The sequence below is a fragment of the Pieris brassicae genome, chromosome 10, assembly GCF_905147105.1.
Source record: "Pieris brassicae chromosome 10, ilPieBrab1.1, whole genome shotgun sequence".
Lineage (NCBI taxonomy): Eukaryota > Metazoa > Arthropoda > Insecta > Lepidoptera > Pieridae > Pieris > Pieris brassicae.
Genome location: NC_059674.1, coordinates 5,485,018 through 5,602,813, shown reverse-complemented (window position 1 = coordinate 5,602,813; position 117,796 = coordinate 5,485,018). Strand labels below are relative to the sequence as shown.

Genomic DNA, 117,796 nt, shown 5'->3' with positions numbered 1-117,796 from the left:
GTCCTTCGTACTGTACGATCTAGGTTCGCCTGAAAATCAATCAGTTCCAATAGGAAAGAAAACGGGAAGAGCGGGAAAAGACACACAAACACTAACGTGTATATACAAACATGAATTTCTAAACAAAATATGCCGTATTCAAAATTCATTTTTGTATTGACGGTATTCCATGTTTTTAAGTAATACACGCATGAAAACCAGCACGAAAAATCGGAATTTTAACTTTATTCGATCCTGAGGGTTTAACTATAGCTGAATATAACGACGTAACATATTACTGTAAAGTCAGACGGCTGAGCATAGGAAAAATGTTGATACGGTTTTACGAGCTTAGAAATGAGATACCAGAGTTTATGAAAATAAAAGATAAACCATTATCAGAATTAAGTGACCCAAAATGGATACGTAACTTAGCATTTCTGTTCGATCTTATAAGCTATTTGAATGATTTAAATTAGAAACTGCAAAAACAAGGACAGTTAGTAAATTTGTACAGCCATTTGAAAGCGTTTCAGTTCAAACTACGCTTGTGGGAGTCACGGATGCTGTGGTAACAGTTACCATTTCAACACGCTCTCTGCTTATGAAAATGTTGCTTATACTCAATATGCTGAAGGACTCAAGTTACTGTCGGATCAATTTTCGAACAGATTTAGCGACTTCAAAAACATGGAAGACTGTTTCAGTTTATTTGCTACTACAAAATGTACAAAATGCTCCAATACGCTTACAAAGGAGTTGATCGAGATTCAAGAAAACTCACTCTTAAAATTCGAATTTGAAGACGTGTAGAGTTGTGACATTTCTACAAAAAATTGATTGATAATAAGAAGATTGATTTGTGCGTTTGGCAGTACTTATAAATGCGAACAGTTATTTTTATTGATGAAAGCTAAGAAATCAACACATTGTACAGGAAAATTCTTTACATCTTTGTATTAGTGGAATTAATCCAAATATCGATAGATTCGTTTCCCAAATTCAAGCTCAAGTGTCTTATTGACTTAAGTTTCGTAGTTTGTAATAATTGCGAATTTTACGATTTAATTATAATGTACAATTTTTAAAAAATTGATTTTGTTATTATAATAAATTGTACTATAATAACATTGTTGAATTATTTCATGTCTAATATCTATCGCAAAAATATTATCACTACTTTAAAATGCACTAAGTACTTATAACGCGGCCCGCGTTATGTATTTCCACACTAAAGTTTGGCCTTCAATATGTCAAAGGTTGCCCCCATACCTGGTCTAAACCAAATGTTGGCAATCATTTTCAAAATGAGACCTTTAGTTTTTCTCATAAATTAAGAATATTCTCCATGTCCTGGAAATAAAAAATCGGTTGTCTGTAAAGTGGGTTTACTAACGATAGTTGAACATGACAACGTCATAAGAAAATACTGATGGAATGGTTGCTTTTTCAAAAGAAAATTTTAATTTTATTTGCTTGATAGATATTTTGTATGGATATAGAGAAGTAGGCCAATGGAAATCACAATTGAATTGTTCAAGTAACATTTATTTGTACGCATAAATACAATTATGTCAATTGTTTATCGCTTACTCAAGTAGGAGAGAGACAGATGTCGAACGCTGCCGATTGTGCCTCTTTGTCGCTCGTTTCGCGCTCTCGCTTGCACTTCAAGCCTTAAATGGAACCCCTCAGAGCGCGGTAACGCCGCAAGTTATGTTTTCTCGTGCGTGCAGCCGACTCCATCGAATTATAAGACGTTGTCAAAAATACAAGTGAAAGAATTACTTCCGGGTTATTTTACTCCATAACGCTTTAAATCCATGTTTTATACATATACATCTCAATAACACTTCATTTTTGATACATTCACTTCACTTCATTTATGTCAAAAAGCCTATTGTACCAAGTCATTCCAGTTGACCTGTTATAATGATTATATGTAATAAATTGTACCGAGTTTTTAAACATTACTCAATCAAACGTTTCCTTAGTCACACCACTGCTAACCAGCTCCAGTCACATTGGCCTGCTTTTAATTAGTTCATGTTTCGAAATAACAGGATGTAGACTAGTGCGTGCATACGTGATATTAATATTCAAAGGTTTTATGTGAAATTAAAAACGTAGTCATATAATACAAAATTTTATTTAGTTATTAAATATTAGCCGTTAAATAAAATACTGTTTTCTCTACATCTAAGCATTGTACAAAGTTTGAATATGACCAGGGGTTTCAGACAAAACGATTGCCAACCGTGACCCACCAACACCAAACGTACGGAACGTATGGAAACTGAAATGGTCACGTGATAAAGCGTGAGCTAGTGTCATTTGTTTGGCAGTAGTCAGTCACGCCTGGGGACTTAGGGAAGTTGCCTTAACAGTAGTGTATGTAGGAAGTCGAAAACTAAATTTGTATGAAACATTATCGACGTGAACTGTGATATTACTAAGCCCCTTGTTATAAAACGTTGATGTGACTTATTATTTATTAACCGGCTTTATTCATACATACAAATTCAAGACTGACTTGGCACGGATTAGGTTACGTAACAGCAAAATCAAGATTACGTTCTTAGTAAACTGTAATTGTTGACGGACAGTTACACATACATTTTCAGGTTATGAAAAGGCCGGTTAATATTGACATAGTAGCCTTTACAGAGTAGCGGACAAATTTTGTATAAATAGTAAATTTTATTTTCCAAATAAACAAGTTTTTTCAATCAATTTTTTAATGATTTCTTGTGAAACCAAGTAGATTCCTTTAATAAATAAAAATATATCAAAAGAAAAGTTGTTTACTAGTCGGAATTTAAGACTGTTTTTCCGAAGTCCCCATAAATCCAGCCCTGACTAGGAAACAGAAGACTAGAGTGTTTCCTTAAAGAAAAATCCAGCAAAATACTTTTATAGATAAAAAACTGCGCTACCTATAACTTACATAACAGTCAAGATAAATAATTATTCAGGTTACACACTTTTTTCTTAATCTAGTTTTTCTACGAAATAGTTTCATTAAAAGCCTTGTTTCGCAGTTTCGCTTACAAATGTCAAACGATAGATTACAATAGTAGTTCTAAAACCAAAAAGGCACAAGACATACTATAGTTTTTAAACTAAAGAGAAAAATAAGTTATTTTGTATACGTTTTAAATCTAGTTCGCGTAAGTTTGAGCGAATTACGTCTAAATTACGTACAGACCGGCAAACATCTTGAACAAATTAAGCGATTTTTAGGTGATTGTTAAATCAGTTGACGTTTGTGTCCCGCGCTGTGAACGATGCGCAAACTTTCCCCCACTCCCTTGTTTAATGCTCAACAAGTCTTAGGAGGTGAAATGCCTAACAAACGGCGCATTTCACTTGCTATTGATTAGTCAAAAGGAACAACGAATCGTGTGTGGACTAGAGATGCTGTTGACCAATCACAATCAAGCGAAACGCTTCATCATCTTGTAGGTTTCATTCACTCTCATTACGCGTTCCATAATAAAACCAACATATATTACTATGAAACCAAACTGGCCGGTTCAAATTTTTGAACGACAATTTTCGGGATATAAATACTTTTTATCATTTTAATAAATCGCATTTGACTGTCAATCTTTAATTCAAACGACGTCCACGTTATGTTAATTAAAGCGTGCCAATTCTTATAAGACCAGAAACGAGAAATGTTCATGTCCATCCATGGGCGGTATCACTTGACATCAACCCCTGTTACTGTTATTATTAAATTTTGATGAGTTGTCAAACATATGCTATAAAAAAACTCCAAAGTCCAAATACTGCTTCTACTAGATTCAAGTAATTCAATAATACTAAAAAAAACTTGACAGTAATAGAGAAAAGAGAGTAAAGCAAAAGTATTGAGATCAGTCCAATTTTATTAGTCACGTAGGAAAGCGAGATTAACGATGGCTAGAGACGTACCGCATGATGAGACGTACACGACTGCTTGGAGCAGTTGTGTTCGACCGCAAAATAATATTGATGCAAGTTCATTTACAAAATGGATTTCGATGAAGAAACACTGCTTCTTTTACCACTATTACGCAAGCGTAGGCGTAGGAGACACCGTAGTATGTGGGTGCGTCCAATACTACAATCAAGACAACAGCATGGAGTATTTCATACTATATTTTTTTTATTTATTAACACTTCGTTACATTACAATATAAAAAAAAATTGAACATGAAATCAAAAGGAGGGCAACTGGCGGCCTTATCGCTTTCGAGCAATCTCTTCCAGGCAACCACTGTGAGTAAAGAGAGAAAAAAAAGTATTTAATTACATAAGACACGCAAGAAGTGCTAAAATACGTGTTATACACAGTTATTAGGACAATACTAAACAGGAAACAAAACAAACTATAATAAAAAGATGATACACTAAAATTAAAAAGTACGTCTCACGGCACTAAGTAGTTAGTAAGAAGGCTAGGGATACGAAACTTTGTATGCCCAGCTGAGAGAAGACAATATTTTCAACTGCTTTAGAATTGCGGTTTCATTTGATAAGTTCGTATTTTAAGCCGAGAGGAAGGAAATGGGGGGGGGGGGGGGCAGTAGCGCGCAGTCGGCAGCAACCGATAGCACGGCGAAACTCGACCTCAGAGCGACTGCTCCGACCGCTCAGGAACTGCTCGAGCGGTTCGTGTATTGCGGATATGAATTTAGTATGGAAACTACACATCGCGACCGCTGTAGAGCAGTCAGTCTCGGCTGCAAAATGCGGTCCGTCTATGGCCAGCATAAAAGATTACATACCAATAATTTACTTACTTAAATTACTTATAAAATACTAGGCTTCAGTAAGTTTGCACTATTACACTATATTTGTACAAACATTTAGTCATCATACGGGTCGGTTTGTTTATTATTGTTATTTAAAAAAAATATTTACTCAGCCAATCTAAAAAAAAAGACCGGCAACGCACTCGCGAGCCCTCTAGCATTGAGAGTTTCCATGGGCGGCGGTATCATCAGGTGTGCCTCCTGCCTGTTTGCCTTTTATTACAAAAAATACACTTACTTAACCAATATCTATAAACGAAAGTTAAAGGTCTTTTTTCGCTGACCATCTGTGTGAATACAAAAGATAAAGCGGTTTTTGGAGGCCGACTCCAGTCGCAATATCTGCTTGGAGTTAACAGGAAATTGTCACAAATGATTCACTCCTTTAACCCCTTTAAATTCAAGGTACTTAAGCTAGATGGTCGCTAAAACCAAGGTCGTAATGAATGAAATCTCTTTAACTGACAGCTGAGCTGTGTCAGTTACACATGATAGCCGAGGTGTGCAAGCTCAAGAAAACCAGAGACTAAAATTATTTATATTAAATCATTATTTATCTATGAAAATTTTAAACAATAGCGGACAACACATTTCTGATTTTTTAAATTACGGTCACCTATTCTTAGTTATTATTGTATATGGTATATATTTTACATTTTAAGATTATAATACATAGACTTATCTATCAGAGGGTTGACGTCGAGAATTTTGGGGTCACACGGGGTCGGCCACACCTGGGACTCCATTTCACCTGCCATGCCCCCTGAATCTAGGGGACCCTGCAAAAATGTTATTCATTCAATTCATTCATGGTTTAGTTAGATATCTTTAGTTCAATTGCAAATTATAATATTAGGTCCTTACATATGAAATTGGCGTTTTGTCGTACTGGCCACTTTGACCTCAAATACCTCCTCTTTGGTAAGGAATTTCAAATTCAAATTTGTACAGCTATTTACTCATGTATTTGTGCTTCGATGACCGTCATTCATTTGTTTTTTTCTTCTGTTTTTTTTCTGTTTGTGTCACTCATTTTACAAAATGGGAAACTTAAAGTATCGCATTATTTACGAGTACGAGTTCCGCCGTGGCACTAGTGCTGCGGAAACGACTTGAAGGGTGAATGATGTGTATGGCGGTGATGTTGCAAAAGAAAACACAGTTCGTTTTTGGTTTCAACGTTTTCGTTCTGGAAATTTCGACCTGCAGAACAAGCCCCGTGGACGGCCTGAGACCCAAGTTGATAATGAAGTATTGAAGGCTATTGTGGAAGCGGATCCATCGCAAACCACGTCCGAGTTAGCTGCAGGCTGCGGTGTTAGAGATAAAACTGTTTTAATTCACTTGAAGCAAATTGGGAAGATTAAAAAGCTTGAAAGGTGGGTACCTCACGAATTGACTGAAGCAAACCGGCAAACGCGCGTCGACTGCTGCGTTACATTACTGATCCGGCACAATAATGAAGGTATTTTAAACCGAATCATTACCTGTGATGAAGAATGGATTCTTTACGATATTCAGAAGCGCTCAGTGCAATGGCTGGACCCTGGCCAGCCAGCCAAATCCTGCCCCAAGCGAAAATTAACCCCAAAAAAGTTACTTGTAAGCGTTTGGTGGACTAGTGCCGGTATTGTTCATTGCAGTTTTCTCAAATCTGGCCAGACTATTACGGCTGATGTCTATTGTCAGCAATTGCAAACTATGATGGAAAAGCTAGCGGCTAAACAACCTAGGCTGGTCAATCGCTCCACGCCACTGCTACTTCACGACAATGCTAGACCACACACTGCACAACAGACGGCTACCAAATTAGAAGAGCTTCAATTGGAATGTCTAAGACATCCTCCGTACTCCCCGGACCTTGCTCCAACAGATTACCATTTTTTTCGAATTTTGGACAACTTCTTGCAAGGGAAAAAATTTAACTCTGATGGGGCAGTCCAAATCGCCTTCACAGATTTTATTGATTCCCGTCCGACTGGTTTTTTTAGTAAAGGGATCAATGAACTACCTATGAGATGGCAAAAGTGCATAGAAAACAATGGTTCATACTTTGATTAATTAAATATATTATATTTAAAAATATTCGACTTTTTGTTCCTCCCATACAAAACACCAATTTCATATGTAAGGACCTAATAATAGGAATTGACATAATTAAAAAAACACATTTTACATTATTTATTAGTAAATCTAGAATCTATAGTATTGTCTTTTGTTAACATAGCTTTTACACATTAAGAAAAACACTTTTTGAACGGATTGAAGCCAATTATTATTATTATTAAAAACTTATAATTATTTACATAATTTTAAACTTTTTCCGACGTTTCGCGTGCTTTTCAGCGTGCGTGGTCACGGTGACCTAAAATTATGTAAATAATTATAAGTTTTTAATAATAATACATAGCTTCAATCCGTTCAAAAAGTGTTTCTCTTAATCTAGAATCTATAGAAACTCTTATCTTTAATTCTGCAAAGTATTGCTATTAGAAATACATATTAAACATTCATAATTTCAAGAACGTTACTTAACGTATTGTTCGTTACATCGTAATAGTACGAATATTGTTATGACCAATCAGAGCATGCCTTATGCCTTAAGTGGGAACGAGGCGCCACCTAAAATTTGGACGGCACGTTCAGGGATCGCAGGACAGTTCTCCTTAAGTATTTAGTACAGCATTTTGCAAAATTATATATATATATATATATATATATTATACATATATATAATTTTGTTAAAGTAACTCACCTTTCCGGTCCGTTTCCCTCGGCTCCGTTTGGGCCAGGGTTTCTTGAGATGCACATATGTTATGTGAGCTCGCTTCTCGCTCGCGTGTTTGAAACATTTGCCGCACATCTCGCATTTGTATGGACGGAGGCCGGTGTGAATCTTAAATGTAATATTTATATAAAATATTCTAAGATTGTTAATGTGCATTTTTTAGCATTACGTACATAATGTATTGGCATATGGGATTCATAGTTTTTATGTCTCGTTTGTGAATCTGGAATTAATTTTTTTACAGATGCGGCGAGTACTGGCTTTTGAGTCCATTTATTCCAAACAGTTTTGATTCCACAAATACATATTATAAAATACATATATTACCTAGCGTACAGAATGACACACCACCACAATTTTAGTAGGTAGGCGGCTAGGCCAAGTTGGGCCAAATCCAGGACGTACTTGAGATGGGACAGTTCATGAAAGTGGATGACGCGAGAGAGGTATATTAGGATCGAGCTAAAGATCCGTCGTATAAAGGACTCTTCGAAACCAGCGAATGTTATTACTTGCGTTAATATCGTTCATGGTTTTTAATACATAAATGTTGTACAAAGACAAATAATTTATTTTATATGATTTAAAAACTGCATAAATTTAATGGCGTTATAGAGAGCTGTCGTGAAATGGAGAGAAGAAAAAGGTATAGATAATCCATGACTCCTACTTATTAGTCATGGTCAACATAGTCTACACGTGCAAGCAATCCCAATTTGTAAACAAAAGAACGAATTTCTTAGAAAGTTCGTATGGATGATGCTGAGTTTATTGCGGGCTAGAATAATAAAGCGACTTTAACTACTTTAAAAGGACTTTCTTACTCAATTATTGTCGTTTTTGACAGTAGATGTAATTTGTAGAGTGAATCATTGTATGGAAGACAAGCGAAACCAACCAAAGCCAATTGATGTCGACACTTTACGGAGTTCGTCGTTAAATGTAGGGAAAAAAAGGACTTACAAACATATGCCGCTGACAATTACTATGGGTGGAGAAGCTTTTCCCGCACATGGCACACGTGTAGGACGCCCTCAGTTCACTGTGCACACGCCCATGTGCTACTAGACGTTGCTTCATACGGAACGATTTGCCGCATATTGAACACGCGAAGGGACGCTCGCCAGTATGCACCCAGCGGTGATCTTTAAGGAGGGCGTAGCTCTGAAACAATAAAAATGAGCGCTTCAAATTCTTTTTAATATTGTAGGCAAGTTAGCAGCCTTCAAACATCTCTATGATTGGAATCCCTGCTGCGGCAAAGGACTTTTAATATACGCATTTAACGCTAGATCATGAAGAAAAATACCGTGAGATAACCGGTATGGCTTAGACCAAAACAGCGTGTGTCAGGCACAGAAGTCTAATCACAAACTTGCCCTAAATGATCACGAAACAGTTTTTGACTGCAACGTTTCTAGAATTGCGTAAAAAATCTGTGAATGAAAAGGAAAAATAGTAACATTGAAATTCATCTATACGTAGACGACCTGGAGTTGTAGCCCGTGACAATTAATTCCTTTATATGGCAACAAATTGTTGTCTATGGGCTATGACTTCCCTTTTTGGGCGTCCCGCAAAGTCCAAGTCAAAAATCTTTTATTAATGTAAGTAACGCAATGTACACTTATGAACGTCACTAAGAAATATATATGAAATGCTTCTAATTTTTACCATGCCAGTTCTCAAATCAAGGGCGTAGAACGAAAGAGAAGAACTGGCAATAAACTCTCCGCCACTCTTTTTAATCGCCTAGTTCTTTTTGTCTTACACAACGTTTGTAAGGAGCTGCAACCATAACACCCTTGTTTTGCCCCTCTTTTATATAATCAAATAATAATTACAATATTAAAGGTTTTCTTTCTTCCTTTCAGGTAAGAAAGGAAACGTGATACAAGAGAAAGAATACAGTTAATGAAAGGAAATCAAAGTAATGTACACACACAGGACACATTAAGGGAAAAGACTGAATTGTTCGCCAGTTGATTTTGGCATGTTAATATAAAAATACCAAACATATCAAATAACAGTCAAGTTAAAGAAATTCTGTCCATACAAGTCATAAAAAGATTTTTTATTTTCTTTATGTGTAACAGATCTTAGTTTGAAATCTGTATTAATAAGTTTTCTATTGTATTATTGTAATTAGTTATTGGGGAGCGTTCAAGTATTACGTAACGAATTTGGGGGGGTTCCTCTAGTAAAAAGTTACGATACGGAGCGGGAAGTGAATTACGCGTTATTGTTAATATTATTTACCACTTCCAGCACCACATATTGGTAAGTTTTAAGTATAAAGAGTCACTGGGTGATCACAAAACGTTTTACTATTGGATACAGAAACCGTTACGCCGCGTTTCATGGTGGGGGGGGGGGGGGGGGGTCATGAATCTCCAAAAATTGCGGGACGTAATACTTGAACGCTCCCTTGAATAGATAATAAAAAATAGATATTTAAATTTACCTGAAACATTCTTCCGCAGACCTCGCACATACACGGCGACTTCATTGACGGGTAGTTGGTTCGATTCTTGTCTGGATGCTGTCGTCGGAAGTGACTGTGGTACGCGCGGGAGTCCTCCAATTCAACGCCACACTGAAAGAACGTTTATCTTATCAAACTTTTATACAGAACGCAACAACCCTTTTAATTTATTTTACAAAATTCTAAAGAAAACACTTTTGTAACCGGATTGAAGCTATGTATATAAACTCTTTTTTACATAATTTTGAATTATTCCTGACGTTTCGCGTGCTTTACAGCGTGCGTGGTCACGGTGACTCGCGACAAAAGGTGTTGAATGTCAAAAGTATCACAGCTGTAGCGAAAGTTGTATTATCTGTATTTTCGGAGTTGTTATCGACTAAAACGTATAATGTAAAATAATTATAAGTTTATAATACATAGCTTCAATCCGGTAAAAAGGGTTTTCTTTAAATGTGTAAAAGCTATGTTAACAAAAGACAATACTATGTTACACAATTCTCTTTAATAAAAAATTGTTTGGTATATGTGTCGCAGTAAAGTAGTTAAATCAGAGACCTAATTGATGCTCTAGACAATAAAAATCGATAGTCAATCAAGTCGGTAAAGATCCGTCAGACAAGTGAGTGAACGAAACGTTTAACGAATTTCCTAAACGTTCCGAGGCAACAAGACTAACCTAACAATTTACAATAAAGCAAAACACGGAATATCCAAGCTCTCAGTTCTTCACGATCACACCGAAATAATAATAGCAAATGAAGAAATCATGGCGGAGTCTTGTTTTACATTGTTAATCAACACGCTGGATTTCGGTCAGACAGATAATTAAACGTTTTCGACGCTGCTTTATTTAAATCAAAATGCTAGCGACTTGATTGAATATCGACATTTAATTAACTGTCTAGAGACTGGGTCTGTCATTGAAAGATAGAGTTAAAGTGAAATAAATAACAGTCATTATAAAAAGAGAGAAGACAAAGATAAATGGACGGAATGGTTACCTCCCTATGACAAAAGAAAACGCGGAAGCCAAAGAAAAAGATGAGGAGATGATAGAAGTAGAGTAGCTGGACCTTTGTGGCTACGTAAAGCTGGACAACGAGAAGAGTGGAAGTTCTCAGTGGAGGCCTATGTCAAATGACAAGAAATGAACCGACCTTTCCGATTCATTATTTTACTGAATGATTATAAACTTATAATGTAGTTGATATGTGTATCTATAAACACTTTGTTATTGTCTCTGTAAACGTACAAATGCCAAAATTTCACAGCTAAATGACTTTGCGGTGGGTGGAGCCTGCAGCCAGTTGCAACGCGAGCAGCAGACAGTACGAAATTATCTACTAAACGCGGAAGCTGTGCGCGCTAATTATATATTATTATTTTTATTTGAAGCCTTAAATTATTTCCCGATCCACTAATATCCGGTTAACCTATGTGTTACTAAATATTTGTAACAGTTAGTATGTAGTAGAAACCCTCTCCGGTAAAGGCTTGCCATCTTTCTCTATCTCGAGCTATTTGCATCATCCCATCGAGCGTAAGGTCTGCTTCTGTACCGTTTGCCTGGTGGGACTCTCCATGAAGTTACTACTAGTTACTAGTGCGCGCTAATACGATTTGCTAATTTAAGTGTTTATTTTTCCTTCTCAATGAACTAGAAACTTTTATAATATCGTAATCGCCTCACGCGCAAGTATAAGCCAATACGATACGAAGTCAAAAATAAAATATTAACTACATAAGATACACAATATCGCTACTGTGAACTCAATCTGAGAATATATAAAGATAATAATATAATAAATCCATGGCGCTACAACTTTGAAGTCCCTTAGGTTTGGGCCTCAGATTTCGGTATCTGTTTCATGATCATTTGTTTGATCTAATAGGTCAGGATCAGCCTTCTGTGCCTGATGCACGCCGTCGACTTTTTGGGTCAAAGTCAACCCGTCTTCCTCACGATGTTTTCCTTCACCGTTCGAGCGAATGTTAAATGCGCACATAGAAAGAAAATCCATTGGTGTACACCTGGGGATCAAACCTACGACCTCAGGGGTGATAGTCGCACGCTGAAGCCACTAGGCCAACACTGCTCTATACAAAATAAATACATACAATAGCTATAATTACAATTGAAATTTTATTATATATTCTTAATATTGTTATGTAGGCAGGTTGACTGCAATGTTTCTAGATTTTACCATTACTTAAGAGAACTTTTCAGAAGGCTGAAATATTATTTCTGATCGTTACAAGAGAGGATCAATCACATATTAGAAAATTGTAATTTGCATAATGTTATCCTAGGGAGGCTGAAACATTTTTTCAGGCAGTTCCAGTTATGTAGTTTAATCGTGCAGTTTTCAGAAGACCCGTTTTCAGGTGTTTTCAGGCCTTTAATGATGAAATATTCTAGAATTTTGTAGGTGTGGGACAAGGACGGAATGATACGCGAGAGAGGGGGAAGATCGGAACCTTCTCGAAGCTAGACTGAGCACTCTAGAACGCCGTACAACAAGGACGGAGCAATGTGCGAAAGAGACAAATAGTCCGGACGTTCTAGAATTGTGTTCAAGATTATTGAACGATTATTAAGACGTGAACAACGACCACTTAGTTTAGTTTCAAAAGCGATATCAAGAGATAAACACCGAAGCGATAAAATGCGAATAAAGTGAAGGCAAGTGATAAAGTACTGTGTGAAGTGTGCGTAATTAAAGTAATTAGTGTATGTGTGTGTAATTAGTGCATTTGTGCGAGTAATTTGTGTTTAAATTCCACGTTTAATCAAGAACCCTTGAATCTACGTAATTCACCATCCCATCCCCTAGCTCGAAACAATATGACTGACGACTGAGCACGTACGTGGAACCAGCTGCCCACTGAAATATTACCGAACCAATTCGACTTAGGGTCCTTCAAGAAAATAGCGTACAAATTCTTAAAAGCCGGCAACGCACTCTCGAGCCCTCTGGCATTGAGAGTATCCATGGGCGATATCACTTAACATCAGGTGAGCCTGTAATGCCTGTAAAAAATATATAATCTCACCTGTTCACAAGGTATTGGACCTTCAGCTTTTCTCAATTGGCTCGGATAATTTTTCTTCCTATCAAAAATATCGTTTTTATCCATTTTCTCGCGTGTTTTCCTTCCTTTCCTGGATTTGTCTTTTGAACTGAAAATAGAAGAGTTTTTATAAGTCTTTTGATGTCCCAATGAATAAATAAATAATAGCAACAGCCCTTGGTCTTGGGGTGAGATTTAGAATCGAGACTCCCGTACGTCAAAAATTTGACATATGGGAATCATTCTAATTAGGTACCAGGCCAGTGGGTGATCAGCCTTGACTTATGACGATTTTTGGGTCCATGGCATGCTTCCTCACGAGGTTTTCCTTGAGACGAAGGAGTACATAGAAAAGATAAGTGCACAGGCGTGATTCGAACTCACCACCGTCGAAAGTCGCCTCGCAAATATGCTCTTTAATGATCTATCAACATTGATCTTAAATAAACAAGACTTAATCAATTTCACCATTTGAACTTACTCGTTGGTATGTCTGGCGGACACACTTAAATGTCTTTTATACGCCTCCGCGGACACAAAACGAACGTTGCATAACTCACAAAGTGGCCCATCGTCAGGCATCTGCAATTTATTTATATCCTATTAAATTATAATTTAAAATAAATAATACGTTAATGGCACTGCGAAATCTGTATTAACTTCAAAATATTAATGATATGTGAAAAATTACTTTCCTACGCTAACTTAAGAGTCCGCGAGAAGTGATAAATAATAAACTTCGATAACACATGAATATCCTTCTGTAATTTGATACCCATCCCGAAACTTTTCCCGTTTTCATCTCAACAAAAGAGGGTAGTGGCAGTAGTCAGGGCTATAATTTTTTTTTCTCTACCCACATTTGAACAATATTTTAAAAGACTATTTTTTGTATTAGTTCCTCACATACCACAATACTGAATAATTTCCGCAGGTTTTCCCTTAATTGTATCAACAAAGGAGTGGGAGGAGTGAGTATTATATTTTTTTTTCTCTACCCACATTTGAACAATATTTAAATAGAGTAATTAAGTATTATTTCACATACCACATTACTGAATCCATCAACAAATCTCTCAACTCTCAAAATTAGGGACAATAGTGAGGGATTTTTTTTCCTCTACCCTCGTTACAATAATATTTAAATAGATTTTTTTGTATTATTCCTGATAATATTTTTAACAATGCAATATTACTAAGGACGCGATCAGTTGTCTCACTGACATACACCACTTACCTTTCCATCATCCAATCGATGTTTTAACTTCTTATGCAGTTCTATGCCTTTCTCACTGACGAAGGAATAACCACAGAGAACACATATGAAGTCAGATGGATGCTTTATACGTATATGTCCCATATATGTTGTGAATTTACTGAAAAATAAACATAAATTATCTTCTCATTATTAGAGTCTCTCTTCCATCTAGGATTTTGTTCCATTTGGATGTCCCTAGAGCTTGTGATTTTCTCGCTCTACGAATGAGTAGCGCAACACGCAATTCTGACAGCCTTTTCAGTACACTGCCACACTTTTTAAATTAATTTTAGTTTTCTATTTATTAAGTTTATTAGTATTACTACTTGAAGGTGAAGATTACTCAAAACAATCTGTTATATTATTGTCTGTCTATGGACAGCAGTAACTCTTAGTCACGTAAATATTTACAACAAGTTACGAGTAGTACAAGTTTTATCTGTAAACTTGAAGTAAAATAATAAATTCGCTACATTCCTAAAATAATTTATTAAAATCCTAGCAAAAGGAACAGAACGTTGGCGCGTGAATTTCTCAACCCTGAGTTAAAATTCGAACTAAAATGGATTTTACTCTATAAGCGAGCAATTTCCACCGTCTTTTGGGCAATTTGCATGAAAGTTTTTTAAAGCATCTAAATACGGCCCTTAAATCAGAGACAATATCGGTTAAGTGGTGGGGAAGACCCTAATTTGCAAATTGTACCCTTATTTGAGTATGTTATTGCCGACTCGAACTACGAGCCGATTTCATCCCCACGACCATTGTCACGATATCACCACTGATTTTAGGGCTGTGTAGACGCTTTAAGTCTCGACTGAATATCAACCATAGACAAAAAGCGACATAGGTCAAGGATAGGTCTCCTTAAAAAAATATTATATTAGTTTTTAAGTTTTGTATTAGCATACTTACACAAATTCATCTTGACAATGCGGACACTGGTATTTCGTCCCTTTATGCCAACGCTCGTGGAGCCGAGCAGTCTGCCTATGATTTATCAAAACAAAACATTTATTCCACAGATAAAAGAGTATAGATCTCTGTCCGTTGGAGCACAGACATGTTTAATATTATGAGCTATTTTTGTAACTTGGGAAAATGTATCCCACCGCTATAGCAACAGTGATTTCAGTTATTATTATTAAAAGTATTTTATAATGTCTGAGCGCATGTTAATAGCATAAGCCATCATTACTATGCCATCGAGCTTGTGACATTTGACAATGACAGCTGACAGTAATGCCATTACTAAGACATATGAACTGTTTAAAGGTTTATGATACATAGTGTGGTGGTAACAAACAAGACAAATTTTCTGAACACCAGGACGTCGAACATATTACATATTTTAGGGAAAAATAAGTGCTCTGAACAATAAGTAGCGAACAGGATTCTAAAAAATATAAACGTTTTGGAGTTCTGCAAAACTGTGAATAAGAGAGAACTATGTACCAATTAAATAGTCTTAATACATTAATGAATATATAAACGAAAAAACAATATATGGGCACTGTCTTTTTTCTTAAGGGTCTAAACACGAGACATAGACGATACACCAGCAGTACGCCATGGGAGTTTTAATCAGATCAGATTAAATATATAGTTAGCAAATAAAACCTTAAAAAAAAACATACACCCTATTGAAAAAAAGAGATAACCACTGTTCGAACATTGATAATTATAAGAAGTAACGACGAAGAAATGAGCTTATAAGGGATACAACGGGCGGTGTTATTGCTAAAAAGCAATCTCTTCCAGGCAACCCTAGTAAAGGAAAAAACAAAAAGAATAAATATGACGGGTAAAGTACAAAAGCAAAACCACATCTTATCTTATCTTTTGATGATTTAATATTTTAAAAGAGTACCGGAGTTTTTTACGCCGGATTTTTCTCTCTACCTACCTAGTAGGGATGTCTACATAAATTCCTCATTGATTTATCAAGAAATAAACCTTTGAAGAAATCTACGGCATTTTCTATCCGATCCCCTAGCTCGTAACAATATTTTATTGTTATATAATATATATATATATACCGTAATTAAAAATAATATGATTTTTTAATAAAAAGATAATCTCACAGATTCTCACATATATATATAACTGAGCTCTCACTGCTACTGGAGATGTTTTTATAAATTAATTAACTCACCTATGCGTAGTGACATACGGACACCTATTACAGTTATATCTCTGTGTATGATGCGCCGTTATGTGCTTGCGCAGCGCGTGTGGATGTTTAAAATGTGTCTTACATATTGCGCATTCGTGTTCGCCGCATTGCTGAAAAGAAATGGTTGTCTGTAAAGTCAGTTTATGGACGACAATTTAACGTGACGTCATAACAAAACATTTATGAAATACTTGCATACTTTTATGAATAATTTAAATTATATTATTGAATTATCACTATTTTGTATGGATACAAATGGCCAATCGAGTGGAAGGGAGACAGATGCGGCGCAAGCGTTCAATGAGCGAAACGGGACAATGCGTCTTGCTTTTTCTTGCGTGAAGCCTGATATATATTTATTAGATGTTGTCACGTCGAAAAGTGTTACACATGAATAAATATTCTTATAAACAAGCTGATATAAAAAAAACCAGTGGCGTTATATCCTTTTAGGTGGGGGCCTCAGATTTCTGTATCTATTGCATAATTTTATTTTTTATAATAATAGGAAAATTTTATCAGAATCCGTCCAGCCGTTTAGGGGTTAAATTACGAACACAAGATTTCTACATATACCGACTGCAGCGCCGTCTGCCGGGCTGATGATGAAAATTCATTCCAATCGGTCCAGCCGTTTAAGACGAGTTTAGTTTTAGTTTAGTGATACACGTACAATAAAATTATACATAAAGATAGATATACTAAAGAAATATTTACAATCAAGATCTTGAAGCGCGATATCTCTCACGACTAAATATAACAAATTAAAAAGAAAACCGGTCTACCTACATTAGTGTGTCGTGTCATATGTCCATTATAAGCGTCCTCGTCCAAAAACCCCTTGAAACACTCCCCACATTTGAATACAGCATTTTTATAATTCGCCGATTCCTGCCTCTTCTCAATCTCGGCGACCTGCTCCTCCACGGTCAGGTCCGTGATCGTGAATAACGTCTCATTTAAATCGGCATTCAAAAATGGCTTCCGTCGTCTATCGATCTTTGGTTCGTCGACTTTTTTCATCTTTTTCGTCTTTTTACGCTTCTTTCTTTGCAACTCAAGAGGTAGACTATCATCTGAGGAGTAATCCTTGTCGCAATCCTTATCATAATCTTTATCATTAACATTATCCACATCATTAAAGTCGTCTCTATCATTAAAATCATCGTCGAAGTCTTTCGGTAACTCTTGCACAAATATATCGTTTTTATCTTGCTCCGGTATGTTTTCAATTTCAATCTTATTTATATTTTCGACATATTCTAGATTCACTATTTTATCTGGATCCAATATTGTTATAGATAGGTCTGATGTTAGTTTATGTGTCTGTCTGTCTATTGATTTAATACTATCTATACTAATCTGTAAATTACAATGAAATTGAGACATCAGAATTAGTTCACACAAAAATCCATAGTATAATGAGATTGGATAAAAAATTAGCGAGTTTTACGCACATCAACTTTAACTATTACTTAATACTCACGTTACTATCATCTGCTATCAAATCTAATAGAAGCCTTCTAGATTTCAAGCACTTCATTTTAAACATATGACAGTTTGTCAGTCTCTGCGCACATTCAAAACAAATGTATTGAGGTAAATTATCTCCTTTTGACATCTGAAAAAGATATAATAAAGGTAATCAAATGTCTTCATTGAATATTTTCATACTTTATTTATATATAGAGTAGAATTGTGCTTATTATCACCCACTGTTCACCTCACCCTTTTGACATATGAAAGACATACTCAGCACTAAAAGTCTGGATTAAACTTATTCATAGTTAAATATCCATTTGGTTCTGTCAAATCATGAAAGAGTTTATGAAGCTATACAATTGACCTTAGCCACTAGGGTCTTCTGAATAATCTATGGTTAGGAAGAGCATCTTCTTTCTTCCTAATAAATAAATAATGTGTAACAGCTATTCTTGAATTATTAAACAATATAGAGATACGTAACAATGGAACACACATTGGTCACCAAAGATTTTTCCATCCACCAAACCAATTTTGCTGTCCCACATTCATTACATTACAATAAACATAAAATGAACTACAAGAATAATCACAAAAATTAAAAAAGTTCAACTGTAGGAACCTGTTATTGATGTGTGTGCCAAAACTTAGCATCAAGGTAAGGTCTTTAAAGGTTGACTTTATATTTGGACAAGTAGAAATAAAATAAAAGGTAAATAATTAGAGGCAGTTTCCCCTTGAAAATACCTCCACTAGGAACCACCACCAGCTGATTCGTAATACAAAATGCATAGAGAGCAGACTGTTTGATACTGATACTTTTACTCAACAATAAATCTCTACCATGAAAGTAACACGAATCAAAGTCAAACACACTTGCTTAATCATGGCTTGTCTATGAATTAATAAATAAAAGACTAAGACTTGGGTCTGCCCTACAAAATATTGCATAAATTTGAAAGAAAATTTACACTTACAGCATGTCCTGTTACATGTTCATATGTTTGTTCCAAACTAAACTTTCCAATAGGCAATAACTTCACATCTGAACCAAGACATATTCTACACACCTGTAAGTAAAATTCAGCAGATAGGGCATTTATAGTAGTAGGCCATCAATATTGATTCCTGATTTAAAATTTCACTCATTCAAAGTAGTAGTTCTACATATACATGGACATTTGATACATTTCAGGACAATTGTCTTATTTACATAAGTATGCACATGGTGGCTTCAGCTGTTTGTCGCAAGGAGTCTAGCTAATAATTAAGAATGTAAATAACACATTGCATGTGAAGTGGTTGATTGAAATACAATACAACTTTAACAAAATATATTGGTATTATATGTTACTACTTACCAAAATATTAACAGTATTTTCATTGTAACTGCAAACACTACTCTGAAAAGTAAAGAAATTACCTGTTAAAATTAAGTTTAGTAATATAACAAAGTTAGGCGTAACTGTTAAGTAATTTACATTAGCAAGTATTTTACCTTTCACCAGTTAAAGTGCTGGTATATGGCCTCTCTTAATATGAAAAATGATAGTTTTTAATAATAAAGCAAATTAAATATAAGATCACAAACATCTTTACTCAGTTACAACAAAAGACAGTAAGAAAAGCTTATTTTTTTGTTAATTAGGAAACAAAAATGTATTGTTTCATGGGAAGTCACCTTGGACCCGCAAAGTTGCTATGTAAATAAGTTAAGTCTTTCTAGTTTTAAATGTATATGCCATTTTATTGTACTGACACATCTCTTATCATAAGAGGTAGAATACTTACATCAGAAATTGGAACTGCACCATTCCTCACTTTCCTTAATCCACTCTTGGTGACAAAAATATCTTCAATCATAAAGTGGTCTGAACAGACAGCACTACGTTCTCTTGGAGACCATGATTCCTTCCCTATTGCCTTTAACCAGGCTTGGCGCAGTTTTGATTCAGTTGGAAACCTGCATTTTATTGTTATAAACCTTACTTTTGACAAATCAATTGGATTTTTATAGAAAACAGTAACTTTGTTTGCATTTAAAATGCAAATTTGAAGTAATTTTATAAATTATAAATTTATAATCATTGAAAAGACATGCTATACTAAATATGACTATAAAAAAAACTTGACTATGGCCAGTATTAAAGATTAAACAGTTATATTTATTTTTATAAACATACTTGCAATATTACAATAATATTACTGTGTGAGCCACTGATAGAAACTTACACATGAAATGTAACGCCGTGTGATTTGGATATAGTTCTCGAATCATTTTTGCAGGATTTTACACAGCACCTCATCTTTTAACTGTTTTCATAAATACACTTTCAAATTCGCACAATTCGAACTTTTATTTTATACATTTTTTTTACATCAATATTAAAAACACGGAAAGTATAAGAGTATGAGCACTAATTATTTTCAACAAGATAACGCTACACGACCCATTAATAATATTACAGGGTTTATATTATTGTTATAAGTTCAAAATTCAAATAATTAAACGATGATATTTTTGTTTATTTTCAAAAAGAGAAAAAAAAATCAACATAGCAATAACTCTTCGATTACCGATCACACTTGCCCACAGATCTTGTAGACACTTGCATTGCACCACAGTTGAATATAGTCAAACACGTAATAAATTTTACAAATGCATCATTGCAGGATTACGGTTTGATTTTTTTTCTTCGAGACGTATTGGTAATCAGTCGTAAGGCTATGAATGGTTGGTTACTGAAATTAAATAAAAAATAATAAAACATCTTTTGATAAACTCGAGAGTTTCCACGATAGTTCATATTACACATACAGATAACAAGGATTTAATCGTTACTGAAACTTCAATCGGAAACTTAACAAGAGCGTTAACTACAGACATAATTATGAAACATACAAACACCGAGATATGTGTAGGTAGCCTGTACTTTCATTTATATCTAAGAAGTCTGTGGTATGAATACATTAAAAGTCTATTACTTTAAAAAAAAGAATGCTTGATTGTTTATTAAATTAATACTATAGGTACAGTTAGAATTGGGTTAAAATGTAATAAAAAGGCCTAGATTTATGTTAATAACAATTAATTAATGCAAAGCGTAAGCGCTTAGTATTGTTTCTCGTTCGATAATCGCGTTTTAATTGATCTTATTTTTATTACTTCACGTTCGTTGTATAGGTACACTAACAAGCAATAAATATATGATATTTTCAATGAAAATTTTGTTATTACATCATATAGATGCTTTTAAACTCTACTTCTATTATTAAAATTCTAAAAATTCTTCTTAACAATATAATATTAAAAAATTGTCATGATTGTTTTTTATATTTCTAGACATATAAATTATTTGTTCTAAATATTATACATACATTTTTGTTCATTACAATAACCTATTTATTTCAGCTTCTAATAATCATGGAAACTTCAGATAATATAAATAAGGTAACTACTTTACCAATTATATCAAGGAAAAATATTGTTTATTCTTTAATGCACCAAGGTACCTGAAGCAGTTACACAGTCTCAGTTGCACAAATGATGTAGCTATAATTAAAAGTATATTTTAGTATAATTTAATTGTTATATATATCACAAAAAATAGTATGTTTAATTATTTCTAAAGCTTGCCTAATTTAACTACTTGTGTGGCAAGGTAGCACCGGTAGAGGTTCTAACATTTATAACTTGTTTTGGTTTGCAAGGTATAAACAACCAATAATTAACCTGCATATATAAAATGATAATGTGCAAAAATATGTTTGTCTTCTAATCTTAAATGGATTTTGTTTACAGTTTTATATAAATAAACAAGATAAATGATTTTATTCAGTAAAGTGTAATTGTCTAATATTGAATATATTTTACAGGTATGCCGCCTTTGTCTTACAATGGACACAAAGATGTATAATATCAACAAATATGATTTGCATGAAGTATTTATTAACTTAACAGGCCTTTCCGTAAGTATTAACAGTGTGTTAGTAGTGTTTTACGTTGAATTAAAACCATCAAATGCGTGTTTTCTTTGCAGGGTTGCTTCATGACAAATTCTTTGTTGAATCCACATTCATGTAATTTAAAACTAAGAATTAATTTTATTACTTTTTAATTGCCACAGCTAAATTTGTAAATGAAAGTTTTTTCCTGTTTTCATTTAGAGGTTTTCAACTTAAACCGGAGTATTTTTATAAATAAAATAGTTAAACCAAACTTTGGTTTTTTCATTTTGATATTGGATGACTATGTTATGTTTTACTTCTCACATGAAATATCCTTCTAACATGCTAGTAACGTTTTAGTCGCTTCCTCAGCCCTCTTTATTATCTGTAAAATCGGATTAGCTTGAAATCACACTGTGTTGTAGTTAAGCAGGAGAATTTTAAGCCTTACCAGATAACACACCATAATTGCAACATTTCATTTGTTCAATCTGTAATTATTGCAAATATAAGCAATTCGAAGATTTACAGACTCACAGCTTCCATATTTTTACTTATAAGCATTCGGATAGTTGATTCATTCCAGTAGGTTAAACCTCTTTGCCAATTTTAATTATTTTTTTGGTCTTTGATAAAATTTAGTTTACATTCCCCTGTAGATCACGTACATATAGCGGTGATTAAAAAGAGAAACCATAAAAATCAGGTAGATTGCCCTGACTCTTGACCTGAAAATAATTGTTTTAAAACTTTCTTAAGGTATAAATAATAATTTCAGGTTACATTAAACTCTACGTTCCCTCAAACTCTATGTTGGGAGTGTACTCAAAGACTCAGATCAGCGGAAAATTTACGACTGAAAGCTATAACCAGTCATAATTTACTACTGGGTTTATATAAATTGGAAAAAGTTGTAAGTATTTTACTGTCTACATAAACCTTTTCTAGTCTGGATTTTCAAACTATTTGCTTAAGGTTTCTGACGTTGTGTTTCACTTATTAGTCTTGTTTGCCTTCATATCTTATCAAAATAAATCATAACATTCTAAGATCCGGCTGCAGTATTTGTGCGTTAATCGGGTATATACCCGCATATGCATATTTAGCATATGCTAAAAACTAAATTTTTATGTATAGTTATAATTCAGAATATATAAACCAATTTGCCTGCTAGTATTTTTAATAGATTTTTGTAAAAAATTTCGTTCACTTGTTTTGCAAATAAAAAAAGTATACATCACGGCAAATACATAAAGAAAAAAATCACCGCATCCTTTGCAGGCAAGCAAAGGAAACAGTATGATTTCAATACATTTATACGTTTTTAACGTACATTTCTTAAATGTATATTAAATTGAAGCATTTTTTTCTAATAATTATCATATATGGTTCCCTGATTAAATCTGGCCGGAAATAAGGTTTGCTGGCTGTTAAAGATGACAAATAATTAAGGTAGAGTGAATAACATTATTTAGGAGCAGTGTTGACCTAGTGGCTTCAGCGTGCTACTCTCATGCCTGAGGTCGTAGGTTCGATCCCCGGCAGTGCACCAATTGACTATTTTCTATGTGCACATTTAACATTAGCTCGAACGGTGAAGGAAATCATCGTGAGGAGGCTTGCCTTAGACCCAAAAAGTCGACGGCGTGTGTCAGGCACAGAAGGCTGATCACCGACTTGCCTATTTGATTAACACATGATCAGGAAATAGATACATAAATCTGAAGCCTATACAGGTTGTCAGAGGAGGATAGCGATTACCGCCGGTACGCTTTTAAGCCATTGCGCATGCGATGAATGCTAGTGAAACTCGGTTTTTAGCAAATAACAGATGAACGCACTAGTCCTGCAGTCAGATGTCGTACTATAAGAAGCTGTCACAGCTAAAATGTCTAAAAACTCATGTATTGGTTTTCAGGTGACATTAGAACACATAAAATCAATAAATAGAGATTTAAATGGCCTTCAATCCTCATTGATATCTAAAATAAATGAGAATGACAACTTTGATTTGACAATTGACGGAGATGAGAAGGGTTTTCTAGAGAAAATAGAAGTTAATTTAAATGAAGATGTGTTTGATGATTTGGAACAATGTGAACCGGTTGAAGTCAAAGTGGAAAGTAATGAGATATTCTTTGAAGACTGTGGGTTTGTTAGTGAAGACGACAGAACATTAAGTGAGATGTGTAAAGTGAGGAAAGTGAAAAAGGTGAAAGTGAAGAAGAAAGTTAAAGTTAAAGATAGTGAAAAGGTTGAGGAGGATGATGCGACAACAGTAGCTGATAAGTGAGTGAAGTACTTAAATGATCTATTTATAGTTTTTAGATTTTAGTTTAATTTTCCATAATACGATTGGAAGAATTAGCTTGTTAGGGAGCGTTCAAGTATTAAGTCATAGACTCTTGACCCAACGAAACGAGCCTTAACGTTTCTGTTTCCAATAGTAAAAGGTTTCGTGACCAACTCCAGTGACTTTTTATACCTAAAACTTACCATTATGTGGTGTAAAGTACTGGAAAGTAGAAAATAATATTAACAATAACGCGGAATTCAATCCCCGCCCCGCATCGTAACGTTTTACAAGAGGTATCCCCCCCCTTCCCAAAATTCATTACGTTGCCTAATAACATTTGTAACCTGTATTTTTATATGTTTATTTTAGGTAATGTTTAGTAAGTGTTAAATACTCTTTTGGCTTTCCGTAATGTTGTCGTCTATGCTAATAAGAGATAGACTGTTCTGGACTGTTTTAATTTTTTTATAACTAAATCAGTATTTTTAAACTTTTTTAACTTATGTTCATCTAACAAAGAGGAAGAGAGACCAGAGAGAACTTCAAATTCCATTTTAGCAATCACAAGACAAAATTTTATTTTAAATAATTTCAGATTCAAAACCACGGACGTAAAACGAAGACGGGCAAACGAAAATATTGATGAGAATCTCTTTACAATAACAATGTTGTCGTATGAACAACAAATTGAACAAATAACTAAGAGAAAAGAGTCGGTACTATACAAAAACGCTACTTATAAATGTGAATTATGTTTTCGAGGATTCCATATTAAAGCGAGATATGACGCCCATAGTATACGACATCGTGACGTAAGTTATTATTAATATTAGTTATATGTAAGTTATATTTTTGTAACTACAAACATGAAGATAGCTCCTACCGCAGAAGGCTGATCTATTTGCCACGAAACATATACAAAAATCCAGAAAGCCCAGGTCTGAAAGATTGTAGTGTCACTGGTTTAAATCGTAAACATCCTCAAAAAATCTAATCCACAAGGTGGGATTTTTAAGTGTGTTTTTAAGCGATCCTATTATATGACTTTTAGTATAAAATTCACTATTTTTCCATTTATCTTTCTCTTAATGTCTTCAGATCTAAATGTCTTATTTTGAACATACATTGAATGTACATAATTTAAATTATTGTGACGTGAATTAAGATTGGCGGCGGTTTTTGTTTGGATATGTTCAATTAAAACACTTTGAAGCTGGGTTACAACTGGCTTTGTTTAAAACGTGAGCTTATAACTAAGGTAACATTGGCGGTAGTAACAAAAAACTAAATTGAAGAGTTCGTAAATCTGGTGACATTTATGTTATTGGACATTATCAGAAATAAGAATGTTAAATTACAATTTATGAGTGTGGTAAAAACTAATGTGCTCATTTTGGCCTCAAGTATGCGACGATTGTTATATATATCATGGAGCCCCTTTTTTATTTTTATTATTTTCCTATTCTTCGTATCTTTATATGTAATGGTGGTGGTGGCTTTCCCCACGGGGACCAGCCGGATATTTTCTAGACGTGGTACTTGTTATCGGTTTTCGGAATGCTGTTTTTTTTCTTTATTCGTTTCTTGATTCTCCTGGTTGTGACGTTGAATCTGCTCTGGAGCGATATATCTGGTTAATTATAAGCTGTGTATTAAATGGTAAGGAACTGTAAGTCCCACCTTGTGGATACGATTTTTTGAGGATGTTTACGATTTTAAACCAGTGACACTACCATCTTCCAGAGCTGGGCTTTCTAGATTTCTCTATATGTTTCGTGGCAAATAGATCAGCCTTCTGCGGTAGGAGCTACCTTCATGTGGGTAGTTACAAAAATACGAAGAAAGTCAATTGCCCAGCCGGAGTTCCTACAACCTCAAACATGAGACTTGAAGCCTGGAACACTACTCACTTCTGTTTTGATTATATTTTATTAAAAAAATATTTTTTATGTATTTATATATTAATCATATATGAAAACTATATGTGAAGAATTAAAAAAATATATATATTTACAGGAAAGCGGTGCCTTCGAATGCTTTATATGTAAAAGTAGACTCAAAACGAGTCGAGCACTTCGCAAACATATAACATCTCAACATACAGAGCAGTTTAGTTGTAGAGGCTGTCCATTCATCACTATGAATAGGTATTTCTTAGATTCACCCTAAAAAAATGTTTTTAGAGACTAGTCTATGATGTGTCAAAATACGTATTACAAAGTTTATATTGACTTTTACTCTTAAGAACTTCTCTTCTTGTCTTTTTCTAGATATTTTAGTACTCTAGTGATATTTGACTTTTATGATGTATTTTTGATGTTTTAATGGGACAGAAGGGAACTCAACAGTTGGATCACGTAGTATACCGCTGCCCATGGACACCAGCAAGTTTACAAGTGCGTTGCCGGCCCATTTTAAACCTTGTCAATATCAGCGAAAATTATTCTTATTTAACAATTTTTACTTTTATTATTATAACATAATTTTCCTTATTTTTATCTGGTCTCCGGAAGAATGACCAGCGCTATGGAACACGTCTGCTTCACTACACTATAACACACACATTAGACACATAAAATGTACCTTATTCTTTAAAAACAAATTTCTTTTTGTATTATTATTATTTTGTGTATTTCTGTATGCATCTCGTTACTAATAAACGTTATGTCTCTGTGTAATATTAATAGGACTAGAGCTAAGGGAGTGAATGAAATAATGTTTTGTCCTATTTATTAACTATCTTATGTAATTTAATACATTTTTCTTTACTCACAGTGGTTGCCTGGAAGAGATCGCTCGAAAGCGATAAGGCCGCCAGTTGCCCTCTTTTTCATTTAATTATGTTCAATTTTTAATTTTCTGTAGTGTAACGAAGTGTTAATAAATAAATAAAAACATTACTAAATGAAAAACACATGAAAACGATTGGTTTCAGAGGTGTAGCGAGGGAACATGAGAAATGGCATTCCGGAGCGAAGTACCAATGTCCACATTGTCCCAGCCAGTTCGAGTGAGTACTATGTAATGTAATGATATCATATATTTACAATTTTCTTAACCTACATAGTTCAAATTTCAATTAATTTACTCATATAGGTAACACAATGTACACTTATGAACGTCAACAAAAATATATGAAATGCTTCTAATTTTACATTTACTGTTCTCAAATCAAGGGCGTAGAACGGACGAGAAGAACTGGCAATAAACTCTCCGCCACTCTTTTTAATCGCCTAGTTTTTTGTACAACGTTTGTATGGAGCTGCAGCCATTACACCATGTTCCATATGACATCTTAAGTAATTAATGATAAAAAAATAAATTAAAAGCAAAGATGTGTCATCTGTCAATAATAATAAAAAAATGTGTACTTCTTCTTTATGACCTTATGACATACATGCAACTTTACAGAAATTGGTTAAATAAAGTTTTAAAAAGGCTTGTATTATCATAGACATGAATACAAATAATACAATTATTTCATTTTACCTTATTACTACTAAGATTATTACAGAATTTCATTAATTGTAATAGAATTATTACTATCATTGTTATATATTTTTGTTATTAATGGCTTCGAAACAACCGTGGTAGGGACAAGAAAAAGATGGCGCGTGACGGAAAAATGTGACGCGTAACCGAAAATGTGACTTTTTTTTCCAACCCCGAAAAAGAAGTTTCACTTCAATAATTAAAAATGTATAAATAGACAATTATAACAAAATTAAACATATCTTAAATACTGCCAGCATTTACTCTATGTATTGCCATACTAATTCGTTGAGCGATTGACGCACCAGCTCTGGGGTCACTGGTACCGCCAACCTTGAATTGTTAATTAGCGCCTGCGCTGTTAGAAGAATTATTTTTAACGTTTATAATTTTAATTTCTGTCCCAAAGATCTAGCAATATTACTCAAGTGATACATGTGTAGCCAGTAAGGCAACGTTTTAGGTTTAGGCCTCAGATTTCTGTATCTGTTAGGTTATCATTTGATTTCTCTCATGTGTAGGTAGTAGGTGATCAGCAGAATTTGATTAATAAACTCAAATTTACTTGTTAATTTTAAGGTTTATTATAACGTAAACGAACTGTTGAAGTGCTTAGAAGCAATGTTGGCCTAGTGGCTTCAGTGTGCGACTCTCATCCCTGAGTTCGTAGGTTCAATCCCTGGATATGCACCAATGGACTCTCTTACTATATGCGCATTTAACATTCACTCGAACGGTGAAGGAAAACATCGTGAGGAAACCGGCTTGACTTAGACCCAAATAGTCGATGGTGTGCGTTAGGCACAGAAGGCTGATCACCTACTTGCCTATTAGATTAACATCATCATGAAACAGATACAGAAATCGGAGGCCCAGACCTAACAAGTTGTAGCGCCATCTATTTAAGTGCTTTAAAAAAATACTTTCTTGCCAGTAAAGTGACGACATACCTGGGCCATGTTAGAATCAAACACGTGTCAGACTTCGTGTGTGAGTTGTGTGGGTATACATTCCTCAGCAAGAAGGGAATAGAGGTTCACAAGAAGAAGAAACATCGCTTATCCGAAGAGACGGTGAGGTTTTTATGTTTATTATGTAATAGGCAAACGGGCAGGAGGCTCACCTGATGTTAAGTTATATCACCGCCCATGGACACTCTCAATACAAGGACGTTCACAGGATATGGTCTTTTCGGAATCAGTACATTCTTTTTTTGAAGGACCCAAATCGAAATGGTTCGGAAATACTTCAGTGGGTCACTGTTCCCCAAAGTGGAGGCCGAAAACATTTAGCCAATAAATATCCGTTTTTTTTGTTTGTGTCTTATAAATATACTAGCTGCCGCCGCGAACTTCGTTTCTCCTTAATGTGGTTTAAGTTAGCCTTAATACCGTGACACGAAAGAATAATTTCACTGTATTATCGTCACTATAATTTGAATTTGATTTACACTTCGGTCTAAGTAACACGTGGTTGGTTATGCTAACACCAAAAATTAAAAAGTAGAAATAATTGAATTTCACGGTATTTCGTTTACTACAAAATAAATTCAATTTATACTTTAGCCTAAACAACACGTATTGAATATTGAATTGTAACTTATATGACACGTTTGTCGGTTTGCCACAGCAGTGCCATCTATTGATTACTCACTCAATCCAGTCGAAAAGTATCGACATCTGTTAGAATCTTTTGGAGTTAACAGATAATTGTGACTGTAAATTAATTATAGATAAATAATTTGCAATAAAATAAAATTGCGACTATAATTAAAGATCTAAGCTATCCTATCTCTTAAGTTGGACCAGACTGCTCACGGTGTGCCAATTTTATTTAAAATCGGTTAAGTAGTTTAGGAGTCCATCGCCGGCAAACATCGTGACAGGAGATTTATATATATTAAGATTATTTAATTATAATTTCAGGCGCCGCTGGAAGGTCCGTATTGTGAAGTTTGCGACGTGAGATTCGTGTCTGAGGAAGCTCACCTGCGTCATTTGAAACTGTCTTCAAGGCACAGTAGTGATAATGATCCGTGAGTATTTTGCATTCGATCAATAATTTTATTACTAATAATACTTTTATTTTGAACAGGTTTTCTAAGGTTAGATATTTCCTATCCAACAAAAAAGTGCGTGCGTATAAAGTACACATGTCAATAGTAAAACTTCTTTGTAAATTAATTATTACAGTATATGATCACTCCATCTATGTATATCTATATTCACACTGTTCACGCACTGTATACGTGCTAATGATAATATAAATAAATATAAAATCTGCGTTTACTGCACATGACGTTATGCGACAGAATTGCCATCTAAAGTTCTAATATGTAACTACTAAACGAATACATCAACCAATAGCGTGTATTTTTTCTCGATCTCCCTTACTCTCTCTCTCTCTATCTTTCTCACTATTGGTATCCCACCTCTCGCTCCATGGCACTGCGCGTGATGCTACCTTCGCTATATCTCACTCTCTCAATCTTTCTCAATACTGCTCTTCCCCCTCTCGCTCTATAGCTATTTGCTTCATACTACGTTCGCCCTTTCTCACTCTCTCTCAATCGGTCTCAATCGCTCGCTCCCTTTTCTTCGACAAAAAAAGTGCACATCTTCCTGCACGTTAATCCGTAAAAATGTTACCCTCATGCGCCTAAGAAGTTTCACTTAAAAAAGAATCAATAAAATCGGTTCATGAACGACGAAGGCGTATAAGAAATATAGACGTTCGAATAGAGAAACCTCCTAATTTTGCAAAGTTTTGAATATGTTGTAAAATTGCATACTGCTTCAACATTTATTAATTTTCATAATTAAGCTGCAGAATCGGCCATCGGTTTGATAGTTTTATAAAAACATTCGTAAAAAACTGTATTTATTGAATTCTTCATTATAAAGTTTACTTTAGTCTGTGTAATTATTGTGAGTTTGTATTTACAATTCACAACACATAAGTGTGTTGTGACTAATTGACTAAATAATTAAAAATATTCTACCTTTTGAATCTTAAAAACTTTACGGTGCTCACACATAGAAAATTCTGTGGCGCCTTTTTAGGTCTGGGTTTTTGTATTTATGTATCTGTTTCATGATCATTTGTCAATCTAGGTGTAGGTGTAGGTCATCACCCTCCTGTGCCTGACACACGCCGTCGACTTTTGGGTATAAGGCTAGCCGATTTCCTCACGATGCTTTCACCGTTCGAGCGAATGTTAAATGCGCACTTAGAAAGACCGTTCATTGGTGTCCATTTCTTCTATATGGACATCGTCATTCATGGATTTAGTGGGCTTCAAGTGGGTTAAGTTCGAGCAACAACAGACTCGAATAATTATCGTACAATATTTAATTTAGATTGATTTCTTCTAACACTTTAGCTTAAGTCTACCAGATCCAACTCGGCCCAACCTCTCAACACCACAATGCTCCACTGAATCAGAACTGTCTTGCGTTCGCGGACCGCACTGTCAAAAGCCAAGATGGCGTCTCGACCCCATTTGCATTTGCTCTGCTCTGATTGGTCGTCGCGATGTTCGTACTTTTATTCGTTAAGTAACGATACCAAACTATAAAACAATTAAATAAAAACAAAAATAAATCACAATATATAATGATTTTATAATGTAATAGGAGGCCTCTAAATGATTAGACAAAGTAATCATAAAATTCAACGTTTATTTAACTCGATCACAACATTTCTTATAATTCATTCTCTGACATATTCAGGCCGTGTTGATAACAGTTGTTAAATCAAAAACAAAGATGTAATTAAATTATACATAAATATATTTTAAGGAATGTTTAATTATGTTTGTTATGGAAGAGCTGGGAAACCTGTCACAGGAATTTTTTAATTAAAAGGGTTCCCAAATCTTATGTAAATGCATATGTACATAAAATGAATAAACATATTTTTTTATATATAGACATGACTATTTGACATCACTTTTCGATCAACTATAAATCTAATCTTAATATATTTTCGCATCACGTTGTTTGTCCGCTATGGACTCCTAAATTACTTAACTGATTTCAATCAAATTTGTACACCGTGTGCAGTTTGATCTAACTTAAAAGGTAGGGCAGCTTTATATATATATATATAACAAAGTATGGAAATACCGACTGCAGCGCCATCTGGCGGGCTGTATATATATATATGTCGGAGAAACACCTTCCCCAGTGACGTCATCAACAGTGGTTGCAGATTTGGTGGGCGTCATGAGGGTAAAGCGCGAGCACAAAACACGACGATTGTAGTTTTCACAACATTTTATTTACACTGATATTTTATGGTAGTTATTTAATAATAAATTATAAGTTTTAAGACCGAGCAGTGAGTTCAATGCACCAATCTAGCGACAAAAACTCAGGGATCCAACTCGATCCGTCTCCACTTCAAAAAGGACCCGTAACAACCAACGGACTGGCCTATTTATAGATGGCGCTTCGACCCCACTCGAGCAAAATGCTCTGCTCTCATTGGTCGTTTGTTTAATAACGATTACAATCTTATAAATTAGAAAAACGTAACTAATTTTAACTAAAATCACTAATTTGTTAACAGAAATATGTTTTAGGTTTTATAATATCGTAAAATCGCGTATTAAGTTAAATTAAGATTAATGCAACGTTTTTAAATGATAAAGAGAATTTAATGTGTTATTGTACAATCAACAAGCAACTCGTTGAATGGCTTCCTCCGACAAATATATGTAATTCTACTACACGTGTGTATGTCACTTAACTCCTCTTAAACGGTTGGACCGATATGAATGTTGTTTTTAGTATGCGTTTGGGTGGAGCCCTGGATGGTTTAGATTCACAAATCAGCCCGGTAGATGGCGCTGCAGTCATTATTTCCATACTTTCTTTAATATCCTAATAGCTTGAATTATCATGCAGGACGTCTGTCCTGTCTGCTAGTTTACTATAAAAATATTATTTGTTTACATTTTAGTGACAGAATACGAAACGACTCGCAAAGCATGAGTAGTATGAAGAAAGGTGTGATGCGACGCACTGACCGACGGATGATGATGCACAGGCGCGATGATGATGAGAATCCAGCGGAACTGATCACTTGTGAACAGGTGAATTATCAATAAATGCAACCCATTTAAAAACTGCTTTAAATTTTTTATGAAAAAATTAAAATATTGTAATGGACATTTAGAACCATATTTTTTTGACGTTAACGTTAAATTACGTAAATAAAAGACAATAGAAGGCGGCGTAGGCGCAGACAAATCTTTGACATGTCTATAACAATATACTTATAAAAATATAAAAAATCAATCAATCAAAGTCGCTACAACCTTTAATTAATTTTTTGTTAGAAATCATAAATAAATTATTTTTTACGTATTTGTTTTAAGTGATATTAATTTTTCTTACATCCTCTTTGCCGAAATTTTCACGAGAGGCCGTCCACCGCTTTCATTAATAAAAATTCACGTATATATCCATAAATTATTTTGGTTAAAATGTGTACCATATGGCGTAGATTACATAATCAATAACTTGAAAATAATTAATTGATTTAATACTTTAATTACAAAATATATAGAGTTAAGCATCCACAAAGCGCACTTCCGCACGTACTGTATCCAGGTGTGCACGAAGGACGCACACGCACGCGCGGAACGTAAATTTATGCGGTTTTCTAGATAATAAATATTATGTGAAATTAATTTTCAGTGTGGAGCCCAACTCCGTGGTCTGCGGTTGTACGCGCAACACTTCCGTAGAGTTCATCCCGACAAGAATCGAACCAAGTACCCGGCTATGAAGACGCCTTCTATGTGTGAACAGTGTGGTAGAATATTCCAGGTACGAATCTTTCTTAAGACCCAATTGAAACGCGTTTATTGTACGTAATTAAAAAGAAGTGTTCTTGGGCATAGGTACAAGGATTCAAAAAACATTATGGGGTAATATAACTTGTAAATAAATACATATTAATTTATTAAAAAATCAATTATCAAAAATATTATTGTCTTTTATTAACATACTAACTAACTTTTACAAATGAAAACACTTTTTTACCGGATTAAAGCTATTTGTATTATTATAAACTTATAACTATTTTAAATTTAAATTATTCCGACATTTCGCGTGCTTTACAGCGTGCGTGGTCACGGTAACTGAAGACAAAGGGTGTTGAATGTCAAAAGTATCACAGCTGTAGAGAAAGTTGTGTTATCTGTATTTATTTCCCCGGAGTTGATATCGACTAAAAGATGACGGTTTTTTGCAGAAATGACTCACGGTGTCCTCTTTTTTCGCGGATTGTTTGTCTTGGGGATTTAATTTGGATATTATTGGATCCCAGGTGTTTGATAATTTTAGGCCGTCTTCTCTATTGAAATTGGGGTGTTTTTTTTTATTTCAACGGCATCGCGTACCAATCTTGGGAAGAATCTTTGTGACACGAATCGACGATGACGTATCATGGTTGTAAATAAGTTCTTCGCCATTATACTGCCTTTGGACTTTATTTTCTTTAGATACCGTTTTCAAATGAAATGTGTATTTCTTATTTAAAAATTATAAAAAAAAAACTTTTGTTAGCAATGACGTAACGTCAGAGGAATGCGACGCCATTTTACCTAGAAATGCGTTTCAGCAGGTTCTTGATATTTGCAGTTGAGTTTCACTATCGGACGTCAGGCAAAATACAAAATACCATCCGTATCACCTCGACGTCCGTCGTTCCACAACTGAGCGTTTTCTAAGGCAGTTTTTGCCGCGCACCACCACTATGTGGAACCAGCTGCCCACTGAAGTATTTCCTAACCAATTCGACTTAGGGTACTTCAAGAAAAGAGCGTACCAATTCTTGAAAGGCCGGCAGTGCACTTGTGAGGCTTCTGACAGTGAGTGTCCATGGGCGGCGGTATCACTTAACATCGTCCTACCCGTTTGCCTGCTATTACATTTAAAAAAATTAAATGTTTAATATAGATTCTATACTAATAAATAACTAGAAATTTTTAAACAAATATCTCGTTGAACTAAACTAAACTTTTCCTTTTAGAGTATGGCCCTTCTTAAAGACCATATGTGGGTGCACACAGGGGAGAAACGTTTCAAATGCGACCGCTGTGATAAGAGTTTCACCCAGAAGACCAATCTGGTGTTCCATATGAGGGTGCACAGTGCAACGCGGCCCACATACGAGTGCCCCTTGTGCGGAAAGCACTTTGCCTTCTATAATAATAGGCGGCGGCATATGTTTGTAAGTATTTTTAAATTAATTAAATGTTTTAATTATTACAAAATAATATATTAAAAGTTATGCACGCACTATACTGCACCCAGTATTGGCCTAGAGGCTTCAAAGTCAAAAATCATGTATTCATATAGGTAATGTACACTTAGGAACGTCAATAAAAAAGGCATCACAGAATCAGCGTGCTACTCTCAACCCTGAGGTCGTAGCTTCGATCCCCGGCTGTGCACCAATGGATTTTCTTTCTATGTGCGCATTTAACATTAGCTTGAACGTCGAAGGAAAACATCGTGAGGAAACCGGCTTGCCTTAGACCCTAAAAGTCGATAGTGTGTGTCAGGCACAGAAAGCTGATCACCTACTTGCCTATTCGATTAACAAGTGAGGTTTTTTTTTTTTTTTTAATAAAATAGGGGGCAAACGGGCAGGAGGCTCACCTGATGTTAAGTGATACCGCCGCCCATGGACACTCTCAATGCCAGAGGGCTCGCGAGTGCGTTGCCGGCCTTTTAAGAATTTGTACGCTCTTTTCTTGAAGGACCCTAAGTCGAATTGGTTCGGAAATACTTCAGTGGGCAGCTGGTTCCACATAGCGGTGGTGCGCGGCAAAAATTGCCTTGAGAAACGCTCAGTCGTGGAACGTCGGACGTCGAGGTGATACGGGTGGAATTTTGTATTTTGCCTCGACGTCCGATGCTGAAACTCAGCTGCAGGTATTAATCCGAACAACTCCTCTGAACACTCTCCATGGTAAATGCGGTAGAAGATGCAGAGTGACCCCACATCTCTACGCAACGCCAAAGGATCGAGCCGCTCGGAGAGGGATTGGTCATCGACGATTCGAACCGCTCTTCGTTGGATACGGTCAAGTGGAAGGAGCTGGTACTGGGGAGCCCCCGCCCAGAGGTGAGAACAGTATTCCATGTGGGGCCGTATTTGCGCTTTATAGAGTTGCAAGCGGTGGCCCGGAGTGAAGTACCGTCTCGCCTTGCTGAGCACACCAAGCTTTTTGGAGGCTAATTTAGCCTTTCCCTCCAAATGACCGCGAAACTGAACGTCGTTCGATATGTCAACGCCAAGTATTCCGATGCTGGCTGTGGCTTCAAGAAGAGTGTTTTCGAAAAGAGGAGTAGCGACAAAGGGTATTTTTTTCGCGGAAAACGCGCAAACTTGTGTCTTCTTGGGGTTAAATTGGACTAGGTTTAGTCTACTCCAGTCCGAGACTCCACGTAAAGGAGTTTCGACTTCGTCGACGATGACCTTGATGCTCCGATCGGCTAGAAAGCTGGAGATCCAGTCGCATAATTTCTCAGGAAGCCCGTAGGCTGGAAGCTTCGAGAGCAGTGCTTTGTGCCACACCCGAACGAAGGCTTTCGCTATGTCCAAACTAACCGCTAGTGCCTCCCCCTTGGACTCAATTGCCTCTGCCCATCTATGAGTAAGGTATACTAGAAGGTCACCAGCCGAACGACCACGACGAAAGCCGTACTGATAATCGCTAATCAGCTGGTGGCCCTCTAGATAACTCAAGAGCTGGCCATTAATAATGGATTCCATTATTTTGGAGAACAAGGAGGTTATTGCGATTGGGCGATAGTTGGACGGATCAGAGCGATCGCCTTTTTTAGGGATCGGATGTATCGAAGCGGTCTTCCAGCACTTCGGGACAGTGCCGAGCGAGTACAGGTACCGGAAAAGGCGCGTCAGGACCGGAGCCAACTCAGGAGCACATGTACGCAGCACAATTGGAGGGATACCATCCGGCCCGCTCGACTTATGAATGTCCAAGGAAGATAGTGCTCTGCGAACAGCACGTTGCCGTAATGTGATTTCCGGCATTGAGTTATCACACCGCGAAATCGCCGGTGGTGATCTCCCCCGGTCATCCAAAGTCGAGTTGGACGCGAAGAGACAGCCCAAGAGGTCGGCCTTCTCCTTCGCAGTGTGGGCGAGCGAGTCATCCTCTCTGTGCAGCAGTGGTATCGATGGCTGACAAAAATTCCCTTGTACAGCTTTGGCGAGAGACCAGAAGGCTCGGGTCCCAGAAGGGAGTTGGGCCAATCTCTCGCCAAATCTGGCGATGTGCTCTGACTTTGCCTTAGCGATTTCCCGTTTGAAGGATCTGGAGGCTGAGTTATATGCTTTTTTATGTTCGCTGGTATTGGCATCACGAGATATCGCCGCTTCCGCCCATGCATTAAAGCATTCTCGCTTTCGACGCGATGCCGCCTTGCAAGAACGCTTAAACCAGGGCTGTGACTTGCCACCGATCGGCACCGCAGAGAATGGAATAAAAAGTTCCATGCCCTGCAGAACCACTTCGGCGACAGAGGCAGCGACGGAATCTGGAGCTTCCGACGAAAAGCACATAGGCCCCCAGGGGTAGGACGCAAAGAAAGACCGCATCCCATCCCAATCTGCTGACCGATAGTGCCAAATACGACGACAACCCGAAAAACGGGGCCGAGGAGGGCGCGTAGTAGGCACAGTACTCCGGACCACACAATGATCCGATGAACCCAATGGCGGGTCAACAGAGACTTGATAGGTCTCCGGATGTGAGGTCAGCAGAAGGTCCAACAAAGAGGGTTTATGACCATCCACAACTGGTATTCGCGTAATCGCAGGGACCATTTGTGACAGGTCGTAAGCTAAAGCAAAGTCGTGAAAGGATCTTCCCGCGTGATCGGTGGTTTCCGAACCGAGCCCATCGGCATGGTGAGCGTTAAAATCGCCAAGTATCACGATTTCAGCGGTAGGAACCCCTTCGAGCAGGGAATCTGTAGCCATTTGGATGTGCTCAATGAGTCGCTCAGTTTCGGTATTTCCGCTATGGGACCTATACAGGCATGCGTAGAATCGCGGATGGTCATCGCAGTCTACGCGCAGCCAGAGGCTAGATAGGTCCCTTCCTTCAAGCGACCCGAGGCGACGAGAACAGATATCCTCTCTGACGTACACGCAAACTCCCGCCCGAGGCACAAATGAATGTTCCAATTTGTACCCCGGGTAGGAGAGGTAGGAAGTATCAGCCGGGAAGGATATCTGAGTCTCAGTAAGGAAGAATAAGGCCGGCTTCGCAGTTTCGAGGTGAAAGTGAACCGCGTTAAGATTAGAATTGAGCCCCCTAACATTGGTAAAGTCCACTGAGAGCGTGGAAGGGGATGCCTTCGGTAAATTCTTCCGTTTGCCCCGAGATCGAAACCTATAGTTTTTTGAGCAGTTTTTGCCCACCCCAGAATACGAAGGGCATCCACCACCGAATACTGATTGTTCCGATGATGGACGCTCAGAGGGGGATTCTCCACAGCGGAAACGTGTGGTACCCCCCTGGGGTAATCTCTGTTTAAACTGCATCTTCATATTCTGGGGGGGGGGGGAATTGATGGGCTCCGGGAGTCTCACTCACCGCACGAAACGCGAGTACAATAAGATGAACCTATTGCATCACTTCACGCCGGTTTTCTGTGAGACAGTGGTACTGCCCCGGTCGTGCCTGCCCGATTGGCTGAAGCACGAAAGCAACAGCATGGCACTCCCACTAGGAAGGGGGTTGACTGACTGCACTGGTGAAATAACCTCAGTCACAGGTTATTTCATCAGTGGGCGATGGGGTCGTCACGTCCCGACGCCAAATGTAGCGCCATTGATTTTTTTTATACTAACCTGGAATTAATTGCGTGCACGCACACATACGCGCGGAACGTGCACGACCAATTTTTGTGGTTGCGTGCATGTGTCGATAAGATGTCGATGTAATTAAGAATTTTAAGATAATAAATATTATGTATATGCCTATATAAGTATTGGAATGGCGGTCATCTGCGCATGAGCACATAAGACAAGATTATTTAATGTTAGTAATTTCGTTAATCAAATTACGTAGTAATAAACTTAACTCATTAAAATCTTGTTTTTCTCGCAGTGGTTGCCTGGAAGAGACCGCTCGAAAGCAATACGGCCGCCAATTTCATTTAATTATGTCAATTGTGTTATATTTCTGCAACTAAGTGTTATAATAAATAAATAAAAAAGGAAATCTTTCAATATCTGCAAGCGATATCAAATCTAGTTTGACACATTCATACGAAAAATACTACCTGGCGAAACTAAAAACTCGTTTAAAATTATTTAATATAATTTTGACGTTTTATTTTATTTATTTATTAAAGCTTACCACATCATACATTGTACTTAATCTACTGCATATTTTACAAAATCTTTCATCTTAAATGTATGACAATTGAAGTAAACATGAGTGTTTCAAAAAAGAAATTAAAATTTAAAACATATAAAAAAATCATCAGCAAAACAGCGAATTATCTCGCTGATCCAGCTCCGGATAAGCACTATTCAATCCGTTAAAATCGCGTAGAATTCGAAAGAGAGCTGCTTGGACTCCTAGGTTGGTTTTGTAGAAGGAATTTGGGAAATATTTCTGAGTTTAGACCTTGGGAATGAGTATGGGATGACAATTTTAATATCATGTAAGAGGTATATGATTATTTAGCAGTTTATATAAGAAGTTCTGCGAACAACGAACCATAGACAATAAAACGTGACCTGTCAGTTGAGTTGTGATACCATTTAACAAACGGCTAGAACTATGTTTATTTTGTGATATTTTATTATGACGGATATTGCTATAATTCGAGTTCTCGAGTGTAAATAAAGCCCTGGTCGCTAAGAGGGAGAGAGAGAGAGAGATTTATTGCTTAATTTACTCTTTTTTTCGATTCTCTTTGACGATTTCATTGTATCGTAATAAATTTTCAGATACACACAGGTTTGAAGCCGTTCAAATGCGAGACTTGTGGTAAGGCGTTCACGACGTCCGGCGAGTTGAGAGCTCATGTGGAACATGTGCATTTGAAGAAACCCTGGCCCAAGAGATCGCGGAGAGGGAACGAGGAACCGTGGAAGTGTATGCAGAGCATGGAAGATTAGGGTGAGTGTTTTAAAGGGACCAAATGTTATAGGGAGAGAGGTTGTCAGCCTTTTGTGCCTGACGCATAGTTTTGGCCTAAGGTATACAGGTTTCCTCACGATTTACTATTGTTTGAGTCGGTTAATATACAGAACTCGTCCAAGATAAACGAATATTTCTAAAACAGATGGGCTGAAAAGTTTTTTTAGTTGGAATATTTATTGTATATGTTCATTCGTTTCAATACCACTTTTATAGTACGCTTCAGTATCGGCGTTTACCTCTTCATCAGCGTTTAATTTCTGTCCAGATAGAAAGACGAGATAGAGTTGAGCAAGAAATCAATTAGGTTCTTGTCTCTCTGTCTAAATCTTGACACGATATTGAAAGAGTAAGAGAGAAAGTATAGTAATTTGACTAAATTTAGCTTTCGAAACTTTTAAAGGCAATGCAGAGACCTCTGGCATTTAGAGTGTCTATGGCCGTAAAGAACACGTCAAAGACTCCAGTAAATCAAAGAAAACTCTATTTCAAACCCCGAGTAAGATTTGTAAGAACTAGGCTAATTAAAAATAATATTAATTTTATACTCGTAGCGCAGCGTAATCTATGTTTCCGCATACCAACTATTCAGCCCACCTATATGAGAGCTCCATAAAGGTCTGAAAATTACGGTTAAAGTGAATATGGACTTAAAACTTATACGGATAAAGTTATTATAAAAATATTTTACTGAATTTTATTTTCTCTCGTAAGTTTAAGGAACAAAACGTGTGTGTACTTATGTACACGCGTTGGAAGTTATACTTCTTTGGCTTAACAAGATGTAAATCTTTTCAAAGATTTTATTCTACGTTTGCAGAAAAAAATAAAATGTCGACTATAACTAATTTCAGGGTGTTGGTTTTTTGTGACGGTGAGCGTGCGCATCGTATAAATTTACTTTCGTCATTTTTCCCTAACGCACCAAAAGAAGTATAATTTCAAATTAACATTTATTCAATTGAATTGATACATTTTATATAAACGAAATTATTTTCAACGCTTTGGTTTAACGGTTTTTGAGATATCGAATGTATTGATATAAGTATTTGAAATCGGTTTGATTATATTAATTACATTTATTATTTTCAGGACTGGTTTGGATTTGAAGAATACGCTAAATAACGTAGATTTTGTAAAGATGTGTTCAGTATTAATAAATTATAATTGAAGTGTGTGTGTAAATTTAAGGAAACCTTTCATTTTCATCATCGGAAGTCGAGGCTGAATACGAAATTCCATCCGTATCACCTCGGCGTCCACCATTCCACGACTGAGCCTTTTTCAAGGCAATTTTTGCCGCGCTTCGTCACTATGTATTTCCCAATAAATTCGACTTAGTTAGAAAAGAAAGTATCTTACTAATTCTTAAAAATCCACCATCGCACTTGCGAGCCCTTTGCCATTAATGTGTTAATGAGCGGCTATATCACTTAACATCAGATGAGGTTCTTGCCCATTTCACCCCTGTTACATAAAAAAAAAGAGTCGTTATATTGAAATTCAAAATTATTTATTCATTTAGGTAATGCAATGTACACTTATAAACGTCAAAAACAGAAATGTATATGAAATGCTTCTAATTTTACATTTACTGCCAGTTCTCAAATCAAGGACGAAGAACGGAAGAGAAAAACTGGCAATAAACTCTTCGCCACTCTTTTTAATCGCCAAGTTTCCACATGACATGTTAAGTAATTAATGATAATAAAATAAATTAAAAACAACGATCTGTCCTCACTCACTTACATTCTCGTGGGAACAACACGCAAATACATAGTCAATAGTCATAACTAACATCACCGCATTCACGAATTCAAGTCCGACCAGTCACCACAAGTAGCACCCGTTCACGAGTATGACGCATTGCCAGCCATCAGCCATATGCGCAAGAGTTTTTAGTCCTCAATGCATGCCTAGATCAACATCCTTATATATAAATGAAACGTTTAATAGAAACTAGCTTATCCCTTTGTTTTCTTTTGATGTCTTTGTTTTTTTTTACTTGAAACTGGCATAAAGTCAAAACTATTGCCATAATATTTAAAAAGAATGTTTAATAGAACGCGCTTATCTCAGGAACTACTCGACGTAATTTACAAGCACTTCCGTTTATTTTATTTACGTTCATAAGTGTACATAGTTACAATATGGCATTTAAACGTAAGGCCAGTTGAGTAGACAGCTGACAGCTGTCAGTTGTAGATCTGAACGATTATCGGCCATGTGTGAATTCAGTTATTACTATAAAATACTTTACTGTATTGATTTTCTATCGTACACATTAACACGTAACGTAACACATTTAACAAAGAATACAATTTATTGAATTAACTGAAGCTTCAAAAGTAATCATTGCATTCGATTTTACATATCAACTTTTGTTTTTGTGTAACATTTATATAAAAAGAATTGTCTGTGGAAAATAAATTGTTTGAAAACTATGAAACTACAAAAATATAAGCGTTTTTAATTTGATTAATAGTTTGATACCACTTGGCAGAAAATATATTTATTTATCCATGGATACAAGATCATGTAATTATAGTATAAATATTGATGTACAACTGTGAATTATTTATTTATTGGAATGGATTATAAAATTCAAGTAACGGAATCTTTATTTCTGTTACAATTAAAAAAATACACAGAAACATTTATATATAATTAATTTGTTTGCAATAACTTAAGTTACACAAAACAAAATAGAAAATATATTAAATTTTCTCGCCGGGGCAATCGCATTGTTAAATCTTTTAACTAAAGAATGTTTGATAGAATAACAATGTTCTAAAACTCGTATCATCCCTTTGATTCTTTGGTATGTTTTTATCAAATTGAGTTTACGCTGTGATAACAAGCAATTAGACTGGTTTTGAAAAGAGGGAATTATTTGAACTGAATGAAATAATGTTTCAATACCTGAGATAGTCTTAATAAATGAGGAAAATAGTTTATTTTTCTTGTAAATCATATTATGTATATAATTAACTTCTAATAATGTAATTTATTGTAAGTTAGAATTATAATAATTTTGTACATGCTTCATGATAATATAATATTTTATAGATGTCATTTTCATACTTTCTTGAACGTAACATCCATTCTATATAACTCCGTAGCGGTTAAAATGAGTAGTAACTCCTGTACAGGCGTGCCCTCCAATAGGCCTCTCTCATCAGCTTAAGTTCTGGATTAAAAAGAAGAAAATTAACTATGTTTTTGGGTAAAAGTCATTGCGTAACTCGCAAATAAATAAATATAAATAATTAAAAAGAAGAGCGAAAAGAATCAAAATCCTACGTCATTGCTGTTTGACAAGTTTGTTAGCAAAACTGGCTGACTTTTAAGGCAGTTTTTTTCCGCGCATCACTACTATATGGAACCAGCTGCCCACTGAAGTATTTCTGAACCAATTCAACTTAGGATCCTTCAAGAAAAAAGCGTTCCAATTCTTATAAGGCTTGCAACGCACTCGCATTCTCTGGCATTCAATGCCTTAACATCCCTTAACATCAGGTAAGCCTCCTGCCCGTTTGCTCCATGTTCTATAAAAAAACATGGCATTCTGGATTCTGCACTTTTTAGTTCACTGATACATAGGCAGCACTGGATTAGTAATCGCTGTATATAACTATTTATGCTAATGCCAAAACCAGGCGAATCCATCTCGTGATCCTAAGTTTGTGACGTGCTACGGATATTGATTGACTGAAAACAACATCGATCTTCCACACGTCGGGATTCTCATTGATTGGTAAGTACCGGTGCTGATATGTTTTATAAGTGCTTAGAGTAATTCAATATACTACAAGCGTTTTCCGTAGAGGAGAATGTACTTTAAAATACCTAAATATGTATAACTCACACTCAGACCTCCCTTATGCTGACCATAAATAAGTCCGAGTTTGCAACTGATGAAATAAATCTACAACAACTTTGGTACACCTATTTAGATCTTGGTCTCAGATTTCTGTATCTGTTTCATGATCATTTGTCAATCTAATAGGCAAGTAGGTGATCAGCCTTCTGTGCTTGACACATACCGTCGACCTTTTGGCTTTAAAGTAAGCCGATTTCTTCACGTTTTTCCTTCACAGTTCGAGAATGTTAAATGCGTAAATAGAAAGAAAGTCCATTAGTGCACAGCCGGGAATAGAACCTACGACCTCAGGGTGAGAGCACGCTGAAAGCACTACGTTAACAATGCTCTGATAAAACTTTGTTACAAGTGAACCTTTACACCCTGATAAAACTCCTGCAAAATGATATTAATTTCCCTTACTGGTGTCTTCAAAGTCAACTTCCTATGCCAATTGGGAGTCACACACGATTCCAAACCCCTTTTATTCAGACAAATGTAGATGTAATTTATAGTAACTATTAAGGAATTGAAACTAAGGACAGAACAATCGTATGTATGTATGGTACTCAGATACGATTTTTCTGTTCACTAATTAAATAGAGGCGAATATATGGCAGTTTTGACGCCTTTGCCTTGGAAATATTCGAACCAATTCGATATAAGGATCTTCAAGAAAAGAACGTACCCATAATTCCTTGCATTTGCGAATCTTCTGCAAGTTTGTTTATGAGTATAAGTTAATAAATCAAGGCACTAGATGTTTCATTGTTGTTGTATTTAAATATTAATGGTGAAACAAATGTTACTCCCTTGGCCTACAGTTTTTACTTTTAAGTATAGTGATATCTATGCGTAAGTAAATAAACAGTTCTAGCATAAACTTTCTGTTACTTTAAAGTCAGTTGGTGTTTTTAAGAATTTATCTTATACGATTAGTGTTCACTAACACTTAAGCTTTACATTCTAATCCTTTACATTTTAATCAATAACTAATCCTTTTGCGTCTTAGCACTAGATTCAAGGAGACGAGCGACTGAGTTTCTTATTAAATAATTCGCAATTGATTAATTTCGTCTTCGTCGACTAGGCACATGATATTTTATTCATGGGCGGCCACAAATCTATGGAATTCAGAATCATAGACAAATGACAACTCGTCATTATTGACATTTATATTTCAATATTATGTAGAATTAAATTTTTCAAGTAAAATAAAATACAAAAATATGGAAAATAAAAAAAATAAGAAGACCAAAACAATGTAAGTTCGTTGAGATGTTCTTTAGTATAAGATCAACTCTCAATCAGATTAATATATAGGAATTATATTTGTTTAAAAATTAACTTCATAAATAAACCCAATCCACAACTTATTGGTCTGTTTCTTACTCTTTCTCATAAGCAACGTGAGCAGCCTTCTGTCATCATATCATGGGTGTCAATATTTGTTAAACGATTCCTTTTTTTTATGTAATATGACGCAAATGGGCAGGAGGCTCACCTACTTTAAATTGATACCGCCACCCATGGACACATACGTTGTCAGAAAGCTCGCAAGTGCGTTGCCGGCCTTTCAAGAATTGGTACGCTCTTTTCTTGAAGGAACCTAAGTCGAATTGGTTCGGAAATACTTCAGTGGGCAGCTGGTCTTTCACCGTATGCGCTAGTGTTAAGCTCAGAAAGTCCATTGCACAGCCGGGTTCGAACCTGAACGATGAGAGCACGCTGAAGCCTAAGTAACAAAACTTTATGGCAAGTTGATATAACATTTTGAAACTTTGACACTCAATGTTCGAATTTTAGCCATATGAGATACCCGGCCCCATATTCCTGGTCACAAACTGGATCATACGAGAGAAAGCCAACCATGAAGAAATCTGTGTCGTATGACAAGTATGTACTTAAGTCACCTAGTAGTAAAATAATAATTAAATTAAAGGCAGACATCGCACTTTCCAGCCTTCTGGTAGTGTGAGTGTCAATAGGCGGCGGTATCACTTAACATCAGGTGAGTCTTCTGTCTGTTCAAAAAAAAAACTAAAGATTTTCTTTAGCCATTACAAAATACAATTTACTCCAATTTCTAATATCACTTGGACAGGCGCTCCTCCAGCAACGCCTCAGTTTCAGCACGTAGGTCAGCCTAGACAATGGCTATATTTTTTTGGTTACAGATACCGGCAAACTTCTTGAGCATTAAACAAGGGAGTGGGGAAAAGTTTGCGCATCGTACACAGCGCGGGACACAAACGTCAACTTATTTACCAATCACGCGACCGACACGTCACTCGCCCTGCGCAGGCAAGGCAATTTGTTCAAGATGTTTGCCGGTATCTGTACACTGGTTAGACTATAGACACGAGAACTTAACTCAGAACTGAATGAGTAGCACCACAAAAAATAAATGGAATTGAATCGTTACATAATAAAACAGTGGCGCTGCATACCCTGTATGGCTCTTGGCCGCATGATCAGCCTTCTGTCATACATGTATAATCTTAGGTTTTAAGTCGGAATAACATTACGAAATTAATTTCGTTTAATTAGTTTTACCAAGAGTTTTAACGTGTAATATAATATTTTTGTAATGCATGCATTAATTTCACGAATGCCATACGAGATTTTTTGGGGAGATTAGTTACATGCGACTAATTTCATAATGTAATTCCGGTTTTAAGACATGCCGTTGACACGATGTTAATCTTCACCATAGCGGACAGTTAAGTATTAGTTAATTGCGTAAATTGAATCAAAAATCCATTAGTGCAACGTGATTTGAACCCACGACCTGAGGGTTAAGAGTTGCACTTTTAAAATCCTAAACACGCACCAAGACTTCTCAATAAAATGAAGCTTAATAAATGATTACATGGGAAATGTAGAAGTTGCGTTAGTGACTTAGACATTAGAAAAAAATACTTTACTTTACTATTATACATGATAAATCGAACGCAATGGAGACTCACTGTGGACGCCTTCTGTCTTATCTAGGGGTAATAGGATATTAAGTCTACTTGACATAAATAATAAAGAAAGATGTTTATTTAAAAATAAAGTGCTCTAGGATTCCCTGTGCCGTGTAGTTTTCAATTCGACATATTAACGGATATAGCAACTCTCGTTTTCGAATAGCAAAGGCATAGAAAACGCTACGTTTCTAACCACATTCTCACTTTAATTTAAACGTTATATCTACCTGTAGGTGATTAGTTCGTGTCGTCATGAAACAATAATTTGTTCTGAAAAGAACAGTTAATTGCGTTACCGTTAGGACAACTTTTTGCCGCGCCTCGATTTTATTGTCTACGCACCCTTCGCATCTTGGTACCACATGTTTACCACTAGTGGCCAGGTAGGATAATTTTTGTATATAAATCTACAGTTTTTAAAAATTAAACACATTCCACATTCCATCTTCACCTCTTCTCAACGAATTATTAGGAAGTTTTATTTTAACCAAATAAGGACCAAATCAACATAAACCAAAACTACCCTAAAGTGGTGACCCCGAGAAGAACACCAAGAAAATTGAAGATCACGAACACAGAAAATTCCGGTGCAGAGCGTCAAGTTTCATCACATCCGTCGAGCCAAGAAGTCTCCGGTATCTCACTGTCACTCCGTGTGCCACCTCCAGAACAAAAACCATCCATCGACACCCTCATCGGTGAAATAAGAAGGTTGTCTTTGGAAGTTGCCGAGTTACGAGCACAACCTCGCGACAACTACCGCAACAGTCGTTCTCGCTACCATTCACAATCACGCTCGCGGAATGCATCAACAAAGCGCAACAAAAACCGACGAGAGTCACAGATGGAAGATCGAAGCCGGAAAAAATCTCCAATGCCGTACTGCTATTACCATCATCGCTATGGTATGGATGCGAAGAAATGCGCACCACCATGCCCATGTTTCAAGCCCATAAATCAGTCGGAAAACCAATAGTAACGCTGGCCGCGGCGGGAACCGGCGTTACCGAATCATCACACCGCCTTTTCGTTACCGACAGGGTAACGAAACTTACCTTTTTGGTCGACACAGGAGCCAATATCTCCGTGCTACCAAAGACAAAAGGCTCACGCGAAAAACCACTGCCGTTTCAACTCTACGCCGCCAACAACACGGTCATTCCAACATACGGAGAGAAGTCACTCCAACTTGATCTTAACCTCCGAAGACCATATACATGGAAATTCGTCGTAGCAGATGTGTCTAAGGAAATCCTGGGAGCAGATTTCTTGCAGCACCACCACCTCATTGTCGATGTAAAAAACCGAAGATTGATCGACGGGAAAACAAAGCTGGTAACAAACGCTCAACTCAGTACTGCAGACATACCTACAGTTCGTAGTATTGACATTGAACAAAATTACCACAGCATACTAGAAGATTTCCCAGGCACAACCAGAATCACTTCAATGAAGCTTAGTCCCAAACATTCCGTTGAACACTTCATTGAAACAAATGGACCGCCCCTTCACTGCAAGCCACGCCCCATTGCACCGCATCGTTACGAAATGGTCAGGAAGGAATTCCAAAACATGATCGATCAAGGGTTATGCAGACCAAGCAAAAGCCCTTGGGCATCACCTCTTCACGTCGTGCCAAAGAAGAATGGAGACCTACGCGTGTGTGGCGATTACCGAAGGCTCAACGCCATAACCAAGCCCGATCGGTATCCCATACCACGTATACGTGACTTCACATACCAACTCGCAGGGAAGAAAATTTTCTCCACACTCGACCTCAATCGCGCGTACCAACAACTGCCAGTCAGCGAGCAAGATGTGGAGAAAACCGCCATCATCACACCTTTTGGTCTTTTCGAGTTTCCGCGCATGTGTCCTGGTCTAAAGAACGCCGGACAGACTTTCCAACGCTTTATTCACGAAGTACTGCGCGAACTCGACTTCGTATTCCCTTTCGTTGATGATCTACTCATAGCATCAATCGACGAGGAAGAGCACCGAAAACATCTACGCATCGTATTACAGCGACTAGAAGAATACGGCATCACCATCAACCCATCAAAATGTGTTTTCGGCCAGCCAACTGTGAAATTCCTCGGTCACCAAGTCACAGCGGAAGGAATACAGCCACCCCAAGAGAAGGTACAAGTTATTACAGATTTTCCAAAACCACAAACCGTAGAAGAACTACGACGTTTTCTCGGTATGATAAACTTTTACCGTGAAAATATCAAAGATGCCGCCACCATACAAGCGCCGTTAAATACCTACCTGCACAACGTCAAAAAGCGTGACAAAACTAAGATCGACTGGACCACTGAATCAACGCAAGCTTATGAAGCATGTAAAGAGAGCATAAAAAACGCCGCTTAACTTGCTCATCCGTCTCACCAGGCGACACTTGCTATATTCAGCGACGCTAGCGACAAAACAGCTGGTGCCGCACTCAACCAATTTATCAACAACTCATGGCAACCACTCGGCTATTTCTCGAAGAAATTCACCGACGCACAGACTCGCTACAGTACCTACGATCGAGAGCTACTCGCCATCTACATGGCTGTCAAACATTTCCGCAAAATGTTCGAGGGACGAGAAATAATTATATTCACCGACCACAAGCCGCTAACTTTCGCTTACACAAAAACAAATACAAACAGCGAATCACCGAGACGCACCCGACAGCTACTTTATATCAGCGAATTTACCACTGATATACGACACGTCAGTGGATCTCAAAATGCAGCCGCAGATGCATTATCACGTGTCGAAGCAATCACCTGTCCATCGCCGATTGACTACAATCTACTTGCAGAAGCTCAAGAACGCGATAGCGATACCATTAAAGCACTCAGTCTACAGAGCAACTTATGTTTCAAGAAAGTCAACTCAACAAATATCAAATTACACTGCGAAACTTCAACCTCACAGTTACGTCCGTACCTACCAGAAGAATACCGACGTACCGCATTCAACGCAGTACATAACGTTAGCCACCCTGGAATCAAGACTACGAGAAAATTAATTACGCAACGTTACTTCTGGCCCTCAATGAACGCAGACGTCGGCAAGTGGGCAAAAGTATGCCTACAGTGTCAGCGCGCCAAAATACAACGCCACACATCAAGTCAATTATCAATTTTTTCACCAACCGAACGATTCGAACACGTTCACATTGATATCGTTGGTCCGCTACCTACCGCGGCCAGCGGTCATCGATACCTCGTGACAATGATCGACAGAGCAACAAGATGGCCCGAAGCATACCCATTATGCGAAATATCAGCTGAAGACGTCGCCAAAGCGGTATACGAAGGTTGGATTTCCCGTTTCGGTTGTCCTGTAACAATAACAACGGACCAAGGACGCCAATTTGAAAGCAGAGTATTTGCATCTCTTTCTCGCTTACTAGGAATCGACAAAACGCGTACAACTTCATACCACGCACAGTGTAACGGTATCATCGAACGATGGCACCGTGTCCTTAAAGCCGCATTAAAAGCAAGACTACAGACCGCAAGAAGCTGGATCAACGAGCTCCCAACCGTCCTACTCGGATTACGCGCCGCTATGCGAAGTGACACCGGCGTAAGCGCCGCTCAGCTTACCTACGGTTGCAACATACGCTTACCCGGTGATTTCTTATCAACGACCCGCAATGACGTCATCATGGACTCTGGCTACATCGATCAGCTGCGCGACGAAATACGTAACCTGCAACCAATGCCGAGTCAACCACACAGCAACACAAAACCCATATTCGTTCACCGCGACCTGCAATCATGTGAATACGTATTCGTACGCATAGACGCCGTAAAGAAGCCATTACAAGCACCTTACGACGGACCCTATTGCGTGCTGAAACGAGACAGTAAGATATTCACGCTGCAGTTACCTAACCGTGAAATGAATATCTCTATCGACAGACTCAAACCTGCCTACACTATCACCGAGCAAGATGTGCCTACTGATACAACAACGAGTACCTGCAACAAGCAAAACACATCAAGTGCGAGCGAACTACATGAACCATCAAATAGCCTGAAACATCAAAATGACAACACCCTGAAACATCAAGATGACAACAACCTGAAACAACAAGACACTGGGAACACCTCAATACCTACAAGAACAACTCGCCGAGGCCGCGTTATACGCCTGCCGGTACGCTTCGCTAGAGGGGGAATCCTGTAGGTGATTAGTACGTGTCGTCATGAAACAATAATTTGTTCTGAAAAGAACAGTTAATTGCGTTACCGTTAGGACAACTTTTTGCCGCGCCTCGATTTTATTGTCTACGCATCCTTCGCATCTTGGTACCACATGTTTACCACTAGTGGCCAGGTAGGATAATTTTTGTATATAAATCTACAGTTTTTAAAAATTAAACACATTCCACATTCCATCTTCACCTCTTCTCAACGAATTATTAGGAAGTTTTATTTTAACCAAATAAGGACCAAAACAACCTAAAGTAAAAACTCCCTAAATACCCTTTGTAAGGGCCTGCACCAACACGACAAACACGACAGTTCCATCGTTCCATAAGTAATTATTTTTATATATCTTTGATTGTTTTACAGCAAAAATAAATACAAGTCAAAAGCTCGGCCAAAGTGCTGTGACCCTTATGCTCCTCATCTGAAATACGGAATTTTCCACCAGAAGAACTCAAAGTATGTTTTTAAATCTAAAATAATTTATCCACCACGTCCTCAATTAATTACTTACTAATAACGGCGTTACTTTAAGTACACTGAATGATTTAATTAAATTAGGATGTACGCGTAAACTGCGGCTTTAGTCATAGATTTGCTATCTATGAATAATAGAGATCTAAACCTATATGTTTCGTAATAAAATTAAAATTTCTCAAAAATCATTTTTATTTTCACAGAGAAATTGAGCCATCGAAAATCAGTTTAAATAAAATTGCCTCTGAACAAATATCCAAGGAAGGATACATTAAAAGTAGGTTTCAAAAACTTTACAATTAACAAATTCTGCATTTGTAATATAAGGATTTTATAATGATTAATTTATCATGCACGTTAAGTTATGAATATACCTCGTCCCCATGGAATTTGGGAGAATATTTACAATTATTGGAATGTCTTATTTTCAATATAATTGTAGCGATACCTGACGTCATACCCTCAATCGCGCTAACAAACTGATTCGGACCGCTTAGCTATTAGGGCCAGTAATATTAGTCGAGGTCAAACTAAAGGGATCCCTTTAGTTCAAAAACACGACATTCTTGCTCCACAGTAATTTTTTTTGCATGTTAGTAAATGTAAGATTTCATTGTAATGCCTGATGGCAGCCTTCTTAAATAAGTATACTTATACATATATCTAATAACCTACTGTTTCTACGTCGTGATTTAATTTAATTCGATTTTATTATGATTTCACCATTATATTACTTACATTTAAATAAAAAAAATATTTTTTATTGCAGGCCCAGACGAGCCGTATTTTATAATTCGCCCTCTGAACAAACGCTACACGAAACATTTGTCCGTCTCTGAAGTATTGCATGTGGATATACAACCAAGAATACGAAAATCACCAATGAGAGCTAGTTCATCTATTCATAAATAATTAATCAGTATTCTTTGGGGGTGAGCATGCAAAACGAAATAGCGCGTTTATTATAATTGACAAAACAATAAAAGCACAGATCAAGTAGAGTTAGAAGTAAAAGTAAAAATATACTTTCATACACACATATATATGTTAATAAGCGTAAACGATGGATGAGGAAATAATATTGTAGATATTGCTTAGCAATCAAAATAATTGTCTTTCGTTTTACGTTTTTATTCTTGACAAAAAAAGAATTGGTGTTTCGAAATTGGTGACATTATGTAATTGCAAAAAATATATTAATGAGGAATCGTGACGAATATTATTTATATTGCTACATTGTTCTAAATAGACAATATATTTTGTAACCTGTGGAGTATACCTCGTCATTCAATGGATATTTTAATTCATTTTGTTTTTATTATGAGACCGAAGTTGCCATATCCCATTTTTTAAAATTAAATTCCTTTGAAATGAATGTTGTTTGAGTTATTTATATATTTATTATAGTTTTTAAGTTATTGTAACAAGGATAAACAGAATATCAAATAGATAGGTGCAGCTATTGTTTATCGTAGTTCAAAGCCCAGGTTATCGCTGGTTCTTTCTTGTAGGATTCTTATTACCATTAGAAATATGAATAAAGGTCATCTAAATATAATCTAATTAATTTTCGACAGGTGTATTCCACTAACGCCAAACGAATTTTTCTAGGGATATGACAATACGCCTCTTGGATAACGCTAGTGGCGCGGCGTTGTGGCAAATTTAGGCAACTCGTGGGCGTTTCGCGTGCGATCAGCTGTACGGTTTACGTTATTTAACCAGGTGAATGCTAAAAAGTGCTCTCAAAAAAGAAAAACAATGGGTGGTACAAGGTACTGTTGTGTTGTGGGGTGTAAAAAATCCCAGTCTCGGAATCGTGAATTAACTTTTTATTCGTTTCCAAAACGGAGTTGCGAAGTTGAAAAAAAAAATAAGTTGTATAATGTATACGTTGCATTACAATCATCAGATGTTCCTTACCTGGGAACATTTGAGCGATGATGCAACTTTTTTTATATTTTTCTACTTGACTTTCTCGAGGCTGATTCCAAGATTGCGGTTGATCGGTTTTCGATTGCGTATATTCATTATTTATAAAAATGCAGACCGCTGCTACATCTTGCAACCTCGAACCGATAAACCCGCCTTGCAAGTGCATTCTGTCCTTCGTACCGTACGATCTAGGTTCGCCTGAAAAACAATCAGTTCGAATTGGAAAGAAAACGGGAAGAGCGGAAAAAGACACACAAACACTAACGTGTATATACAAACATGAATTGCTAAACAAAATATGCCGTATTCAAAATTCATTTTTGTATTGACGGTATTCCATGTTTTTAAGTAATACACGCACAAAAACCAGCACAAAAAAAAAATACGTGCAAGTTATTTTTTATTTCATTGTTTTAGTATCTATAATACATAGTATTGTCTTTTGTTAATCTGTTAATTAAAGTGTTTTTCTTTATCTATAATACATTCTAGATGCAGAACGATAAAATAATAAATCAATGAAATTATTATCGGTTCCACGTTTCCGAATAATACTTATTCCTCCAATATCTATATTTCTTTAAAGAAATATATCTTCATTTTCCGTGCATGGATGGTTGAAAAGTTGTTGAAAATATATTTATATAGATTATTACTCAACTATAAATTCATTTTATAATTGATACATACTTCCACTTTCACGTCGTACGGTCGATTACTTACTCTGGTCTGTGGTATTACTTTTCCACGGATGATTCCTTCTTCTTCACGGATTTCGACGACCTGAACATGACGGCTTTGGAAAAGTTTATATCCTATATTTTTTAAATAAATTTAACATCCGGTTACTAGTAATACGATAATCTATCTTACCATCAAATAAATACGTAGTAAACATTATATATGCAGTGTATTTGAAAGAATATTACATGGTTCGTGTAATTATTTACGTTTCGACACAGATTTTCCGCGAAAAAAGTCTGCCTAAATATTCTGAAATCCACACTTAATAATAGTTTGGCTCCTGATATCGATTATTCTGTTACAATAAACAAACATCCAAAACGTGCAGTGACTTTTATGCGAATCATATGTTCACGTCTATGAGAAAATCGACCTCGAGTTGCCGCCGTTAACCGACCGATGGCGTTGCCGTAGCTTCGCCACGATATCCAAGAGGCGCTTTGTCACGTCATTTCCATACAAATTTGTTTGACGTTAGTGGGGCAGTCCCCAGTGGACATGACTGTCAAAAGTGATATGTCTAAAGCCTATTTTCCCGCGAGAATAACAGTAACAGCAGTAATAACAGTTTTTAACGAAGCTATCCACACAAATAAAGTCGTCGTAAAGGCTAGTTATATTATACCTAACTAAAAAAAGTAACTGTTTTTTTTCAAGTATGAATCAATATTAATAATTAAAACAGAATTGTTAAATATAATCATGATTTATTTCACGCAATATATTAAAACTATGGTTCAAACTTTAAAAAAAATTGTTGGTGACATAATTTACACTTAAGAATAAATTTATTCTACTAAAAGTAAATTTCTTATGTACTAGAAAACGAAATTACCAAATTGTAACAATATAAGTGTTCAAATAACCAAAACTCTTTAATATAATCTAAAGCTCTGGCTTCAACCCTAAGGACAAAATATAGTTTTTATTGAAAAAAGTATCCACCAGCTTTATAGATAAAAAACATATTTAAAAAAATTGTTACATTGGAAATTTGCAAGAATTTTGTGTATCATTTATATTTGGTCTGTAAAAATTACTGTCTCCAACTAGAACTAATAAGTTAATATTAGTTCCATACCATCCTTCTTTTTATAAAATTATTAAATATACAATACAATAGAAAATATGTCAACATTCCATTGCATATTTTATGTTATGGAAATCAAACCTCTGAGTATCACTATGTGTTACCCAAGAACAGGTTAATTTAGTTTAAGAGTTAATTGCTCATTTGGACATCAAGTAATAATTCTCAAATTAGACTCCTTTGGATAAGGATAAGATGGTCAAGACTTAGTGCTAAGTATGTTGAAATAGAATACATTTCAATATATGGAAGTCATAATTAGCGCTAAAACTCAACTTTGACTTTGAGGTTAGACAAACATCTATAAATTGGCAGTCAGTAAACATTGCATTATTGATGTAGCTATGGTTCAATAGTCTTTTAGTCTTAACACAGATGTGCATTTATTTAACTTCTCGAGCATTATTGTTATTGGATGGATTGGATGTTGGAGAGAAACAGAATATCTTAAGTATAAAATCAATATTATGTTTTGACAAATTAAGACGAGAGAATATTAATCTAGTTTAATAAAAATTAAATTATTGAACAATGGTAGCATTGTCTACTTTTACATTAACTATACAATTAAAAGATAGAAATCATCAGCTTCACTTTCTTCAGTTTCTTCGGGTTCAACTTTTTTAATGACATCAACATGAGTACTAATATGATCATCTAATAAATTCTTAGTTGCAAATTTTTTATCACATAAAAAACATTCGAATGGCTTCTCAATGTGTTTTTTTTTATGATAGTTTAAACTAACTCGTTGACTATAACTTTTATTGCACAAATTACATGTAAAGGGCTTTTCACCTGTGTGAGTTCGAATATGGTTTGCCAGCAAGAATTTTTTTGTAAATTTTTTTTTGCAGTACTCACATGTATAAGGTTTTTCTCCAGTATGACTTTTACAATGGATAATGAAATTACTTCGGCCAGAAAATTGTTTATTACAAACTTCACATTTAAATTCTAATTGTGCCGAGTGTTTCATTATATTATGGTATCTTAATGTAGAAGTTTGTTTAAAGGTAGCATTGCAAACACCACAAACATATGGGCGTTCACCAGAATGTATCCGTAAATGATAATCTAATCCTTGCTTGTAGTTAAACTTCTTTTCACATATATTACAAGAATATGGCAGTTTCCCTGAATGCTTTCTCAAATGCATATTTAAATTAGTTTTTCTAGCAAATGTTGCATCACAAACATTGCATGAAAAGGGACGTTCACCTGTATGCACACGCAAGTGATTTTCCAAATCACTTTTTTGTATCCATCCTTTATCACAGTATGGACACACAAAAGGTCTTTCGTTATTGTGAATTCTATAGTGAAGATCCAGGCAATATTTTTTTGCAAAACTTTTATGGCAGATATCACAAATATATTTGCTTTCTTGGCGCTCTATTTCAATGTGATAGTCAAAATTGTTTTCAAATGCCACCTCTCCTTCATTTATGTTCTCACATTCAGTTTCAATATGAGAATTCTTATGTTGCTCCATTATAGCTTCATCTGGACATTTGTATAAACAGATGTTACAGGTATAAATTGCAGCTCCAGCAGTTTCTTTTAGATGCATCTTTAAATGAAATGGTCTTACATTTGCTGGGCCTTCATATTCACATTTGTTGCATGAGAACATGGTTAAGGCTTTTATATTATGTTACATCAAAATAAAAAAATAGTATTTTATAACCTGCAAATTCTTGCACAAAACTCTGCGACCTGTTTTCTGAAAATGAGGATTAATTGTAAATAATGTAATATTTAAAAAGAAACAATAAAATTAAAGAAAAAAATAACTGAAGGGAATAAAAACATTATAAATAAAACTGTACTTACTCCTCTGAAGATTTTCAACAAGGCTTGTGTAATAAAATCTGTCTTTGTATTTGCTTTATATCAAATATTTATCGTCAATTTTCTAAAATATGTACAAACAAAAGTTACTTAATATTGTTTTGTTTTCAAAAGTAAGCTATGATTGTAAATTGTAATTCTTTTTCCAACATGTCACTAACAACACAGAACAAGAAGAATCAAGAATGGAGTAATAATTGTGAATTGGTAATTTGGTAGCTAGCTGTCAATGGTGTCAACCTCTATACTACCGCCATTATTCCAATCTTTGGCATTGCACAGATCATATAATCACACCTAAGCGGGAAGTAATCTGTGAAATCTTTCGTTTGTACCTTGAAAATATATTTGTAATTCAATTTATTAATCCTAAAGATACTTGAACTTAATAATATAACTCTATGAATAAATATAACTCTACGAGAATATAGTCACTGCATACACTGGTGGCAGTGGAATTTATATTATATATTATGCATGTACGTGAATGCATGAATTAGATATTAAATTTATAGTCATCTGCGCTGGTGCTTAGTGGTCCCAAACCCGTTTATCTAATTTTGGTGGTTTTATATACTAACAAATGAAGTCCGTAAGGAATGATATTATGTCGCATTATAATGTCATCGACGAAACCTTGTTATCTTTTGGAAAAAGAACTTTTAAAAGTAAATTGTGCTGTGATTATGATGGTGGTAATCCCATGAAGGATAAATAGAAAATGATAAAAATATAAAGAAAAAATAAGGAAAAAAGGCTATTTCGTACATTAATATAATTATTCATATTATTTAGGATACTACACACATACATACTAGGATTTTGTAATGTGACCAATGCTCTAAAAAAAGCAGCATGAGGTATATTTTGTCATTCCAAATAAAACAATCATGTAAATCTACAGCGGCTGGAATAACTGTTAGCGCGTTTCAGGGTATGACGTTATCATAGAGATTTGAACCAGAGTTTGTAGGTGTCGCTACAAATCGTTGGGTAGAATGACAAAAACATAAATTTGACTAAAATGCATGGTCCGCACGGTTTGTCCATTGTGGCTCAGGGTAAAAACAGAAAAGTGTCGCTACAAATCGTTGGGTAGAATGACAAAAACAAATTTGACTAAAATTTATGGTCCGCACGGTTTGTGCATTATGGTCCAGGGTAAAAACAGAGAAACGGGTATACAATTATAATTATCGGATGGAACGGAACTTAGTAATGGAAAATAATCTATAAAATAAAACCAATTCTCATAAAGATAGATAAAAAAGGAATTTAAATACATGTTGCTCCATTGTTCCAAGTAAACAGGATATGGATGAAGGGGTAAAGATAGCTATGGTGAGGTTTAAATAAAACAGATCTTACAAAGTAAAGATTTATTAACTACAAACTGTTATTAAAATAAGTTCAACACGTGTTGTATAAATTAAATCAAAACTAGGAATCAAAACACAAATAATTTACTTTAATAAATTAACTAAAAAAAACTAAAATTATTATCTTTAAACACTTAAAAACCTAACATCTTTAGAATAAATTAAACCATATTCTAGAAGATTCTTATCGATATCGCTAAGTTAGTTAAATTATTGAGCTTAATGGAAAAAAACGTAGCTTTTGGCATGCTTCTCTTGGACATTACGGTTCAATTGGCTATTGTGAACCCATTCCAAGTTTGGTCACTTTGTCAATAGCAGGTGATTTGCGAATATGCGTTATAATCGACTGAGTATCTGATCTGACCCGTCATTTGCCCACTCAAATTTACGGATTTCGATACTAGAACACTAGTCGTAATTACTGTCGTATTTGTGTTTTTGTTTATTTAATAAGTTTAATTAAAAGCATATTTAAAAGCCGCTTTTATATACAAAAATGTAACACGACCAAATGATGTTCGTCTAATGACTACCACAGACTTCAAAAAAAATTATAATATAAGAATACCGATTCCTTTGCGGGTTCGTATCCTAAGTTACAATTATCTCAAGCTCTAACCAATATATACTTCACTATACTATCGGACCCGACAGACGTTGTCGTTGTGCGTTATACAGCTTATATATATAATACAGCTATTAACTTGCATGATAATTCAAGCGATTACGATATTAATATTAAACAAAGTTTGATAGTACCGACTGAGCGCCATGTGCCGGGCTGATTTTTAAATCTAAACAATCCAGGGCTAAACGCATCAAAAAAACATTCAAGTCGGTCCAGCCGTTTAAGAGGAGTTCATTGATATACACATGTACAGTACAATCATATATGACACAGAAAAGAGGGTTGTCGCGTGAAATTAGATTTAAATTTGCCGAAGATTTTAATTATACACAAGTATTCAATATTGTAGATTTCTTATAATTTTAAATTTCAAATAATCATGTTTTAATATATTACGTGTATTCTTAAATGGTCTTTACTATAATAGTCGTATAAGTTTTCTATTTCTATAACATTTCTCTATCTTAAAGATTTTGTTTAAGTTTCAGTTTTATTACAATCGGCCTTTATGTGTTTAGTTAAATGATTTTTTTGTGTAAATGCCTTATTACAGATGTTACATATATAAGACTTTTCGCCTGTATGAATTTTGTTGTGATTATTTAAATTATGTTTTTGTGTAAATGCCTTATTACAGATGTTACATATATAAGACTTTTCGCCTGTATGTATTCTTATGTGTGTAGTTAAATGATTTTTTTGTGTAAATGCCTTATTACAGATGTTACATATATAAGACTTTTCGCCTGTATGTATTCTTATGTGTGTAGTTAAATGATTTTTTTGTGTAAATGCCTTATTACAGATGTTACATATATAAGACTTTTCGCCTGTATGTATTCTTATGTGTGTAGTTAAATGATTTTTTTGTGTAAATGCCTTATTACAGATGTTACATATATAAGACTTTACGCGTGTATGTGTTCTTATGTGCTTATTTAAATCACTATTTTGTGTAAATGCCTTATTACAGATGTTACATATATAGGACTTTTCGCCTGTATGTATTTTGTTGTGTTTATTTAAACTTTGTTTTGTTCTAAAACATATATTACAGAGATTACAGTATAAATCACCAGTGTGACATTTGCCATGCTTTTCTAGTAACTGTTTATTTTGACAAATAAAGTGACAAATGTCACAGGAAAATACTTCTATATCGAAACTTTTTAAAACATGCATTTGTAAGTGAGAAGTTTTGTAACGGGTTAGCCCTCTATACGCACACTTATCACAATAAAACATATTATTAATCGGCATATTTTTATTTTCAGTATTATTCATGCCCTGTTCATTTTGCGTCTCTACCTGTGTTTTAATTTCATGCAATTTTGGTTTAAGATTTTCAGAATTTTTTAGTGCATTATTATTTTTATCTTTTGCTTTTTTAACAATTCCTTTACGCTTGTGTATTTTTTTTGTATCATTTCGTTGAGATTTAACTTTGTTTTTTACTTGTTTAGTTTTATTATTAGGTACAGAAGGATGAGCTTTTTCACACTTTGAATTAACGGGACCTACTATATTTTCATTACTCTTATTCTCAACAACAATAACAGCTTCATCCTTTGCTTTTTCTATATATTTCTTCTGTGAATTTTCTGAAAGGTTTACATATACAATGATAGAGTTGTAACTGGACAATGTAGGCTGGATTATGTGGCTTGGTGGGTTTTGTTACAGCTATTACAAGGATATACAGGAAATAAAAAATCGTATTAATTTGATAATTAAATAGATTATTAGCGACTATTGCTAATATTGAGGAACCTAGTATTGCATTTTTCAAAATACCTAGGGGATACCTAAAGGCCATTTCACAATGAAAATAAGGCCGTGTAGTGAATAAAATACTCTTGAAAGAAAACAATGTTTTAACCGGATTAAAGCTATTAATATTATTGTATACTTATAATTATTTTTCATAATTTTAAATTTAATTTTTCCGACGTTTCGCGTGCTTTACAGCGTGCGTTGTCACGGTGAAATTTAAAATTATGTTAAATAATTATAAGTTTATAATAATATACATAGCTTTAATCCGGTTAAAAAATTGTTTTCTTTCAATGTGTAAAAGCTATGTTAACCAAAGACAATACTAAAATACTTTTGTAAACCCGTCTAATCTACTATGTTCTACAAACATACTACGCTATTACTACGACACAAATTTATAATCTCCATTCGTTTCATGTAAATAAGTTTGTACTAATGATTCTACTGTATAACTACAATTTCCATTGATAATAATAATCCAGTGTCTGGTAACTATGGCATTCGGCCTGAGGTCGCAACGGTTTGTTTGATTATTTTTATTTTATAGGCCAGCAGGTGAACAGTGTGTCTGACACATGAAGTGGATTTGGATTTAAGACAGTGCGGATCTGAAATGGAAGATCCTCACGATCTGTTAAGCCGGGTATCCACTATGTTCGCGAACCTCTTGCGCTCCGCGCACTTGCAACAGCTCCGCGTAGTGGATACGTTTGCAAACCTGGAGCGTGAACGGTGCGCGCTCCAATGGGTGGCGGTAAATTGGGCGAACACAAAGGGGAGCTCAGTCTGTTCGTGGACTCGAGCATGCGTGTTTCTATGGAGATTCAGGTTACCGTCTCCATCAGAGCGGTTACGGGAGCGTGTTCTCGAACATAGTGGATACCCGGCTTTAGAGAGCATGGCTTACTACGATTTCTATTGTCATACAAAAATACCTGCGGGTAGGAGAGGCTTATGATATCTTCTAAAATCTATCTTAAGTTTATTTGCAAACTCAATTCCATAGAAAACCATCAATTCAGTAAAACGGGGAATCGTTTTTATTGTACTGAAATAAAATCATCTTACAATAACAACCAGTTCATGACAATTCAAAATATTTCTCCTCATTGTCGTGGGTTTAATTCTTGGGTACAAAATATTGTTAATTTCTATTTGAACAAATAACATAACTAAATAATATATATATTAATACTAGCGGATCCGACAGACGCTGTCCAGTACATACGTCTTATGTACAAAAAAATCTAATAATGTGAATCATTCTCGACTCCACTTGAACAAATTCCATCAAAATCTGCCCAGTCGTTTAGGAGTTTAATTACAAAGGATGCACAGGAGATTTATATATAAACCAGCTGTTTATTTGCTGTATAGATCAATAACCTAGATACCGACTGTAGCGCTACCTGCCGGGCTGATATTTGAATCTAAACCATCCTGGGCGTCACCCAAATGCGTACAAAAAAGTTCGTTCGAATCAGTCCAGCCGTTTAAGAGGAGTTCGGTAACAAACACAGTAGAATTATATATCATAAATAATAATAATCAATGGTGTTACAACCTTTTTAGATCTGGGGCTCAAATTTCGGTTTTTGTTTGTATGATCATTTATTACTCTAATAGGTCAGGCTGACTGTGCCTGACACACGCCGTCGACTTGTTTGGGTCAAAGGCAAGCCGGTTTCCTCACGATGTTTTCCTTCACCATTCGAGCTAATGTTAAATGCGCACATAGACCGAAAGTCCATTGGTTCGGGGATCGAACTTACGACCTCAGGGATGAGAGTCCTACGCTGAAGCCACTAGGCCAACATTACTTTTATATATATAAGTATATATAGATTCTAAATGATAGAGTTAAAGACCTTGTTTTAAAATTATTTTACCTAAAGAATAGTATTCGTTGGCATAGGCAATATATTACCCGAAAAATAATATTCCGTTTTGCAAAGTACGTCGGAGAAAAAGCGGTAAAATGAAAATGTTTGAAATTTATTGAGGTATTCAAAATATCTGGCAGATTCATGACGAAGGTTTGGCTATATCATTTTTCAAGGTTACGCTTGCCCTGGGCGTGTCGCCTATAATATAACCATAGACCAAAGATAAGTTCCCAGCGCACATAGTTTTTTTTAATACCAGAAAGCTTCCCTGTGTAGTGTAGTTGTAGTCAAATTTAGAGACTACTTTTTTTGTCTTTTTATTCAATTTTTTGCAAGGAAAGGATGGAAGGAAAGCATGCTAAACATTCAAAAGGTAGACAAGATAAGACTCATAAAAGTAAGATGCAAAGCAATTGATGCTCTAAGTCACGCCAAAAAACTGAAGTGGAAGTGGGCGGGTCATGTAGCACGCGTTACAGATCACAGGTGGACGAAGATAGTAACTACATGGAGAGGCCCACTAGGCAAACGGTACAGAGGCAGACCTTACCCTCGATGGGATGATGACATCGAAAAAATCTCGGGACCTCAATGGATGCAAATAGCTCGAGATAGAGAAAGATGGCAAGCCTTGGAGGAGGCCTTTACCGGAGAGTTAACTGTTACAAATATTTAGTAACACAGGTTAACCAGATATTAGTGGATCTGGAAATATTTTAAGGCTTAAAATAAATAAAAAAATATTAATTTTTTTACTTTAACATTTTCTTTTAATAAACCTTTGTAATAATTGTAGTTGTTTTTTTTTTTAATTTGTGCGTCGGTTCAGACGGGTGTAACAATGTAAGTGGGTAGTCCAAAAATAACTATAAACAATAGCGTCATCACGAGTACGATCATAAAACAATGTTACCGGTAATAAATATGTCCTCGGTACTGAAATGCGACTAAATTCTGTTCGCACCAATGTCTCGAACAATTGACGTATCGCATCCAATTTGATTTGTTCGGGTTTGACGCGTCTATCATATGGGATGGCTTATTATTTTTGTCATATATCTATGGTAAAAAATTAAGCGATATTTATTGAACAACATCACAAAATACAAGTATTAACATTGCTTCACAGAATGAGATAAAGAGTTTAAAAAAATGTGTGCGTGTACTAGTACACACGTAAAAAGTGAAACTTCTTTATGACCTTATTTTTCGAAAAATGATCTACTATATGCAACTTTATATAAATTGGTTAAATAAAGTTTAACAAAAGGCTTTTATTAATAGTCATGAATACAAATGATTCAATTATTTCATTTTACCTTATTACTAAGACTATTACAGAATTTCATTAATTGTAATAGGTTTATTACTATCATTGTTATCGTTATTATATACTTTTGTTAATGGATTCGAATCAACCGTGGTAGGGACAAGAAAAAGTGTAACGGAAAAATGTGACGCGTAACTGAAAAATGTGACGGTTTTTTTTTTCCAACGCCGATAAAGAAGTTTCACTTCAATAAAAATAAACCAGCGCTACAACCAGAAGTGTCAGTTTTGGTCTGACAATGATCTGTTTCGTAATCATTTGATTTTTTATAGGCAAAGACGTTTGCTCTAAGGCATGCCAGTTTCCTCACGATGTTCTTTCTCCGTACGAGTTTTAATGCGTACATAAACAGAAAAACCGACCTGGGTTTGAGCCATTGACCTCTGGGATTTATCATGTTCCGTGACCAATGACAACATAATAAAACATGCCATATACCATATACATGCTTCGTTTTTTTTTTAGAAAACAGAGAGCAAACGGGCAGGAGGCTCACCTAATGTTAAGTTATACCGCCGCCTATGTACACTCTCAATGCCAGGAAGGACCCTAAGTCAAATTGGTTCGAATACTTCTTCTAAATACTTCAGGGGGCAGCTGGTTCCACGTGGTTTAAGAATAATATAAAATAGTTAGAAGATATTAATATATAATGACCAGTACCTGCCAACAGTAATTTGAGGCAGCATTGTGAGTAATATTACCCCTGTACGGCCCAAAACGAACGTTCTTTGGTAGTGTTAACGTAGTAAATACTCCCAGTCCGGCATCTATAAGGCAAATGATGGCGAGTTAGTATGCGCAGAGGTTTTTAGGTAGCTTACGAAAGTATACGAATTTTTTTCGCTATGTACATTCTTGCCTAGCTACGTACTGTGGTACTATTTTTTAAGCGACTTAAAATAACCAGAAATATTAACTTGATCTTTTTTTTCAAACAGGGCCGTTAGTTTGTCCCACCCAATGTCCTTTCTTCTCCACAGATTTTTAAAGATTAGATGTTTTCTTCTTATACTAAATACACTTCGTGAATTACATTACAATACCCTTTAATTCTCTGAGCAATACAAATCAATAGAAATGAGAAATATTGTTACCTAATATATAATAATAATAATATAACACGCAAATTTTGTGTTGTTTTCAAGCCTCAGATTTATGTATCTATTTCATCATCATTTGTTAATCGAATAGGCAAGTAGGTGATCAGCCTTCTGTGCCTGACACACGCAGTCTACTTTTTTGGGTCTACGGCAAGCCGGTTTCGTCACGATATTTTACTTCAGCGTTCGAGCGAAAGTAAAATGCGCACATAGACAGAAAGTCCATTGGTCCGGGGATCGAACTTACGACCTCAGGGATGAGAGTCGTACGCTGAAGCCACTAGGCCAACACTGCTCTACAGTGTTGTGTTACTATTACTTATGTCTTATAATGGGAAAGTTACGTGATTAATGTTGCAAATCCATAGCCTACTGTCAAAGATCATTTAAGAACACTCTTAAAGATACATAAATATTAAATAATACCACTAAAAGAGTAAACCTACAGCATTTGGATCCTAAATCTATATGCTGTTTGCATACAAAAAAAGCTAGGGCGGCGGAGAATAATAAACGATCTCAAATGTAATAATCATTCTTCCAACTTCGATTTTGTTCCCTTTGGAGTAGAGACTCTTGGGTCATGGGTTCAATTGCACATACGCTAATTAAAGATTGAAGTTGACGCCTAGTAAATAGTACGTGGGTAACACTAAAAATGTTTAGAACTGGCTAGTTAGAAACATTGCTAATGAAAACTTTTTGAATTTCAATTTTAGAACTCTTTGGCAACCTAATGTAGTATATTGCATTCATTTGTCATTTGTTTTTGTGAATTGGCAGCAAATCTAAAACCCTTGTTACACGTGAAAATTAACCTAACGCGAGAAAATTTTCGGTCAATAATTTATTATGACTTTCGTTGTGGGCTTACTCAACAACAAAGCTAGGATAGGCTGCGATTAGCATTTCTTAATGAAGCCCCATCTCGTGCCACTATTTACAATTGGTTTAACGAGTTTAAGAGTGGACGTAGCAATCTCACTGATGATCCGCGTAAGGAACGTCCTTAAACAGCGACTTGTAAAGATAACGACAGTGCTGTGCGACGCATGATAGAGGAAGATAAGAGTGACCTATCAGCAGATACGGGCAAGCCTAGGCATTGGTATGAGTTAAGTTCAAAAAAATATTACACTAACATTTAGGCGTGAGGAAGCTTTCTACCAGATAGTTTCCCCATACTTTAACCAACGACGACTATTGAATATTTGACTAGGGCAGGTGTCAAGATAATGAGTCATCCGCCATACAGTCCTGACCTGGCGCCCTGTCACTTTCATACCCAAGAACTAAAGATAAAATTCGAAGTATTAGCTTGACGGGCCCTGAAGATGCGGTGAAAGCGTACGAAAATGCCATAGAAGAGACCCCTAAGGAAGAATGGGCCCACTGCTTTTCTCAGCAGTTCCATCGAATGCGACGATGTGTAGAGAGGAACGGAGATTACATCGAATAACAATAAAAGTATTGCCAACTTTCTACCTTAAACCGTTTTTCATTTTTTAAACATATTCAGTGTTACCTAGGTACCGGTGACGCCAGAACTAGGTCAACTAGCTTTTACAAAAAAATCTTTTAAGGGTTTGACTAGGTTTTTTTTGTTCCGGTTTATTTTTGTCTTAATAAATGTGTATAACATGTATTTTTGCACTACTTGCCTATCTTATGTAATTTAATACATTTTATTTTCTCGTTAGTAGTGGTTGCCTGGAAGAGATCGCTCGTAAGCGATAAGGCAGCCAGTTTCCCTCCTTTTGATTTAATTATGTTCAATTTTTTTTGTATTGTAGTGTAACGTAGTGTAAACAAATAAATATAATTATAAAAAAGTATTATATCAACTATTTTTGAACTTACCAGGGATGGTTGAAGGTGCTAAGTGTAAAAAGACATCAGGAATTGTAAGCGCAGCGCGAGGAACGAATGATGGGAAGTTGGTTTTAGCCGGAACCTGTAGAAAAGAAAAGCACGAAATATTCCACATTGCTGGTACATATATCTGCTTAGGGAGCGTTCAAGTATTACGTAACGAATTTGGAGGGGGGGGGGGTCCTCTTGTAAAACCTTACTATGCGGGGCGGGGATTGAATTACTCGTCATTGTTAAAATTATTTTCCACTTTCCAGTACTTTACACCACATAATGGTAAGTTTTAGGTAAAAAGAGTCGGTGGGTGATCACGAAACGTTTTACTATTGCATACAGAAAACGTTACGGCGCGATTCATGGGGGGAGGCGCATTTCAAAATCTCCAAAAATTGCGTGACGTAATACTTGAATGCTCCCTTATAAGGAAACCAGTTTAAAGAGCAGAAGAACTCGTGTACATGTATGGAGAGTTGATTCAGATCTTCAGAAATGACTTTGAAAATTATTGTGTCCATAGTCACGTTATTCAACTTTCGCAAAGAAGCTACATAGCTACATAATAAATCATTAACAGCTGCAGTCTGGGCGTTTGGCAAAACCGGAGTTGACTCATCTTCGTCTTCATCATTATTACACGTTTTGTGTGTTATGCACATTCTCAATAAGATCTTCATTTGATTGAATTTCGTACGGTGCTACATTGTCATCAATGGAAGCATAACCAGGAAAACCCTGCACTACCTCGGGTTCTTCTTCTTTCAACACGAAGTGAGGGTTCGGGAGTTTTAAGCGGGATGACGAATCGTATTAAGCGTTAAGAAATGTATGAAAATATGTCTCAAGTTGCAGGGACTGGCGTAAAGTGGCGTATTATGCGTGAAATCGTATTAAGCGTGATCGTCTTAAACGGGTTCTACTGTAGATGCTTGAGAGGTTTAGAGAAAAGTTGCTTAAAATGCCTGCTACAAGGATAAATAAAAATGGGTAAAAATGGGCATGGTCACTAGTTTTTAAACTTGTAGGGGAAGGATGATGTGCCTCCAATCGTAAGGGAGGATCTTTTAACAACAGTTCCCAATGATGTTGAGTTTTTGTGTTGTTTAATGATTGTTGAAATCTGAAGACTAGGACCTGACACCAAGAAATTGTCAATCATTTCAAAAAAGCAGCAAATTGAAAATAAATATTATATAAATCTCAACCAAAAGGCACTTATAACTGTTATTATAAGGACTTAACATATAAACGGTATTTTTACATTATTACGCAATACGAAAAGGCTAACACTAGCGGACCGAACAAATGTTGTCCTGTACATACGTCTAATATACAAAAACAATCTAATAATATAAATCAAACTCGACTCCACTTAAACACACAAAAATTTCATCATAATCTGTTTAGCCGAAGATATACTATATCATATAAGACATATACTAGCTGTTTATTTGCTGTATAGATAAATAATTTAGATATTTCTCTATATAACGACTTCTTGATAACATAAGCATAATTCGAAGGTATGAAGATAATTTATAACAAAAGTGACGTAACGTAACGTAACATGGCGTGGACGTATTCCAATAAAAAACAAATGTAACGCACCGTCGTTTCATATGACGACGTCTCGAAATCAGACATCATATTTTACACGCCTACATTTGTTTAGCTTTTTAATAAGCCGAAAAGTTGATGTTCATAGAACGCTTTTAAACAACCTAACATTAAATTACGTTTGCAACTCACCTTATTATCAGGTACGACAAGCAATGGTCCGTGAATAGAACAGTATTCAAACACATAGTCACGGCAATCCGAACAATCTAGAACAAAAATTTACACGTGAACCTAGCCCATCTTTTGAATGTCTCTAAAAAATCGCTAATTATCTGATAGAGCTAATTATTTTAAACGTAACTTTGCATAATTAATAATCATATTAATTTAATAATTATCTTTTCATCAATTATTGGAGCAACAAATAATTAAAATTGCGTTATTTTGCTTACATAAACAAAACATTATAAATCAATAAAATATGAAATGCCCTCTATAGTTCAGTTTCTAACAAATCAATAGAATAGATATTACTTACAAATATACTCATCGATGTTTGGTTCCTCGATTTCATAATAGCTTAATCTTGCTTTTTTTCGCAAGTTGAATTGACTCATTTCTGTAAAATAATTGTAAAAGCGTTAGAAAACGTCTGGTTTTATATGGTTAGTTTAAAATTATAATTTCTATATTGATAAAAGTTTATTCAATACAACCTTCTCACCCGTTCTTTTAAGGGTTCAAGATTTTTGATGATGTTTTAAAACCCAACTTTATCATAACCCGCTCCCGCTTAAACAATATTAGATTGAAGATTCTAAATTCAAATTTCTACATCAAATAATGCTAATAGACTCTAGATGATCATAATGCTACCACCTTTCCCCGCCAATTTATTGTTTTAATTAGATTTTAAAACCCAAGTCTATCATTACCCGCTCCCGCATGAACAATATTAGATTGAATATTCTATATTCCAATTTCTAGATAATAAAATACTAATAGACTATAGATGATCATAATGCTATCATCTTTTCCCGCCAAATTACTATATCTCTGTAAAACAATAAAACAGGGGTAAACTTCATGATATACATTAGACTTGGGAGTTGGGACAGATAAACTATTCCTTACATGACTGCATACAGCCATACGTATTTTCATCTGTGGTACACGACATACATTTCTGACATTTAAGTTTTGACAGTTGTCACCAGATCCGCCGGTCAACGAATTCCGTATTTCCGAGAAATAAAATTTCAAACGAGATTGTGCTAGGTGGAGCTGTAACTTAGATGTTTTGTTATACATTACATTTTATTTAAAATTTATAATTTAAATAGATTTTTCCATCAGTAATATGAAGTTATCGCCAATATCTAAGTAAAACACCACAGCAACAGGTAATTAAACTATGGTAAAGTTGTTGATATAGCTAAAATTAAAATTCTAAGCATGTGTGACGTCAAACTTTAATGTTTTTATGTGTGCGTGCACGGTAGAATTCTGAGAATTGTGTCTCGGCAATGGAATGAATTTTACATCGCTCGATACAGGTAAATTTCTCGAGGTGATTGCCTTCCCCGGGCAAGCTGTGCTTTGGTTACCTATTATTTCCCTTTTACAAATATAGCGCGCTAATATAACTTTTTATAGTTGAGTGTTTATCTTAGGAGGTAAGTACGCAGTTAACGTTTGTATTTAATCAGCATTTTTTACACCATTAACGTGATCAATTGTATTTGCATTCTATTCACAAGGCTGAACTTTTAAATAATTGAAGCCCAATTTACATGATTCATAACTTTACAGCCTATGCTTTTTATGTCATGGTTTCTTTGGGCAAGCTTTTTATTTAGGGTTTTTACCTACCCTCTTAGTAGATCTCCACAATCAAGCATCCTACAATCTTACAAATTGAATTTTTTTGGATGTGACTTTTCTTGCTTTTTTAAACCTTTATCCTTTAGAAACAATTAATATGCAGGTTATAAATACACACACACATAAACAAGATGTATTAATTTATATCAATATGTATTTATATTTTTTTCTATTATACAAATATTTATGAAGAATTAGAAATGATTTAATTTTAAAAAAATGACTTACCTTAATGATAATTTCGTTAACATAGTTCACATACATAAATGTAAATGTTGATATTATTTGAATCAATAATATTTTCCTGGTTTTGAATTTTTATACTGATAAAATATTGTGTCTATATTTGTTTTATCAATAAAGTTAATATGTGATTATAGCCAAAATAAAATTCAAGCCATAGTAATATAAAGTTTTAGTTAGTAATAAAGAGACTATTTTTAAGTAAGAATTTTAGGTAAATTTGTTTTTCGAGAAGTGGTGTACAAGTGGGTAGGAGCCTATCTGGGTACCTGCTATAAACTTCATAATATCTACATATTAATTAATATCACATACCTACAAATTATAAATATCTATATATATTTTAACAGTGATGAGTTAAGTAAATAAAGGGTTAATTAAGTAATCTAGCGTTGGAAAAACAATAGTTTTTTTGTAAATTGTATAAAACAGAACAAACAAAATGTTTGTTTTTTGGTAATTTCAAACAGTTTCAACTTATAATGGCTTATTTTGGCTTTATTTAAAATAAGTTCAACTTATAATGTTTCATTTCTAAACTAGATCTTTTCAAGTTTGCCATAGTAAATTAAATACATATTTACAAAAGATAAACATATATGTAACAGGCCTCTAATCATTACCCTGAACCCGGAAATTATGTAGAAAGACAGGCATTAGGCCTGTCTTTCTAATATTTCATTTTATTATTTATTATGCACAATACATAACATCATAAAATGTGACTACTTATTTTAATCATTCCAATGCTGCTTTCTTTATCGTCTTTACTCTAAAAATTTTAGTAACCTATGTAGTCTATTCTAAACTTTTTGTATAGTCAGTTTTCCGATTGTATTATTTCCTAGAATAAGTTCATTGTTTGAAAATCACAGAGTGTTAGGTTTATGACACTTGAGTTCATAGTTATTCTTACTTATTTATTGCTATATAACAAAAATATACTAGTTTCATTGTGTCACTTTGACATTCTCATAACAACCCATCAGTAATCAAAAAGTACCCACACATCATTTTTTTATATGCTTTAATTCAACACTCGACTTTCATTATTCATATTATTCATTGGTCCAGGCATGAAAATATTTCAATTTATGTAATCAAGTAGTCCTGCATTGTTTCAGAAAGTGCTAGTAATCCAGAACTGGGCATCAGTGGACAAATATGTAAGTACTGTAAATGATAATTCAGTGTATGTGGAACAGATTTGATTTATTCAAACTATCGTCCTTGAAATTAATATTATGAGAATATTTCAATTTGGTAGCCAGATTATTGACTTATTACGAAAAAACAGTTAGAACACTAATAATTTATTACTACCTTCAAAGAGTCTTTGTAGTAAAATTATTAAATATTTAGGTAAGTACGAATGTAATTACGAATATAATAACAAAAGTACTTTTTTTACAGAGCCAAGATGTCACTGTGGGCGAGAGCTCAACAGCTGCCTCCAGAGAGCCTTCAAAAGGTACCTTTTTATAAATCTACAAGTTTGACATTTTTGTTGGGATTAATAAAAATTAGATAACGTTAAAATAACTTGCTATTTCCTATATCATCAAGATATACATACCTTGAATATTTAGGAGGGTTATATTAGGATACAACTGATTTATTTATGACGATCAAGAACACAAATGTTGTGAATATTAATGTTGTATAATATTGTCTTGGATCATATTTTGTTGCAGTCATAATTTTAGGTTTCAAATTTGTTGGATCACATATTCTCTCTTTTATTTAGTAATTTCTTAAGTGGGCGAGTTAGGCCAATATATAAATTAGGGAATACGGAAAAATTAACACTCAAGTCAATTCAAGTGCTTGTTTGTTAACCTTCAGTTATATTGTTCCTTATTAGATGTTCTCTTCTAATATTGACAAGTAACATAATTATTTAGCTATGCAAATCATTATTTAGGACTTCCAATGTTTAATCTTTTTAGTAATGTCTTTACACACTAACTTTTTATAGAAATCAGACACTTTAGTTTATTGTTTAAATTTTATAAGATTTTAGTCTATATTAGAATTGTGTACACCACTGTTAAATATAATTTTTAGGTCCGAGCCATCTATGGAGATCATTTTCCTATTGAAGTTCGCCATTGTCTGGCAACATGGATAGAAAGTCGCATTTGGTAAGTCTATAGTAAATGCTAAGCAATGTTAAAATATCTCAATTTTTTATTGTTATTTAGGAGTTAAATGGCAGCATGATTATAACATAAAACAATTTGCTTAGAGATTCTTTGTTTTACTGAAAATAACTTCTCTCAGAAACTCATCCAATGAATCTATTATGACTTATTGTATCTCTTCGTAGGGGGTTCCCAAAAGACACATCTTATAAAACTAGAAAGAGGACAGCATACCCTTACTTGGTCATAAAATTTAACCCATTCAGGTACCCTACAGTCGACCCGTTATTCAACATTTTTCTGCCAATCCTCTCCACCAACTTTCTTGAGCTCGTCAGCCCACCGTGCAAGAGGGCGACCACGCTTTCTTTTTCCTTGTGGCCCTTTCCACTCTATTATCCTCTTTGTCCATCTGTCATTGTTCATTTGAGCGGTATAACCCGCCCATTTCCACTTAAGTTTTTTGCAATGGGATAGTACATCAATAACCTTCGTTTTGTTTCTAATTTGTGTACTTTTGATCTTGTCCTTCAGTTTTAAATTTATTTAGTACACTGCGTTTCATTGCTCGTTGACAAGTTGTTATTTTTCTATTTGTGTTCGAGTAAATATCCATGATTGGCTACCGTAAGAAATACATGGCAATATACACGTGTCTAAGACTTTCTTTTTTAAGTATATTGGTATCTCTGCCTTCAGTACCTCTTTGTATCCCCAGAATTTGTTCCATGACATCCTAGTTCTCCTATCAACTTCATCATGATGCCGTGAATTTTTAAAAGATATTTCCTTACCCAAGTAGATATATTTCTGCACGTATTCTAAGGGGTATCCATTTTTTTTGACCGGATCTCGTAGGTGATTTGTCATTATTTTTGTTTAATTCTAATCCTATTGCTCGACTAACAGAACATAGTTCGTTTATCATTTCCTCTATTTGTAGTGATGTTTCTGAGAATAAAACGATGTCATCAGCAAATCTTAAGTTGTTTAAGAAATTACCGTCAATAATTATACCTTTTTGTGTCCAATTAAGCTTTTGCATTATGCTTTGAAGTACTGTTATAAATATGGTAGGAGAAAGTGGGTCACCTTGTCTAAACCCCTCTTTTAATGGCTATTTTAGGTCCCCTTTTTTCTAGTTTGACTCGGCTTACACTTTTTGAGTATATATCCTTAACTAGTTGAATCACCCCTGATGGTACCTTACATTCGTGGAGGGCATTCCACATACTGCTGTGTGATATGGAATCTAAAGCTTTTGCGTAATCTATAAATGCCAGATATAGTGGTCTCTTTTTTTCTTTATACTTCTCAATAATTTGATCCACAACATAAATATGATCAATTGTTGAAAATCCTCGTCTGAAACCAGCTTGTTCTGTGGGCTGAAAATCCTGTATATTTGTGGAGATTCTGCTCTCTATGCATGAAGCAAATAATTTGTAGAGATTCGGTTGTAAGCTTATCGGTCTATAGTTACCGATGTCTGTAGGATCACCTTTTTTATATAAAAGGATTATATCTGACTCTGCCCATGCATTAGGTATAGCTTTTACCTCAAGTATTTTTTTAAAGAGTGATGTTATAATTGGTGTTACTAAAAAAATTCCTTGGATTATGGCTTCGTTGGGTATTCCATCCCGACCACAAGTCTTTTCTTTTTTTAGCTTGTCTATCTTTCTTAGGATTTCAAGGGTAGGGTTTCACATTTTTTTAACTATTTCTGGTGAAGTAGGTAAACTGTGAAAATGTTCATAAGGTGCACTTGTATTTCTTTCCTCATATAGTTTTTGGAAGTACTTTGTAGCAATCTCAATTATCTTGTTTCTAGAATACTCTTTTTTGTCAATTTGGTTTCCTTTCAGGCTTGGTATCCAGGTTTCAAAAGTATTCAGTTCCTTAATGCCTTTCTTAACGCTACCTTTTTTATGTAATTGATTTTCCAGTGTCTTTAGTTTATGTGCCTCATATTCCCTTTTTATATTTTTGTGTACAGATTTATAAAGAAGGCTAAGCTCTTCCTTTTTACCTCGTAACAAAGGTTTTTTATGTTGCAATTCACTCCTTCTTTTTAAAATATTACTTGTTTTATCTGAGATAATACGTCGTCGTTGAGTTTTTATGATTTTTGCTGAATTGAGGCTTTTTAAAATTATTTGTTTTAATTTTTCATAACTACTTTGCCCAACAAAATAACTTTACCTTTATTAATAGTATTTTTAAAAAAGATATTAAAAAAAAATGGACATGGCTTTCCCCCAAAAAGACTAAGACCCAGATAGACTACATACTGTCATATAGAAAAAATAAATTTACTAATATTGAAGTGATATGTAATCTTAAATTTCCAAGTTATCACAACTTAATTAGAAGCACTTTCACATTTGAAAAAATAAATCTGCGCAGGGCTGAGTACAGTGCAAATAAAACTTTTGTATCCAGAATATGTAATAAAAGGTTTTTCTCAAAAGCTTAGAATCTAATCTACAATACACCAGTTTCAAAATTTGGGATGACATTGACACATCTTATGAATACTTACCTAAATAATGATACTAAATTCATATCTTGTTTCAAGTTTCTCATCCACAAGACTTAAAATCTTTATCGAAGTTCACATGTGCAACAACTAAAAAAGATTCTACCTTCATTTAGTTTAATAAACAATAAAATGATTAAACATCTAATGACAAACAACTTAACCAATTTCTTAGGCCTAGTCTAAACAGTGCTCATAGTAGTATATTATGTATAAGGGATACCAAAATGAATACTGTATCTCAACGTTTTGTTGCCTATTGTATGTTTACAACATTTAGAATGTTAGTACCAAAACTTATGTTTTTGAGTAAAATAAAATTATTAATTTATTTTATTTATATGCTATTGAGACTATTTAAGGCATTTAGCTTATTTCTTAAGTGTATTTAATAATTAAAATCTATTAAGCTTTTTAAGATGTATTTATAGATCACTTACTTTTTTTGAAGTAAGTAATAAACTTGACAAAGGTTACCAAGTAATAGTTTATCATATAAATACTTCTATCTATATGAATTTGTCTTAAGTTTAATTGCCAATAAAAAAACAAATATTTCCATTGGCATTAAAAGTTGATACATACAATTATATGGCATGAAACAGACCCATGATGAATGCATCCTTGGATGTAACAAATTTTAATTTCTTTAGGACCCCGGAACCAGAGGAGCAGCAAAGGTTCTTTGTTGAGGAGCTAGTTCAAGAGATTCACACCAATGCTGAGCTGATGTTGTCTCCTGAGATGTTTGTTACCAAGATGAAGTTGCTTGAAGCGGCTAAGATCTTCAGAATGCAGTATGGGTAAGATAATATTATATATTTTCTAATAAATACTTTTTTCTTAAATATTTTCTTTTAATGGGTAGCATTATCTGAAATACAAGAAGTCTTTATATATAAGTTTAATTTTTTATTAAGTTTTATCGAAGTCATCACTTGGGATTTTAGTTCAATATTTTGTAAGTTATTTATCGAATTGAAACAAGAATTTCTTATTTTGGTTTCTATGTATAAAAAACTGGTCGAGACAAATTGATCACATGGGGTTTGAAAAGACAAACTGTACTGTAGTATCTTGACCCCTTGGTTGGTTGTGCATTATGTAACAATTAACTTCAAAAGAAGTAATTTGATTGAATTTTTTTTTATTATACACAATGTTCTTCTAGAAGACATCTCTTGTTAACGATAACATGTTGCCATTATTAACATTGTGTAATGAATAAATGTATTAATATGTTTTTTTTAATACTCCAGGCATGCCCCTCACGAGCTGTACACGTACATGCGCCGTTGTCTCGCAATGGAAGTGGAGGTGATACAGGCCGCGATGGGCCCGTATGCTGCTCAGCCGCAGACTGAAAGGAAATATAGTGAGGTAAATATTCAGATTTTGCTGATCAAATAGCGCTTAATTGTATGGTGGAAGTAGTTGACAGGACACACAAGACCTTAGGTCATGTTTTGGTGACAAATCCCTCTTTGATTTTCTTATTTGGTGACAAATCCCTCTTTGATTTTCTTATTTGGTGACAAATCCCTCTTTGATTTTCTTATTTGGTGATTATAAAAGTAATTATTTACATTTTTACACATGTTACCCTAGTCTATGCTTGAAAATATAATGTTAAATTAATACGTTTATTTTTGAGAGCTTTGCTGACAAGAGGTGGGGGGGGGGGGGATAAATTGCAGTAAATCTGCTGACATAATACTTGAACAGCCCCTAAAATATTTTTTTAGGGATGACAACTTTTTCAAACTCTTCAGCACCTTTATTAATTTAATGTATTATTAAAAGTCCTGGTTTATTAATTCATAATTATATTTCAGCTGATTACGGGCTTACAAAATGTCCGTCAGAAAGTGAATATGGCAAGTGAGGAAATACGGAGCTTGCAAGCCAACATTGAATCATTCTCGCTCCAGTACCACGAGTGTCTCAAGAATAAAGGTAATGCCGTGCTGCTGTAGATTAAGTAATTAAATATATAAATAAATGCTAGGGTCGTGCGTTTGGACCCTACGCTAGACTATTGAGTCTAAAGAGTGGCGGAAAGTTTCTTGCCAGGTCTTCTTTCCTGACGTTCAAAAGTGTACTTGTTTACCTATATGAATAAAGTTATTTTGAGTTTGAAACAATGGACACAAGACAAAAGCCAGCTACAGAAAGTATATTTTAAAAAATAGCTATGCATAATATGTTCTTCTATTTGTAAAACTAAATGTGTGAAAAATCATTTTCACAAACTTGCTTGTGCCAGTGCTTAAATACTTTATTTACGTCATAAGAATTTTTTCTGCAAATTATATAAAAATTCAGTCTTCTACAAGTAGTTACAAAGAATCCAGTACATATAATCATAATGGTTAAAGGAGCTTTTGTCCTTACAAACATTGTTTCGCAGGGATCAACACTCGGGCCACGTATGTGTACCTTTTGTGTCGGTAATTTTTTTACGAACTGAATTATATTGATAACGTCGTAAGTTAATATCCCTAAAGGAAGTTAGTTATTCTAAGTACTTGGTATAGTTAAATAGTTCTTTATAAAAAAGTTCCGAATGATAATGTAATATTTTGTTCCAGGACATATAAATTACTTGCAACAATCGGGTCCTATGACGAACGAACGCCGAGAGCTAGAAGCCTGCCTTCGTGTGCAGATTGAGGAAATGGAACGAAAACTTAATGCTCTGGTGAGAAATTGTTCTATATGAGAGAAGTCTAGACTTTGCACGTATTACTCATGTTTTACTCGAAATGTAAATTGTCAAAACGTATAGGATTATGTTTTGACTCTGAATCCAAACTTATTATAAATTTATTTATATTTGACATACCGGGGTCATATAGTAGTATGTCAAAAATAAATTTCTATTTCGTTTCTGATTAACACTACCACGAGTTTTGATTTTGGCTTCCAACTTATGACTTTCGAACCTTAACAAGGCGTTTGAGACGTTATTACATTTGACCCGTCTCCAAATCTTACCCTATATTCAAATCCTATATAACCTAAGTATATTCTATATCGTATATCAAGCCTCGTCTTGTGCGCTATCAGACAAAAATGATTTGACAGCTCTTGTTGACTAGATATAAGTTTGGTTGATGTTCTAAAAAGTTACAAATAAAAGTTTTGGTCTGAATTTATGAAAACAGAATTTTTATAATAACTATGAATGTTTTTTGGATTCCAGGTCGCACAGATCAACCAGTCGCAAATGGAGCTGGTTGACCATATGAAGGAAAACATCGCTAATTTGAGACAACTCCAGAGCCAAGTTCTCGATGAAGAGCTTATTAAGTAAGTTCCTTTTTATTTGTACAAAATTGAGACTTGGATATTATTTGGAGTATATTTAATTTTAAGGCATTAATAGATTCTTTATCCAGTCATGAGTTTTAAGTTATTGAAGTGAAACTTTTAATTTAAATGATCGTCACAGTTTTCCGTTACGCGCCATCTTTTACTTTTCCCTACCACGGTTGATTCGAAGAGATTCGAAGCCATTTATAACAACAACATATAATGATAACAATGATAGTAATAATTCTATTACAATTAATGAAATTCTGTAATAATCTTAGTAGTAATAAGGTGAAATGAAATAATTGTATTATTTGTATTCATGTCTATGATAATAAAAGCCTTTTTTTAACTTTATGTAACCAATATCTGTAAAGTTGCCAAGGTAATAGATTTTTCGAAATATAAGGTCATAAAGAAGTTTCACTTCTTACGTGTGTTCCCTAGTACACGCACACATTTTTATATACGTTTTTTAATTTCACTGTCACTAAAATTAACCCCAAACTCGACAATTTGCCAAAAGCTTATTGCACTTTAGTAATATATAGAGAGCGCTATTAATACACGCACAATTTTTTTTTAAAATCTGAAGCATTAGTATACTTAAAAATGTAAGAAATTAAAAACAAAAATAAAAAAACCCAGCATGAGGTTCTTGCGTTTCTCCCTGTGTGCTGATCGCGATTTAGAATAGGCGGTAGAGTTGACAATACATAGTGACCACGTGATTCAACGAAATAAATTAATTTTGATTTTTATCATGGCAAAAACGGTGCTGTTGCATGCTAGCTTTACCTCACGTGTGTGTTGTTTATGGTATTACTATCCCATAGCTATGGCTAAATAATGATACCAGATTTATTGACGTCACCGGGCGTTTGGTATTTTATATATTTTTATTTATAACTCCATTAATAGGCAAAATTTGTTTCGACGTACGTTGTCTATGGAATACCAGACAATCAATACTAATACATGGAAGAATGATTTATATATTTGTATCAAACTCAAAAACTACTGGATCAATTTGAATATTCTTTCAGAAATGCATTCTATACCTGAGCAACATTATCGGTTTTAAAAGCATAAAAAGTATAAAAATCCCATACATTATTGAATATTTAAATTCTATGGTTTTCAGATGGAAACGTGAGCAACAGTTAAGCGGAAATGGCGTTCCAATGCAATCTAACCTCAACACGATACAAGAATGGTGCGAACTCCTTGCCGACTTAATATGGAGTACTAGACAGCAAGTGAATAACGTTGCAAGAATCAATAGCAAGACGATCGTCGAGCTGCGGCAGCCGCATTTGGTGGAAATGCTCGACGAGATGAGTAAACAGGTAATAGTCGGTTGCCATGGCGACCGGAATGTTGCTATATCAACCGCAGAACGATACCGGTGAAATGTATAAAACTAAAATAGAAATGTTTTTGTTAAATGTTTTTCCCATCGTAGTTTATTGATTGAGGTTAAAATTTATTAGTTTAAACGAATAATTCATCTTGATTTAAACGGTAACCGTTTTAAGGTTAATTAATTCTAAAACCGACCCTTTTATATAAATACCAGTGTGTTTGACACTCGTCGACTTTAAGTGTCTAAGGTGTCCTTACGATTTTTTTCTTCATTGCTGGTACTAGGGTTATATGTACTTTCTCCATTGGTGCTCAAGTTCCTACGACCTCAGAGATGAGTAACAGGCTGAAACAGGATCAACTGCTCTATAAAAAGAACGATAATGGCGCTAAAACCTTTTTAGGTCCGGGCCTCAGATTTCCGTATCTGTTTCTTGATCATTTGTTAATCTAATAGGTCAGGATCAGCCTTCTGTGCCTGACGCACGCCGTCTACATTTTAGGTCTAAGTCAAGCCGGTTTCCTCACGATGTATTCCTTCACCTTTCGAGGGAATGTTAAAGACACTGTTCCCTGCTCAATATTATATTTCATAATAACTTCTAGTCAAATTAAATTATATATTTTCAGGTGACAAGTTTGTTATCTACGCTGGTGACTTCCACGTTCGTAATTGAGAAACAACCACCACAAGTTATGAAAACTAATACACGGTGAGTGAAGCTTTTTAAATATATTGAAAAAAACGTGACTATATACATATACATTTATTATCTTAATCAAGGGCGTGGAACGAGAAGAACTCTGCGACTTTTTAATAGACACGTAAATTATAACTAAGATGTGAACAGGTACAGGTACAAATCCGTATGACGACGCCATGCTACCAATAAATCCTGATTTTTGGGACACGCAGATCTCCAGAAAGCGTAACAGGGGGGGACCTCGATCCCCTACTCGCTAGACAGATAAGTAAAGGTCCGTATAGGGCTTACCATCATCCAGGAGCAGACGCTTCACAAATAAAGGGTGTTAAGTTTATTAAACAAATAATGTTTTGGGTTAAGGCCCAAAAATCACTTAGGGAGCGTTCAAGTATTACGTAACGAATTTGGGGGGGGGGGGTCCTCTTGTAAAACAGGAATTAGAAACAGAAAAATCTCCAAAAATTGCGTGACGTGATATTTGAACGCTTCCGCTCGCACTCGCCTCGAACGCTAAGGCAGACACTGAAATATGTCCGTACAGCATTAAATCGTTTTGAGACTTATTGATTGACATTTTGATTGTTGGTTACAGTTTTACGGCAACCGTTCGCCTGTTGGTGGGCGGTCAACTCAATGTACACATGACTCCGCCACGAGTTACCGTGAGTAATGTATTCTCTTATTAGTCAATAAGTTTTGTTTAATTATTAAAAACAACTTTACATTTCTATACTTAAACTGTTGTGGTCACGATTACAGAAAAAGAAAATCCATAAAAATCTGCCTTTTTATTAAAGAAAAAAAAAGAAATATAGGATTGACTTTTGAGCTTAGAAATATATTTTACGATTAATTTCTATTAATTTTACATAAACTGAATCTTTACATATTTCTAATACCAAGTAGAAAAATTCTAAATGTGACGAATACCTAGAATTCTGTGTGGTATCTGGTGAAATCTAGTTCAAGTTTCAGGTATCTTAGATTCTGTAAATCTAGATCTAGAACTTCATATTTTTTGGATTTTATTTATAAAACAATTTATGTTCATGTAATATTAGTTTTGTTCTTAACTATTCGACAAAATCTTTTAAAGTACTTCTTTTGTCTTTTAAATTGAGTTTACTCTGTGATAAAAAGGCATATATAATGTTAATTTTACATTATGTTTATAGAAATATAAACATAATGTTAAATGAACTCGTAAACGAACCCATATCCCCATATAACAGTTTTTAATTAATTCTCTTAAATAATTAAGTACGACGATGAATACACCACCAATTTTGTCGTTATATCTGGACGTCCATACAGTTACATATTCTGAGTAGCATTTTGTTTTGAACCATTATTTTAACTCCCGAAACGTACACGCTTACTTAACCAATATCTATAAACGAAAGTTAAAGCTCTTCATTTGCTGACCATGTGTAATTGAATACAAAAGATAAAGCGGTCTCTGGAGACCAACTCCAGTCGCAATATCTGCTTGGTGTTAACAAGAAATTGTCACAAAAGATCCCCCCCCCCTTTAACCACATTAAATTCAAGCTACTTGTGTTATGTAATACATGAAATCCTCTGCAGGTGGTGATAATATCCGAGCAACAAGCTCAATTGTTATTGAAGAGTGATTCCCAAAGTGGACGCGGGAAGCAGCCCGTGGAGTGTGGAGACATCCTCAATAACAGCGGGTGTATGGAGTACCAGCCTACCAGCCGGCAGCTTAGCGTCAGTTTCAGGTATACACAAGGTTTCTCTTTAATGTGGTTTTAGTTAGCCTTAATACCGTGACACGAAAGAATAATTTCACTGTATTATCGTCACTATAATTTGAATTTGATTTACACTTCGGTCTAAGTAACACGTGGTTGGTTATGCTAACACCAAAAATTAAAAAGTAGAAATAATTGAATTTCACGGTATTTCGTTTACTACAAAATAAATTCAATTTATACTTTAGCCTAAACAACACGTATTGAATATTGAATTGTAACTTATATGACACGTTTGTCGGTTTACCATAGCAGTGCCATCTATTGATTACTCACTCAATCCAGTCGAAAAGTATCGACATCTGTTAGATCAAGATCTCAAGATAGATAAAGATCTAAGCTTTCTCTCTATCTCTTAAGTTGGACCAGACTGCTCACGGTGTGCCATTTTAATTTAAAATCTGTTAAGTAGTTTAGGAGTCCATCGCGGACCAACAACGTAACAGGAGATTTATATATATTAAGATTAATTACGACTTAGGCAAATACCTTTTTGTTTGTACTCTGGTGGAATTCACAAGAGTTGCTATCATCAGAGTAGATAATGTTAAATATAATATTGAGGCCGTGGCTTATGGCCTCAGTGTGTGACTCTCATCTGTTTGATAGACTGTGCACCAATGGACTTTCTATGTCCGCATTTAACACGCTCATTCGGTGAAGTTACAACTTGAGGAAACCGACTTACTTACTAACAACTACTTTGTGTCACAAGATTTTGTATGAAATGAAAATTATCTGCGATCAAGTCCCATATTTATAAGATCATTTCAATTGTGTCAGTAATTATTATCGGGATGCATCGATACGCCTTTTTAATATAATAGGATTCAATTCAATCGGTATCAAGGAAATATCCTTGATACCGATACCAACGCTTAAAATAAAATAAAATATATCAAGTTTGTTTAAAGGTTATGATTTTTATTATATATTTGGTATCGAAAACATACTACGCGCGAAATGGAATACGCGGGTGAGAGAGACAACAAACTGAATAAAACGCGGGGTTTTCCCGGGCATAGATAGTCCGTGCCTCATTTGCAACGAACTATTTTTTTTTGTCGCCCATAGTCTTTCGATCATACCGCCTAGTCTTTCGTAGAACGAACTAGATTAAACAAGAAGCGCGCTTACATTTTTTTTAATTTGAAAAGTATCGAGGTATATAAAATATCACCGATATATCAGTATCGGATCCCTAGTAATAATGGTAAAGAATAATTATATGGAAATAAATAAATTAGTAATGTCATAAGGGTAAGATTCATAGAAGGATTTTGTCATGGGAACCAGTTATATAACAGTAGCCATGCATTTATGTTCAGTATTTTGGCAATACATATTATTATCTTTCTCTCGTCATAAAAAAAGTATTACAAATATTTCATTAGATTTTATATAAAGATTCAGAAACGAGATGAAAGATTAAGTTTCGTTTCTGAATATATTGTCTCGTGTCAGTTGTATAACAAAAAAAATAATCTTCAATCTTTCAGGAACATGCAGTTACGCAAAATTAAGCGAGCGGAGAAGAAGGGAACAGAGAGTGTGATGGATGAGAAGCTTACTCTTCTATTTCAGTCTGAGTTCAACGTCGGGGGAGGGGAACTTGTCTTCCAGGTTAATATTTTATTAGATATGTGTGTTTTAGTAGTCTGTCCGTCCATGGATTTGAGATCGCTTCTGTGGTGTTCCTTTTTGTATGTTATATTCGCGTTATATACACCATGTCCACGTTAAAAATGTATAATTTGTTAATAAAACAATAAATGTAATATTATTATTCATAAAGATTACTAATAACGCAGAATATTATCAAAACAGAGAGGAAAATGTAACGAAAATATGATTACAAAAAATTACTATCAAACAAATATACTAATAAGAAATTATTGAAGTGAAACTTCTTTATCGGCGTTCCGAAAAATTTACGACTAATAAATTTAAAAGAAAATCGATTACGCGTCACATTTCTCCGTTACGCGCCATGTTAAGAGATTCAAAAATATATAATAACGATAACAATGATAGTAATAATTCTATTACCATTAATGCAATTCTGTAATAATCTTTAGTAGTAATAAGGTAAAATGAAATAATTGTATTATTTGTATTCATGTCTATAATAATAAAAGCCTTTTGTTAAACTTTATCTAATTTAACTTTATTTAACCAATTTCTGTAAAGTTGCATAGTAGATAATTTTTCTAAAAATAAGGACAAAGAAGTTTCACTTCTTACGTGTGTATTAGTCTAACACGCACACATTTTTTTGATATATTTATTACTTAAAGCAAGGTAAGGTCACACAAGGTGGAGATTCATCTAAGACGAGAAGATGTCCTCATTGTATCTACTTTCCTCCCGAAAACGCCTAATTGGTACAACTTAAAAAGCTGATTATTTTCAGGTGTGGACACTATCTCTTCCAGTAGTGGTGATAGTCCACGGCAATCAGGAGCCCCACGGCTGGGCCACAGTCACATGGGACAATGCTTTTAGCCCCCCAGGCAGGGTCCCCTTCGCTGTTCCCGATAAGGTAATAATATCTTGTAATGATAACAAAATCAAAAAATAGTTTGGCGTTATATCTTGTACATCATATCATATCTTTATATAAAAAAAAAATCTAAATCAAATTATTGTTTTCTACGCATGATCTCATCCAAGGTTCAACACCTCTTCCAGGCACTTTCATTAGTTTTGACATTTTTAACCACTCCCTTTATTGCTTTAACTTAAAGACTATAAACACGTTTTCAGGTGACTTGGTGTCAGTTGGCTGAAACTCTACGCATCAAATTTTGTTCAGCAACTGGTGGGGATCTGTCCGAGGATAATCTGAGGTTCCTGGCCGAGAAGATTTTTAGGTTTGAAACTAGTTTTCTATTTAGTAATAGCTTTTACACATTGAAAGAAAACACTTTTTTACCGGATTGAACCTATGTATTACTATAAACTTATAATTATTTTACATTTTTTTTCCGACGTTTCGCATGCTTTACAGCTATATGTATTATTATAAGTTTATAATAATAGATAGGTTCAATCTGGTAAAAAAGTGTTTTCTTTCAATAGTTTTCTATTTAATAAATAATTAATTGCGGTTAAATAATATTGTTTTCATAATTTCCTTCATTATAGGCAAGCCTGTGTCTTCTGTGTCTGATACACGCTGACTTATACATGGAAAATGGTTTGACAGCTCCTGAAACTAGTTTAAAGTGAAATCATTTAATTCAAATATGCCTATTAAAATGGCAGTTTTAAAAGTCAAAATTACAAGTTATAGTTATATATTTTAAAAAAATGACTAGTTTAGATTTTTATTTTTATTGCCTTTTTACTCTAAAATCATGGTCAATCACAATTTTTGGTCTATTTTTAAAGTTATACTTCTATTGGCGCGTTAGGGAAAATGGACATTTTTAGGATGCGCGTACGCACCTAGTCAACATTTTAGCTTTTTCTATTGTTAGTGTTGCTTTTTTTCATACGTATAAAATTTGGAAAAGATCTTCTTCTTTGTCTTGTTACGCCAAAGAACTATAACTTCTAACGGGTACATAAGTAACCCCCCTCCCCCTTTATGCTTAAAGAGAAATGTACTAGATGTATTTACCATATTAATATATTGCAAAAAAAAAGTTTTACCAAAATCAATACCAGACTATACAATATGTTTAGTATAATCTCCAGGACAAGTCTCCCCATGAACACCATGGAGCTGAACGCCATGACAGTCAGCTGGACCCAGTTCTGCAAAGACGCCCTACCGGAACGGAATTTCACCTTCTGGGAGTGGTTTTACATGGTCGTCAAGGTCACGAGGGACTATCTGAGGACGCTCTGGTGTGATCGGTGAGTATTCATTCACTAATTCGTTCATTCATTCTGTCAATAAATCTAATCAGACATTTAAAAAAGACAATTTTACTTATAATTCTGTCTCGTTGTTTATCGAATTAGGAGCCGAACGAATATTTAATTAATCAATGGCGCTACAACCTTTTTAGGTCTGGGCCTCAAAATTCTGTATCTGTAACATAATCATTTGTTAATCGAATAGGCAAGTAGGCCTTCTGTGCCCGACGCACGCCGTCGACTTTTTGGGTCTAAGGCAAGCCGGTTTCCTAACGATGTTTTCCTTCACCGTTCGAGCGAATGTTAAATGCGCACATAGAAAGTCCATTGGGGTACAGCTGGGATCAAACCTACGACCTCAGTGATGAGAGTCGCACGCTGAAGCCACTAGGCCAACACTGCTGATACCTATATACATATTTAAAAACCAATGCCAAAACCTTTTAGCTGTGGGCCTCAGATTTCTGTATCTGTTTCGTGATCATTTGTCTTTTCTAATTGGCAAGTACAAAACGCATTATATTGGTATTAATGTATATTTTATTAACATTTTCAGTTTGATAATGGGTTTCATCCAAAAGAAGCAAGCAGAGGAAATGTTAGCCAAATGTCCTCCTGGGACATTCCTTCTTCGCTTCTCGGATTCTGAACTCGGTGGAATCACTATCGCCTGGGTTGGAGGTGAGATTTTTAAACTGTCTTATGACTGTGGATGTATTCCGCCTGTGTCCAATAACTAACTGTCATAGTTAAATTTTATATAATTTAATTTTCAATGGGCTATTTAACAAGATTTTGCAAACGATTTCAGATTATTTATTAGTGACTAAAGAACTAGAATATAATAGGTTCGGGAAAAAGCGGCTTGCGTTGCATTTTTACCTTTTTTGTAACAAAATTTGAAAATGTATCGAAGTTCTTCATTAGATTCACTTATCTTACCAGTACGAAAAATAAATAAAAATCACACAATTTCCTAATTTGAATTTGGAATTATCTTCTTTTAAATTTAAACTTTTAATGATACCAAAATCAGCCAGATACAAATAGTATAGCCAAAAATTTTTTATTACCAGTTCATACATACTATAATGCGAAAAGACTTTTCCCCCAACCTGATTTAATAAATTACTATAGCTATTAAAACCCGATTAAATAAAAGACATTGTTAGGATTAGACAAGCGAAGACATTATTTACAAGCATGCTACGTCATCGTCGATTCGGCTAAACTGTGTGTGTTTTGTGTCACGTGACTTACGTATATGTGTACGTGTTTAATATGTACAAGTAATTTTACTACATTATACTACTACATAATTATACTACCTTTTAAACACATTACTTTCAATACGATTTTTTATATTAAACCCTAAAGGTATACATATACAATTATAACGACATACATAAATGACTATTGCTCAAAAATATATTAATATAATGATTAGTAGAAATCAAATCGGTAATTAAAGAGTTCTCCGTCCAGATGGCAACGAAGTGTTCAGCCTCCAGCCGTTCACATCCCGTGACCTGATGCTGCGGTCCCTGGCCGACCGAATCCTGGATCTGTCCCAGCTGCAGTTCCTTTACCCCAACGTGGCCAAGAATGATGTCTTCTCCAAGTATTATACTAAGCCTGGTGAGTTAGAACTAGAATAAAAAAGGCCGTTTTCCAGCTTTACATGAGGTATGATAAAATATTGGACGTGGTCGGTGGAGCATATTGTGTCTATTTATCTATGATTTGACAGATCTTATCTAATATATAGGTTTTTTTAATGATTTTTATTTTGTTGTTGCTAGTTAAATTTTTCCCCTGCTATATAGCTAGAGCTAGTGTTGGCTTCAGTGTACGACTCTCACCCCCTGAGGTCGTAGGTTCGATACCCGGCTGTGCACCAATGGACTTTTTTTATTGAGATTTAACATTCGCTCGTACGGTGAAGGAGAACATCGTGTAGAAACCGGCTTGCCTAAGACATTTTTTCATTTTGTTAAACGTTACGATGCGTTAACGGGGCGGGGATTTAATTACGCGTTACTTTACACCACATAATGGTGACTTTTAGGTTTAAGAGTCACTGGAATTGGTCACGAAACGTTTTACTATTGGAAACAGAAACGTTACGGCGCGTTTCATGGGGGGGGGGGGGGGGGTCAAGAATCTTCAAAAATTGCGTGACGTAATTACGTAAACGCTCCCTTTGACAGACTGATAAAATTATTGATGAGTCATATGTGGTGCCTTATGTTATAGAAAATGACGTCCTAAAGAACGGCTACGTGAAGCCTGTGTTGGTGACGACGTTGCCCCCTTACATGTCCCCCTCTCCGGCCTACGCGCATTCACCAGACTCGCACCGCAACACGCCGTCCGTGCACAACAGGTACGATATTTTTAACTAATATTTTTATTCGCTATGGACCTATTCATAAATCAATCCAATAATATTATTTCGCTAGCTGAAAATAAAAGGTTTTAATTTGATATAATGATTTATTTCGACGTTATCATAAGGAAACTAGAGATCGTAAATAGTATTGTCTTTGGTTAGCTTTTACACATTGAAAGAAAACAATTTTTTTATCGGATTACCGGTCACCGTGACAACGCACGCTGTAAAGCACGTGAAACGTCGGAAAATTTAAAATTATGTAAAATATTTATAAGTTTATAATAATACAAATAGCTTTAATCCGGTTAAAAAATTGTTTTCTTTCAAATAGTATTGTCTTTTGTTAACATAGCTTTTACACATTTAAAGAAAACCCTTTTTTACCGGATTGAAGCTATGTATTATTATAAACTTGTAATTGTTTTACATAATTTTAACGTCGACGTTTCGCGTGCTTTACAGCGTACGTGGTCACGGTGTTTATAATACATAGCTTCAATCCGGTAAAAAAGTATTTTCTTTATGATCGTAAATGTTTTATTTTTAATTAACGCGAGTTTCGGTGGCGGTTGTATGTTTAGAGATATGTTCAATGGAAGCACTTTGTTTGAAACTGGGTAACAACTGGCTTTGTTTAAAACATGAGCTTATAACTAAGATAACATTGGGGGTAGTAACAAAAAACTAACTTGCATTATTGAAGAGTTCGTAAATCTAGTAACATTTATGTTAGAATGAGTGTGGTAAAAACTAAAGGGCTCATTTTGGCCTCAAGTATTCGACGATTGTTTTATATATATATATATATACACCTTGTGAAAGCTAGGTAAAATAATTCGCAAAATGAATAATTTTATTTATTAAATCATGCCGTTACCCGGCTAGAATAAACCCGATTAGATTAAATGATACTGGACTGAACATAACTTTTACACGTTTAAAGAAAACACTTTTTTAACGGATTAGTGAACACCGTGAGTCATTTCTGCAAAATCCTGTCCGATATCAACTCCGGGGAAATAAATACAGAAAACACAACTTTCTCTACAGCTGTGATACTTTTGACATTCAACACCTTCTGTCTTCAGTCACCGTGACCACGCACGCTGTAAAGCACGCGAAACGTCGGGAGAAATTTAAAATTATGTTAAATAATTATAAGTTTATAATAATACATAGCTTCAATCCGTTAAAAAAAGTGTTTTCTTTCCTTGTAAAAGCTATTTAACAAAAGACAATTCTATAAATAAGATTTTTTTACTGATTCATCTTTTAATTTGGGAAATTAATTTTTTTCACTGTTATTTATGTATAAGAGAAATTGTTATCAGTTGAAAAATGTAATGGGCAGATATTTTTTTATTGCTATTATTACGCTTTACAATGTCAGTACTAAAAATACGTAAGCAGACTTGTAAAATGCCGGTAAAAATGCTGGAATGGGCAGTTTGATAAATAGTCGGGACTACGGGACTTAGGTTAGGTTAGACATTTCCTTTTTCATAACTTAAATTTACTGAAAATTACATTTTTATCACAAGGTCTGCTTAAAAAGATATTTTTCACCGACTAATTCTGATTTGACAACTATGCACTCGTAACTGCCCAGCTATTTCACTGATGTATGATCAACTTTTAACGACTCATTTTTGTTTACTTGTGTTTTAAAACGCCTTTTAATTTTATTGATTAATTTTTGCATGTGTTTAATTTTTTTCTGTTATTTCTATTATTTTTTTGTGTTTTTCTTTAGGTACATGATTGACTATTGAAGCATGAAGATTTAGTTTAAGTTTGTTTTAGTAGTCACATCCATTTTTTTAAGTATTATTTTTCCAAAAGAATCAAGACTGCTTTTTTAAAATGAAAAATAAAAAAATCTCAATTTGATAAAAAAAATGCAATATTTTAGTATTTTTATTAGATTTAAGTTTTGTGATTTATTAGTAGAATAGGTATAGAGTTAAGGACGTGGATTGGCTTTGAATTAAATTTCAGCTTATTCAAAATTAAGTAATTTTCTTTCTTAGGAAAGCTAACAAAATTCATATAAAAATGTCTCAAAGGTCTACTACGGTACTACTAAAGAGCTACCGTCATAATATCTAAAGTAAAATCAACCCTATAACATTGAGAGTAAAGACCAAATTAGCTTTTGAATTTGGACTAAATTATGCATCGACATAAATACCCAAGATTTATCGATAATCTCACCCAGCTCTCTGAAGAGCAGATAGCTTGGGTCGAGTCCTTAATTCTCGTGATTTTTTATGGTGTTAATATTTTATGCGAATACTCTCATATTATGCATAAAATCTAAATCGAAGTTTTACTTAAGCATTTCTCTCTTTGGCAAATTGAGCTTACGATGTGCTAGATAATGTTTTATGGATGTACCCTCATATTTGTTAAATCAGTCTAATTTCGACGACGTAAAGTATTTATCGCTTTTTGACAAATTGTTATGACGATATGAACGTAAGGCAGTTTTAGGTAATACAGTTGAGAGCTTAAGATTTTTACACATGAGGGTAGTTCACGAAAATTGTTAAGCTATAACAACACATACTTATTTATACATTTAGTTTTGTCTTTTAATTTATATTTTTATGATTATTTGCGAAATTGATGTTTGTAAGACTTATGACTTTCAATAGGGACCAATAATTAGATTTCCAGTTTTTGTCATTACCTTAGTCTATCTGTACTATAACATGCACTGTAGTCATCAAAAATAAATTGAATACTATTCAAGAGTTCAGGGTCGAAAAATCTGATATTACACATATACATTAGACTACATCCATCTTCGTATACGATTCAAAATCGAGACTCCAGAAATCGAACTTAGCGCATATGAGTCATATATCAAAATCGTAATACGACCGGGAATAGTTCGTGTTATTACGTACTACGAGTACGTAATAACACTTGGGTTACGTGTTGGGAACGTAGATGTACGAGCCTACTAAGCCCAAGTGTTTAAAATGATGTAATATTTTTTATAGTTGCGGTACGACCATCCTTCAACTATAAAGAGGACCAAAAGTGTAAAATATACAAAGTGTAATGGACCGAAAATTTTACCTTGTTGCAATATTGTTTGTGTATTAAAAATGATAATCAGTCAAGACAGTCTTATCGCTCTTGTGTCAGTAAGAAAATATATTTCTTATACATAATAATTAATACCATCATCCCTCAATTATATATAATTTTAAAGTTCAAGGTGTACGTTTTTGACTGGTTATGTAGGCACCGCAAACGTGCTGCAAGTATAATGCGTGCTCGCGTCATACTTCATTAACTTTAAAGTAACGACTGATTCTTAAAACTCAATTTTGTCGCTTTAGTCCCATTTCATGCAGGAATCTCTTAATTTTATTTAAAATTTTCGGTTCTCATTACATTATGGAGAGAAAGTGTGTCTATATAGACAATTTTACGAAGTTGATTGTTATAACTAATTGATGTTTTCGATGGTATGTAGGTAGGAATCAAATTGGTGTTAAATGTTGTGGTTCCCTTGCCAAAATAAATTTTAGACATGTCTTCATCATAGAAAAGGAGAAATATCGCTGTATTTTATTTGAAATGTCAAATGTCATTTATATGTCAATTGTTTTCCCGAGAACGCAAATTATTGCTTGACAAGTATTTTATTATAGTTTTGACGAGATTAAGATTAACTGACGTCCAGTTGCGAAATTTCATATTGATTTTACTATATTCAGATTTTTCAGTGAATATGCTATTTTTATGTCGCAGCCAAGCTTAATAATTCCATTCAATTAACAGCCTAGCCTTTTTACTAAATAGCGCCGTTTAACTAGCGGCCTTAAATATATTCAGCCGTACAGTATATAACAACATTTAATAAACAGGCTGTTTAATGCTTAGGCCAATCATACGATAGAGTGGTAGAAATAATAGAGATTAAACATCTGACATTACAAATATTTCTTCAAAAATTAAATTGCTTGAGTCAATCACAGCTAAATTCACATTATTTTTTTCACTACACTCATCAAAGTTGTAGTTTCCGCGCCATATTGACAGTTAGGAGAGTTTTGTTTCGAGTTTGAGATTGGCAGAAAGTAAAACTAAATTTAAATGAACAGTAAACAGGTTAGGCAAGTAATGAACGTCATCGAAGCAAATCATTTGCCTAGCTGTTTGATCAACTGGCCTATATATATAATATATAATATCTTTGAGGCCGCTACTTAAACGGCGATGTTTAGTTAAGAGGCCAGGCTGTTTATTCAACGGCGAACTAAGCTAGTTGCTAGACTTAGTATCTTAAAGAAACACTTAATGAATTTTGAGTGCTGGGAAAATGACATATTACACAAGGCTAAAAATACGTTTTGGTATTTAGAAATGGACGAACTTTGACGTAATGAAATCAAGTATTTGTTTATTATAACTATTACTAAAAATGCGAAGTTTCTGTTGTGAACTATATTCTTTTAAATTAAATTCTGAGGAAATGAAGTCAAAAAGTGATAAAAATCCTAATTTGTTTGGATTTGTCCTAATTTTTACTGATTATACAATTACAAGTTATTTACGTTCCAAGGTAATTAAGCTTAATATCGAATTTTAACGATTGTTAACAGTATTTTTATATAATTTTAGGTTAATAAAGGTGTCAATTAAAAAAAACTACATATCACGTTTGAAAGAGTCTCGAGTTCCTTATTTTCAGCACTACTAATGTTTCATACAAAATCAATGAATCGTTTGAAAACGTTTTCCTATCGTGGTTTAGGGAATTTTTGAAAACGTTATACATTTTAAAAGTGAAATTTTCCTGTTTGGGATAGTTTTTTAAGAACATTTAATTGTAACCCACTCCGTCCTGAATGTCCTGTTATACATATAAAAATTGTTTTCCGTGGCCTATTTTCAAATATATTGCTAAAATTTTTATATATCTTAAAACGTATTTATCCTGTATGGTTTAAGATTTTTTCTATTTTTATCTATATATCGTAATTATTCTCGTCATATCGATTTTATTATTTGATCTCGATTGAAAATAGAGCTATTAACATATCACACATACAATAATTGTCCACGGTAAATTTTCTGAGAAACCTTTAAGCTGTACCACAGACTATTATTTTTAAAGATGCACAGACTACGTGAATTTGTGTGGTGATTTAAAGAATAGATGTTAAATGCACAAAAGTATTGTCTGAGTTTAGTAATGATCAGGTTTTTAATGGATGTGACTATTATAAATATATATTAAATGTGCTCAAAGATATTCTTGATAAAATGCGTTAGAATATTAAGTTGAGTTAATATAATAAAGGTAATAAAAAATGTATACGAAAACCGCTAGAAAAACTCTGCCACTTTTTGAATAAAGTAATAATTTGTGGATTTTTTAAATATATTTGTTGTGAAACACATAGTAACTGATATACATACGAATACATTATTGGTTATTCGAAGGTTTCCCGTTAAGAGGTAATAGAAATGACTATTTAAAATCATTTTAACTACCATATCCATTGTTCTCCATCTCAAAAACTTTAAATTTAAAGTTGCTATGCTAAAACCGATAATATTATATTTTTTGAGTTGGCAATGTTTTTGGAGAAATGCTTATGGGGAGTTAATTTTTTTAAGTGTTACTTGATAAAGTATATCGTTTTTACTCAAGTTAAACACAGCCGAGATTATATTGAACTGTGAGATGTTATTATTAATATTAGTTTATATTTTACAATCAAATAATTACGTACTTTTATGAGAATCTATCGCATTTTATTAAATTTTATCAAACATAAGTGTTATGATATAAGCAAAAATAAGTATATTACTGTTTAATTTGACTAGATATAATAATAAATATACATGACAATGTTGTACGTTTGGATGTATTTATGATAAATATATGTGAGATTTCGATAGTGTTTTTTTTTTTAATTTTGAATTTTGCTTTTTCGCTAAGTTTAAATAAGAAAAAGGATAATTCAAAATTCGAACCACGCGAAAATGCAACACAGACGGTCGTTTATTTTAATTTTGACATTTTCTACTTTGTTTTGTTTTAGCGTAATTTAAATTGTAATTTATAGTCTGTGGTGACATTTTGGCGACATTGATGATACGGTTTTGTTTTTTCTGTTTCTTCTAACGACCGCTAACGTGTTGCATTTTCTTTCTTTCCCGATCCGTTGCTGCCTTGGTGGAACACTTCGAACACACTACACTTCATTAAATACTATATTATTACAAATATATACGAAAAACATATATTGGAATAATTCAAACGCGAAATGTTGAATTATTTTATTGGAATTTTAAACATTGCATTTTCTTGTCAATATTACAACATTCCACACATATACGTCATACACCAAACAAACATTAAACCTACAAAACATACACATAACACTTATAAAACACTTGAAACACACCACAGTTACTTCAGCGCATCGACGCCTGCGCAAACCGAGAACAGTTTCATGGACAGCGAGCTGTTTGAGCAGATACGCGCGTTCGAGCCGGATGGTTTCGATGATTTCGACTTTTACGGTGGAAATGTTAGTATGAAATGAGGTGAGATTTTTATGCATGCTTATTTTCAATTTAATTTACAGAGTTTTTATTAACACATTAAATAAGTAAGCCTTTCAAATGTGACAAAATTTTTGTGTACTCTGCATTTGTGAAAGTCCATCGCCTTTTTATTAGATTTAAAATTTCTGCCAGACCCAACCGTCACACACGCTTGAAAATATCAAAATAAGAATTGTTCAGAAAACATTATAAGTTTAATTAGTTTAGACGTCTGTGTGAAATAAAACAACATTCATTGTCTAAGCATGTTTGACGTATCCTTCATTAGCATTTTGAACTTTGTTAATTTCTATTCTCTATTGAAGAGTATAAATGCAGTGTGTCCCAACGTGCGTCCTATTCGTAAATTTATTAAAATTATTTAGAATTCAAATTTAATATGTTTTGTTAACAATTTTCTAGTGATTTCTTCCTAAAACTTATCATTAAAGCTTTTTAAGTGAACAATTAAAAAGCTTTAATGATAAGTTCATTTTTTAAAATCATTTTTTTTTTTAAAAATTGAATTGTTGTGGGGGGGTGTCATTACAAAGGCTAAGGTGAGGTATGGCACAAAAACGTTTAGAAACACTATACATATATAACTTATCTAGTCTTCTATCTGTAAATTAGATTGAAACAGTTTAAGGGTTGCTGTGGCTATTGTCACAATGATTATTCTAAACCCAGTTGATATCGTAATACCAACGAATTCAGACGTAGGATATAAGTGCAGATCTTAGCTTAGCTTTCTTTGCTTATGATTCACTGGAGGAACGTTTGTCTTTAATTACGTAGGTTACGTCTGAATTCGTTAGTAATACTAAGCGACGGGTGTGACTCACTAACACTAATAGAGTATGTGTAGTCACGTAAGCAAGCATGAGATAATGTAACAACAAATTTTCTAGAACGAATATAATATACGATACATAAAAATATGCAGATATTTCTAATTGGTTAAAAAAGTATATTATAAGTGAGTCATGCCTGTCGCCAAGTGGGTTAAAGACCAAATGTCAGAGATTCAAGTTCTGAACCTGACTGCTAAATTAAATAAGTGCATGATAAATGTATAATCTGGTTTAGAAGAACTTAACGGATAATTTAACTGCATAACTCAGCGTTTCAAGTCGTGGAAGGTTTATAAAAGATGTCAGTTTTGTGATAGTCCAGCAAAGTTGAAGTCACTTATATCATTCGAAAACAAAATATGTTATCTTTAATTCACTCTATCAAAGACACAATATTTAGAAAGAAAAAACACATTATAGATAAAACCTTGTATTCACAATCAACTCTAAAACGTTTTTGTTAATATTTTAATTGAATCATATCAACATTATATCTGTCAAATGGATGTGACAGCGCGTCTTGCTGACGTTAGGTTATTAATTAAGTAAATTGAAAAAAAAGAGTATCATTCTATTTTATCATCTGTCTGAGCAAGATTTTAAAAAGTTTCTGAATTCAAAATATAGAATTCGATGAACATATCGAATACCTTTGTTATAAAATAATTTGTCCTTATTTTTGTGTGCATATATTTTACAGGTGCCCAAAAAACCAGCGTTAAATAACAAGTAACAAGTGCCATAGAAATGCAAGAAATATATATATGATAAAATAAAAATGAATAAAAACCGCAACATATGACAAATGACAGTTCTGGCTGACAGATGTAATATTATAAAAAAGTTATGACAATTATTATTTTTCTTTGAATGGGTCTTAATATTTTAAATGTATTTTTAACTTTATGTACTTCGATGCCTTTATTAAAATGTTTTATTTAGAGATTAAAAAACTATTATAGTGATTATTTTACCAAGGAACATAGCTTAAGAAGTTGTCACTTGACAATTATAGTTACATTATAAACATTTGTAGAAATAAAGATTTTAATTGCAAACAAAGAATTGATATTATGTTATATAACAATTGCGTAGATTATACAAATGATTACTTATTATAACTGTCAATGTTCACAGTCAATTGTCATTTTTAATGGCGCGCAAATTTGCACGCCAATTAGATAAGCAATCTAGAGAATGAAATGAGCGATACTTTTCATAGAAAAATATAATTGTGCCAGCACTAATGAGTACTTAATTGACATATTCTATAATTTTTGATATCTTTGTCTAATTTGAAAACACATCGCTCAGTCTGTTCTTTAACTTATGCGTTAGTTTTAAGATGCACCTTAACTGTGCCACCAGCATATTTGACACTATTCTTGAAATTGAAAACCTATAAATGAATAAGCTTGTGGCACTATAATGAATGTTCAAATATTTTCATTTACAAATTATTGAGATTAATTTTCATAGTTAGTGCCATTATCAGTAAAAATATTTGATTACTGCATTTAAATATATAAATCGTTTTAAATCTATATCTTTTATGTAAAATAGATTTTATGAACAGTGAATTTATAGTCACCTGTGTAAACGATATCCTACGCATTTATTTTGACACATGACAACGCGCGTGAATTTACCTCTTGACACATAAGACGCCTCTATGGTTAATCATAAATATATAACCTAATGACGTTTCACGGTGTATAAAATAATTTTGAAAAAACAGATCTAAGTCTGGATATAGATGATTTCAGTTCACGTTTCTATCGCTTCTTTTATAACCTTTTTACAATCAACAATCGTGGTTACTAAAGATTACGAAAGGGACTAGTGTGCCTGCCATATTTTATTAAAACTTTTCTTTGTATATCACAACTAAAGAATGTCCATTAAAATCTTAGCAAAAGCCGTACTTACGGCCTTGTCTTAAGCCATAGATGAACATAACGAATGCGTCCTATGTCAAGAGCGCTACGAAACTAGTTTCATATTAGGGATTAAATACTTTTCGAATTTATTGAGACGATGCAACTCCCACTGCAGCAAATGTCTTATGAACTATTTAATTTTGACAATTCGCAGTTTTCCATTTAAAAATCTATGACTGAATTGTCGGCCTTTGAATTAAGTGTGATATCTGTGGCCTTATTTTCGGAAGATGACAAAATTTTTTCTATGCCTTTAGCTTCTATGTATTGAATGACAGCTCTATTGCTTTCTCGCTCGCACAAATGTCCAATGGTTCCCGCTATCCGATTCCGCGTGCTCACTTTTTTTTGACAATTAATAAGCGAGAAGGTAATATAGCGGTTATTTAAGAGTAATTCTTTAATATCGGACCGTTGGAGTACGTTACAATTACGAGAATACATACACAGATCAGATTTTTAGTCAACGATCCGTATATTAAAGAAATGCTAATTCGATAGTAGATATGCATGTGTCCGTCTGCTTTCGTTATATATGTAGATGTAATAAATACATATTGATTGTTTACCTGGTATTTTATTTACTACCCATATATAATACAGTAAAACCAGATATCGAATGATTCTTGATGAAAAATTCTTGAGCGCTTTATAAGGCATTTCTGCTGCGCACCACCACTATATGGAATACCTACTTAATAAAGTATTTCCGAACCAAATCGACCTAGGTCCTTCAAGATTAGAGCCTACCAATTTGTAAAAGGCTGAGTACGTCCTCAGGAGTTCTGACAGAGTCATTGTCCATGGGCGGTATCAGTTATATCAGGTCAGCCTCTTATCCCTTGTTCTTTAAAAAAGAACTCATATTTGAAGACAGTTAAGGCGCACAATGCGAGCATTAATTTTAGGGGTTGACGTAATAATTATGTCGTATTAAGAATTTTAATTAAAAATAACTCAGTAAAACGAAGGTTATTTATTTATGATAGGACGAGTCACGTGTCAATTTTTATTTATTTTATTACAAATATAACCTTAAAGATTTTTATTATTAAACCAAACAACAAACGTCCTTATCTGTTGTGGCACTAGTCGTATACCATTATCTAAATCCTCATCATCAGCTCTGATTTCATCTAAATCATATTCCACTTTATCAGTACCATAATACTCATTAAAATTTTTGAAAAAACTTCCGTTTGTCTCCCACTTCAGTTGTAAAAATTCTGATTTCCATTCATTAGCTGCTAATGTTGTCTCTTTTATATTCTCTATTCCTATGTTATAAAATAAATTCTTTAAGAACACATATTTCACCCCTGTTTTAACAGTATCGCATTTTTCTAAATAATTCTCTAGTCTGATTAATAGTGTTCCATCATTCCAATTCTGTAATGTCAAAACGTGAACGCCCAATGGCAGTTTGTCAATCCCTGAAAATTCATTTGTCAATGTCAGCCATTTTTGTAGATGCATTTTCGTATTCGAAATCAAATATACAAGTTTTAACTCAATTTCTTTGGCTAACTTCTTTTCGAACACTTTATTCGGTTTATATTTAGATTTGGATAGATATAAATAATGCTTCCCACTTATAGTGATCCCTTTTCCGTCCATAGTTTCGTTTAAAAATATATTAGTGCCCGAGTCGTCGGTCATAATTCGACGGTGGATCATAAGATCTATGGTTCCTGGTATTAAGGAAGATCCGCCTTGTGATCTATCGTTGAAAACTGCGAAACGAATGTCTTTCTCTGTATCTTCTATATAAATTTTTGATGTGACTGGATAAAAGTTACCTGAAATTTTAACTTTCGTTTCAAAATTAAACGCATACTGTGTAAAACTCAGACGATTGAGCAATTATGGTGCGTTTGAACATGTGAAATATATTTTACACTCCAGAGTGAAAACCCATCAAAACTGTGACAGCACATAGATTAAGCACAGTCTATAATCTTTTAATTCTTAATAAGCAGTGTATATGTGGCATCAGCTTGTGACTTTCTTCCTTTAGGTCGTAAGTCGATTTCGTGCGATTCGTTCGTTGATTATGATTAAGGAAAAAAGGTGACTAAAACATACTGCATGCATGCTGCCTTAGATCCAAAAAGTCGACGGCGTGTGTCAGGCACAAGGCTGATAACTTGCTTATTAGAATAAAATATCACGAAACAGTTACAAAAATCTGAGCCAGACCAGTTATACTGGTTTTGGATAAATCCATTGAAGTTTTTTGCTGTAATATATAAATTTATTCTTCTATATATCGAAGCTTTATCTACTATGGTTACTAAATAACATTTTTGCCAGAGTGCCACCAAAATAAGTTGAATTGAATTTTGTCATACGTGGATCTCACTTTGGACTCTTGCTTGAAAACAATTATGATATACGGAAGTCTTAGTTCACGTTACCATGCGACTTTGAATATTACCGTTAAGACAAAAAAACGTATACATACCAGCTATTTCATCAATATTATATGGTTCATACGTAGCTCGTCTATTCTTAATTCTTTTAACCGTTTGCCGTCCGTTCGAATCGGTATAAAACACTCCATCGTTATTTAACCCTGTGGAATATCTTATAAAAACTTCCTTCCCATAATCGTCTTCGGGTAATGGTCCAATAGTCCAATCTAATTCTATAAATGGACTATTGACATATAGTTTTATAACCACAGATGCATAATCAGCGTACCCAGTATGTATTTCTTGTACTATATTTGTTTTATATACTTTTGTGTCTAAATAATCTATTATTGGTACTGGATTAGGGTCCATGGGTCTAAATATATACACTCCAGGGCTTAATGTCTCGTTTAGTTTGTTGAGTTTATCTGGATCATCCGATATGTAGTAGAAAAATTGTATGTCTAGTGAGGTGCTAATGTTATTTGATAGATTAATCGATGATATTTTGTCTTGATCCAAATTTATTTTTATGTACTGGAAAATAAAAGGATTTATTATTTATTTATTTGCGTCAATTGTCCAGTTAGTCGCGAAATGCCAACTGATTGAAGCATGAAAATATACTTACCTTATTCTCTATAAATGTATCTTTAGAAAGCACTGCATAATATGATTCATCTTTTATATCATAAACTCTATATTTTGGTGTTTGTTCTATGTTTGGTTTCTCAGTGTAACCAATTTTAGCTTTCTCTAAAATCTCAGTTTCTTTTGCAATGTCTTTTATTGTTGTCACTACGTCTGACGTTATTTCTAGTGTTGAAGTTTCATGTGTTGCCGTTTCTGTTGTTGCTATTGCTTGTATTGCTAATTCTGTCGAATAAGACCTTAGTGTTGCTTTTGTTGTACGAGTTACATCTTTTGAAAATACTTCAGGTTTTATACTAATCGAATCTTCTTCTAATAAATGTGTGTCGTCTGTTGTAAAAGATCTATGTGTTGTTCGAGTAACGTGAATTGCTATCACATTTTGCATTGATGCCGTTGAACTTTCTGAATTCGATTCTGTGGATGTCGAACTTTTTGAGAGCTCTGTCATTTCCGTTGAACTTGTCTCTGAAATCTGTGTCTCTTCTGTAGAACTTATTTCTGACGTCTGTTCGGTTGAACTTGTTTCTGAAGTCTGTTCGGTTGGGCTTGTTTCTGAAGTCTGTTCGGTTGAAATTTCTTCAGTCGTTAATTTGGTTGTTGTTGGTACTTCTGAAGTTTCTGTGACTTCTGTTGATGTTGATGTTTCTGTTGAAATTCCATCTGTGGATGTAATTTCTTCAGTCGTACTTCTTTCAGAGGCTTGTATAGTTTCTGTTGATGGTATTATTTCTGTCGCCTGTGTCGTTTCTGATGTCAGTATCGTTGTTGTTACAGATTCGTATGCTTCTGAAGAAGATGGCGTTGTTTCACTTACATCTATTGGTGATTCAATAAAATCTGTTGGATCTTGTCGAAATGACGGTTCTTCTGTATTTGATTCTGAAAATATTGTAATCTACACGTTACTATATTGCAAATATGTCTTCTAATATTAGTGATCCAGTCGAAGATTAGGTCTCCGGATTTTTTATTAAAAAAGGATAAACTAAGTAATGTTAGTTTAGTGATTTATATAAAATATTCTAAATATCATATCATATATAGTTTTACTATTTCAGGAGCCTAAATAAATGCCCCAGTCCTAATGACGTAGAATAACAAAATATCAAATTACCATCTTCATTAATGAAAGCATTAACAACTGGCGTCGTCCGGGTAATTTCTACATATTTATCGGTTACAGGTAAAAAATAAATCGGTTTTCCAAATGTAGTCTCTTCCGTAAACAACAATTCGTAAGGTTCTGTTCTTTTTGGGATCTGATCAGACAGCGGCGTTACAACACCTCTGTTATCAGCTAAATAACTATTAATAGACGCGTAATTATCTTCCTTTTTATTTTCATTTGATTCTGCATAATCTACGTTGTTTTCTATATATTCTCTATTATTGTTATAATCAAATTTCGACGAATATACTTTATCTAAGTCATCAACTTCATCATAATTTGACATTTCTTCAAAATATGTTTTATTATAAACGTCTGGTGCTTGGCGTATATAATACTTCTTTTGAGGATGTGGGCTTAATTTTTTTATTATTGATCGCTTTTCTTTTATTATTTTTTTAAAGAAGTACGATTTAAAACCCAGAGGTGGTATATCGGTCGCAATGAAGACTAGTTCGTGTTCTGATTTCGTACTTCGAGTAGGAATTTTCAGTACATGGGTAGATATTGGTAGAAGTGAGGCATTTATTACATTACCTGAAACAAATAATAACTTGTGGCTTTATGTCAAAAATCACCCATTTCGGCAGTAACGTCCAATAATAAAAAGCAGCGTTTTATCACCTCAAGGACAAACGTGACTGTCTCGGGGCGGTTTCCAAAACTTACATAATTTCCAAAAAATACAATAATTATTACTATTGTAATTTATCAAAAAATACAAATACAAACATTATTAATACCCTTCACAGAAATAGGCTTCCTAGGAATGCCTATTTTCCCTGACACTTGAAGCCAGTATGGGCCCGCAGTTTTAGAATTTTTCTCTCATCGGATTTGGAGTCGTTCGTTGCGCCGGTTGTCCTTAAATTAATGAATTATACCCATTGTTAAATCTTACCGTTTGGCTCAAACACGACATATTTAGCTTTCTCTACTGGTATTCTTACGGGAGAAGACACGCGCCACGCTAATGAGTTATATATTATAATCTGAAAATTAAATTCACATAGAGTCACACAGTATGAAGTAAGTGAACCCAAAAGCAAGTTAAAATTTGATACTCAATAACAAGGTCTAAGGACCAAAGTGTGATGTTCATTCTATAATTTATGAACGTACAAAAATAAATAGCTATATTATATACTGTATAAAGAATCTTTGGAAGTAATTTAATGATACCTGTTTGAATCTGTGAATGTGTAAAACAGTAATACAACAATTCCTTTTTTTACGTGTCAATTTAATTGTCCCATTATTATTTCTGAGTAATTGTATGTTTTATGTACCTTGCCTTGCCTTATTTTTTTAAATGCATCGCAACCTGGAAGAGATCGCTTAAAAACGATAAGGTTCCCATCCGTTTTATTTAAGTTTTTTAGTTGTACATTTGGGCAACGAAGTATAAAATAAAAAAGTGTTGGTGTTTTTAGTCAGTTACAATGTATTCATATAAAATAATAACAATACACGTCTTGGTAAAAAATTAACAATATTGAAGATGATAAAATGATTTTTAAGCACAATTTTTCAATGAATTTTTTATGCTACAAAATTTGTTGTATATATTATAACTTTTATTTTGATTAAAATAGCATTTAAACACTTTGTACAACAACATTAACAAACATTACATATTAGTAAGATTAAACAATTATAAGACAATACTACTTTCTTTGTCCTATTTATCACAATGTGAATGGGGTGGTGTGTCTCACATTCTCCATTTATAGTGAGATTTTAAGTGAAGTACAGCTATTATATATAAACTTACATGAAATGAGGGCGATTGCGTGATAGCACATGTCGACGAGTTGAACTCACAGCGATGGTATTTTAGAGAAACTGGGCTTTTTCGAAGTTTGCTGGAAATAATCCTAAGTTTAGGTTCTTAATTCATCTTATAAAACCACGACTCCGTATTACTATGAAATTTCAGCCAGTACGGCTAGTGGTCGTCAACAGGGCGATTTATTAGCAACTTAGTCCTTCGACAGATTTAGTTTTGGATAAGGTGATTGTGTTCAAGGTCAAAATTTAAATACCACAATTTTAGCTATTTTCGTAAATAATTCGGATCAAATAATAATTAATACAGATTTAAGTTGGCACCTGGCATATACAGGTGACCTGTATATGCCAGTATAAGTATCGCAATACAGTGATGAAATGCAAGAGCAAAGATACCAAACTTTATAAATCTGTTTTAAATTTCTCTTTATCAATTTTTAATTATTATTATTACAATGTAGGTAAAGTGTATTGTAAATAAAGAATACCTTATTAGTACTTTTAAATATTATATAAGTGTAAAACATACTTAATCCCGCTTTCAATCAACGCCATAGCTCTTTGTATTGCTACATCTAACTTCTTAATGTAATAACTTTTAGCGTGATCCCGTAGTGCACCCGAGATTATATTGTGGTCTTGAACTACACCTATTATAAAAAATATGAATATTAAAAACAAAATTATAATTATCTTTTAATTTTGAAGACTTTTGTTAACACTTTATTAAATATAATTGTTATTAGGACTACACAGGCAACCAGGAACCAGTGTGGGCCAGCAGTTCCTCCAGATTTGGAGTTGTCGTTTGCGCCGTTTGCCTTTTGGTCAGGAATGACATGAGTTGCGGATTTACAAATTTGTCAAGGTGTGGGCTTGAAGTTCTGGCTCAGGCTGTGAAGTTTGTACCGCCCTCGCCTCCACAATTGTCATATCCTAGATTATTTTTACAATCCAACAATTTCGTTGCATTTGCACGTCAAATATGTGAGTTTGATTTTTAAGCACAACATTATACATCAACCATCCAGTTCGCAGCCTCCAACCAGTAGTAGGACTGACATATATAAGTTTATAGGGGGAAGAAGGAAAAACATTTTCCGCAATTTGCTCAGGGCTCAGGGGTGGATGGTTGGGGGGCAGCAAACCAGCTGCTTACTCTAGAATTCTGTAGTCGTAGCAACACCGAATGTACAATGACAAGTGAGAGGGGAAATTCATCGGCATATTTGTTACATACTTCTACGTCAAGATCTGTTTGATTTCTTGCAGCAAACAAAGTAAAAAATGTGTGCATGTACTAGTGTACACACGTAAGAAGTGAAACTTCTTTATGACCTTTTTTTTCGAAAAATGATCTACTGTATGCAACTTAACACAAATTGGTTAAATACAGTTATATAAGATAAAGTTTAACAAAATGCTTTTATCATAGACATGAATACAAAAAATACAATTATTTCATTTTACCTTATTACTACTCAGATTGTTACAGAATTTCATTAATTGTAATACATATCATTACATATCATTATTACTATCATTGTTATCGTTATTATATATTGTTGTTATTACTGGCTTCGAATCTCTTCGAGTCAATAAGAAAAAGATGGCGCGTAACGGAAAAATGTGACGGTAAATTTATTTCCAACGCCGATAAAGAAGTTTCACTTCAATAATTACTATGTAGGTTAAAATTGTTAAACACTATATTTATGTTTTAGCAATTCTAAACAATTATCTATAATATATATTCGGAAATTTGGCTTATTTCAGATAAGCATTCGTTGATCGGACATCGGACATGAAATATTTAACTTGAATACTCATACTAACCTTCTTGCTAAATTTTCCTTTTTTTGCAATCCTAGAGTTATTAGAAGTAAAAGTCTTCTGTACGTACCTACGGCTCGCCTTTCTGCGACTTTTAATGGTTAAGTGAATAGCAGTTCACTGTTTACTGTTGTATAATGTTAGTAACATTGATGAAAATATTGATATATTTTACAACAGTCTTCCAACCTACCGTAACTTTGTATATAATGGGCTCTAAAGTATAATCATTTAGTTTTAGTTATTATTTTGTGGTTATTTGTTTTTATTGCCCTTGTTAGATTATAACATATCTAATATAACTGATGTGTGTAAAATTTGTGATGTCATATTTTCTTGAATAATTTTATGCATACTCGTTGTTTTAGTACTTATAAATAAATAAACCAGTCTTAATAGAGATTCGGGTCGGAGCACATGTTTAAACCACGGATTAGATTCCCTGATTCCCTGACTAGAACACTGATCATATATAAATCTAATAGGCAAGTAGGTGATCCTGCGCCTGACATACGCCGTTGACTTATCGGTTCTAAGCCAAGGCGGTTTTCTCACGATGTTTTCTTTCACCGTTCGAACAATGAAATGAAAGACGCTGTGACACTGCTACAAAATAGTACATAAATTTTTGATTGTCAAGCTTACGCAGAAACTTACCCATGATCCACATAAAGTCCTCTAAAACATTGTCAAATCCTAATTTAGCAAGTACTTGCAATTGTTTTGACATCTGAAAAAAAATATTAAGTTTCAAAGTGAAAACTCGATAAATTATTCTCTCTAGGTGTTTTGTATGCGGACACAAAACACATTTGTAGGTATATGTTACCCATTCACACACCATTATTCCCCTACAAACATGCACTCCTTAAAAAATGTGTACACAGGAACACCGAGTTTCCTAACACAAGTATTCATTTATTACTTTTTGGGATACTTCAACAACTGTAAAGATTTGTTTGTAATAAAGATATTTCTTTTTTGTTAAGTGCATTAAAACACTATCTAAATGAATGTTAGGATTCTAAAATAAAACGGCTGGCTCAGTTGTAAAATTATTATTTTAAATCTGAGTTTTTAAGGCAGGTTTTGCCGCGCACCTTCACCAATTCGACAAAGGGTCCTGCACTAAAAGAGAGTACCGATTCTTCAAAGACCGGCGACGCGCTTATGAGTACGCTACCAGGTATGCCTCCTGCCCATTCGCTATATAAGAAAAATAAGATGGTATCTAAAATTAATGAACAACTTACTTGTAAGAATACATTACCAACTCTAATAAAATACTTTAAATCTGGTCGTGATGTATAAAATCCAGTTAAATATGCACTTTTGTCATAAGCGTACGGAAGAAAGTCGTCTTGTTTCATTTCTAAAGTTGGCCTAAAATAAAATATTAATAAATTCAAGGCAGAGCTGTTGCTTTCCTCGTTCAATGCGAGTTCAAGGTGCACTGCGACAGAGACCAAACTTTTTAATTTTCTTTTAATATATTTTTAATTATTTGTATTACTATAGGTTTAAATTTAAATTAATTTGTATGTTCCTTTCTGGCGGAAGTTTTGACTTGCGTTCCTTAGACAATCTAATTCTTAAAACTCCTACTCATAAAACTGAATTCTACTGTGTAAGGTATCCTGCTATGGAATTCCTTACCAATTGATATCAGACGAGTTTAGTCTTTAAATTTATTTAAAATTCTTCTTTTTGATAATTTTTCTTCTGCCTCGTAATTAGCTACTCCTTATATATTAATTATTACTCAATTAACCTTTGTATTAGCTATTACATTTTTGTTTATACATATTACTATTTATATTTTATCTTTAGATGTTACATGTTCTCAAAATAAGTTTTTTAGTTAATTAATTATGCACTTCTTGTACTACCCTCTGTAGGTGTTTTTTTATTGTATTGTGGTTGCCTGGTAGAAATTGCTTGTTAGCGATAAGGCCGCCCGTTGTCTAATAACTTATGATTTTGTTTCTTTTGGTAACGAAGTGTAAATAAATGAATAAAAAAGTGTTCAGAATATTGTAAATACTGTATATTTGTGTGTTGGAAATAAATAGTTATATGTTTAAGGCAACCCTACACCAGCTTTTTTATATGATATTTTATAGATCATTATATAATACATATTCGAATATAAGAACTCATCCTGTATTCGAATGAGAATTCTCGACAAGAACAGGTTTCTTGCATCGGCTATCTATGGCGCGTCAGTGTTTCAATTATGACATTCAAAAATGATTTATGACGTTTTACATGCAATTTTAATGGTTTGATTGTTATAATGTTTTTTTTTCCCTTTCTTGGCCTGCACGGTTTGTGCGTCAGCCATGTTATAATGTTATAGTATATATGTCACTAGCTTTAGTATATATGTAAATGATTTCAATATGTTCCACGTCCTGGTGGGCCGAATAACTGTGTACAGTTTGTGTTTCCTCCACACCAACTTCCTTTATATTAAGATCATTTATACAATAAATAAATAAATATTATTGTTTAGTTATAGTTGTGTACTATTTTGTATATCCGAGGCGGAAATGTATTTTCGGGTATGACTCTGAAAGTAGCAAGGATAAGTAGGACTCATCCCACACTTGAATCTTTGCTATTCAGAGACTGGGTGAGCAATACCCATTAAAACCACCTTGGGATGTTACAAAAAATTTCGCCAGCCGCATCAAACCCGAAAATGCATTTCAACCTCGGTATAAAAAGATAGACAATAAACGTTATGCAGTCAGAGAGCGGGATAAAGTTGTCAGTTAAGAATTGTTACCCTTTTAATTAGTACTTTAAAAGCAGTAAAACATACCGATCATCATGTACAGCCTTTAAATAACAATGAGGTGATGAATAATGTAAGTAAACTTGTGTTCTATCCGCGTACGTCTTTTCGTTCGCAGCGCTGAAACAATTACTCACTATGACGTATTTCGTTTGTCACAAACACAGGACAAGAATTAAAACGTTTTAACTCACGCAATCAAAGCCTCGATATTTCTGAACCATGTTCTGGCTGAGTAATACCCATTTCGACTTCCCATCATCACCAGAATATGTTTCGTTTTGTAGTATGGCGCTTGGCGGAATTTCATTAGTGATATGAATAAGTTTACCTACAATAAAACAGTAAGTTATGTAAAAGGAGTGTTGGCCTGGTGACATCAGTGTACGACTCTCATTCCTGAGGTCGTAGGTTCGATCCCCGGCTGTGCACCAATAGACTATCTGTCTTAGTGCGCATTTAACATTCGCTCGAACGGTGAAGGAAACATCGTGGGGAAACCAGTTTTCCTTAGACCCAGAAAAGTTGATAAATGATCATGAAACAGATTCAGAAATCTGAGGCCAAGGCCTAAAAAGGTTGTAGCATCACTGATAAAAAACGGTGGATTTTTTATAGCGTGAAGTACTTACTCGTTCTTCAATATTGGTGAAGGTTTTCTCGCTGGTAACTAGCAGTGGGTCAAAGCAGGAGATGCTGAAACAGAAGCCTGGAGGGGACCAATACCCATCGAATAGTTTGTTTGTATATATATCTGTTTCCATACCTGGCAAAAAGTAATGGTATGTTATCGTGGCCTTGCTTACGAACTGCGTAACAACAAATGTCTATTATCTTTCTATTGTAAATATTATTCACTTACCTAGGTCGTCACTCCCTCTCCACAGAAACTCCAAAGCATTCCTGTCCATCCTAACCAGTTCATCATCAAAGCTAATGGGATTGACAAAGAGACCATCGAAACCCATCTGAGCCATAAGAGACGCGTACTCACGGGAATGGCCGAACACGTCTGATTGCCACGCCACGAGTGGTTTCGCACAAGATAAGAAGGTTCTATTTAATTTTCTGTAAAACAGAACACATCTTTCACAGATAATAGGGAGAATTTAGACATTTCGCGCCAAATATAGTGTTACGAAGACGGGTCGACTGCAATGTTTCTAGATTTTTCCACTAGTTAGAGAACTTTTCAGCAGGCTGTAATATGATTTCTGACCGTTTCAGGAGAGGGTCAATCACATATTAGACAATTGTAATTTCCATAATGTTACCCTAGTTTTCAGGAAGCTGAAACCTTTTTTTAGTCGGTTTCAGAACATGTGTAGTAGAGTGGTGCAGTTTTCAGGGGACCCGTTTTCAGGCGTTTTCAGGCCTAGGTATACCCCTTTGATGAAGGAATATTCTAGACCAAACTTTCTAGGTGTGAGACAAGGACGAAATGATACGAGAGAGAGAGAGAGAAGATCAGAACTTTCTCGAAACTAGACTGAGCACTCTAGAACGCCGTACGACAAGGACGGAGCAACGTGCGAAAGAGACAAAGAGTGCGGACGTTCTAGAATGGTGCAATCGCTACTCAGTAGCAAGCCCGCCTAGAAAGTTCTCGAATATTGTTTAGAATTATTCCCAGGGATATATAAGCGAGCCGAAACGCGACTAGTCGCCTTTAGTTTTGAATGCGATAACAAGAGCGAAACACCGAAGCGATAAAGTGCATATAAGTGATAAAGTACTGTGTGAAGTGTGTATAAGTGAAGTAATTAGTGACTGTGTTTTTGTGTGCTATAAGTGCATTTCTGAAATTAATAAGTGCCCATAAATTGCTCATTGATTTTACAAGAAATAAACCTTTGAAGAAATCTACGGCATTTTCTATCCGATCCCCTAGCTCGTAACAATAGGTTAGTTTGTCAAAGCTATCTCAGTATTGAGACATAGGGTTGTAACATATAATATGTATCCTACGTTTAATAAGTTTTTGACATACCTACAGAAAATCCTGACCGTCTAGACTACATCACTTACACAAATTCTTACGTTTCAATGTACCTAAACAACGCTTCTAGGTTTGGGCCTTAGATTACTGTATCTGTTTTGTGATACTTTATTCTAATAGGCAAAATTGCACACGATGTTATTCTTCATCGTACGAGCGTGTTTAATAGGGACAGAATCTAGTCTATCACAACCGGCGTACGAACGTATGACCTCTAGGATGAGAGTGCTGAAGTCGAACCAATAATGCTCATAAATAATATAGCTATATTTTATTCCATTACAAACACATACGAATAAAAAAAAGTTTTATATAGGTATATCACGGGTAAAAGCTTCCAAGACTTTTAATTTTTTTTTTAATATAACAAAAAACTAAATTTAAGTACTATATGAATTATATATGTATACATATTGAGATGTAATCTGTGAACAGTTTTCGAACACCATGATTTGTATGTATACCTACAATTATGCAATATTTTTCTGCGTATGACTTGCTCATAAGGTGACAGAGAATAAAGTTTATCGTGTACGCATTGCAGTCTGTCTCATGCGTTAAAACAATAGTTATATATACGAGAGTAGATGTACTCAGCTTGTAGGTTAAGTTAAGTAGTTTGGTATGTAAAAAATGTTTCATAATTTTTCTCAATTTTTACCTTAAAGAGTAGGTATAGCTGTCTATAATAGATTGGTAACTGGTTGTTGATCCTTCGTTCATGCCCCAGCCACCTCCAACAATTGTGAGACGTCCTTGCCGAAGAAGTTGGTATACCATTCGACGTACTGACAAAAAAACACCTATAAATCTGCAGAACATAACTATGGGTTCAGGTGAAACTGTATGCTCTAGTACCCTTGATCTGGGGTATACCGATTTGAATATCTAGCCTGGACAATTCAAATCCAAAAAGGCCTAGGAAAATATCTATAGGAATGATAATCTTATTAAATAATTTTCTCGGTTGGATGCGTCTGTTAGGAGTATATGGGGCATGCATGGTCCTGTATAAAATACAACTTAACATACCAGTTCCATCACGTCTCGCCCACCAATAGAAGAAATATGGAAGTTCAGAGTCTGACAGCGTGAATCTGAAAAAGAATTACAGAATGTTTAAAAATATCTGCAAATATCAGCAGATGCTATCGTAGCAACATTTTACGGTTTGAGATATCTATTTCTCATTAAAAACGATAAAAATCAATGGCGCTACAACCTTTGTAGGGCTGGGCCTCAGATTTCGGCATCCGTTTCATGATCATTTGCTAATCGAATAGGCAAGTAGGTGATCAGCCTTCTGTGCCTGACACACGCCGTCGCCTTTTTGGGTCTAAGGCAAGCCGGCTTCCTCACGATGTTTTCCTTTACCGTTCGAGCTAATCTTAAATGCGCACATAGAAAGAAAATCCATTGGTGCATAGCCGGGGATCGAACCTACGACCTCAGGGATGAGAGTCGCACGCTGTAGCCACTAGGCCAACACTGCGACAAAACAACGAAAACTATCTAGTTTTCGTTGTTGTATTGTGTAACTATATAAGAGATATATTTAAGAGTAGAAATAAACAACAACAATGAATAATATATATCAGTAATTTACACGAATCTACAAAAAATATTTTATAACCGTAATAAGCACAAATACAAGAAAATCCCAAACAGACAGTAACCGTATATTCTAAATTGTGTTAACAAACACCTCCGAATGTATAACTGGGCGTGCCAATTCCTAAAAGGAATGCACTTGAGAGCCTTTTGGCAGTGTGTGCCCATGGGCGGCGGTGTCACTTAGCATGAGTTGATAAAAAAAACAACCTCTATTTATTCCCATAAATGGTTACAGCTCCTTAGAAACATTATGTAAAACAAATAACTCGGCGATTAAAAAGAATGGCGGAGAGTATATTGCTATCTTCTCTTCCGTTCTACGCCTTTAATTTGAGAACTCGCAGTAAATGCAAAATTTGATAAATAATATGTATTTCTTTATTAACGTTGATAAGTGAACATTGTTTTACCTATATGAATTTTATTTCTTGTACGAATAGTAATACTTACTTTCGTTCATTATTTGCCCAAAGTTCGGTTATCGTCGCGTCCAACACCATTTTCATGTTATCCATGGTTGCTGCTATTGGAAGGTCCACTGGAAACATAGCAATCGTGTTATCAGAACACATATCGCCAGTCAATCCTAGGTTCGAATTTAGCATGACTTCAGATGAATACAATAAATAAAGCATGTTGCAAATATGATCCTTTTTTTGATATCCGACGTGGAAATGCATTTGTACATCCCCTGTCCCCAAAAGAAGCAGGTATATGGGGCTAGAGCCCCACACCAGAATCTCTGCTATTCAAAGACTTGGTAAGCCATATCCACTAAAACCTTGGGTAGTTCCTACAAGGCCGCGTTAGAGAGGCTCCTGGGGCCTAACTGTTACGCTTCGTACCTCCGGAGCAGTATACATAACATAAGAGATAGGAGATTAGTATATCATCTATTATTTACTCCGCGTTTTCTACCCTAGCATTCGTCCAAGAGCTTTCCTTCTCGTCCTGTAGTCACTCTTTTTATCAGCTATTAACTGCCTAAACTTGGTATTTACAAAAATCGTGGTACGATAGAGGGACTACAAAGACTTATTGTGAGCCAACGAGGAATTTGATGTAATTCATCATTTTTGTTCCAGAATTGTTCTATCCCCTAGGGAAAGTATGAAGAACCCATATTTTTTAAACATATATAATTCAGGACGTTTGATATATTTGATAAGTGTTTTCCTCGGTGTTGGTTAATCTATTCATTTGTTCCTGATAGGTCCGTTCTGTTTCACCAACCACTATCTATCTGTTACCTGTATTATCGAAATCACCACCGGTCCAGTAATCGTCGAAAAATTTTGAAAACCCCAGCTCAGCGTGAGAATGCGGCACAATATGGACATTGAGGCGGTCGTCTGATAATGTCGGGCAGGCCTAAAATTAAATGCCCTAGTTAGTATCTTGACTTAACACACAGCTCCCGTGTGTCAAATTCAATTCGTTGTGGAGTAAGTAAGTGCTCGACCAGTCTAACCACTTAATGACCGGCCAGTAGTTTGTGCTAATTTACGTTTTAGAATACAAATACAATAATCTTTATACCTTAATCGGATACACACGTCTGTTAACGTACAGATTAAATAATAAAAGTTGAATCAATTCCACTGTTTTAACTAACACTAATCATCTTTCATATTTTCGCTGTGATGATAAGAGATATAATATTTTTCTTAGCTGTTAGAACAGCGTAAATACACAGATTAATGACCTATCAACAGGCGTTATATATTTACAAACGAAATATACTTACGTCATAGCCGCAAGCTTCTCCTAATTCTTTAAGGGGAGTTAATAAATCCACAATTTCTGGTTCCATACAAGATACACACAATACACAGAACAATAGTAAATACATTGAAGTTTTATTTTAATAGTCTGTCTCTTTGTCTATGCTTAAATAAAAGCTGCTCTCCAATATCATAAATTATCCATACACGAATAATTATGAAATATATACTTATATTATATATAAAAAATATTATTAATACCCATTCTATAGTTAACTATATAAGAAACAAGATTAATAAATATTAATTAAAAACGAACGTTGTATTAAACACACATCCAAATACTGAATTTCATTGATGCTATTGTTTACAAACAATTACTGTTATGAACAATGTTTTTAAAACATAATTGTTTATTGTGATTAATATCCCTTTAGGAAGGAAATAAAAGAATATCGATATAATTCGAACTGTGCCTGTGTACTGTATGTGTAATGGACTTTGTATGTGCGCATCTAACACTTGGACGTACGGTGAAGGATCATGCTGTAACCGTTAGGTCTCAAATCCAAAAGTCGTCGGCATGTGACAGGCAGAAGGCTGATCACATGGTATGGCTAGAAATAAAATTGATTAAAGAACCGGATGCAACTAATTCTAAGACCAATATAGTGTTGCAGCGCCACTGAATTATTCTTATTCCTATATTTAAAAGTGGTGGTAAAATATTTTAGTAAATTTTATTGAAAATGCTCTTAATAATACTTAGATGTAATTTTTTGCAATTTTCGACGCACCATTCATCGTGCCTCAAGACGATATTAATTATTTAAGTTTTTTTTATAGAACTGGGCTTACCTGATGGACATGGACACTCTCAATGGTGAAATGTCTAGTCGAATTGTTTCGGAAATACTTCTGTGGGCAGCTGGTTCCACAGTGATGGTGCGCGGCAAAAACTGCCTTTAATGGTGTGTGTGTTTGAGTAGCTTATTATTCTTATTTATTTTTAACGAAATAAGCTACTATAACAGATTACTTCCATGCTAGCCGTATGGCTATTTTACATTTATATATATATATATATATACATACAAAACAATACATACACATAGAAAAAACAACACAACATTACCTAATTTAAGGTAACCTCCACTGTACCTTAGTATAATAACAACGAAAATGATGACAAAATTCTGTAAATTTGGCTTGGAATTGCTTCCACATCCACCGTATTCTCCAGATTTAGCTCCCCTTATGCCAGTACTCAGAGCTCAAGAGTATGCTCCAGAAATTTTGAGCAGATGAGGTAATTGCCGAAACTGACTATTTTGTGGAAGACAATAAATAAAATAAAAAAAATGTGTGCGTGTACTAGTTAGTGTACACACGTAAGAAGTGAAACTTCTTTTTATTTTTATAAAAATGATCTACTATATGCAACTTTAGACAAATTGGTTAAATAAAGTTAAAGTTTAACAAAAGGCTTTTATTATCATAGACATGAATACAAATAATACAATTATTTCATTTTACCTTATTACTACTAAGATTATTATAGAATTTCATTAATTGTTATAGAATTCTTACTATCATTGTTATCGTTATTATATATTTTTGTTTTTCGAATTTCTTCGAATCAACGTAATCGATATCGTTGAAACGTATCGAATCGGCGCGTAACGAAAAACTGTGACGGTAATTTTTTTCCAACTCCGATAAAGAAGTTTCAATTCAATAAAAAAATTCTTTTTGTTTCTTGCAAAAGAAACCCTGTTACAGATATATTTTTTAAGAAAATAAATTAATCTATTGTTTGTCATAATTTTTTTTATTGAGTAAGACAATTCGTACTTCAAAAATGGTATTGAAAAATTACATGAACGTTGACATATAATCGTTGATATTATATGAAATAATTAAATCAAATATTATTTTTAAAATCTAAGTTAGCTACGAACTTTTCAGACCATATAATATTTATTCTCTTTAAGATCTATTAGTCTTTTTTCATACGATTATCTATAAAAAACAATTCATGGTGCACGAATAAGTAAGCACGATCTAAGGAGAATCAAACAGGTATATTCCGATTATAAATAGATCTATATAATTGTATTTAGTTCAATGTAAATGTCATGACAGTGAGTTAACAAGACAATGAGTGCCAATATATATAGTAATTGATTGATGCATTGCCAATATTGTACGGCTAAGTGTGAACCGTTAGATGAACTATTTGGTTTCGCATTGTGTTTAATGCGACATGTTATTGCGCTGTTAGTAGCATATCTTACCTTAAATTCGTTTATAAGTAAACATAACAATAAACAGTACAATTTAAATTTACAGTTTTCTTAACCCGCATTAAAGTTATAATAAAAATAGTTAAAAATAAAGACAATAATAAATAAATAAATGTCTGGCCTCAAATTACATCTCAACAAGAAAGCGGTGGTTTTGTTCACACTGATTATTATTATTCAGTGGAGATACGGGTTCTACTCGGGAGCTGTGTCTTTGGTAATGTTTCTTTTAAAGTGACCTAGATTACCAGCTGTTAGCAGCAGCACACGTCGTTGTTTGTGTTTACGACATGCTGTTTCAGCATAGAAAGAACATTGGCACAGCCCAGTTTTAAACAGTCCTTGGTTATGAAAAGGTTTAGCTTCACCATAATCTTCTCCCTGGCCTAAGCCTAATACGTCTTCGAGCACAGTCTCCATTCTGTGGTAGCTTCTGGTTAGGTCATAAAATACAACAGTGCCCTCCATGTATGGCTAACCATAACGTAGAGCCTCACCCAAGGCGAGAACAAATTAAAATTTAAATAAATTTGCCCTCCGCTTGGTACTCGAACCCCAATAAGAAAGTCACGAAGATGTCTAAACAATAGACCAACTGCTGTGTACTGCTTCCATACTAACGTCCAAGTTATGAGCATTTTGAGCAGTTGGTGCCACCATCACTATATGGAACCGGCTGCCCACTGTATTTCCAAACCAATTTGACTTAGGGTCTTAACAGCGTACCAATACTTAAAATACTTGCGTACCTTGTGTCAGTGTGAGTGTCCATAAGAGGCGGTGACACTTAAATGAGTCACGATGATGGTGATGATGAGTAACGTATGCCACCTGTTCTATAAAAAAAGTAACAAGAAGACAATTTATACCCTTTTCCATCCTTTTATAGTGATTACAACGTAAAATGGCAAAAAAGTGATAGACTTATTACTAATTCTAAACTCTGACAAATTGCATTTGTGATGAAAAAAATAGCGCTCAGATTTAGTGTCGATTTAGCGCTACTCGGGTATGTTAAAAACATATTGGATGGACGTCCAGAAATTATCTCTTATACTCTAAGTAATAATAATAATCTTTATTTATTATTTTAAGTGACGTCCAGACCCGAGCTGTAACGCAATTTCGGCTCTGTACTTGAAGAGAACGTTAAAGTATTTGCTACCGTGGCTGATAAATGGACCCTGTCAGTAATAATATAGCTTAACG

The 117,796-nt window shown here is 34.5% G+C and overlaps 7 protein-coding genes across 14 annotated transcripts; 3 read left to right on the top strand and 4 right to left on the bottom strand.

Moving 5' to 3' along the window:
- Positions 1 to 2,457: 2,457 nt before the first annotated feature.
- LOC123715792 (zinc finger protein 675-like) lies at positions 2,458 to 20,624 on the bottom strand. The gene is made up of 15 exons (XM_045671100.1): positions 20,278 to 20,624; positions 19,837 to 20,008; positions 19,407 to 19,448; positions 19,023 to 19,115; positions 18,050 to 18,184; positions 17,353 to 17,925; positions 16,543 to 16,673; positions 15,303 to 15,377; positions 14,367 to 14,505; positions 13,611 to 13,711; positions 13,112 to 13,238; positions 10,034 to 10,165; positions 8,533 to 8,733; positions 7,537 to 7,677; positions 2,458 to 5,560 (listed from the first exon to the last, which is right to left on the bottom strand). The coding sequence occupies exons 1-15, from the start codon at positions 20,349 to 20,351 to the stop codon at positions 5,432 to 5,434; spliced, it is 2,265 nt and encodes a 754-aa protein (XP_045527056.1). The 5' UTR covers positions 20,352 to 20,624; the 3' UTR covers positions 2,458 to 5,431.
- Positions 20,625 to 21,035: 411 nt separating this feature from the next.
- LOC123715793 (zinc finger protein 62 homolog) lies at positions 21,036 to 41,166 on the top strand. Of its 2 annotated transcripts, none has more exons than XM_045671103.1 (15): positions 21,036 to 21,075; positions 21,458 to 21,496; positions 21,922 to 22,014; positions 22,772 to 22,906; positions 23,912 to 24,282; positions 24,885 to 25,101; positions 26,306 to 26,436; positions 27,225 to 27,299; positions 28,716 to 28,854; positions 29,707 to 29,816; positions 32,747 to 32,879; positions 33,487 to 33,618; positions 34,826 to 35,026; positions 39,797 to 39,968; positions 41,082 to 41,166. In XM_045671103.1, exons 2-14 carry the CDS (start codon positions 21,470 to 21,472, stop codon positions 39,965 to 39,967), a joined length of 1,935 nt encoding a protein of 644 aa, XP_045527059.1. In that variant the 5' UTR covers positions 21,036 to 21,075; positions 21,458 to 21,469; the 3' UTR covers position 39,968; positions 41,082 to 41,166. The 2 variants fall into 2 exon arrangements, with proteins under 2 accessions (XP_045527059.1, XP_045527057.1); XM_045671101.1 differs by lacking the exon at positions 21,036 to 21,075 and adding an exon at positions 21,096 to 21,149.
- A 3,840-nt stretch (positions 41,167 to 45,006) lies between these two features.
- Positions 45,007 to 52,892, top strand: LOC123715795. Its single transcript, XM_045671105.1, has 5 exons — positions 45,007 to 45,115; positions 45,658 to 45,747; positions 51,407 to 51,499; positions 51,721 to 51,794; positions 52,287 to 52,892. Exons 1-5 carry the CDS (start codon positions 45,081 to 45,083, stop codon positions 52,427 to 52,429), a joined length of 435 nt encoding a protein of 144 aa, XP_045527061.1. The 5' UTR covers positions 45,007 to 45,080; the 3' UTR covers positions 52,430 to 52,892.
- Positions 52,893 to 55,777: 2,885 nt separating this feature from the next.
- On the bottom strand, positions 55,778 to 57,331 carry LOC123715794 (gastrula zinc finger protein XlCGF8.2DB-like). Its single transcript, XM_045671104.1, has 2 exons — positions 57,123 to 57,331; positions 55,778 to 57,012 (listed from the first exon to the last, which is right to left on the bottom strand). Exon 2 carries the CDS (start codon positions 56,920 to 56,922, stop codon positions 55,846 to 55,848), a length of 1,077 nt encoding a protein of 358 aa, XP_045527060.1. The 5' UTR covers positions 56,923 to 57,012; positions 57,123 to 57,331; the 3' UTR covers positions 55,778 to 55,845.
- A 4,516-nt stretch (positions 57,332 to 61,847) lies between these two features.
- Positions 61,848 to 69,291, bottom strand: LOC123715074 (histone-lysine N-methyltransferase PRDM7-like). Its single transcript, XM_045669892.1, has 6 exons — positions 69,213 to 69,291; positions 68,864 to 68,940; positions 67,106 to 67,199; positions 64,806 to 64,912; positions 63,726 to 63,871; positions 61,848 to 61,974 (listed from the first exon to the last, which is right to left on the bottom strand). Exons 1-6 carry the CDS (start codon positions 69,289 to 69,291, stop codon positions 61,848 to 61,850), a joined length of 630 nt encoding a protein of 209 aa, XP_045525848.1.
- Positions 69,292 to 69,909: 618 nt separating this feature from the next.
- LOC123715650 (signal transducer and activator of transcription 5B) lies at positions 69,910 to 98,852 on the top strand. 7 transcript variants are annotated; one of them, XM_045670855.1, is made up of 22 exons: positions 69,910 to 70,077; positions 71,926 to 71,967; positions 72,215 to 72,272; positions 72,869 to 72,945; positions 76,141 to 76,290; positions 76,747 to 76,867; positions 77,323 to 77,443; positions 78,079 to 78,188; positions 78,693 to 78,799; positions 79,947 to 80,151; positions 80,798 to 80,880; positions 81,467 to 81,536; positions 82,462 to 82,616; positions 84,149 to 84,272; positions 85,063 to 85,191; positions 85,416 to 85,522; positions 86,352 to 86,513; positions 87,073 to 87,197; positions 88,002 to 88,154; positions 88,773 to 88,902; positions 95,354 to 95,474; positions 97,045 to 98,852. In XM_045670855.1, the coding sequence occupies exons 3-22, from the start codon at positions 72,222 to 72,224 to the stop codon at positions 97,075 to 97,077; spliced, it is 2,334 nt and encodes a 777-aa protein (XP_045526811.1). In that variant the 5' UTR covers positions 69,910 to 70,077; positions 71,926 to 71,967; positions 72,215 to 72,221; the 3' UTR covers positions 97,078 to 98,852. The 7 variants fall into 7 exon arrangements, with proteins under 7 accessions (XP_045526811.1, XP_045526813.1, XP_045526809.1 ...); XM_045670857.1 differs by having other exon boundaries at positions 95,354 to 95,490; XM_045670853.1 differs by having other exon boundaries at positions 86,340 to 86,513.
- Positions 98,853 to 99,945: 1,093 nt separating this feature from the next.
- Positions 99,946 to 113,832, bottom strand: LOC123715638 (lysosomal alpha-mannosidase-like). Its single transcript, XM_045670835.1, has 17 exons — positions 113,808 to 113,832; positions 113,008 to 113,095; positions 111,976 to 112,040; positions 111,605 to 111,731; positions 109,807 to 110,012; positions 109,577 to 109,710; positions 109,139 to 109,275; positions 108,972 to 109,064; positions 107,398 to 107,527; positions 106,802 to 106,874; positions 104,841 to 104,961; positions 104,295 to 104,385; positions 103,422 to 103,512; positions 102,467 to 103,057; positions 101,330 to 102,231; positions 100,749 to 101,235; positions 99,946 to 100,523 (listed from the first exon to the last, which is right to left on the bottom strand). The coding sequence occupies exons 2-17, from the start codon at positions 113,070 to 113,072 to the stop codon at positions 100,342 to 100,344; spliced, it is 3,495 nt and encodes a 1,164-aa protein (XP_045526791.1). The 5' UTR covers positions 113,073 to 113,095; positions 113,808 to 113,832; the 3' UTR covers positions 99,946 to 100,341.
- Positions 113,833 to 117,796: the final 3,964 nt, after the last annotated feature.

Excerpts from the sequence above, each read along its gene's own strand:
- LOC123715792 (XM_045671100.1), bottom strand. The coding sequence starts at position 20,351 with ATGAGGTGCTGTGTAAAATCCTGCAAAAATGATTCGAGAACTATATCC. Across the intron at positions 17,926-18,049 it reads TGATAGCAGATGATAGTAAC|ATTAGTATAGATAGTATTAA; the intron begins GTGAGTATTAAG and ends TGTAATTTACAG. Across the intron at positions 5,561-7,536 it reads GAGGGAAACGGACCGGAAAG|GGTCCCCTAGATTCAGGGGG; the intron begins GTGAGTTACTTT and ends ACATTTTTGCAG.
- LOC123715793 (XM_045671101.1), top strand. Across the intron at positions 24,283-24,884 it reads GCGACAACAGTAGCTGATAA|ATTCAAAACCACGGACGTAA; the intron begins GTGAGTGAAGTA and ends AAATAATTTCAG. Across the intron at positions 25,102-26,305 it reads ATAGTATACGACATCGTGAC|GAAAGCGGTGCCTTCGAATG; the intron begins GTAAGTTATTAT and ends ATATATTTACAG.
- LOC123715795 (XM_045671105.1), top strand. The coding sequence starts at position 45,081 with ATGGAAAATAAAAAAAATAAGAAGACCAAAACAAT. Across the intron at positions 45,748-51,406 it reads AAATCTGTGTCGTATGACAA|CAAAAATAAATACAAGTCAA; the intron begins GTATGTACTTAA and ends ATTGTTTTACAG. Across the intron at positions 51,500-51,720 it reads TTCCACCAGAAGAACTCAAA|AGAAATTGAGCCATCGAAAA; the intron begins GTATGTTTTTAA and ends TTATTTTCACAG.
- LOC123715794 (XM_045671104.1), bottom strand. The coding sequence starts at position 56,922 with ATGTTCTCATGCAACAAATGTGAATATGAAGGCCCAGCAAATGTAAGA.
- LOC123715074 (XM_045669892.1), bottom strand. The coding sequence starts at position 69,291 with ATGAGTCAATTCAACTTGCGAAAAAAAGCAAGATTAAGCTATTATGAA. Across the intron at positions 67,200-68,863 it reads TTGTCGTACCTGATAATAAG|GTTCCGGCTAAAACCAACTT; the intron begins GTGAGTTGCAAA and ends TCTTTTCTACAG. Across the intron at positions 64,913-67,105 it reads AGCACCTTCAACCATCCCTG|ATGCCGGACTGGGAGTATTT; the intron begins GTAAGTTCAAAA and ends TTTGCCTTATAG.
- LOC123715650 (XM_045670853.1), top strand. The coding sequence starts at position 72,222 with ATGTCACTGTGGGCGAGAGCTCAACAGCTGCCTCCAGAGAGCCTTCAA. Across the intron at positions 76,291-76,746 it reads ATCTTCAGAATGCAGTATGG|GCATGCCCCTCACGAGCTGT; the intron begins GTAAGATAATAT and ends TTAATACTCCAG. Across the intron at positions 80,152-80,797 it reads TCGACGAGATGAGTAAACAG|GTGACAAGTTTGTTATCTAC; the intron begins GTAATAGTCGGT and ends ATATATTTTCAG.
- LOC123715638 (XM_045670835.1), bottom strand. The coding sequence starts at position 113,072 with ATGGATAACATGAAAATGGTGTTGGACGCGACGATAACCGAACTTTGG. Across the intron at positions 103,513-104,294 it reads CGCAATCGCCCTCATTTCAT|ATTATAATATATAACTCATT; the intron begins GTAAGTTTATAT and ends TTTAATTTTCAG. Across the intron at positions 100,524-100,748 it reads TAATATTGATGAAATAGCTG|CAAAAAACTTCAATGGATTT; the intron begins GTATGTATACGT and ends TATATATTACAG.